The sequence below is a fragment of the Myodes glareolus genome, chromosome 25, assembly GCF_982192425.1.
Source record: "Myodes glareolus chromosome 25, mMyoGla1.1, whole genome shotgun sequence".
NCBI lineage: Eukaryota > Metazoa > Chordata > Mammalia > Rodentia > Cricetidae > Myodes > Myodes glareolus.
In genome coordinates, this window is record NC_142050.1 from 40,276,489 (window position 1) to 40,416,460 (window position 139,972).

At 47.0% G+C, this 139,972-nt stretch overlaps 6 protein-coding genes, 1 long non-coding RNA gene, 1 other non-coding gene and 1 pseudogene across 15 annotated transcripts; 5 read left to right on the forward strand and 4 right to left on the reverse strand.

The window, feature by feature from the left end:
• The first annotated feature begins 4,506 nt into the window (after positions 1-4,506).
• Tmem139 (transmembrane protein 139) lies at positions 4,507-7,118 on the forward strand. Of its 2 annotated transcripts, none has more exons than XM_085683672.2 (4): positions 4,507-4,782; positions 4,929-4,976; positions 5,429-5,690; positions 6,313-7,118. In XM_085683672.2, exons 3-4 carry the CDS (start codon positions 5,446-5,448, stop codon positions 6,707-6,709), a joined length of 642 nt encoding a protein of 213 aa, XP_085539798.1. In that variant the 5' UTR covers positions 4,507-4,782; positions 4,929-4,976; positions 5,429-5,445; the 3' UTR covers positions 6,710-7,118. The 2 variants fall into 2 exon arrangements, with proteins under 2 accessions (XP_085539798.1, XP_085539797.1); XM_085683671.2 differs by having other exon boundaries at positions 4,508-4,782; positions 4,877-4,976.
• On the forward strand, positions 6,885-25,595 carry Casp2 (caspase 2). 4 transcript variants are annotated; one of them, XM_085683661.2, is made up of 11 exons: positions 6,885-7,018; positions 10,027-10,177; positions 10,384-10,551; positions 10,682-10,763; positions 11,309-11,403; positions 11,639-11,815; positions 16,567-16,695; positions 19,465-19,555; positions 22,908-23,057; positions 23,189-23,298; positions 23,452-25,595. In XM_085683661.2, the coding sequence occupies exons 2-11, from the start codon at positions 10,046-10,048 to the stop codon at positions 23,581-23,583; spliced, it is 1,266 nt and encodes a 421-aa protein (XP_085539787.1). In that variant the 5' UTR covers positions 6,885-7,018; positions 10,027-10,045; the 3' UTR covers positions 23,584-25,595. The 4 variants fall into 4 exon arrangements, 3 of the variants coding, with proteins under 3 accessions (XP_085539787.1, XP_085539786.1, XP_085539788.1); XR_014999881.2 differs by lacking the exons at positions 6,885-7,018; positions 23,452-25,595 and adding exons at positions 7,623-7,780; positions 19,640-19,700; XM_085683660.2 differs by lacking the exon at positions 6,885-7,018 and adding an exon at positions 7,623-7,780.
• A 5,078-nt stretch (positions 25,596-30,673) lies between these two features.
• Clcn1 (chloride voltage-gated channel 1) lies at positions 30,674-61,773 on the forward strand. The gene is made up of 23 exons (XM_085683531.2): positions 30,674-30,871; positions 33,893-34,013; positions 34,423-34,554; positions 35,137-35,265; positions 35,403-35,536; positions 36,729-36,806; positions 37,828-37,906; positions 43,191-43,316; positions 43,615-43,699; positions 43,893-43,994; positions 44,438-44,522; positions 44,760-44,909; positions 49,867-49,936; positions 50,111-50,221; positions 52,706-52,919; positions 53,148-53,281; positions 55,619-55,851; positions 56,291-56,408; positions 56,674-56,753; positions 56,984-57,022; positions 58,841-58,945; positions 59,022-59,108; positions 59,892-61,773. Exons 1-23 carry the CDS (start codon positions 30,686-30,688, stop codon positions 60,261-60,263), a joined length of 2,970 nt encoding a protein of 989 aa, XP_085539657.2. The 5' UTR covers positions 30,674-30,685; the 3' UTR covers positions 60,264-61,773.
• Fam131b (family with sequence similarity 131 member B) lies at positions 61,330-70,743 on the reverse strand. The gene is made up of 7 exons (XM_085683530.2): positions 70,588-70,743; positions 68,055-68,164; positions 67,696-67,731; positions 67,331-67,424; positions 66,874-67,071; positions 64,818-64,961; positions 61,330-64,599 (listed from the first exon to the last, which is right to left on the reverse strand). The coding sequence occupies exons 1-7, from the start codon at positions 70,613-70,615 to the stop codon at positions 64,127-64,129; spliced, it is 1,083 nt and encodes a 360-aa protein (XP_085539656.1). The 5' UTR covers positions 70,616-70,743; the 3' UTR covers positions 61,330-64,126.
• Positions 70,744-73,449: 2,706 nt separating this feature from the next.
• On the reverse strand, positions 73,450-95,551 carry LOC146889644 (uncharacterized). The gene is made up of 3 exons (XR_014999844.2): positions 95,263-95,551; positions 75,026-75,174; positions 73,450-74,486 (listed from the first exon to the last, which is right to left on the reverse strand). It is a non-coding gene; the product is annotated as an uncharacterized LOC146889644 (long non-coding RNA).
• Positions 84,800-94,858, reverse strand: LOC146889645 (large ribosomal subunit protein eL15-like; annotated as a pseudogene).
• A 130-nt stretch (positions 95,552-95,681) lies between the features above and the next one.
• Zyx (zyxin) lies at positions 95,682-104,587 on the forward strand. Of its 4 annotated transcripts, none has more exons than XM_085683527.2 (10): positions 95,682-95,820; positions 95,957-96,176; positions 96,638-96,840; positions 96,984-97,076; positions 97,174-97,668; positions 102,022-102,142; positions 102,267-102,436; positions 102,532-102,710; positions 103,529-103,649; positions 104,062-104,587. In XM_085683527.2, the coding sequence occupies exons 2-10, from the start codon at positions 95,969-95,971 to the stop codon at positions 104,164-104,166; spliced, it is 1,695 nt and encodes a 564-aa protein (XP_085539653.1). In that variant the 5' UTR covers positions 95,682-95,820; positions 95,957-95,968; the 3' UTR covers positions 104,167-104,587. The 4 variants fall into 4 exon arrangements, with proteins under 4 accessions (XP_085539653.1, XP_085539654.1, XP_085539655.1 ...); XM_085683528.2 differs by having other exon boundaries at positions 95,695-95,820; positions 95,954-96,176; XM_085683529.2 differs by lacking the exon at positions 95,682-95,820 and having other exon boundaries at positions 95,854-96,176; positions 104,062-104,196; positions 104,364-104,587.
• Positions 104,588-104,679: 92 nt separating this feature from the next.
• Epha1 (EPH receptor A1) lies at positions 104,680-119,468 on the reverse strand. Its single transcript, XM_085683525.2, has 18 exons — positions 119,321-119,468; positions 118,345-118,412; positions 113,756-114,037; positions 111,991-112,393; positions 111,628-111,783; positions 110,968-111,312; positions 110,730-110,857; positions 110,446-110,596; positions 110,096-110,192; positions 109,849-109,907; positions 108,927-109,052; positions 108,016-108,201; positions 107,819-107,880; positions 107,520-107,726; positions 107,241-107,390; positions 106,782-106,975; positions 105,131-105,286; positions 104,680-105,040 (listed from the first exon to the last, which is right to left on the reverse strand). Exons 1-18 carry the CDS (start codon positions 119,400-119,402, stop codon positions 104,962-104,964), a joined length of 2,931 nt encoding a protein of 976 aa, XP_085539651.2. The 5' UTR covers positions 119,403-119,468; the 3' UTR covers positions 104,680-104,961.
• Positions 116,372-116,473, forward strand: LOC146889648 (U6 spliceosomal RNA). The gene has a single exon (XR_015000012.2). It is a non-coding gene; the product is annotated as a U6 spliceosomal RNA (small nuclear RNA).
• Positions 119,469-139,972: the final 20,504 nt, after the last annotated feature.

A 139,972-nucleotide genomic window follows, 5' to 3' on the forward strand; every position in this document is an offset into this window, starting at 1 on the left:
CTCATGATGCCAAACAAGAGGAAATATTTCATCCAACCATTCCTCAGGGAAGAGCAGATTAGTGACTCTCCGCTGGGCATTGGTAGTGCATGCCTTTAATCCCAGCACTTGTGAGAGAGAGGCAGGTGGATCTCTGTGAATTCAAGGCCAGCCTGGTCTACAAGAGGTAGTTCCAGGACAGGCTCCAAAAGCTTCAGAGAAACCCTGTCTTGAAAAACCAAAAAATAAATAAATGAAAGAAAGAAGGAAGGAAGGAAGGAAGGAAGGAAGGAAGGAAGGAAGGAAGGAAGGAAAGAAAGAAAGAAAGAAAGAAAGAAAGAAAGAAAGAAAGATGTATTCCTTGTTTATTTGAAACAGGGTCTCATTTAGCCCAAGCTAGTGGCCTTGAATTCTCTGCATTTGAAATGACCTTGGATTCTTGCTTCTCCTGTGTCTCTCCTGAGTGCTGTAATTACAGACATGTACCACTACATCCAGTTCATGCGTAGGGTTTTACACACATTAGGCTAAAATACTCTACCAACTGAACAACATCCCCAGCCCCTATATTCATTGAGTTTCTGATCTCATCCATAAAGTGGAAATTATCACAGTAACTATTTCATATTAGACATATTGTAAATTTCTTACTTTGTGTTTTCAACAAGAGTGAGCAATACACAGCAAATACCCTACACATTAGCCACAGTTCTAGAGAAGATCCAGATTCACAGCCACAACACTGCAGACTTAAGAGGCCGTAGAGATAGACATACAGCAGAGGACAGCTGTATCTCCCTGCCCAGCAGTCACATCAGGAACTTATTGTCTCATCCGCTTCTCACTCCATCATCCCTATCTTGGTTGGTTTTTGTTTGTTTTGGGGTTTTGGTGGTGGTAATGTTTTTTTGTTGTTGTTGTTGTTGTTGTTGTTCTTCTTCTTCTTCTTCTTCTTCCCAACTTGATAAATCTAAGATCATCTGGGAAGAGGAAATCTCAATGCGAACATGCCTCCTTCATGTTGGCCTGTGGGCAAGTCTACGAGAGCATTTTTCTTGGTTAATGATTCATGTAGGAAGGTCCTCCTCACCAAGGGCAGTGCCACTCTTGGGCAGGGGGTTCTGGCTGTATAAGAAAGTAAGGTGGGTGAGCAATCCACAAGGAGCAAACCAGTAAGTGTAACATGAGGGCCGGCTTGTTGGGGTTTCTGTCCCACCTGGTACCCCACAGCAGGCAATTCCCAAAGAAAATAACACAGAGTCTACATTAGGTTATAAACTGATTGGCCCATTAGGTCAGGCTACTTATTAGCTCTTATAACTTATGTTACCCCATTATCCTTATCTACATTAGCCACATGGCTCCGTACCTTTCTCAGCTGGGCAAGTTACATGCTGCCTCTTCGGTGTTCTGCACAGGAGTGCGGGGGGGGGGGGGGGGGAGCTTCCTGCTTGCCAGAATACTCCCAGTCTCTTTGCTCCACCTCTACTTCCTGTCTGGCTTTCCCACCTATACTGCCTGCCTGGCCAATCAGCGTTTTATTAAAATATGATTGACAGAATACAGACAATTCTCCCACACCAAGTAAGCAGCACTCCTCCATGGTTCTGTTTCAGTTCCTGCTCCCCACCTCGGTTCCTGTGTTGAGTTTCTGTCCTGACTTTCTTCAGTGGTGGGGTATGTCCTGAGAGCTGTAAGATAAAATAAACCTTTTCCTCCCCATGTTGCCTTTGATCATGGTGTTTATCACAGCAACAGAAACCCTATGACAGTCCCCTGAGATGAAGTGAGGACAGTGGGCAGAGGGAATAGCTGGAACTCAGAAGGATCTGTCAAAGGCTAAAAGATGCTGTGATGGTTAATTCTGTCAGCTTGATTGAATTAAAAAAAAACTCTTTGGACATTAGTGGGGCACACTCTGGGTGTGCCGACAGGTGTTTCCAGAGAGGGAATACCTGCCCTGAAAGTAGGCAGTCCCATCACATGAGCTGGGGTTCCACACAGGGTAAAAACGGGAGGAGGGGCAGCAGAACGTTACATGAACACCGGCATTCTCCTTTCTCTGCTTCCTGATCCACTCAGACATGAGCAAGCGCCCGCTGCCACATCCTTCCCTGAAACCTTTAGCCAAAATAAATCCTGCCCCCCCGCCCACACCACCATCATCTCATCACAGCCACAGGAAAGTAACCAAGATAGACATTAAGCTAAGAGAAACAAAAGGGAAGTCAAACCTTAGAGAACACTTTGGCCATTTGTGTTCAGGGCAATAAAAACTTTCGTTTCTCTTTGTCTCTCAACAAAAACTTACATTAGATTTTAGTCACTTTTTAGAATTCATCATTTAATCCATAAAAACTAGGAGAACGTAATGTAAGATGTTCACTGCCCTGAGTAGTCTGTGAAGTGCAGAAGCCACCATTACCATCTCATACTAGAATGTCTGTCACTACTCAAGAGCCCCGTTAACAATTGCTCCTCTGCTCCTCCCCTACTCTGGCCCTGGCAAGCTCTAGCCCCCTTGCTATCTCTTCTAGCATCATTTTTTAGTGACAAACTGGAATAAAAGAGCTGGCTGCTATTGAGGAAAACTTCAGAATGGTCTGTTAACAGAATTATGGCATACCCATTCAATAAAATGTTTTATAGATTTTAGAAATAACTTAATGGGGCTGAGGATAGCTCAGAGTGTTTGCTCGATTTATGAAAGGCCCTAAGCTTGATCCCTTCACAGAAATTAGTAAAGACTTTATCATCAAGTGAAACAATTGCCACCTAACTTCTAAAACTTTTTCAAATTGTAAAGTAATGAATGCTTACTAGCATGAACCAGAGTATGGTCTGTTTTGTGAACATCCTTGAATTACAAAACGTTCACATGGTATTAAGACACTTGCTAATATTTTATTTTTTTCTTCATCTTTTAAATATTTTATAACTGTTTGAAACTAATGCAATTGATTTCAAATTACTGGGTTAAGGTATTAGAGAACACAGACTGCAGGTGGTCCAGACTCTCTGACTTATATCTAGGGCTTATCACAGTTATCAGATCTCAAGGTTAGAGCCTCCCGACAGCCCAGCGCCTTCAGCTGTAAAGGTCCTAGCTCTCCCCTCAGGAGCAGAGCCAGGACCTCATGCTGTAGGCACTCCTACCCACACCCTCTGGCCCTTTGCCTCTTACCCCATTCCTCTCCCTCCCCAAACTCACACCTTAAGAAAACTTACAGCTATACCAGGAACTCTTCACCAACTTTCTTCTGTTGAAGTATTAACTGCGAGTTTAATTCTGATTCCATATTTCATGGAATTCCATGATTTCATGGAATCATATCATATGATTCCAGGAGCTAAATAAGGAAACTGGCGCAAACAAATAAAATACTTTGGTACAAGCAAAATAACTACAAGTTGTCCTCCCTGGCTGCATTCCTACTGTATATACAGATACATCTCACATGGACATGACAGCCTGCCATGCCCCCTCCTTTCTTTCAGAGCAAGCTCGGACAGCTTCACTCGGAAGTCCAACCACAACCCACATACACTGCTCAGATAGGTTCATTCATATTCTCTCTCTCTCTCTCTCTCTCTCTCTCTCTCTCTCTCTCTCTCTCTCTCTCTCTCTCCATCAGTCTTATCTAGGGTCCCCTTAACTGTACCTGGAGACCCTGAATTATATTTGCGTTCCAGCCTCTCTTGGGTTTGCCAAATGCTAACACAGCAAAGGAACAGAGTCCACTCTGTTCTGACCCTGGGACACAGGAGGGCCCCAGCCACCTCCCTCCCTCTCTCAGTCTCACCGCCGGCTGTACAACTAGAGTACCAGAGAAGGGTATAAACCCAACAGAGTGAAGCTACCCAGTGTCAAGAATCCACTTACTTTCGGGGATTTGAAGAAGACTGAAAAGAATCACTTCTCTTGAGAAACTCAAAGTATAAGCCCAGTAAAGAAAACAGAGAGTATTATATAACCAAGCAAAAGTTGGAGCAGAGAAAGGAAGAACGTGGTTATGCAGTGCAGATTCCAAAGCAGTCTTCATTTGTGAGGACTCGGATTTGGAAGAAGCCAGTTAACTGAGCTGGGAAGCAAGAGCACACCTCCGACTCTCCAAGACAAAGAATCCACAGACTCTTCAAGCCGCAGAGGCCTGAAGCACCACTCAGGTTTCTTCCGTGTCTCCCTCTGTACCTAGTATTGAAATACACCACTTGTCTGCTCCAGCCGTTCAGGAAAGACAAGTACAAAACAAAGACAAAGTACAAAAAATCAGAAAGTACTTTCTGCTTAGGATTGCGATCAGCGCCCAAGATGCTTTGAGTAAGAGGAGGAAAAGACTAATTCTCAGTCCTAAGTACAAAGGCCATTGAGAGGACGAGGGAAGAGGGCTTTAGCGGTTAATGAACTGGGCCTTAAGGAGGAGCAGTAACAGGCCAGTCTTGGGAGAACGGGGTGGAGAAAAACTAGGTTTGAAGGAAGGATTGGGGCAGAAGAGAGGGTGGGGCAAGTGGGCTCCGCCTTCTGCCGCTGAGTTCCAGGTCTGCGACCGGTTTTCTGTGTCCCTAGGAGACAGGTGAGCGAGCTCCTGAGGCCTCCAGGAGAGGCGGGGCGCAGGGCGCAGAAGTTGGGCTGGTCTGGGAGGAGAGCGTCTGCGAGTTCTTACTACACCGAACTCAGGAAAGTGGCGGGGAGTCTAGCCGGTGGGAGCTGTCTTGAGATTGACTGTTGCTGTGTCCCCTTCCCACGCACCTCCCAGCCTCTGTGCTGACAGAAAACTTGAAATCAGAGTTTGTTGACTTGAGGTAAGAGGCCTGGGTCGGGACTACTTGGGGTGTGGAAAGTTATTAGAACTTCTGGTGGTTGCCTTAGGCCTTTCTAAGATTCTTTCTCACGTAGTTGGTGTCCCTGTGACCTTGCTGTGTCTTGGTTCACATTCTCCTCCATCCAGAGCATGGGTTGACTCAACTGTGGCGGACAGCAAAAGTCAGTCTGAGAGGTAAGTGATGGGCGCTCTCCCTCTTTCCAGCAGGGTCATACTGGGGGTGAGAGAAGAATGGAGGTCTGACCAGAGCAGGAAAAGTGAAAAGCCTGACCCATCACCTGGATTCCAGAGATGCCTGTGTGCACTGAGGCCACAGGCAGGGTAGCTGGCCCTGGATCCTGCATGGTGTACTTGGGAACCGGAAGGAAGACTGCAGGCAAAAGAGAAAGCAGGGAATGCAGGCAGTGCCCAGGCATAGGAAACTCACATGAGGCCGAGTCAGACTGGACGAGGTTCCCAGCTTTCCACACCAATAACCTAGAGGGCACAATGGAGCCCCTGAAGATCATATGTTTCAGACTGAAAACTGGAAACCTACAGAGAGGAGCATAATATTTTTACGTTGGGGTCTGGCCCTGGTGTGGTGCCAGTGACTAGCTAACACACAACTGTTTGTCTCTCTACAGGTGCCCTGGGAGGGACCATGGTGCCAAGGCAGTTGTGGGGGAAACTGAAGCAGTCATTTCTCTTCCTGAGCAGCGCCTCGCTCCTTCTGGGGCTGGCTTTACTGGTCATACAGCCTAACCTTGCCCCTTTTGCTTATTTCTTCCTCTGCTTGGCTGGCTTCTGCTTTCTCGCCTGCCTTCTGTCCTGTGTGGTGGAACAGAGCCTCCGAGCAAGGCAGAGCTCAAGGCAGACTGAGAATTCAGAAGCCCCAGGCAATGCACGGTGAGGAAAGAGGGATGACAGGAATTCGCTCTTAGGCCAGTGGTTCTCAATCTTCCTTATGCTGCGGCCCTTTAGTACAGTGCCTCGAGTTGTGGTGACCCTCAACCATAAAATTAGTTCATTGCTACTTTTGTAATTTTACTACTATTATGAATCATAACATAAATGTCTTCAGGATATCTGATGAGATCCCCCTCAAGGGGTCGCAACCCACATGTTGTAAACCACTGTGGTAGGCCCTTATTCCCTCTAAGCCCTTAGTTTCTTTTTTTTTAATATTTATTTATTTATTATGTATACAATATTCTGTCTGTGTGTATGCCCGCAGGCCAGAAGAGGGCACCAGACCTCATTACAGATGGTAGTGAGCCACCATGTGGTTGCTGGGAACTGAACTCAGAACCTTTGGAAGAGCAGGCAATGCCCTTAACCTCTGAGCCATCTCTCCAGCCCAGCCCTTAGTTTCTTAAGCCTAGATTCTGCTTTCTTCTGTCACTGGTATTATTAAGAGCAACAGTCAGCAGACAATAGAGGGGTCTTTTGCCAGAGTGGAACGGGGGGGGGGGGGGGGGGGAAGACTCCTTTCAGGCAGTCACTAATGGCCGTGTTTCTCCTCCCACAGGGACAATGAGGCTTTTGAGGTACCAACCTATGAACAGGCCGTAGTAATGGACTCTGAAACACAACACGACATCCAAGAGCTGGAGCAACCACCCCCTTACAGCAGTGTTGTGATGGCCCCAGGAGTTGAGGGGGCCCAGCCTAGCCAGCTAGAGGGGCCCAGCCCAGGAAGTCTGAAGAGACGAGTGGGCTCAGAGGGGACAATGTCTCGCAGAGGAAATCCTGGAGGAGCTCTTCGACTTAGGGGCCCACGAGTTGCATCCACTGCTCCTGATCTGCAAAGCTTGAGGGTGGGCCCCAAATTGGAGCCCACTACTCCACCCCCTGCCTACGACATCTGTTTTGCTTACCCTGAAGATGACAATGTTTTCTATGAAGACAAATGGATACTTCCCTAGGCGATGCTCTCTGAACCTATCATCTCGGCACTCCTCTGCCCAGCATTTCTTACTATCTACTTAATCAGAAACTGGTTTTGCCCGGACATCATGGATTTTCAAACCAGCCGGGAGGCAGACTATGGAAAGTCCTTCTCATTTGAGATATGGGTGGCAGTTGGATTCATCTGGAAAAGTTCTAGAGCCCATCTGACGTCCAGCATTTCCAGAATAAGGTGGAAGATGAGAGGAAAACTGGAGTGGTACCTTGGAGTGACAGCTGTTTCATCAAACCTCGCTTAGATTCCTGGTGGGGTATTACATAACAGGGTAATTAGAGACTCTAAGGGGGGGGGGGCTGGAGAGTTTTCACAAAAACAGGATGCTAGTTAAAAAAAAAAACATAAAAATAATTCGAGTCAAATCCTAACCCCAGTGCCTATTGTTTTCAATACAAACCAGGCAACTCACACGATTTGATAACCGTGCCTTGGAACAAGTAAATAGGAGAGAGAAATCTAAATACAGACAGCATGGGGGCCATCAGGTAGGATAAGTGAGACCAGGAGCACCCCCAGGCTCGGAGATGTGCGCCTTCTAGTGCTTTCCATTTTCTGCGCACCCGGGCCCTAAAAGTTTCAGGCGAACAATGAGGAGCCCAACCCTCTTTGGTTTCACCGTAGTTATTGCAGGAGGGGCCGGAGGTACCAGGGGAGGGGGCTGCGGTTTCCGCGGGAATCGATAACCAATCAAATCTCCCGGCGGGAGAAACCCCGCTCTTTTCCTCGCCCCTTCCGGTTCCTCCCAGAGCCTCCTCTCTGCCCATTGGGTGGTGCGGGTCCCGGCAAGCACTGTACGCTTGCGCGTGCCCCGGCGGGGGCGGGGCCTGCTGGCGTCGGGGCGGGGCGTGCGCAGGCGCGGCGAGGGTGGGAGGCTGGGGGAGGGATGAGGGGGCTGGCGCGGCCTGGCGTTTGTTTGTGTTGTGGGTGGTGCGTGTGCAGCCCGGGAAAAACTGGAAATGGCGGCGCCGAGCGGGAGGTCGCCGTCCACTCTGCACAGAAAGGGACTGATGGCGGCTGACAGGAGGAGCAGGTGAGCAGGGCAGGGCGGAGGAGGCGGCCGTGCGAGCTGCGCGGCGGCTTGGCCTGGTCCCGCGTGGGCAGAGGCTGCGGCAGCCTCCCTTTGTCCAGCGCAGGGGCGTCTGGACAAGAGTGTGTCCTGTCAGTCCCGCTAGATCTCGCCTGCGGCGTGTCTGGAGAAGATGCTCCGCCCTTTCCCCTCCAGTTCTCGCCTGAGGATTTCAAATCAAACCTCCCCAAGCCAGGGAGACCTTCTGCAGACTTCTTAGCTCGGCCTGGGGCGCTTTTGGTTTGGAGTGATTGTAATGTGACCTGCGCTGCTTCCCGAGTAATAGATGTTTGTCAGTGAATTGCACACAGGTGTAGGGGATTTGGATCCTTTGATGGTTCCCGTGTCTGCCCCTTCTCTCCAGTCAGTTTCGATGCAAACACGGCCCAGGAGGACACAATGAACTATTTCCTGTCCAAACCTGTAACATTAAATTAGAGACGGGAACCTTCGGAGAACATAGAATCAAAACATTAGACTCCTTCTGGTGTCGTTTTTCTCCATTCCCCTTTCCAGAGGTTTCCTAGAAGTCCAGGTGATTGGAAACTTTTGGGAAGGTCGTTGTTAAGCCTCTCACAGTTTGAAATGACGGAAGTAGCAGGTGTGCGGAATGGGTGGCGCTTCAGATAAAAACTGGTGGCTGCCTAGTTCCAAATCAAGCCTGGGACAGAAGAGGTTCAGAACTAGAGTCAGTAAGCTGTGCCTATGGATGAAATTGCCTAGGGAAGAGCCTTTGCCGGGGGTGGGAGTGGGGGCTGCCTAGCGCAATGTCAGCATTTAAAGGCTACCGGACTGTAATCCTGGAACCCTGGTGGCTGGGCAAAAGGGGCGGAAACCCAAGGCTCGCTTGGTCTACACACAGCTCCAGGCCTATTTCTATCTTAGGGAAGGGGGTGGTGGGGAACACGTCAGAAACTTTCTGAAGGAAAGCAGAGTGTTTTGGGCTATGTGGACCCAGAGAGAGCACAGTATGGAAGCTAAGGAAGCAACCTTTTAAGAAGTGAATGTTCCTAATGAACGCTGCTGTACCATTGACTGTGTACCTAAGGATATACCCAGCCAACAGGTGCGGTATTAACTTTATTTCCCCCAGAATTTATGTTTAGCTCCACTACTGTGTTGTCTTGTGAGGTGAGTCTTAACTGAAGTTTGAAATTCCCGAAATCGTTGCTGTAGCAGGTTCGAGTGAATTTTAAGATAGTGGATACGTTTTAAATACTTGATCTGCCTCTATACCTCTTGCTAACGTCATTTCCCAGGACCCTGTGTTTCCATCCAACTGTAGACTTCTAGCTCAAGGAATCTTGGTATTAGGCTGATTTAGAGATGCTTATTTGTTCCCCTATATTTTACCCTCTTTGAAATCAAGATGCAACTAAAAATGTTCTATTGTATAAAGTGAATCTGTTACAATATCACCTGTACTGCCATCAGACCCTAACCGTTGTCTTATACTAAACAAACTGGAGGTCTGGATTAATTATTATTCATGAGCTGAAGCAGGTCTCTTTCCAAACTTGAGAGCAAAACTAGGGACTCTTTCAAATACAGCTCTCGATAGAAAACTAACTCACCAAAATAACCATTGCTTGCACTATCCTTGTGATTACAAGTTATGTCGTGCTCGGCATTGGTGTCTATCTACGGGGACTGTCAATTTCTACTTACCCATACCTTGTAGGATTTTGATTTTTTTTTTTAGTATTAGTTTATCATGGAATTGTAAAATATTTTTGATGTAATTTATGTGAGCAGCCTAGAGAAAGTGTGTGTGTGCGCGCGTGTGTGTTGAAAGCATGACTGTTGGCTTTACATTTTGTATTTTATTACTACCCTACAATTGTTTTTGACTTACATTAGTTCACTAAGGAAAAGTATGTCATGTTTTCTGAATGTTAGAGCTTGCCTATCAGAGGAGAGTTTTCTTCTCTCGGATATATTTGCGCTTTTTTTATATTAATTTGACCAAGATAGCTATTTCCTCTCCTGGTCGGATCATGGTTTCAGATAGTCTGATGTAGACCTTCTCTAGAGAATTATGCTTTCTTTGCTTAGGGTCAGTACATTACTCCCTAGGACGTTTTGATTAGAAGAGATTTCACAAAATAACGTCTCCTGTTGCTCCTAAGTCCCTTTTGTTCTTCTTCCCCACTTCTTTTCTGTGTCCAGGCTTAGACCTGACAGCACCTCTGTCTGCCTTCCCTCTGTAGGATATTGGCGGTGTGTGGTATGCACCCTGACCACCAGGAAACTCTGAAAAAGAACCGAGTGGTGCTGGCCAAGCAGCTGCTGCTGAGCGAGCTGTTAGAGCATCTCCTGGAGAAGGACATCATCACACTGGAGATGCGGGAGCTCATCCAGGTATCACGGTGCAAGAGGCCCAGAGGATGAGCCTGTGAAAAGGATGTGCCCCTTGGCTAAGGACAGCAAACCTCACCTGTGCACACTCACTCTGTAAAGAGGAATTCCTAAGATGAATGAGACCACTACTTCAAAGCTCATATGAAAAAATAGCATTTACAATTAGATACATAGATGTAATGTAACGTTTTATTTTTGTGCCTTAGGCCAAAGGAGGCAGTTTCAGCCAGAATGTGGAACTCCTCAACCTGCTGCCCAAGAGGGGACCCCAGGCTTTTGATGCCTTCTGTGAAGCCCTGCGAGAGACCAGGCAAAGTCATTTGGAAGACTTGCTGCTCACAACCCTCTCTGATATTCAGCATGAACTCCCACCGGTATGAAGCCCTGGAAATGTACCCTGGGATGGGTTAGTTTGACCAGAAAGGATATGGGGCAGGGGCACAGCGAGACAGACACGTGATCGTCTCTCTGAGGTCTTTGATGGTGGGTCTCTATTTCTTCCAGCTGAGCTGTGACTACGACACGAGTCTCCCTTTCTCGGTGTGTGAGACCTGCCCCCCTCACAAGCAGCTCCGCCTGTCCACAGGTGAGAATGAATGGGACAGAAGGACCCTCCCACACTGACTTACCTGCTTTCTGAAGGTGAGGTGTATTTCCTGATAAGAACAGTTCTCTATGAACTTTTGACGGGCTAACAGGGCAGGTTAGAAGGGATTTAAGTCGGACCCATTGCCCTTCATCACAGGTAGTAGTCTTCAAAACAGTTGGCTTTTTGTGCAACTTATTCAGATGGGGACTATGATTTCCCGTGAATGATTTGAGTGTCTTGTCTTTAAAGCCAAACAAGAAAAGTCTCCATGTCTCTGCTGAGGTGATTAAAACCAGGCTAGTCTCAGAAGCCCTTTCCATCACTCAGCGAATTGAGTGTCTTCTCTATGAAGCCAAGGGTGGGGACCCAGGGATAAGCAAAAGTCAACATGGTCTATGCCAGCACAGGACTTACATGTTGGAGGAATAATTTCGCTGAAATCTCAGTGTAAAGGGCTGCCTACAGCTAAACTGATTAATTAGTGGAGTTATAAGGAGCAGTGCTGAAATGTATACCAGCTTTTGGCATTCTCCCTACCACAGGTACCATGGAACACTCCTTAGATAATGGGGATGGTCCTCCCTGCCTTCAGGTGAAGCCATGCACTCCTGAGTTTTATCAGGCACACTACCAACTGGTGAGTTTGCATAATTTCAAGGAGAGAGGTGGGGATGAGAGACTTCCTGTTCTTCTGAACCTGGTTTGACTGTTTTCTTGCTGCCCTGTCAGCAAAGGTTGGATTTGGGGAGTTGTCTGCTTTTGGGATAAGGGTTGTTGTTTGGGGTGTGTTTGGAAATGCTTGGTGTCGTGAGGTAACCACATTTCCTGTCATCATCAAGAAGCTCGTGGTCTAATTGGCCTCCTCCTTCTAGGCCTATAGGTTGCAGTCTCAGCCTCGTGGCCTGGCACTGGTGTTGAGTAATGTGCACTTCACTGGAGAGAAAGACCTGGAATTTCGCTCTGGAGGGGATGTGGACCACAGTACTCTAGTCACCCTCTTCAAGCTTTTGGGCTATACCGTCCATGTTCTACATGACCAGACTGCACAGGTACCTGCGGCTGGAAAGGCTGGCGTGTGAATCGGATGGGCTGTGCTTTGGGCTGGGTGCTTCTGTTTCTCTTGGGCCTGCTTCATGTTTCTCACTCATTCTGTTTGCTGCTTCCTACAATCTAGTGAAAAGAAGTAGAGCCAGCCAGTCACCTAGACATTGCTGTCTTAAGGTAGCTGTGCTTTCATGGAGTTCCATAGTCCAGGGTTGGGTTCCCACATTCATGTGTTCAGAAACTTGACTCCTAGTCATTCAGGAAGTGATGAGACGCTGAGATTCTCCCTTGCAAACTTCGAAAGGATATTTATAAATCAGGCCACATAGGCATTTACTTCACAGTTGATACCGTTACTTAAGATCCCAATTATTGTTTAAAAAGCATTACTTTTGGCAGATTCAGTTCTTTTCAAGTAGAAGAATATATGTGGATGCTGTTCAGTGATCCTCTGATTAAGTCAGTGTTGGATTATTTTAGGGTAGGTTGCTTGGTTCATGTCATAAGCATTTTGTTGTGGGCCGCTCCTTATTGACTTGCTTCTGAGCTCCACTGGTGACTTCACTTCTTTTAGGATTTATATTTTGAAATTGATAATGACCTATTTGTATACTATTCTGAACTGCTTTTGTTCTATAATAGTATGTTCTTAAACTTGATTTTTGAGCTTAGGAAGGTATAATTTAAAGTTCTGAGCCATGATGAGGCAGGAGAATCAGAAGTTAGAGTTTAAGACCAGTCTTCTTTCATAGTAAGTTGTAGGGTGGCCAGGCCTATGTGAGACCCTGTCTAAAAACAATTCCCTTTGGCCCCTTGAGGTAGAGGATCCTGGTTTTGTGTTGAGAGTTTGTGGTGTAGAAGGTCCTTCTGTATTTGTATTGCTTTCATTGGTTGAATAAAGAAACTGCCTTGACCTTTTGATAGGGCAGGCTTAGATAGGCAGAGTAGACAGAACAGAATGCTGGGAAGAAGGGCAGTGTGGCAGAAGCCATAAATCTCCAGCCTGAGACGGTCCATAGGTTAGAATCTTTCCAGTAAGCCACAGTCACGTGGTGATACACAGATTTAAAAGAGATGGGTTAATCAAGATGTGAGAGTTAGCCAATAAGAGGCTAGAAATAATGGGCCAGGCAGTAATTTAATTAATACAATTTCTATGTTGGTACTTTGGGTATAAGCTAGCCAGGCAGCCGGGATGCAGCCCACTCCCTCTTACTACAGTTTGTTGTGGTCATCTTGGCTTTCCCACTTCTATGAGAATTATGTATTTACTACACTTTGGGTGTGGCCAGTTTCATCGCTAGGTATCTCAGTGCCATTCTTGATGTGATGCTTTTGCCAGCTTGCCCATAATTGCCTGTTTAAAATAGATCCATTCTTGCTTCAAAGCCAAGGCTGGGAGTTGAGATTGTGGCTCAGTGGTTGGAACAATTGCCTAGTAGGTACAAAGTCCTGAATTTAGTCCCCCACACCAGGAAAAACAAAAGTCATAGCTGGAACAAATTTTTTCCCTGCTATCAAAGGGACTGAATAAAGTAGGTAGCTTGTCCACCTCTGCTACTTTTGAGGGAATTGAAAGGTCATCTAGCCAGATTTGTGCTGTATTTGTTTTCTAAGAGTATGGTCTGTCTGTTTCTTACAAACTTCTAGGAAACTCTTTTGTCATGGTTTTCTAAATAGTGTGTTTGACAGTGGATCTTAGATGCCTAATAAAGGATTCAGTACTGTGTCACTAATTCAGTTGAATACTGCTGTCTTTTCGAGACATTCAGGAGACTTTGTGAGTTCATAAACTACTTTTTATAGACCGATTCCATTTAAGCTGTATCTAAGGCAGATTCAAGGCCTTCTGAATTCTCATTCCCATGTTTTTCTGTCACTTGAATTGCAGTAAAGCTAAATTTTGAGCATCTTGTAATTTGACACCCACAAATTTAATGTTCTGAATTCAAGGATAGATAGGGAGTGAGCTCTCAGCATCAGTTTGTTCCCCTCTATTACTAATAGAGCTGGAGCTTCTGTTCCTACAGGAGGTGAAAGTAAAAACCACTGAGTCGATGAGGTCAGAAAAGTAGTCAGAGCCAGTGGAACTGACGGAGTCTCCTAAGAGAGAGATAGTCTAGGCAAAAGGAGCAGTGTGTAGATGATATGAACATGTGATAATCCAGGTGAATGCATTGGGAATGTGCAGAATGCCCTCTTCTGTAGGGCATCTTTAAAGACTGCCTTTTTTATCATATGATTATGTGGCAAACAGAGAAACAGGACCAAGAAATCCAAGATCCTCTTTTTTATCATTATCAATCCTTTTTGACTAGTGATAATTCCCTTAAAATATAAAATAGTATAATTAATTGTAGAGAATCTTTTTCTGCTGTTTGAACTGAAGAGAAAACTAGTGTTTTTACCACTCAGTTAAATATTCAGTGTCTCATCAAATGTGCATTGGTTCTACCTCGGGAGATATCTTGACTCTTGAATCACAGTTTAGCATATTAGGAAATGAAGGTGTGTCCTAAAGTGATAAGCTTTATTCTCACCATGCGATTGCTTTTAAATTTGCATTTGGGTTACAGATGACTCAGAGAATATAAGGATATTGTATGGGTTATCCTTGGAAAATGGCAGCTATCTATATAGTTTTGTATTTATTTATAGATGGTATACTTCTCATCTAGTGTCCAGCCCCAGCCAAAACATGCCCAAGAACTACAAACCCTGCTATTTATAGAGCTACTATACTTGTATAAAAAATAAATTTACAGATTGTATTTTAAGGTATGTCACTTGTAGAAAAATCCACCCAAATAACTAATCTACATTTGTTGAATGGTTTATTTTACATTCAGTTACAAAGTTGTTCACCTTTTTATTGCTATAATAATCAGCAAGTTTAAAATGACGTGTATATATATATATATATAGTATAATATATATATATATACATATATAAAACATTCTTCAAGCCAAATTAATTTTAACTAGACTCTGTAGAGCACTCGTAGTTACTCAAAATTATATATTTTATAGAAAAATACTATGTTATGACTTGCTTTTATTTACCCAGAAAAATCTCTTTCTTACCAAAACTAATTTCACAATCTTCAATTATATTACAATGTATTTAAGCAGAAATATTCAAACAGCCAGGCATGATAATGAGTGTTTGTAATCCCTGCAGTAGTTTAGCAGACAGGCAGGGGGATTGAGAGTTCAAAGCCAGTGCTGCATAATAAACTCTGGGTTAGCCTGCCTTAAGGCCCTGTAGGGAGAGCTGGCTCCTGAATTTGGGCACCTTAATCTGCCTTTTGTCTTCAGTACCTTCTGTTTCACTTGTGTGCATCTTGTCTGAGAGTTTCCTGAGGTACAAAGTCTATGCAAAACTTGGCTGGGAAAAATCTAGCACACTGCGGTATTCCTTAATTGAGAATTTGCATTTGGCATTGTCCCTTTGGAGGCTTAGTTTGGATGTTTTGGGAATATGCAAATAGCTTCTTAAAGGTGTAAATTAGAAAGCTGTAAAGAGGTCCTTGGCTAAGGAAAGGTGTCTCCTTGCTGAGAGGTTGAGCCCCCTGCAGCTTTAAAGGCTGAAGTCATCCTTAGAGTGCTGCTGCCTTCTCTCTAGGAACCTGAGTCCACAACAGGGTGCTGTCTTTAAAAACAACCCCCCACCCAGTACTTCCAAGCAGATAGATTAACAACTCTTTTGTTTGTTTTTGTTTTGTAACAATAATAGTTTTTAGAGATAGTTTTTATGTGTTAACAGCCCTGGTTGTCCTAGAGCTCACTCTGTAGACCAGGCTGGCACAGAGATCTTGCCTCTGCCTCCAGAGTACTGGAATTAAAGGTGTGTACTGCCATGCCTGGCTTTGATTGGCAACTCTTAAACTTTGAAATTCCAAAATCGGTGGGAAGGTCTATTAAAAAACAATTTGCTGACGCTCAGCCTTAAACATTTTGCACCAATTCTGAGTGCTGCTGTAATTGGTGCTTTGGGAAACCACACCTTTAGAAACTCCAAAACACGCACACATGAGCTGCTTATTGAGAGTGGAGAGGGGTGGTAAGTGTAAGATTGTGTGCTGTGATTCTCTGCCTAGGAACAAATTCATATTTCCTTCACACTGTAATAAGATGAACTGACAAAATGACTTTTTAAATGTGTATGTACTTGTGTTGGCATGTGTTTAGGTGTGCGTGTATGTGCATGCTAGTGTGTGTGTAGGGGTCCTAGGGTTGATAACAGGAGTCTTTGGTTACTTTCTACCTTGTTGAAGCAAGGTCTCAGTTGAACCCAGAGTTTTTTCAGTGTGACTAATAACTAGCCAGCTGCCTCTAGTAATTTCCCATGTCTGCCTTCCAGGTGTTAGAATTACAGGTAGCCTCTGTGCCCATCCAGTATTACTCATGTCTGGGATACAAGCTATAAGCCTCGTAATGGCAAGCACCCTACCTACTGAGGTGTTCCCACACACCATGTAGCTTCTTTAAAAATTTACTTTAATGCAGGAGTTATTAACTATTTCCGTGAACCTGTGACTTCATATTCAGAGTTTGATGTCTGAAGTCATGTGCATTTTTCTTGTGAGTGCATGGTTTTCTTTAGTCTTTCAGAGAGTGTGTACTTTTCAGTGGTCATAGGAATATACAGAAAAACATTTTTATCTTCTTTCAAACAAGCCAGAGGCTCTCAACACAGCATCTGTGTTGATGCTGACTGCAGTGAACAATGCTCGCAGGTGTCTCTGTCTTCTAGGAAATGCAAGAGAAACTTCAGAATTTTGCACAGTTACCTGCACACCGGGTCACAGACTCCTGCATAGTGGCACTCCTCTCACATGGTGTGGAAGGTGGCATCTACGGTGTGGATGGCAAACTGCTTCAGGTGTGTATAATTTTGTGGAAGCTGAGTATTGAAAATAGGCCATTCTGCCTGCCTATCCATCTCTGTTAGCTACATCTCCCTTACTGTGACCGCATACTTGACAAGCTGTCTAAGGGAAGATGTATTTTAGCTCATGGTTTGAAGGGATACAGTCCATGGCCGTGTGGACATGATGTACTTTGTTAACCGTGTAAGCTGAATCTTCAGAACTGCTAGACATGGAAATCTTCAGTGGTTTTCAGAGTTGATTCATTTTTTATTTTATAATCAATGCTAAGAACACTTTCACATGAATACATAGCATAAAATGGTAGATGTATGTTTTGAATGTTAGAGAAATTGTTGGAAAAGCTGTCCCAATCCAAAATCAAAATTCATTTAATATTTTTTATGAAACTCAATCCAGCAATTAAACAGCAATTTTTAAAATCAAATATTCTAACAGTACAGTCCAAAGAGTGTAGTCTTATATGTCTGTGCTGACCAGTGATGATAGAAAAATATTAACAGTCCATTTTCTGTAGTCAGATCGTTATGCTTCTGTAAAGAGGAAACGTTGTATGTCCAGTAAAGACACTGCAGACTCCTAAGCCAAGCGTTTCAGGCAGCTTTGCTGGTACATGCAGTGCATCGTGTCTGTGTTACATGTTCAGAACTAAGGCTGAAATGATGTGAACACAAATAAGCACTAACAAACACTCTAGTTTTGTTATGCATTTGATTTTAAATAACCTGATGGCCGTTATTTATGCAGAAGCCTTTTGATAAATCTTTTGACAACCGCTACATTTAGATCTCATGAATTGGTGACCTATAATTTAAGTAACTGGTCTAGGGGCTAGAGAGATAGCTCAGCAGTTAGGAGTCCTTGCTCTTGTAGAGGACCCATGTTCCATTTCCGGTACCAGCTCAACAGAATCTCCAGTACCCTTTAGCTTCTCTGGGCGTCTGTACTCACACATGCATATAAACCAGTGCAGACACACTTAACCCATAATTAAAAATAATCAAATTTTAAAAGAAAAAAGAAACTGTGTTTTAATGATTTTAAGTCCTATCATAAGACACCCAGACACATGATTTAATCCATAACCTGTTTCTCTGAAGACTTAATGGACATCTCATGGTGAACAATACATCTCCAAAAATGTCCTAAGATTTAACTGTTTCAGCACTGTTCAACAATATAAGCATAAAATATTGTGGGACTGGGGTAAAATTACAAACAAGCAGTGGCAGGTAACCATTTCTGTTCCAAAAAGGAATAGGGTCATAATAAGGAAAGTGAATGAAAACAAGACTGAACCCTCCTGAGTGAATACCAAACCTCAAAGCTCCATGTTCAGCCTCTGGGGTTCCTTACTGCATCATTTGCTCCAACTAAAGTGATAAACTTGCCCTTCCAGCTCTAGTGTGTGGCTTATATGGGCTCTTTGGGCCCTGCTTCCGTAGATGCCAACAGTTTTCCTTAGCAAAAGCCTCATATTTCTCTCCACATACAACTTACATTTCACCTTAATTTTCAAATACTCAGGAGTTCCATACAGGTTCCCAGTCCTGCCGAGACTACACATTGCCTAGCTTCGGTGACTCTTCCGGTACCTTGATGCAAGCATCTGATTCCACCTCACTCTGCTGCCAGCTTGAGCTGTAGCTTGAACCATAGCTACAGAAGCCTCTGCTTTTTTAACTGAACCTTGGAAAATACTTCCCTGGGTAACCTTTATCCAGCAGGGTACTCCCAAGGACTATTATTTCCAGGTGTTCTTCTTTGTGTGAGTTTGTGCCATCAGCCTTGGGATTCTCTGGGTTGAGATCTTTCTCCCAAGACACCTATTCTGTTGTCCAATGCAGAGTTCAAATTTTGCTTCAGTGGTTCTAACAGAACTCTTCTCCCGCGATGTCTAGCACTGGGTTTCATTGTCCTTGAGAATCTTTGACATTGAGAGGCTAAGGCGTTCTAGTGAAAAATAAAGAATCCCCACCCTGTCCTTAACTTTATCCAAACTCCAGAGCCTTTCTTCATAAAACTGCATTATTATATCTTTATGCTGCACACTTCACTCACTACAAATGTGGATAAATTTAGTGAACAATAACCATGTCACATAGACTGAATGTTAAACTAAAATGTGCAAATTAGTCAGTTATTTTAAATTCAACCTCAAATTTTCAGAATATCGACAGACTGCATTCATATTTCACACCAGAGCAGAACACAAGCTGAGTTCTCATTAGAGTTCTTGTTAGAGTCTGTGATCTCTTGAGACTAGCCTGTGTCTGTATTTCTCCTAGCACTTGGGTCTCTTGAGTTCCCACTTAAATGGCCCGTGAAGCCCTACTTAGACCATTCTAGGGCTTCCTAGCCTACAGCTTCAGACTCTTTCAAGTTTCTCCAAAAACTTAACTCCAAAGGCCACTATTAGATTTTTGGGGCAAGGAAGCCAACTCTCCCTGGAGACAGGAGCACAAGGCTGCGTACCTGCATGTGGGTAGATCACGTACCATAGAAGAGATGCCGGCATATCTGGCTTTGATTGCCCCAAGCCCTTCTTTCTGTCTGGGCTCCTGGTCTTTCCCCCACAATTAATTCTTTCTGGACATTGAGTGTCCTCACAGGCACACTAAGATGTGTCTCCTAGGATTGTCAGTCAAGCTGAAAGATCAACCATCAGCCCACCTTTCAGATGATGACTGCATTTGTTTGTGTTGGATGTGAAGAGGTCTCACAGCTGCCTAACTTCCCCTCTCCCTCATTGTTTCTGGTAGCTCCAAGAGGTTTTTCGACTTTTTGACAATGCTAACTGTCCAAGTCTACAGAACAAGCCGAAAATGTTCTTCATCCAAGCATGCCGTGGAGGTGAGTGCCCTGGCAAACCAGCATCTGGGTGGTGGCTCCTGGGCAGCCTCCACCAGCTCTCACTTTCCTGTTTGCTCCTCTCAGGTGCTATTGGATCCCTTGGGCACCTCCTTCTGTTCACTGCTGCCACCGCCTCTCTTGCTCTGTAAGTGTCTCCCAATGCATGGGGTGTGCTAGGACTTGGGCAGCCCAAGGCTCTCAGTCTGACCAGCTCTGTACACCTCCATATCCTGTTCTCAGGAGCCTCTTGCCAGTATCTGACTTTTCTCCTGAGAACCTGGACTCTTCTCTGCTATTAACTGCAGTGCACTTTTTTGTTTGTTTCTCATTCCAGTTAAGGATTTCTGCTTGTCTCTTCCAAATCTTCCTCGTCTTACCCCTTTTTCATTTTCTGTCTGTGCCGTGTTCACACCCCCGCGCTCTTGCTTCCTTTCTTTATCATTCTTGGAGCATGCAGGAGAACAGTACAGAGCCCATGTCTGCCTCGGACTCTCCTGAGTTGCTTCTATCTTTCTTGCATGCAGTCTCTCCTACCCCTTTAAGAGCCAAGCCTGTGTAACATGGCTCAGAAGACACACAGGCCTCCTTCTCATCTAGAAGAAAGCAGTAGTAATTAAGAATCTAAATTTGGAATCAGAATGTGACTATGTTTAATAACTATGTGAAGTTAGAGAAGTTACTTCATTTCCCTCCACTTCCATTTCCTTCTTATAAACTGAATAGTCATTACATAAAATTTCCTTAAGCTGTTGTGATGATTAATGAATTTGCACCTAAGTGCTTAGTTGGCTTGTACCTGGTAAATCTGGAGAGAAAGCCAGCCATGGCCGTTACAGTGTGGTCAGCACCCTCAAATGTTTTATAGTTTGGGTTAAAATTTACATAATCCAAACATGAAGATGCTTCTGTTTCTCTCTGTGTCACCACAGTATATTTTATGGTCCTGCCATGTGACTACAGTTATAAATGACATCACAGAAGCAGAAGAAAATATGCCTAGGGAGTATACGTGGCTTACTCGGGAAATTAAAGCAAGTATATGTGAAGAGGAGCTTGAGGCTAGTTCTGCAGGAGTGAAATTCGTGCGATAGCAGTTGTGTACGAGTACACGCTAACAACAGACCATTTTATCCGATAGCAGTTGTGTACGAGTACACGCTAACAACAGACCATTTTATCCGATGGCAGTTGTATACGAGTACATGCTAACAACAGACCATTTTATCCGATAGCAGTTGTGTACGAGTACACGCTAACAACAGACCATTTTATCCGATAGCAGTTGTGTACGAGTACACGCTAACAACAGACCATTTTATCCGATGGCAGTTGTGTACGAGTACACGCTAACAGCAGACCATTTTATCCGATAGCAGTTGTGTACGAGTACATGCTAACAACAGACCATTTTATCCGATGGCAGTTGTGTACGAGTACACGCTAACAACAGACCATTTTATCCAAGGTTAGTTTGAAGAGATATTGACAGGTAGGGAAAGGCTTAACTTGGACCACGGACACGAGCCTTCACACAGGTGTGGAGAGAGTGTTTTCCAGAAAAGGGGGTGGTGCGGCACGACAAGCACAAGATGATGAGATTTACCCCCTAGTTATACAGTATGCCACCTTGCCCCCCATTATGGAATCTAAAATGCTTAGCATCTCTGTAAGCCTTGTAGTGAACTGTGGCTAATTACAAACCTTTAGTCACAGTTGAGATTTTGAACTTCAATAGACAATACTTTGGGGAGTTTAACTATGAAATAGTGTGGTCTGTTTTTCCAGGAAAGTTACCATGGCGGGGAACTGCACTAAGAAAAAAGCATGAAGACCAGCACTTTTCAGTCGTAGATGTTTCCCAGAGCACTGCTTTACACTCCTAAAAGTTACGAAATTTATGTCTAAAAATTGCAGTAATATAGAAATCAGTTGTGAAGAAAAGAGGATAATGTTTATTGAATAATAGGCCTGAAACCTGAAAGCAACAAGCAAGCCCTCCATTCCTTAAAGGATGCGCTTAGCCTGACCTAGATCACTTAAGAGGCAGTAACAACAAAATAAACCATTAGTGGCCATTTTCTTCCCACCTCAGAATTATCTGTAGTGCTAAGGGCTGGATGAAGAAATTGCTTTTTTTTTCTGTAATCATTTGAATCTTTTATGCCTGTCCAGTCCATACCTGAAATCTAGTCCACTACAGTGTGATCTGAAGCCAATGCTTCTTTGAATAGTTGACCCTGCCAATCTTCCCGTAACACAGTGATTGACTCCCAGACTAGAGAGTGAGCTTGATAAGAGCAAGGTTTGGCCTTTTGTTTTGTTCTCCTTTGTTTTCACTCAGTGTGTCCCTAGACCTTACTAGTACAAAACAGTGCCTGCTGCACGCACGATGCTTAATTTAAAAAAAAACAAAAACCTCTTTTGAGTGGTGAGACAATGTGAACTTTTACCAGAAGTTCTTTGAGCATCAGTTTGTTGTGCTCTTGAGAGTCTTGAGAATCTCATGCAGGAAGTCCTGTGAAGGGCACACTCTTAGCTGTCATGTGCTAACCTGTGCCCCATCACTCTGTCCCTTTCTACAGCATAACTCCTGTCTGACCCTAAAATGGCCTGTTACTAGAACGTCTTCCCTTTTTGAACTTCTCTAATAACCTTGGCCACCTGCTATGATTTGTCTTACACACTTAATAAAATAAATAGTTTTTATTTTAACGCCGGGTGGTGGTGGCGCACACCTTTAATTCCAGCCATTGGGAGGCAGAGGAAGGCGGATCTCTGTGAGTTTGAGGCCAGCCTGGTTTACAGTGTTCCAGGAGAGACTCCAAAGCTACACAGAGGAACCCTGTCTCGAAAAAAAAAGAAAAGTTTTAAAAGTAAAAACCACCTTGAAAACTTGTGATCACACTTGTCTCATAGGTCTTCTTTGTTTTTCTTAACTGGTAACATAGTTTGAGGTTGTAAGTTTAATGTAGAATATGAATAGTAAACAGATCATTGGGTTTTTTTCTTATAAGACTGAATATCACTATTTTATTGTCTGATACTATACATTACTAACTGAACAAGTTAAAGTGATGATTTCTACCTCCATTTGTAAGGAGTGTGCTGAATTGAGCACTTTCACCCGAGGCAGAATGAGATATGTTCTGACCTATATAGGTGCAATGGATGTGTGTTTAGAAAGTAATGATTTTTTTATTTTATTTATTTTTTAATTCATTAGCCATAGGTTGGAGCAACAGCTGAAAATGACTCTTCAGTCAAGATTATAAGGAACTTGGGTGTACCTATAACAGATCTATAAAGGATAGGAGAAAATAACATCTTTATCTCTTCTGTTGGTCTTTTATAGACGAGACAGACCGAGGGGTCGACCAGCAAGATGGAAACAACCACCCACAATCCCCTGGGTGTGAGGAGAGTGACGCCGGCAAAGAGGGATTAATGAAGATGAGACTACCTACTCGCTCGGACATGATATGTGGCTATGCTTGCCTAAAAGGTATTTTGAGAGACTGTGAATGTAGATTATACTGTTCTAGACATGGGTTTGTTTTGTTTAGGAAGGGTAGAAGAGGCCATGAAGTCTGTTTTTGTGAGGATTGCCCATGACCTTCCCACCCCTGGTTGTAGGCACTGCTGCCATGCGGAACACCAAACGGGGTTCCTGGTACATTGAAGCACTCACTCGGGTTTTCTCTGAGAGAGCTTGTGATATGCACGTGGCTGACATGCTGGTTAAGGTAAGTCAGTGCCATCTGGCACTACAAACCTTTTCATCTCCACAGTTCTCCTTCCTTGCCTTGCCCACTTGGTTAGTCCACCCTTCTGGTTGGTCTATATCACGGAAGCACAGAGTGATCTCAGACTTTGGACCACTGGTTCTGCCTTCCCAGGTGAATGCCCTTATCAAGGAGCGTGAAGGCTATGCCCCTGGCACAGAATTCCACCGATGCAAGGAGATGTCTGAGTACTGTAGTACTCTGTGCCGGCAGCTCTACCTGTTCCCAGGCCACCCGCCCACGTGATGCCACCTGCTCTTCGTGCTGTTGGAGGCCACTGAAGCACGGGGGGCACAATGGAGCTCTCTCTTCAGGATGGTTTTTTTTCTATCTACCCCCTCAGGGATATGAGACTCTCCCAGGTTGTTTCCTGTCAGCCATCTCCATCTTTGGGTATGAGACTTACAGACAGCCCTTCCGGTGTGGTGCTCTCTCCCTGTAGAGCAAGCTAAGAATGGAGTTGCGGCCAGAAGCATTTTGGCTATAGCCAAAGCGCCTGGAAAATGACATTGTGAACACAGTATTGTGGGGAGAGGACATGTGGATTTCTCATTGTTTGCTGTTTCTGTTCCCAGGGCTTTTAGGGGCACTTTGCTCATTGCTTTTGTTCCACCAGTTAAGGTATCTCAGAGATCATCTCCTATCTTTTTCTCATATCTAAACCTCATTTGTCTCACAGTGAAGATTTGGAAGATGTCTCAGTTTAATGTAAGTGTGCTTATCTGTCTTGATGGGGCAGATGAGAGAATTAGACCCTGCCACTGTGAGCAGCAGTTCCTGGGCATTTCTTTTACTGTAGGCCCTGGGCCCTGGGCGAAGAACCATTTTCTCAGCTTTACCCTTGGCTCCTTTGTGCTCTATGTACCCAGCCTTTGATCAGAGCCTGAGATCTGCATGCCTGGCTCTAGAAGTTGTAGACATTTCCCTGGTCCTGCTGTATTTGAATTGTCACTGAAATGAACCTTGTAGGACGTTTCAGTATAAAATTCAGGGACAGGTAAACGTGCTGTGTCTCACAGCGTCATCTGTCACCAGGATGTCTCCTTCCTTGCTGTGGTTTCTGCAGTGCACTTAAACTGAACTTCATATCTGGCCATCAGAAGTCTCTTGCTTTGCACTGATTCTCACTTTCCTTTCCTCCCATTCACTGCTTCTGACAAGTTTGTGAAGTCCCCCTTTGCACGGTGTCTGACCACTGAAGGTGTGCTGTAGTTCCTGTTCCTGCCATCTGCTTCAGCGTAAAGTTCCTTCAGTTTATGAGGCATTACCCCTCCCATTGTTCTCTGTGTTAGGAGGATAGTACCATACATGATATTCCGTTAGCCTAGAAGCACTTCTCTCTGCTTTTATGAAACTTTCTTATTCTTTAATAAGAATCTTTTGCACTTCCATTTTTGCCTCTCTTCCAGTTTATTCTCCACATAATAGTAGTTTGGGTTTTTAAAATATCTGATGACCCCTGCTTAGAACACTGGCTTTCTGTTAAACCTCATCTAAAATTCAAATGTTTACCCCAGTTTACGAAATCTGGCTCTTTCCTTCCCTTTGGATCTCAATAAATGATGATTTCTCACTGTGCTCCAGCCCCTCTCGGTTCCTCAAGTCAGTGCCAGTTTTCTGAGCTCTCTATTCTTGAGTCTGGTGGAGGCTTCTTGACCATGCTATCCGTGAACAGTCTTCTGGGTCCCTGCTGACTGCAGCATGGTGGCCGTTCATTGTGCCTTGTGCAGTTTGTAAGGCACATTTGCATGTTTCACTTGTTGATGTCTTTCCTGCTAAGCTGAAACCCCCAGAGCAGAAACCATGTTTCTTACTCTATACCCAGGACCTGATTAGGTCTTCGACCGTTTCTTGAATAAAGGAAGGAGGCAAGCAGCTAACTCCAGTTAAATCCTATCTTTCAGCAATTTCTAAGTTGCTATTATAGTATGCAGGTTAATTAGTATTTGTACTCTTCTGATTTTTTTTTCAGGTGTTTTATTTTTATTCACTGATTTGTTTTTAAACCATTTGAAGACATATCACATGTGAGACAATTTCTTTCACTTCTCCATGGTGCCCAGTATATTTGAGGCCTATGGTAGTTGAGGTGCTCAATGCTTGTTGTGTGAACCAGGTGGTTTGAAGATTTCCTGCTAAATTCTGCCTTTGGGTCAGTATAGAATGCGTGTATTTGAGTGGTAGAATCTTCACACTTTCCACTGCCAAGAATTTGTATTGCCATCAGGTGCCAAATAAATGTTGATACTTATTACTGATGTGTGCCTGATGTCTGTTTTTGTAGATGCTCAATCTTTGGAAGCTTTTATATTTTATTTCCTTAGCCCTTTACCCTGTATCATTTCTTCCCCTTCACAAGGCATGCCCAGATCTGAAATCCCCAATATTTTGCTATCACTGTTTTCACTATGGCCAGATGTGGGCCTGTCTTCATTGACATAACCCTGAGATTTCTCACATTCAAATGAGATTAGGTTATAGGATGGAGGCTGAAATAGCAGGTAGCGCCAAAAACGGGAGGTAGAAGTGGGGAAGATACTGGAATTTCATTTTTCAATTAGCCCAAATTAGATGTAAGATTTTTTTCACTGTAGGCAAAAATTTAGCAAATTCTAAGTTGGCCATAAAAAGATGTATGCAATGAACTCCAATTTGGGGTGCATGCATGGAGAGGCAGATGTTTGAGTTTGTGTTATTGGAGCATCAGAGAGTAAAGAGCTGTGGAGAGCTGCTGAGGAATGACAGTCAGCTGGGGCAAAGCCTGTCTCCAGAGGGGAGTGCAGGTGGGAAAGCGTTGAGAGCAAAGGAACATAGGAATGGGGGGAGGGGTGGGTACCACAGAAAAACAGCCAGTAGCTCAAGTGGGGGGTGACACAAAATATCCAGAAGATACAAAATTGACATAGGTACCCATTTTCAAGACAGCAAAGACACAGGAGGTGTGGTCTTTTGGAGAATTACACGGAACAGTGCCTGCCTCAGCTGGAGTCCATGTCCTTCTCACCCGCCCTTGAATACGGGTGTCAGGTTGAATTTCATAGCTCTCCTCCCTTCCCCCACTTACCTCTGCCAGGGGATTCTCTTCTAAAATTATCCCCCTCCCTGAGGTGGGGGCCGTCCTCTGCTGCCCTTCCCCATCCTGTTTTCTCAAACAGGAAAGGAAAACAGGAAGAAATGAAACCACTCTTCACCGGGGCAAAGCTGTAAGAAGGGGGGAACTGTCTAAGAGGAGCACACCACTACAGCTGATAGAGTGTTGCAGGCACCTAGCTTCCCTGGAGTCCCATATGGGAGTCTCTTCCTTTGTTTTTCCCCAGGAGAGACAATAACACTCAGAGAGGCTGAGCGGTCAAAATAGAAAGGTAGGTTTGAGGGCATGTCCTAAAATCACAGAGCCCTGATTTTAAGATGCTGCCTTTAATGATGCCAAGACACTGGTTAAAGTAGTTAACAGTCTCTGTTTGCCCTACCTAAAAGGAAGGAAAGGGTTTGTATCTTAAAAAAAAAAAAAAAATCACTGTAATGGTTAAAAGTGACGATGCCAGGAAAATACCATGTTGGAAAAAATAGAAACAGGTGAAAAACTGGTATACTACACCAAAAGGCCTAATCTGCAGAGCGTGGAAGGAGACAAAGGATTCTTAAAAGGATAGGGAATGAAGCCCATTATGGAGTGGAAGACGATTGAGCAGTGAATCCTGCTGCAAACAAAGTGCCTTGGAGAAATTGAGGTTGCTTTACTGAAATTAACAGGAAGTAGCTGGATATGGGTTCCATGCTGTGCCTGTGTGCACACAGGGAAAGATGGGTGAAGACAATCCTTAAAGAGTGCTGGTTAGGGTGTGGCCGCTTTGTGTCCCACCCTTCATCAGACCCTTTGTCTAATCTGCACTCCAACATGCTTCATTTGGCTGCAATGAACTGCCTGCTTCCCGCATAGTCACAGTGGTGTGGAGTGAGAGTGTGGCTCAGTGATACCTGACTAGCATGACCTCACTTTAGTCCCCAGTCCTGCAAAGCTGTGCTGGTATTTATTGCCCTATACACTGGGAAGGTCAAACTAGCAGAGGTTGGAGCTGGAAAACGAGTACAACCTGGAAAGGAAATCTGTCCTGGGAACCTGGGGGTAGGGATGCTAAAAGACGGTTGTCGCAGCTACTTCGGTCCCCATCTTGTATATGGTCTTTATTCTTAGTATCATGGGCCATAGGAGATGGTTTAAAACTTTAGACGAATACACATACATCCTTGCTCATGAATTTATTACCAGACTTAGAACCTTTGCAAGACTACCCCATAGCTCAACTTCGGGGCCTTCCAAATTAGGACCTAAGCACTGAGCCCAATAAGATTTTGGATATAAAGTGATAGCACATGGAATTAAGTACTCTTCATTTTGAACACAAGCTATTTCACTCTTAAATTCTTGCAGTCCAGGACTTTAGCCTATATATGTGATGTTCCTGCTTTGAGAATCAGGGTCTTATTATTGCAGCTGGTACTTTTCATGGGGACTATGAGCCTCCCCACTCAGCTTGGCAGGGCGAGCGCCTTGCAGTCCCTGCTGGTCTCTGATTTCGGATCTCAGCCCATGACCCCACTACTCTCCTTTAAGGCACTACTGTGCTTAGGGATCCTTTGGAAGCAGTGATCACACCTGACATTTGTTTCTGAAAGTTTCCTACAGAAAGTGGTCACCTTCAGAGAGCCACAAATGGGGAGAGTGTCTCTGAAACCCTCCAAGAATATATAATCTCTGTTCTTCATTAGAAATCCCTTGATCTTGGTTTTCTGTTGTCTTCATCTGACCTATTACCCCTCGCCCATCCTCTGTAATCTTTGAGTGTGGGTTGTATACCATGCAATCTCAGGGCTGATTTAAAAAGGGTGTTGGTATTATTTTCAGGTTTATTAGTATGTAATTGACTATTAAAAACAGTATAGATAGTGAAGGTACGCAACCTGATATACTAGTATATATGCATGGTGAAATGATCCCCAGGATCCAGGTTCTTAACCATCACCTCACATTACCTATATGTATATGTGTGGACACTTGAAATCAACCCTTAGCAGATTTCAGGGGCACAGGTATTGCTAACTGTAGCCACCATGTTTATGAGCAACTCTAAAACTCAGAGCTCAATAACTGAAGTGTGCCCACGGCCAGTGTCTTCCTAGGACTCACAAAGCCCACTCCATCTCAGCCCATGGCCTTTGGCTCTGTATGTGTTGTGATTCTGCATATAAACAGCATGCACAGTATTTGAATATGTCTGACATCTTTCTTAGCACCGTCTAAAAGAAAGTGTGTGTTTTGCCGCTGAGTCATGTGTGTACACTTCCTTTATGCCTTCAGCTGTTGACAGACATGGAGGTAGTTTTTGTGTCTTGGCTGTTGTGAATGTGCCACAGTGAACAAAAGAACACAGACATCTGAGAGACGGTGGTTTGTTTTCCTCTCTATATATAAACATAAATAGGATTGCTGAGTCTACAGTAGCTCTATTTCTAGCTTACTGTTTGCCGTAAGGACCATGACAGTTTCTCCCACTATTCGTACCAAAGGTTCCCTTTTCTCTGCGTTCCTACCAGTGCTGCCACGCTTGTCCTTGGTGCCAGCCATCCTAACAGGTGATGTCTCACTGTGGTTTTCATGTGTATCTCCCTTTGACAAATGATATTCAACACTAACTCAGTATGATTCTGTCACCTGCAGCCTCATGACCTAAGTTCGAGCCTAGGAGTCCACATGGTGCAAGGGGAGAATCAATTCCCAAAAGTTGTCCTCTGACCCTCACATGTGTATACACACACACACAGAGACACACAGAGAGAGAGAGAGAGAGAGAGAGAGAGAGAATGATTTTTTTTTTTTTTTTTTTTTTTTTTTTTTTTTTTTTTTAGAGAGAACAGAGAGATGGCTCAATGGTTAAGAGAACTTAACTGCCCTCGTAGAGGATCCACTAGCATCCATGTTGGGTCACTCACATTTGCTATAAATCCAACTGCAGGGGAATCTGACAACTTCTGAACTCATGGGCACCTGTCCTCATGTGTACATTCATACAGACATGTAATTAAAAATAGTGACAGTAAAAATTAAATTTTTTCTAATTGTAGAATAAATGGTACTTTTAATGGTGTCTAGCTCCCCACTTTGAGCAGTTCCATTTAGCTGAGGTCAGAATCATATTGCAGACCAGAGATTCGTTGTCCATACCATTCAGTCCCTCCTAAGAGGACCTCCTAAGAGACCTAAAATTCAGTTTGGCTTCGTTTCTTTTATAATGACTTCATAGGGAAAGAATGTCTTAGAAAAATTGATGGGAAAAACAGAATACCCTATGCAGTACTTTGTCCTTCATCAAATTTAATTTATTGACTAGGTAAGAGAAGGTTACTTCTCCATCTTCTGTTTATTGGGTTCCCACTATCACCTTCCCTATGACTCCAGCCTACTTCCTCTTCTCACCTGTTATCTACCCTACCCTGCTAGCTGTCATGGACATCACATTCGAGATGGAGACTCCATCCCTCCCCGTTAATCTGAGCTGCTGGTGGGGCTAACACATATGTCTGGGAAATAAGTAACACTGCAGAACCCAAGGCTGTTAGCCCTGCTTCCCACAGCATTTCACACCCAGTGGGTGACAAGGGTGGGATCCAGGGGAAGGCACTCAAGTGTTTTTAGTCGTCTCAGGCAGACTCAAGGGCAGAAAGCTGGAGGAGAAAGCTGCCTATGAGATGGATGTGAAGAGCTGGCCAGAGAAAAGTTCAGGGTCTGAACCCTTCAGAGATACTGAACTGAAGAGAGCTTACCAGGGAGAGATGGCGGAGAGGCGTCAGCTACTCTCCCAGGTAAGTTGCCTGTCTTATGTTCCCAGAACTCTTAGTGCCTTCATTCAGCCTGGTCTCCCCTCACCTCCCATGAGGTAATCAAGGAAGTTCTAGACTCAGTTCTACACACAGCCTAAAAATTGCACTAGGAAATTTTTCATCCTAGTCCTGATGATATTTATAGAGGACTAGTGACCTGGAGCCGTGAACCTCCTCGGGAAGGGACAATGCTGCTGGCCGGCAGAGGGAATTCCCTGTTGGACCGTCCCATAGGTTTTCATCCTAACCCCCACCCCCACACAGCACTCACACCTGCTTCGACCCCAGGAGGATCAGATGTGGCGGGGGGGGGGGGTGTCATGTGATGGAGAGACACTATAAATAGCTGGAGGTGGGCATGGTGCCCCAGACGCCTTGGGGACAGGCAAAAGCAGAGGCTTAAGGAGCTACTGGGTGGAGAGTGGGAGCAAGCAGGCCAAGGCCTGGCTGGGGCTTGGGGGGAGGACACATGGAGCGGTCCCAGTCCCAGTCCCAGCGGCATGGGGGTGAACAAAGCTGGTGGGGCAGTGCCCCCCAGTACCAGTACATGCCCTTTGAACACTGTACCAGCTATGGACTGCCTTCAGAGAATGGGGGCCTTCAACACCGACCCCGAAAGGACGTGGGTCCCAGGCACAATGCCCACCCAACCCAGGTAAATCGTGGGCGGGAGGGAAGTAGCAGACAGGTGTCAGCGGGGCCAAGGATTGGTAAAAATTGGGAGTTAGGTGAGAAGGGGGAACGGTATTTATTTTGAAAATTAAATGACAAATTTGCCCAAAACATAAAAGCCTTTTAAAGAACTAAGCTTTTAAAATTGACATAAGAATTGCGTGCCCTTTCAAATAGCCTTTACTAACAGGACATTTGAACCGTGTGTGACACCAGCAGAGCCACACTAACATGAAGAGTGCATGCTTACATGCTTACATGCTTACATAATCAGAGTGGTTCTCATAGAAGCTGTATGCTATGAGACTCTCCTCTGCCATCACCTACATGCAGACAGCATGGGGTTTCTCCACACAATGAATGCCCTGTATGCATGCATACACAAACACACACACGCATACACATGCACACACACTTGCACAAAAACCAGAAGAAAGGCACTGGGACAAGCAGGGGGAAACACGATTTATCAATGATCAATCACCAGTTTTAAAATGAGCACAGAAACGGTGTCAAGTTTTTAAGGGTTTGAAGGTAGGATTCTGGTAGAGTATTTACCTAGCTTGTATGATCCCTGGAGTCTTGTTTGGGGGGTGTTGTTATAATTGTTAAAAGGACAGCAAAATGTTTCAGTAAGTAAAAGTGCTTGCCCCCACGCCTGAGTTCAATTCCTGGGACCCACATGATGGAAAGAAAAACCTGCTCCCACAGGTTGTTTTCTGACACATGCATGCACACGTGTGCACAAACACACACGCACACACTAATTATAAAACAATTTAAGATTTCTGTGAAACATAAGACACTTAGGAAAGTGCAGAGCTGTGTGCTTTATCCAGAAGCAATTACCATGCAGTACTTGGGGATCAGTGGTAGATGGACAAGTACGAGAAGAGAAATGGGGATGGGCACAGACAGAAAAGGAGAAATTGCCTTGGGAAGTTTGCAAGTCACTATTAACATAAGTAAGTGTACCTCTTAACAACAAAGAATGCAGAATGGGAGAGAATGGAAAGAGTCGGGAAGAGATCCGACTTCAGACAAGTTTTGATGGCAGGGCTTTGGTTCTTCGAGTCAGGCTAGAACCCTGCAGGTGGCCTGAGTGGACGGTGTCAGCACAAGGGTCCTGAGGATCGGTTCTCTGAGCAGTTGCTGGAGGTAGGTCCGTAGTGGGAGGGAGGAGTGTTGAGGAGCAGGATCTAAATGTCAAATCCAGCTCATTCTCTCCCAAGTGCCATATATCTGGAGAAGGCGGGCTGACCACTTGAGCAAAGGGGCAGTTCGAAGGCTACACAGCAAGTGTAGACCAGGTTGACCTCAAACTCACAGAGATCTGCCTGCCTCTGCCTCCCAAGTATTGGGTTTAAAAGTGTGCACCACCACCGCCTGGCTAGTTAGAGCACTTTTTGGTGACAGGACATTGGCTAAAGAAGCTGATGCTTTGTGTAGGAAAGAATGGCAAGTTAGTTTGGGAGCAGAGTTCATCCAGATTCCAACGTACCTGGAAAGCTAACAGGAATGTAATGTGTTCTTTGTCTAATGCTGGTGAGGGAAAATACAACACTTCCATAAAACTAGGATGGTATAGTGAGCTTCCAGGATGCAGCAGTTCTTAGTGTTTTGTCAAGAGGGTTCTGTCCTCCATCCCCCCTCAGCCCTGCACACGCTAGAGGACTCTACACTTGTAGACGTTTCGTCACTTGTACACTTGGGTTTTGGTTTCTCACTCCCTCTAAACCTGCCATAGCGTGATGATTACTGCTGAACCAGCAGAATACACCTGACCCTCGGAGTGTTTTCCCAGCCTGAATGTTGGAAGAGAGCAGCACACTGTTTCCTCATTCCACCCCATCCACAACTCAGAGTGCCTAGGCAACGCCAATAGTTGATCTGCAATGGAAATATTTTCTTGTTTGTTGTGTTTGTTTGTTTTTGAGATGGGATCTTACTATGTATCCCTGGTTAGCCTGGAACTATCTATGTAGGTCAAGTTGGCTTCAAACTCACAGTCTCTGCTTCCTGAGTGCTGGCACTGAAGGTGTGCGCCACCATGCCCAGCTGGTCGTATTTTTTGTTTCTGGGTGACAGGTAGAGTTTGAAGAGAAACGCCGCTTTTCTTGGTCACTACCTTCATGAGCAGGATAATGGGTGTGTGCCTGCTCAGGACCGAAACACCAAACTGCTGCTCATATTGTGAAATAAGATCTCTGCTACCCAGGCTCTCCCAGAATCAGTCCCATGGCCTGGCCTGACCCTGGCCCCAGAGGATGAGTTGAGGTTGGGTGTGTGGGGCCAGCATGAAGTCATTAGCACTCTGAGATCCTTTATGACACTAATGCTAACACGGGGACAGGGCTGCACCCCTTCTCTTGTTCTTAGGACCCAGTTAGTTCATGTCCGGAAATAGATTAATTTGCCACTTTGAGTCCAATTCCTGTTTGTGTCTACAAGCTCTGGGATGTGAGCTGGATGAGCTTTGTACAACTTTAATAAGGAAGCTGAGTGTCTCAAGGCAGACAAGTATACCAAGGCAAAATGCAAGCAGTTACCATCTGACCCTGTAAAAGAATAAAATCCATTGGTAGTGTGGTCTCTCTTTGTCAAAATTGGGATCCTGAGGTGGGAAGTCAATGTAGGAGTGCCAGTAAAATATAGAGACATGCAAAACACAGGTGGATTATGATTTCTGCAGAGTTCTTTATACCTCCCCATCCAAGTAGAAGTTACTTTTCTGATAACAGCTACTATGGACCAAGATGTTCCTGGTTTGAGGGAAATAATGGAACAGAAGCAGGGTTGGATGAGAAATGGAATGGAAATAGTAATGTGTGAGCGGACAGTAGAGATATGAACGACGGGGTGACTATAAAGTACCTGCAGCAGCCTTTCAGTGCCCAGATTCAAAACACTTTCCTTTTTCTCTGTAAATCTAAGTCTGCATAATCTTCTGTATCCTTTCTGACTCTTCAACAAAGTAGACACTGACCGTTCTTCACCCATACAGATATATGGCCATCACAAAGAAAAATACTCACATAAGGAAGAAGACAGGGGGATGCCCAAGAAGATGGGCTCCAGTTCTACTGTGAACAACTTGGATGAGGACCACTATTCTAAATGTCAAGGTGATGGGCACTGAGAATTAAAGGAATCTGGAATAGGAGGTACAGGGATTGGGAGAATAATTTAGATGTCCCATTACGCATCTCCCAAATACATGCACGCACGCCTACCCCTCACACACCAAAGCCTTACTCTGAATAAGTGAAAGACATCTCGCCTTCACCTCCTTATTACTTTCCCTTGTTTCTCCTCCCTCCCAATGGGAAGAAATGAGTTTCATATGGAAAGTCATATATTCTTGTGGAGTACGGTTGTATGCTTTCTGGCAGGATAGAGCCAACAACCGGCAGAGATGTAGAGAGATGTCCCTTGACTAATATACAGATGACTCTCACCTTTGCTCCTCAGCCTGCTCCCAAAGAAATGGCTGGAGAGCTGCATTCCTCCTCGTTTACCCTTACTTCTTCCTAGATTGTGTCCACCGCCTGGGACGTGTGCTCAGAAGGAAGCTGGGGGAAGACTGGATCTTTCTTGTGCTCCTGGGCCTACTGATGGCTCTAGTCAGCTGGTGCATGGACTATGTTAGTGCCAAGAGCCTTCAGGGTAGGTTTGCCCTGGACTGCTGCCCTCTACCTTCTCCATATTGAAACTATTGCTGAGTTCTGACCTACGGTAGTCCAGGCATGTTTGGGCTGAGTATGTTGCATGAGCGGTCAGGTTTGACTTTGAATCCAGATAAAGCTAAAGTTACTGACAACCAGATCACCACCCATGCCTTTCCTGCCAGCTGCCACTCAAACAGGGTGACCGATTTGAGCAGCTTTCCCGGGTTCCTCCCGGTTTCATCACTGAAATTTCTAAGTCTCAGGAGTCTATTCAGTTATCAGTGATCACCCTCTGGCCTCTAGCCAGGTGCTACAGCTTCTTATTCAACTGTGACATGCACCACAGACAGCAGCTCCCTCTGCCAGAGGGGACTTGGGTGGATAGCCACCTGGCTCCGAGTTCCTATGTGTATAACGAAAGGAATTCCCTGGGGCCAGGCAGCTAAGATGCCCAGGGCATGAGAACAATCTGGCATGCCGTCTAGTGGTGTGAGTGTGAGGGGTGAGGGAGCTGGTGAGATGGTCTCACTGTCAGCCGTTCCTAGACTCTATCCCAGGTTGTGTGTTTGTGTTCCTGCAGCCTACAAGTGGACCTATGCCCAGATGCAGCCCAGCCTTCCTCTGCAGTACCTGGCCTGGGTCACCTTCCCACTCATCCTCATCCTCTTCAGTGCCCTTTTTTGCCAACTCATCTCTCCCCAGGCTGTGGGTGAGTGCTGTCCGTGAGACGATGCAGTCTGGCTTCTTACAAACCTCCCACCGTGCGCTCCATCCCCATTTCTATTTTCCCCTCTATTTAAACTCTAGCTCGAACCTGGACATTGTTCTTTTTTTTAACCCTCGTAGGCTCTGGAATCCCCGAGATGAAGACAATTCTTCGTGGTGTTGTCTTGAAGGAATACCTCACACTCAAGGCCTTTGTAGCCAAGGTGGTGGCCTTAACGGCTGGGCTGGGCAGTGGCATCCCTGTGGGGAAAGAGGTAGGTCTACATAGATGAAGGAAAGCCTGTCAGGGCTGAGCAGACTCAGCCAGGGCCAAATGGCAGTAGCAAAGGGGAGCTAGTGACACACTGTTAAAACTGAAGAAACCTTACCGCAAGTCCTCAACCTGGGCATGAGTATGGCTTGGGACTGGAAAACTCTGCTGGGAAGAGGGATGTCGCTCTGTGTCCTGTGGAACGCTAGCATTATCCCTGGCTTCTAACCATTGATGCCAGCAGCAGGCCCTAGTTATGACAACCAGAATGTCTCGAGAAAACACTTGCCCCCCTCTACATTATCTGAATCAATCTCCTTGTCTTATTTATTACTTATTTATTTATTTATTTATTACTTATTTTTGTTTTGTGTTTTCTTATTTGAGATAGTCTCATTCTGTAGCTTAGGCTCCTGAAATTTATATGTAGCCCAGGCTAGCCTCAACATCAGCACAGTCCTTGCATTTTCCTATTTTCACATGAGAAAACTGAGACCTAGGATGAGTCTTTTTTCTTCAAGGTGAGAGCTAGGCTCCTCAGCTGCATCCTTGTGTGCACACTTGCCCTCTACCATCAAAATCCTGCACAGCAGCCAAAGCATCTTTCAGAATGGAACTGGACTCATCCGACTCCTACTCAGTATCATTGCAAGAGCTTCCCATTTCTCTTACTATGAGACCTGCACTCCTCCCAACCGCTGACCAGCCCCAGGCCGGCCCACCACTTCCTGTCTGTGGGGTCTCCAGCCTCACTGCCTACCTGCTTCCCTGTGCTTCCAGACAAGGCTTTTTTCCATCTTCCCACCATGCCATGCTTGTCGCACTCAGGACCCCTACATTTTCTGTGTCGTCTGCCCGGAACACTCTCCATCTAACACCCGTGAGACTCACTCATGGGATTATCATTCAAGGCACTAACTCAGGTGGTGACTGGCCAGGGAAGGACATCATCTCCTCCCCGTCCCGCCTCTTTTGCCTCACGCCCCTTTGTTTGCTTCCTAGCCCCAATGTTATCTGAAAACACACTGGTTTGTCATCTCTTTCTCCCCGGGATGAGGCTCCTATGGGGCAGAACTTTTGTCTGGCTTCTCTCTCTCCATCACCCAGCCCAGGGCCTGGAGTCGAAAATTCTGGTTCAATGGTGTCTCCATGCTTCTCCTCCATCTCTGATCCCTGGCTCTCCTGGTCTCTTCCAGGGTCCCTTTGTCCACATCGCCAGCATCTGTGCTGCTGTCCTGAGCAAGTTTATGTCCATGTTCTCTGGTGTCTATGAGGTAAGGGTGAGGCAGTACAACACAGCGGGGGCTGGTTGGTAGAAGGAAATCCTCACTGTGTGTCAGAGCAGGGAAGGGTTGCCTGCTCTGGGCTGGCCTTGGTGCTGAAGGCGGCATCTCACTAACCCATGCTCCTGTTCTCCATGTCCGCGTCTACAGATCCTAGCCCTATCTTCCCCTCTGTCCAGCTTCTGTCTGTCTTCCTAGTGTCCAGCCCACCCTGATCCGTGCCCCTCTATGGTGACCTCAGCCAGGCCTTACCGACATGAACGGTGTCAGCTCCTCTCCATGTTCCCCGCTGTGCTGTCCCCATCCTTTTGTAGTTCCTGACACCCATCCACCCCGGTTGACACACTGCCCATCTGTCCCACCTGCCTTGCCCGGCGTGCTTCTCTGTTGCAGACCGTGCCTGGGCAGCTTGATCTCCTGGTGCCAGCCTGTGCAGTGGGCGTGGGATGCTGCTTTGCGGCCCCTGTTGGAGGCAAGTTTCACTTCCTCCCTACCTGGGTTGCCTGAGCCAGACTTGGAGGGGTGGGTGGGTGCCTGCTGTAGCTCTTGGGTAGAGGGGCCTTGCTCTCTGAAGGGACTGATGGGTGGGCGCCCAGGGAGTGGCTGCTAAATAGCTGAGTGTTCTCTTGACACTGGCGCTCTCCGCAGGCTTTACTACTACTTTTCTCTTGGAGTGAAGTCCTTGCCTGCCTCTTGCTACTTATCCTTGGCCCCTCTTTGTTCGGTCTTTATTGGTTTATTTGCCTGCCTGATATCTGTTTACTTAGCGTTTTTCTTGGTTTGTTTTCAACTGTTGGCCTTGAACATATAAGGTCACTTCTTGGTTGCCAAACTCACTGAGTTTCTCCTGGCCTGGGAACCACAGGGATGATGGGACCATGTTTATTCCTGTGATATATGCCTCTCATTCTTTTTTGTTTCCCATCCCTGCTTATTCTCTCTCCCTACCCCACCCCCATCTCTCTTCCCTGCCCTTCTCCTACCTACCTTCCTGTCTGTCTCTCCCTAGTAGCAGCCATACTATTACACTGACATCCTGACAGTGGGCTGTGCCGTGGGGGTCGGCTGCTGTTTTGGAACACCACTTGGAGGCAAGTCTGTCCCATCCCCAGTGCATGGGCCTGTTTGCCTTGTCTTGCTCAACAGATAGTGCTTGTCAGCTTCTCCAAGAGCTTGAATTAACCATTTCCATTATAACAAGAACTGCCACCCTCAGGTAACATATGCCTCACGCCTTGTTCTAACAATTTTACACATATTCCCACCTAATCCTGTGAGTGCGGGTTGATAGACCAGTGACTGGAGCAGGGGCATGTTGAAGCACCTACAGACCCAGAGATGAGAGCCACAGCAGCCCTCCTGGTCCCCACTTATGCTAAAGCCTTTTTGCATTACCAGTGCCTTTGCTTTACACACACTGTTCTGTAGCAGGAGATTCTGTGGACTCCCTTCTCCAAGGACCTCTGGTTGTGTCTTACTAAAGACACTAGGGTTTTGGTAGACTGGATCGATTAATGGTGAACCTTAGAATGAGAAGTACTTATGGAGCTTTAAAGAAAGTTGTTTCTTGCTATGCCAGCAATTTACAAGAGGATGTAGCTTTTTCTATCCATATAAAGAAAATTGTAGTATTATCATGGGTTATTAATAACAGGACCTAGTCACAAAAGGCAGGTCTATTTATTTCTTCATCAATATTGAGTTGTTAATGGGGCAGGGATTTATGGCTCATTTATCAAAATCACTGATAATAAAATTCCATTTGATAATTGAAGAAATGTTGTAGGATGGGTGTATACTCTTTAAACAACCAGCCACTAGAAGGCCTGTTTCAATGATGAAATGGCAGTTAGTCTTTTCATAGATGAGTTTTCCAGGTATCTAAAATGTCTTGGCTCAGAAATGATGTATGGGTGAGAGGTCAGAATCATGAGGGTGTCTCCCATTTGCCGTGCTCTCACATGGCGGAAGCGTACAGCGTGCGCAGATCCAGAATCAATGAGGGCATCTCCCATTTGCCGTGCTCACACATGGTAGAAGTACACAGTGTATGCAGATCCAGGATGCATGTATACCCCTGGCATCCCATTTACACTTCTGTTGTCAGCTCCAGTCATTAAAGTCATTAGCCCCTGTCAGTGAATGCTAGTGTGTTTGAGTTTCTGCACATCAGACGTTCACACCTATATTTATACACACGCTGCCTTTATTTACACCCCCCCTCAGCCTTCCAAATAAAAGAAGTATTTGTGGTTGTTTTGGTTTTGTTAGAAACATTTTAAAGTGGAGAGAACCTGCAGTCTCTTACAGAGACTGCAGCTTATGAGGAGTCAAAAGTTTCTTTCTGGCCTTGTGACAAGAATGGGAACCTCCCCTCAGAAAAGTTACAGTCAAGCATTGCTCTTGTCACAAGAAATTGCTCAGCACTTACAAGTGAAGGGGCGATGCTCAGGCCGTTGGCATTAGGCTGCCTATGACAAGCCTATCTGCAGATGGCAGTACTTGATTCTTTTCTATGAATATAGAACAACTGAAAGAAAATGTAGTTTTGAGATCTTTTGCTCACAACATAGGCAACTCCTAATTCCATATGCTGATCAAAGAAATACAATTAAGTATCCTATTATGGACCTGCACTATCACAGGGCTCTGGGAGGCAAACACAGAGATCATCACAGGCAATTAATGATCCTGTGGCATTAATTCCTTAGGCAAAGTGCAATGAACTTTCAAGGAAGCCTGGGGGAGCCTGTGAAGCTTTGTGAAAGAGACAGTGCTTGTCATGGGTGTAATTAGTAAGTAGGAGCCCGCAAGGAGAAAAGGCGACTCTGAGAGAATGGACAGGATCCAAAGTCAATATCTGCCCTTATGGTAATGAGTAGTACTGGGGAGAATGGGAAAGTATAATAGGAAGTGACTCAGACCAGATAAATGGGGCTGAATCACGAAGGTCGGCAGAAGTCATACAGAGCAATACAGGTTTTAATCTCTAGGGTAGCATTTGCCCAAATACATTTTACAGAGCACACTTCTTCCTGGTGTTAATCACTGTAATGGGTTAAAACCCATTCCGAGTTCCAGTTGGTTAGAAAATGCAGGATTAGAGAAGAATAAGTAAGTAGTTTTAAAACAATGGACTGGAAGGGTTATCAGGACATCTGAGGAGTGCATTGTGAACACCCAGGCAGGCTGCAAACAACATTTCCTACGAAGGCCCCTTTGTCATGTCATAGGACTTGTTTCGTCTCATGGGACTGACTTTATGAGGTATTGTTGTGGGTGAGGTGAAACCGTGGAAGGATTTAAAACACGGAAGTGACATGGTTAGCTCGACCTGCTTGTCCAATCCCCTTGGCACATATGTGCAGGTTAGAACTGGCTGTGGATTAACAGGATTGATCTAAGATTAACGAGGAGACTATTGTCATGGTCCTGATGCTAGATGACAGACAGAACTGGGCAGCAAAAGAAGTAGAGGAGGGGCTGAGAAACTCAAGTGGTACCAAGTCAAATTGATGCTGCCTGGTGGCTGCTTTTATGTGAAGATAGGTGTTCGATGCCAACACCCATGCTCACAGCGCTGGCAGCGCAGCAGACAGTGATAGTGGTGAGGACGGAAGAGGACGCAGGAAGCGAACGGGGTCTAGAGGGGAGTGTACACATTTTACCTGGAGGACATTGAATTTAAAGTTCCTATGGCGTGGTCAACTAATATAAAATAGGCAGCTAGGTTGATGAGTCTACAATCCAGGAACTGAGCTAAATCTAATCAGCAGCCTGCGTCCATGGCTGATGCCACAGGCATAAGTGACATTGAGAAAGAAATTATGCCCACAAGTAGCAGGAGCTGGAGACCAAGAGCAACGCCTTCATTGGACAGAGGCAGACAGAGGCGTGGGAGCAAGAAGAGAAATTAGAGGAGGGACCCAGAGTGGAAGACGAGAACAGCGTTCCAGACCTAAGACACCAGGGTTTCTAGCAGCTGCTCACGTCTTTATAGCTGTCTTTTCTCTTAGCAGCGCGTTTCACGCTTGTCTCAGGTAATAGGAAGATTAGTTCCCACTCCTCATTATACCACGACAGACTGCTACAGAAAAGCGCCCCAGGTCTACATCACGGGGCAAGGAGATGGTTGTAACATTTAAGTTGGATCATTGCCCCCAGGCAAAGTAAAGCCAGTTTTACTTTTATTTATGGCAAAGCAAAGGAGAAAGAGCCGTTCTACTAGACACCCACTGTAGACTTCTCCACCTTAGGATCTGAAGAACAGGGCAGGAAAAGTGGCTGGCATAGCTCTGCACTCAGCTCCATTCTTTATTATTATTATGATGATGATGATGATTATTGTTATTTATTTTGGTTTTTCAAGACATGGTTAACTCTGGTTGTCCTGGAACCGACTTTGTAGACCAGACTGGCCTTGAACTCACAGAGATCTGCCTGCCTCTGCCTCCCAAGTGCTAGAATTAAAGGCATGCGCCACCACTGCCTGGCATGATTTACTTATTTTTATTTTATGTGAATTGGTACTTTTGTTACATGTATGTCTGTGTAAGAGTGTTAGATCCCCTGGAGTTGGAGTTACAGACAGTTGTGAGCTCCCATGGGGTCCTGGGAATTGAGCCTGGGTCCTCTGAAAGAGCAGCCAGTGCTCTTAACCACCGAGCAATCTCTCCGACCCCCTTGGGTCCATTCTTTAAAATTCCCTTGCTGTGTTCTTTCCTCCTCCATACCATACTCTCCCCTCTCCTGTCCATCCCAGTATAGGCATGGAGCCCCAAATGGAGCGCTCACCACTGTGCCAGGACTTAGTTTCTAAGGAACCTCCAGTCCTGGGGAAGCTCAGCAGTGTGGACAAATAGCTAGATCTGAAAGTGGAAAATAGAATAACCCCAAATACCAAGAGAGTAGGATGAGAAATGAATGGTTTCTACTTGACAAAGAAGATTGGGATGACTTTCCAGAGGAGACATCGGGGAAATCCTCTGCCAAAACAGCTTTGGCTCCAGGATACAGTAGCACCCAGCTACCATCTCCTTCGTACGTAGACTCGATGTGACTAATCACTGTCCCCTACTGAAAGGATTTGAGAGATGTGCCTTTTGAATACAAATTGGGAAGAGGGGAATTCCTATTATATGAGCTGCTGTCTGAAGAGGGAGGGAATGGCTGGCCTCACACAGACCAACAGTTCACACTGTGGAAGAAAGAAAAAGACAGAGTTTGCCTTATTCATGTTTTGTTTTGTTTTCCTCTTGTACTGGTTCTCATCCCCTTCTATCTCAGTTCTCTGTCCTCCTGTTTGCTATGGATGAGACTTAACCAATTTTTTTGGTTTTCGAGACAGGGTTTCTCTGTAGCTTTGGAGCCTGTCCTGGAACTAGATCTTGTAGACCAGGCTGATCTTGAACTCACAGAGATCCCCCTGACTCTCCCTCCCAAATGCTGGGATTAAAGGCGTGTACTACCACTGCCTGGCAGCTTAGCCAAGTTTTAGGTCATGTTGTTGATGACTTAATCAAAGATCAATTCCTTTTTCCTAAATCTTGCAGGTTCTTTCCTTGCTTCAAATGGTGCTACTCTGGCTGCGTGGGCATTGCTTCCTTTGGCTCAGCACTCCTGGTGTGTGTGCTACATTTCCCCTCCTCACTTTCTGCTTGAGCATCTCCCTTCAGAACAAGGACTAGAGCCTACTAGTCAGCTTTCCTTTTCTCTCACTCGCCTGTCTAAGCATGATGACTTCCCTTCCTCCCACCTTGGCTGTCCTCCTGGCTTAGGTCCTTGGTTGGGGGGGGGGTCACGTTTTGTTAGTGTCATCATCATTAGCATGCCCCAGCTTTCTTTTCCTGGAGTGTTGAATCCTATAGGCTTGCAGAATGTCCTATCCTATTTTTCTTATTTCTCATAAACTTACCCTAAAGTGTAAGAAGCAGTAGGGAGACAAGAAGGGGTATCAAGGAATATGCAAATCCTGAGCTCTCTTTGGCAATGGTACTGACCGCCGCCTGCTCTGGAACCTTCTTCCATTTTAATATTCCCGCAGAACTATTTCAGTTGTCCATAAATCTCCATGGATATTTGACAGTTGTCAACCCCACTTACCCCTTTATTTGTAGTACACAGACACTCGAGCCTGAAGTTCGGGGAGTTAAGAGCCTATCCATTTCCTATCTTCTCTGTATCTCACTGGCCCACATTCCTGATCTGGGAGCGGGGTAAACTTCCATAGGCAAGAATGTGGTTTATTGCAAGGAACAACAAGAAAGTATCACTTCCCTCTGGCCCTTCCCTGACTACCATTAGGGTGCAGCTCCTGAGATCCCAACAGTGAGAAGTGTGGGAGGGTCTGCACTGACCTGCTTCCCTGCCCCGTAGGAGTGCTGTTCAGCATCGAGGTCACCTCTACCTACTTTGCCGTTCGGAATTACTGGCGAGGATTCTTTGCAGCCACATTCAGTGCCTTTGTGTTCCGTGTCTTGGCGGTGTGGAACAAGGATGCTGGTAATGGGAGGTCCAGGTGGAGGTGGTGAAATAGGGGTGGTGGCGAAGCAGCAAAAAGTATGGCTGGAGCAAGGGATGGATGGTGCTTGGGAGACAAGACCAAGGCTTGGGGTCCAGGGAAGGATTAGATGATGGCACAGAGGCTTTGGCCATGGAGAGATGCTAGTAAGAAAAGGAAATTAAGTGAAGAGAAGAGGTTGAGGGTAAAGGAAAGGAAGACACTCTAACATGATTTCTCTCGCCCTACCTGTGACTTTCTGTGAGCTCCCACCATAACGCTGACCTTCGCTTCCCACAGTCACCATTACCGCTCTGTTCAGAACTAATTTCCGAATGGATTTCCCTTTTGACCTGAAGGAACTTCCAGCATTTGCTGTCATTGGGTCAGTAGGGCCACTCTTTCTGGGGAGCAGGGGATGGGGTGCGGTTGTGGGCTGGAAGGGACTGGAGCGGGGGTGAGCTGTGGAGGGCGAAAGTCAAAGCATGAACAGTGAAGTAGAGAGGGGAGGGCGAGGCTCCTTGTTTGCTTGCCTGCAGTGCCCAGCTCTGCTTCAAGCCTGTATCTTGCACCCTCAGGATCTGCTGCGGGTTCTTGGGAGCTGTTTTCGTTTATCTACATCGCCAAGTCATGCTCGGTGTCCGAAAGAACAAGGCTCTGAGCCAGTTTCTTGCTAAGCAGTGAGTCATTGCCCTTCCCCTTGCCCTGCCCACTCCTGGGTTTCCCCAGCAGTTCCTCCTTTAGGTCAATGATTCTCAGCCTATGGGTAGAGATCCTGCATATCAGATTTTTATATTACAATTCACAACCATAGCAAAATTACAGTTATGAAGTCACAACGAAATCATTTTATCGTTGGGAGTCACCACAACATGAGAAACTGTAGTAAAGGGTTGAGAACCATTGCTTTTGGTGGAGTTGCTGTGAGCAGCTGTGGGAAACTGTGATACTGTCGGCAGGGGCTAGCCATGCTGGCGCTTCCCAAGTGATCACTTTCTTGGCAAAGAGAACATGCTCAGCTGAAAGAATAGAAGACTATGGGGAGCAACAGCTTGGAAGCTGCGTGTGGATGCATTGTTGGCTGGCTAAGTGGGGGATAGGCTTAATTCTATTTCTTTTTCAGCCGCCTGCTATATCCTGGAATTGTTACCTTTGTCATCGCCTCGCTCACCTTTCCACCAGGAATGGGTCAATTCATGGCTGGAGAGGTCAGCTCTAGTGGCGCCTGAGAGCAGGGGGTTAGGTCACGTCTGTGGCTGGGTCTCTAAGCCAAGGGTGGGGCTGCTGCTCAGACTTGAAGCTTATGGAGTTTTGCCCATGGGTAGACTTTCTCCAGGTAACAGAACAAAAAGAATCCTGGACTAATGAGGCCGGGGATGAGTTCTCTAATACAGGAGGTACAGTATGTGCTGGAAAACCTGGCTGCTCTGCTTTTTCCCTCACAGCTGATGCCCCGTGAAGCCATCAGTACCTTGTTTGACAACAATACATGGGTAAAACACATAGGTGACCCCCAAAGCCTGGGCCAGTCAGCGGTGTGGATTCACCCCCAGGTCAACGTGGTCATCATCATCCTTCTCTTCTTCGTCATGAAGGTACTGTGCCCCATGATAGCCTCTCTATGCTTCTGTTATCAGCAGAGGAGCCCTGGCCTTGCACAGGAAGGGCAGAACTTCATCTGGTCTGTGTCCAGCCTAGACAGAAGCCGTGAGGAAACCACAGCATAAATTGCCTGTCTATCAAAATAACCAGGGTGTAGCCTAATTGTTCCACTCATGTCAGCTTAGTGGTGTTTGCCATAACTCTAACAGCCCTCCTAATAGTTCCACGTGCTATCCTTTTAAGGCATCAAAGCAGCCAAGTACACTGGAACATGACAGAGTTTAGCAATATAGATAACTGTGTAAGAACCCCAGACCAATTACCCGAATTCCTCCCACGTGTTAGATAATTAGATACTTAATCTCCCCGGAGCTGTTGTTCCCTTTCGGGTGGTTTGCACTCGGCTCTCCCATTTCTTTCCTGGAGATCTGAAGGTGATGAAATACCAAATCAACCTTATTCATGATTTTAAATAACTTTTACAAATGTAATTATTCTCCACTTAGGCAGTGACAGTACAAGGATTTTTCTAGACTAGAATAGTTTTTCCCGACTTTTCCTAATTAGGAAATCAGAGATAATACCTTCTACAGCCTTTCTTTCTCAGATCCGCCCATCATAAATTATAAACGTAGAAGCTTCATATTACTACCCTGTACAAAGTTTTTTTTTTTTAATTCCAAACCTGGAGTGATTCCTGTTTTAGCTGACGATTGTCTGTTTTTTCCTTCTTGATGACTTCTCTTGTACTAACAGCATGACGTCAGTATAGGGCTCTGTCCAGCCTAAACGCTCATGCTTTACAATACCTTGCTCTTATTTATACTTTTGTGATTCTGTATTGTACAAGAATGTGGATCACTGCTATATCGATATTGTTCTTATAATACAATGAATTCATTTATTCAATAAATATTATGAAACAGCATTGCCAAATACATAACTCTTGGTCATTGGCCTTTGACTAATTCTACATTTCCTTGTTTTCTGCTGCTGCCTGTTAACAAACTTTTCAATGATATTATTATTAAAGATTCCAATTGCTTTACACTTCAGGTCTCAGATCTCAGGCTTAGGCTTCTAAGGGTTGCTGTGGATTTCTTCTTCCCTACCTCACCAAAGGTGAACTAATTGAATCTATAGCATCCATATTTTGGACTCTTTATTAATTTTACCCTTTTTGTTTCTTTCATGTATTATATATGTGATAATTTTTCATAAAAATATTCTAAGAATCTTGTTAGGTGTTTGATGTCTAGATTTTTATTTGTAATTGTCATCTTCTCCAATTTATAATTTCTCACTTTCCATACTGGTTGAGCTTTGGGGGAACATGGAAAGTAAAGTAACCCAGGCTAGCCTTGAACTTGTCCTCTCCTGAAAGCTGAGATTTCTAGCATGAGCTCCAACACATGGACTGCAACTTGCCTATCAAGTCCGTGAACACATCTGCAGTAACCAGGTCCATGTTTTGATGGGATTTTAGTATCTTTGATCTAGTAATGATACAGATTGGTCTAGGTTGTATGTTAGTCAAAACTGTATGTATATATGTATGTATACTATTTGTGTGTTATGTTACCTTAGGGTCCTCTAGACGGTTAAAATGTCAAAAATTTTTAAAAGTTTTTTTAAAAATAAAATCGATTTTTTTCAACACTTACACCTTATCCATAGCCCCAGATTTCCAGTTATGTATCTGCATAAAGTCCAACTTATTTTCAGAGCCCCGCTCGGATGGTATAGAAGGACCCATCTGTATATCGCTGTACTTCTCACTGAATTACAGCCTAGAGAGCATTCGTATTGTACGTGTATAAGGAAAAAACACGTTCTGGGCTATATTTCAAGCCCAACAGTGTGCAGAAGGTCTACAATATTCTTTAATATTTCTAACTTCTAAAGTCTTCCTTGCTGCAAATTCAGTTTTACCAGTCACCGCTTCCCGGCATTTTCTTTGCTTAATCATTGGGCTCACAACAGTACTCTCATTTTGTTTCCAAATGTGAAAAATAGAACATGTAACCAAATTAAAATATAAAAGTACCCATATTCATCATTTTTGTTATTATAATTAAATATCTGAGGCAGGCTCTACCTTATAAGGAAGAGAGTATTTTTGACTCACAGTTCTAGACATCCAAGGTCACGGGGTCATAGCAGTGACGGTGCTTTTGCTAGTAGAGTCCTAAACTCTGTAGAACATGGTAAACAGCAAGAAGCACCTGTGTCTGTGTGCATCTCCTCCGTTCTCACTCCTCGGGGAGCTGCTAGGAAGCCACCCCGACATTTCACCCCAGTGTCTTGCCTAATCCTAAAACATTTCAAAAGCCTCCACTTCTAAGTACCACAGCTAGATTAGGTCCTTGCCCTCTTGATAGCTCACAGGAGAGATGAAATTTCCAAATGGAATCCTGTGAGACACTCAAATTGTGTTCAATCCAAAGTAGGACTAGAATTGTTGTTCTTCATTTGGATTTGAAATCTAGTCCATGTGGCCTCCTGGCAGTGTCCCTGAGGTAGGTTCCAGGCTTGGTTCAGTTGTTTCATAATATTGCTGAAAGGAACCTCCTACTTTCCCAATTTTCCCAATTTCGTGGAGTGTGAGGTATGGAGTGGAGTGCTGAAAATCAAGAGATTTCCCATGAACATGAATATAATCCCATCTCTGCTCCCTTTTAATAAGACTAACAGCATTGCCTGGTGTTGAGTTTTAGCATAGTCTGAGGCTCTCTGTGGAAGACTTTTTGCCTGATTTTCATGTTATTCCTTCTGGTGATGGGTCTAAATATAATGAAGTCAGTGATAACAGGTTTCTAGTTTCTCAGTTCTTTAGATCTGGATCTTTAAAATCTTAGAAGTTGCTTGTGTGCCATATTACTCTTGGTTTTTTTTTTCTTCATGTGCCAATAGCTAAAAAAGTTTGCTAATCTCAGTCACCCCATTTTGTGCCATGGGAATTGTAACTTCAGTACCCCCGGTCTTGATCTAGGTTTTACACTTATCTGTGAATCTACTTTACCCTCTGAAATTAGACCCATCCATCACCCATCATCTGTGTCATTGGAGCTTTCAAATAACCCAAGCTCACAGAAGAATCCCTTGTGACTCCCATGTACTTATTCTAAAGAGATGGTACATGAGAGTGTAATGCTTCTTGATATGTTAAATGTCATAACTCAAGGAACTTAAGCAACAAGTGCGTGGAATCCTGCCTCCAGACTGTCTAATAGGGTAGTCTTCAGAGGCCTCTGCTCATCTGCATTTTCAACACGTTCTCTGGGTGAACTTTACTTTGGAGTGTTTTGGTGACTATGAAGCTTTGAGAATCTTTTAGTGTTTTGCATGAATATTCTTCTGCTATCAACCTGTCTTTCTTTAGTTGCTTCCTACCTGCACTTATGAAGCATTGTGCCAATGAAGGGAAGGCAGAAAGGGAGAGGGTCACCTTCTTCCACCAAGGAATTGTCAGTCTGCGCCCTCTTTGCTTTGCACATTCAGCTCTCAGTTCTCAGCTGTCTCAATGATCATAGTCTGACATGAAGTCGATGTTTTTGTTTTGCTGCACCTCACACTTCTAGTGTAAAATTTTCTTGGGATCTTCCTAACTGTCTCTTGGGTTCAGCTTTGGCTTAAAAGAATGCCTTCTAAAGTCCATAAAATTAAGAAATTTCGTTCTCATTAGTGTTTCATATTCATGATTCAAGGAATTGCAAATACTTTAATCTTTTTTCCCCTGGTTTTTTGAGACAAGGTTTCTCTGTAGCTTTGGGACTTGCCCTGGAACTAGCTCTTGTAGACCAGGCTGACTTCAAACTCACAGAGATCTGCCTACCTCTGCCTCCCAGGCGCTGGGATTAAAGGCATTCACCACCACCACCAAGTGCAAATACTTTAATCTCAACATCTTGTTCAGACATTTGGCTGTTTTCATCTTGTACCTAATTACTTTGGAATCCTTTTCTCAGATTGATGAACTTACACTGGAATCACTTTCCAAACTATGTCTCATGCTTTTATTTCTTCTTTAGATGTTCAGTGTTCAGCCACTACTCTTGCTATGCTGTTTTTCTCAATTCTTTGGGATTCTTTGCCTCAGAGTCTACACATTGCTTTTACTATAATTGTCCCAATTTCTGTTGGAATAGTGCCTTGCAAAATTGACCTTGGATATCTTTTCTGGTCTATTCAAAGACTAATCAGGTTCTTAGTTCACCCCTGTGGTACAGCAAAGACAGATCATTTTTTTTTCCCAGTACTGGGATTTAACACAGGGCCTCACAGATTCTAAGAATATACTCTATCACTATGTCCCCAGGACCCAGATATCATTTTGATCCTTGTTTAAGGTAGCTTGATATCAAAGACAAAGGCTCAGACAAAGCTGTATTCTCTTCAGGTTCCTATGAGGCTTACCTTCTGCATAGCTTTGTAAATGATCAAATCAAAGCTAAATTAACCAGACAAAAATTCAGTAGACTTTGAAGTATCTGCCACATTGATCTGGGGCTCTTTTATAAAAATAAACGGAGCAGGGAAAAGCAGCCTCCAGCTTTGTTCTGGGGCTACTCCACAGAGACGGGGTGGGCTGACTGAGCTCACTGGGCGAGGGTCTTTTGGGAACAGTGAACGAGGGATCTTCTGGGACTTCCTTGTTGTAGATTGCCAAAAGGAAAATATAATCTCTCAGAGTTAGAAGGATTTGAGTTAGCCAGCTGAAGGAACCTTTTTATCCTGAAGTCTTTGTTGATCTCTCAGCCCGAAGGCACCAAGTATTTCATGATCTGGAGATCATGGTGACAGACAAGATTTCCAAAAGGGTTAGCTATCTCAGGACATGTCTGTTATGACTCTGAAAGCAGGAAAGAGGAGGGCAGTGAGGAGAGAGGGGGCATGGAGATACTTTTGGAAAGGGTATTCTAATATTTCTTTTTTTTTTTTAAATCCTAGTTTTGGATGTCCATTGTGGCCACCACTATGCCCATACCCTGTGGAGGATTCATGCCTGTTTTTGTGCTAGGTAAGGGTTGATGGCATCCTATTGATAGCTATAATCTGGGGAAGGGGGTGAGAAAACAAGGAAAACCCTAGCACACTGGGAGTCTGTGGTCTTAGTGCCTAAGCACAGATGATGCTGAAAACATGGAGGCAAAGAAAATTTATCTTAACATTACCCTTCTTTATCTACCTCTAGGAGCTGCATTTGGAAGGCTGGTAGGAGAGATCATGGCCATGTTGTTCCCTGAGGGTATCTTATTTGATGACTTCCTCTACAAGATCTTACCTGGGGGCTATGCAGTAATTGGTGAGACATATTCCTACCCTCTATAAACAGACATTGAGTACCCCAAATCCCTGCAATCAAAGTCTGCTAATACATCTTCTTTCAAGGTACAGCAATTTAGTTAAGTTAACAACACTATTCAATTTAAGTTTTGTTCAAACAGCCAGCTCTTGGCTCTGCCTCTCGCTGTTTCTTTTTTGTAAGCCTTAACTCCTTCCTGTGGAAAATGGATCATAGGAATCAAATAAGAAAATTAGGATGGTTCAAGGCCAGCCTGGTTTCCAAAGTGAGTTCCAGGATAACCAAGGCTACACACAGAGAAACCCTGTCTCAAAAAACAAAACAAACAGAAAAGAAAAGAAGAATGTGGTACCTTGCTTTGTCTTTACATGTTTAGTAGAATCTTATTTCCTAAGAACTACGGAACCAATAATGCAGGTGATGGGCCCAGTTCATCCAAACTGAATTGTGTTCATGTTAATGGGGGCTAATTTTTTGTAATTTAAGAATGTCATCAAGAGAAGTCATGGTACGTAACAAGTCTCACATAGGAGGCTTATTGGAAGGGGAGAGAAGGGGTAGAGAAAGGGGTGGGGAGGGGCAGAGACTGGTCCCTGGGGACAAGAGTGATAGGAGAGGGGCAGGAAGAGGGAGAGAGAGGGAGAGAGAGAGAGAGAGAGAGAGAGAGAGACTGGAGGTGGGCAAGACCCAGCTTTTAAAAGGGAACTTAGCAAATGTTTACAGGAGGTGCTCTTAGTGGCTGCAGCTGGACATTTCCTGTCAGGTCAGCACCCTAAGGTCAGGCTAGTACAGATGCCTAAATAGGAACACTAATAACACAGGAGTACGAGCTGAGAAACACGAGCCCGGAACTTCTAAAATAGCTGCTGAGGTGGACCTACGTATGGCACTCTACTTCCTGACCCTAGTTCATTTGTAAAAGCTTCATTTATCCGTAGGAGTCTTCTGTCCTCTCCGTTCTCTCAGGTATCTCTCGTCTTCCGAATTGCACAGTTTCCAGTGCATACATACTGTGTAGGTTATGTTCTGAACAACGCTCTGTGCATTATCTACTCAGGTCATATCTCCTAATATTAGACTTTTGTGACCTTTAATTGCTACATTTTCAAATAAGCGTTCTCCTATATTTTTCCAATGGATATTTCCATCATTTTACTTTATTAGTTTTAGTTTTAGGGTTTTTTTGTTTCTGTTTTTGTTTTTAAGACAGGATATCTTTGTTAGGGTTTCTAATATTGTGAAGAGACACCATGGCCACAGCAACTCTTTAAAAAAAAAAGATTTATTTATTTATTATGTATACAGTATTCTCAGTACTTTACCTGCAGGCCAGAAGAGGGCACCAGATCTCGTACAGATGGTTGTGAGCCACCATGTGGTTGCTGGGAATTGAACTCAGGACCTTTGGAAGAGCAGGCGGTGCTCTTAACCACTGAGCCATCTCTTCAGCTCCCCACAGCAAGTCTTATAAAGAAAAATATTTCATTGAGTGGCTTACAGTTTCAGAGGCTTAGTCAATTTTCATCATGGCAGAACATGGCAGCATGCAGGCAGAGAAGGAGCTAAGAGTTCTACGTCTTGATCGACAGGCAACAGGAAGGGAACTGAGTGCCATGCTGCCCATCACTTGAGCATAGGAGACCTCAAAACGCACCCCCTATAGTGGCACACTTCCTCCAGCAAATCCACAGCTACTCCAACAAAGCCATACCTTCTAATAGTACCACTCCCTATGGGGGCCATTTTCTTTCAAACCATCACACAGGGTCACTTTACACAGCCCTAGCTGTCCTGGAAGCTGCTATGTAGACCTTTCCCTCATATTTGAATAAGAAGTACAGTTAAAGTATGAGTGACTATTGAATTGATAAGACAACAACTTAAAAATACTAAGATTGACCTTTGGTGAGTCTGTAGAATCATAATGATTTAGATCTGTAAGAGTTTTAGAAGTCCTTTCGTGACATTGTCACTCTGTGGATAAGAGCATGGTATTCAGGGAAGTAAAGACTTTTCATATAATAGACACAGAATCAGGATCTGTGGCTCATGATCAATGGAGCCCTCATGGTTCTATGTCCACAGCATGGTTCTTGAATTTTCTTGCTATTCATTCATGAACTGTTGGCATCAACACCTGAGGCTCAAAGTAAGATTCTATTATTAGGTTTTTAAATATTCAGTTGAAAGTGATCCAAACTTTGAAAAACAAAGAATGGATAAGATATCATTCTCTTCATTATAAATGAAAAGTTCTGCATGTACATTTTGTAACTTACTGAAGGTTATATATAAATTAGATCAAACAGATAATTTTTGAACAGGCCAGCATTCTTACCCCTACTCTTGAAAAGTTGCAATGCTGGGGTTGTTGATACTGACCCGGGTCCTGTCTTCTATTCTGTGTCATCCTCACTGTACCTCATTCATCTCCCACTCCAGAAAAGACAGCTCTAACCCATCAATACCTTCCTCTCACTCCAGGGGCAGCAGCTCTGACTGGGGCTGTCTCCCACACAGTCTCCACAGCTGTGATCTGCTTCGAATTGACTGGTCAGATTGCTCACATCCTTCCCATGATGGTGGCCGTTATCTTGGCCAACATGGTGGCTCAGAGTCTGCAACCCTCCCTCTATGACAGCATCATCCAGGTCAAGAAGCTTCCCTATTTGCCAGACCTTGGTTGGAACCAGCTCAGGTCAGAACCACTAGCAAGAATTAGTTTAGATATGGTGGGATGTAGGAGGTCCTGAAGCCGAGAACAAGGCTAACATCAGGAAGCATGTTTTTTCAAAAATTATTTTCATGTTTCCACATATTTAATAAATACTATAAGTGAAAGAATGCATGTCAGACCTTGTGGGAAGAAGAAAGGGCCAGCATAAACCTGTAGTGGGCTAACCCAGGGTGCTTTTTCCCTCCTTAGCAAATTTACAATCTTTGTTGAAGACATCATGGTACGTGATGTGAAGTTTGTTTCAGCTTCTTGCACATATGGGGATCTGAGAAACCTACTCCAAACCACCACAGTCAAGACTTTACCATTGGTTGATTCCAAAGGTAAGGAAGGAAGGAAGGAAGGAAGGAAGGAAGGAAGGAAGGAAGGAAGGAAGGAAGGAAGGAAGGAGGGAGGGAAGGTGACTAACCAGCTGGTGACCAAAGCAGGGTTGCTTGTTCAGAGGCTGAGAGCACCAGCATCATCTCAGCTACTTTCTCACCTCCTAATATAAACATATTTAGGGAAGAAATGCTTATTTCAGCTTCTGGTTTCAGAGAGTTCAGTCCCTTATGATAGAGAGAGCATGGTGGGACAGGGTAGCACACATCATGGCAGGCCAAGATGCCTAGGAAAAGAAGCTGGCACTTAGCTCCTTTCATTCTTATTTCCCCCATTTTTCTGGGATGCAAAGCCATGAGATTGTGCTACTTATATTAATAGTGGATCTGCCACCTCCCCATGTAATCTCTAGAAGTGTCCTCGTAGACACTCCCAGAGGTGTGCCTCACCAGTCTCCTGAGTGATTCAAAATCCAGATAACCTGACAGGATTCTTCATCGCAGGGATGGACTTAAATTTAGAGCTACTAAAGGAAGCTCAGTTTATACTGATTGAAGAGCATGCCCTTCCTTTAGGATGTAAAAAACACAGCCATAACATAGGCACACAAGGCAGTTAAAATCCAATTAAGAGAATACAGGCAATTCTTGCTATTCATGCAGCCATGAATTTTAAAGTCCTCATGCACCTGGAACGGTTTTCAGAACAATGTTCCAAGAGGAAATACAGAGCTAAGTTTCTTGACTCTGATCACAGCATTTTTGCCAAGCAGTCAATACATAGCCATGTTGTCTGTGTTTCTGTTTTAAGATACCTTGTTTAATAGACATTTTTGTCATTCATAAACCATGATCTCAAGGCCAGCAGCGCTGCAGTCCTACCTAAGTGAAATTCCCCTAACGCATCTTCTCAGTAAGGCAAAGCACAGCCCTCCCTCTACTGCTTAGGGTCAGTAGACAGCACTTCAGCAGAACGTCTGGGGACACTTTGACAGCAGAGTCACCACACACAGCACAGAGATTCTACAGAACAACGTGGCATCAGATAGACTGCTACCCGAGCACTGTTTGCTTGGCCTGGAGTGAGAAGACTGGGTGCTGTTGGTTCAACGTCAGCTGGGAACATGAGGTTCAGGCAGCTCACCTTATTGTTGCTCTGTGCATGTCTGTGAATTAGAATTACAGATACACTCATGGTGGGTAAGCGATTTCAGAAGGAGAGACTTCATAAACAGTGTGGGTCAACTGAAAATCTTGGGCCCCTCTCCTACTTTACTCAGTAATGTCATGGCTCTAATGGCCAGCCCAAGGAAGATTGAGAACTGTTCCTCATGGAGAAGGAAATGGCTTTCATAAATGTTGATGTCACCTTCCCTTTCATTCACCCTTCTTCCTGCCCATGGCTGGCATTTCACTCCGCTGTGTGTCCCCGCCACTGTCGGTTCTTTCTCGTTAGACTGGGTAGTCCTTGAGTGGAGAGACCATAATCTCTGTGCTTTCAGAGTTCTATGTATTAACTGGACATTCAGTATGTACTTCGCTGGTCTGTGAATTAGTGCAATAGAAAATAGACACGAGGAGGTATTTGGAGCCAGGAGTAATGTTAGTTTTGACTTCAGACTTTCAGAGTATCCACATTTCTCAAACTACATTAGTTCAGACATTGCCGTAAGCTCAGAATCCTTCCAAGTAGCTCCTGAAGCCTTGGATCTTCCTTAGAGCAAGGGTGCACAACCAGTGGGTGCGAGGTTTTCATGATGATGATGAAGATACAGCAGTAAGGCATGTCTTAGTACCCTTGATGCAGTGCTGTGGATGTTAACTTTCAGAAAATGTTCAGCACTGTAGCAGGATTCCTATAAACATAAAGGTCTCTCGGAAAGGGAGAATCTTGTTCATTTCCTCTCAGGACCTAGGTGCTTTAAAGGATGGAACTTCTTCCAGGAGAGAGGACCCGATGCTAGTGTTGCCTATAGACTCCTTTAGCGTGTGTTTGAGTTTCAGACCGTTACAACTGCCTCTCGAGCTTCATTACTTTTGGATAGGGTTAATCAGCATATTTTAATAGCGAGCGTACATATTTGCAAATATGATATTAGGGCATCATACAGATAAGTACAGATTAGCACCAATTAGTGTGCTGCCAATTGGTCTGGAAGTGCTAAATGTGTGAAATTAAAGGAATCAAGTGAGGCCACCCCGGAGGAGTTTTAAGATGAATTTTTCGGTAAGAGAAGGTAAGAGCTGGAATCGGGAAAGGCTCTGAGCTCCTGCTGCACCTGACTTGCTGGACACTGTGGTCGTGGAGCAGGCCCTCAGGAAAACATGGTTGTCCCCCAGAGTCAATGATCCTGCTGGGCTCAGTTGAACGCTCAGAACTGCAGTCCCTCCTCCAGCGCCACCTGTGTGCAGAGCGAAGGTTGAGGGCTGCCCAGGATATGGCGCGCAAGTTATCGGAACTGCCCTATGATGGCAAGGCACGGCTGGCTGGGGAGTGGCACCCTGGTGGTCGACCAGAGTCCTTCGCCTTTGTGGATGAGGATGAAGATGAGGACATCTCCAGGAAGTCAGAGGTAACCAAGACAGACGAAAAGGGAAACTGACAAGTGAAAATGTCAGTAGGGGGCAATAGTGATATCTCTCCTGGATTGGGCTAGACTGCGCTGGGCTGGGCTGGGCTGGGCTGGGCTGGGCTGGACTGGGTTAGACTGGGCTGTAATGGACTGAGCTGGGCTGGACAGGACTGGACTAGGCTGGGCTTTGCTGTGTCAGGTGCTGGAAAGAAGGAAAGGGGAAGAGAAACACTGACAAGTGAGAAAGAGACCATACTGGATCCAGTGCAAAAGAGACCAGGGCATGAGTGGTGTTTTGAAAGGAAGAAAAGAATTCAAGGAGGGGGGCGGGCAGTGTAGAGTTAGATCTCCTAGAACACCTGCCAGTAAAGGTAGCAAGGAAGGCATCATGAGGCCTCTTTTCTGAGACTGAGAATGCTTTATTTTATTTTATTTTTAGCTACCACCGTCTTCTCCTCCTCCACCTCCCCTCTTCCCTACTGCTCCATCTTACCCTGAAGAACCTAATGGGCCGCTGCCCAACCACAAACAGCCACCGGAAGCTCCAGAGCCTGCAGGTAAAGACTTCTCAGCATGCTTTGGGAGTTATGTTTGGACTCACGTTTACTAAAAGCTCCTCTTGTAAGGAGATGCCAGGCTAGGCGATTTCAAGAGCTGACTCTAATTGATAAATCCATGGTGCTGTCCTAGGGAGTTGGGAAAGAGGTAGAAAAGAGGAATGAATCCCCTGGGGTACAGCTAGAGGAAGTACGGGTCTTTGGTGGCACAGTGTCAGAGACCATTGGCAGCACCCCCACCCCATCTTCTCACTACTCCTTTCAGGTCAAAGATCATCCGTCTTCAGGCGCCTGCTGCACTGCTTACTGGGCAGAGCTCACTCTACAAAGAAGAAAATAGCCCAGGTAAGAGACTATGTGTCTAGAGGAAGAAGGAAGACCAGGCGCCTGTCCTTGTGGAACGAGAAGCCAAAGTCCTTAGAAGGGCCGAGATCCCACCAAGGGTGGCGATGGCTTGAAAAGGTGGCTTTTGGGGCTGGATCTGCCCAGGGAGACATGGTTTCTGCGTCTCTGAAAACTGGAACTAGCCTGAGAAGGAAAGGGAAAGAACTTGGCCCTGTTTCTTTCTTCCCTAGGATTCAGCGGATTTAGTGGATAACATGTCACCGGAAGAGGTAAGAAAATCCACGGCGGATTGTTTCATCCAGTGAAGGCATTGCTTTTCTTTTTTTGTTTTTGAGACAGGGTCTTACTATGCAGTTTCTGGCTGGCCTGGAACTCACTGTGATGGTCTCAAACTCACAAATAGCCATCTGCCTCTGCCTCCCAAGTGCTAGGACTGAATGGTGTGTGTTACCATTTCTTACTGTACCATGAAGACTGAACGCCAGGTAGATGATGATTATGTGCCTATTAGAAATAAAGCACATCTAGGTACAAAAAGAAGACTGATTATATATTTCTAGTGTATATCTTCCCAAAATAGATATTGAGAAGACATTTCTGAGGACAAGAGTCAAACAAACGTAAAAACTCCTTATATTTTGCAAGATGACAACCTTGACTATATCAAGATATTGATTTTAACAAAAAATCATATTGAGTCAATACAGAAATTAGAGAAAGCAGTCAATGTGAAAAGAATCCACCTGCTGTCCCTGCTATGATTTAAGTGTCACATAGTGAGAGCTCTAGTTTCTAACCGGTGTTTAACTTTTCCTAAGACACAGCAACATAATCTTCCTCTCCATGGACAGAAGCTGGAGGTATATCTAGTATGTGGTCAGCACACAAATGCTAGAGTCCACCAATCGCTGCCTATGGAGTCCCTGTCAAACTTAGCGCTGTGTGTCCTTACTACTTCATCTGCACAATGCAGACGAAGGCAGAGCCGTTACGAGGATTCGATGAGCTAAGACATGGAGAGGAATTAGAATTATGCCCGGTACAGATGAAGCGCTTGGCAAATGTTCTCTGAAAATGTTGCTACTTTTGTTACTGGGAAAGGGGGTGGAGCTGAGAAGGCCTGGGATGACCTCAGAAGGACCAAGAAAGCAGGTCCTATCTAAGTCCCATCCTCTTTGCAACATTTCAGACAAGCATCCTCTTATACTAAGAACTGGTTAGGCTTCCTGTAACCCTTTAGCCAGGATCATGGGAGTTTAGAGGCTGCATAGCTGTGTCCAGAAATTTCAACAGAACATTGAGGGAGCTTCAATGTGGACTCAGCACTCAATCCTGGGACTAGGAGCTAGCTAGCCTTTGCTGGTACTCTCTGCAGGTTAGAGTGCAGATTTAGAAAGTAAGAAAATTGAAGTGTGACATCATTCACTAGGACTGGAGAACATCTTAGATTAATTGATGAGTCCTGGAAAGAGTGGCTTATCTGGCATCTTGGGTTGTAGATAAGTCAAGAGGATAGCTGGCTTTGAGCCTTAATCATTTGGTTAATAGACTAAAAAACAAAGCAAGCAAAACATAAACAGTCCAAGTCAACTAAATACCAAGCAGTGCAGAGAGTCTGCTCAGTCAACAGAGAGCCGCTCTGCTCTACACGTAGGAGGTGATGCTAGCTGCCTCCGTCTCCAGCTGTTGACACCCCTTAACTCTACCAATGGGTGTCTATCCAGCAGGCAGAAGGGCCAACAGAAGGCTGAGTATAAACTGCCATTTCTGAAAAGCAAAGGTTCACAAAGCGTCAAGGTATGATAGGAATAAATGAACAGAAAAGATGTGTCTGAATGAGAGGGTCAATATGACACACGGTTAAGGTTGGACAGAAGTGTGTGAAGACACAGACTATAGGAAAGACCCATACTCTGGGCACCTGAGGGTGAAGGGTGGACCTTGAGGCCAGAGTACAGGGGAGAAGGAAGCTGTGACCCTCTGAGAGGAGAAGGTGTGCCTATCAACCGAGAGTGTCTGTGATGGTTCCCGTGGGACAGAGCTGGGCTCCTGAAGTTGAAGGGGTCTCTGTGCTACTCTGTCAACAGATTGAGGCCTGGGAGCGGGAACAGCTGAGCCAGCCTGTGTGCTTCGACTGCTGCTGCATCGACCAGTCTCCCTTCCAGCTGGTGGAGCAGACAACGCTGCACAAGGCAAGCCCTTGCTGACTGCTCAGGGCTTTAGGGAGGGCAGAAGTGGGCACATGCTGACCTGCGCTTTCCCCATCAGACTCATACACTCTTCTCACTTCTTGGCCTCCATCTTGCCTATGTGACCAGCATGGGGAAGCTCAGAGGTGTCTTGGCACTAGAAGAGGTAAGGATGACTAGGCCCCGCTTGACCAGAGAGAGAGAAGGAGAAATGGACCCAGGAGAAGGGGACATGGCGGGGAACATAAACAAGGGAGAGACTGCAAAGCATGCTGTGATCACAGTCCTCTAAGGGACATAGTTCTCCAGCCAGTAGGGACCCCATGTGGTTTTCTCCCAGTGGTCTGGTTTGGTTGAGTGGGGTTTAGGTGAGCTATGGGGAGGGGTGTGGGAATATGTGGTAGGTACGAAGCAACCACTAGGAGGAAAGGGGTTTCTGGGGTCTTTCTCAGGGAGGCTGGCAGTCTCTTCCTTCTGATGTGTGGGAATAGCTTTGTCTTTTTGTCTGTCCCCATGATTGTTCCCTGTCTGTCTTGGCTTTCTCCCCTGCTTGCTACTCTTTTCTTTTCTGTTTCTTCCTGGTTTGTGCAGTGTTTTTTTCATTGCCTCCCATCTTCTTTCTTTCTTTTTTTACCTTTGCTTATGTTTTCCTTTTTTATTTATTTTTATTTATTTATTAAAAATTTCCACCTCCTCCCCACCTCCCATATCTCTCCCCCTCCCTCCTCCCCCTCCCTCTCCAGTCCTAAGAGCAGTCAGGGTTCCCAGCCCCAAGGGAAGTCCAAGGTCCTCCCCCCTCCATCCAGGTCTAGGAAGGTGAGCATCCAAACAAACCAGGCTCCCACGAAGCCAGTCCATGCAGTCAAATCGAAACCCCATCTGCTTTCTTCCCCCCCCCCCCCCCCCCCCCCCGTTGTCTATCTCTTTACCTCTTTCTCTTTCTCTCCAGCTACAGAAAGCTATTGAGGGCCACACCAAATCTGGGGTGCAGCTCCGCCCTCCTCTTGCCAGCTTCCGGAATACAACTTCAACTCGGAAGAGTCCTGGGGTGCCACCCCCTCCTACAGAGGGCTGGGGTCTGCCTGAGGGTGGAGATGCTTCTCCTGGAGCAGAAGCCGTAGTTCCTACCATGCCAGAGACTCCTGTACCCCCTCCATCTCCAGAGGTCCCTCCCTGCATGGCCCCAGCCAGAGTGGAGGGTGAGCTGGAGGAGCTGGAGATGGTGGGAAGCCCAGGACCAGAGGAGGACCTGGCTGACATTTTGCATGGCCCAAGCCTGCGGTCCACTGATGAGGAGGATGAAGATGAGCTGATTCTGTGAACAACCCCTTCCAAACTTTCTTCATCAGAACCAGGGGCCCATGTTACAGAGTGGGCTTGCGTGTGATAGGGGTGTTGAAGTTGGGGAGCCCCCCCCCACTTCGTCTTATTCTTACCCGCACTGTGAAAGGTGATGGTGATGATCTTACGCAGAACTTGACCTTGGGCATGGAAGAATTTGGGTCCATCAGACGCCTTCCCCCATTTCCAGGCAGGGCTCAAGGCCCCATGCTTGGAAGACCCCCCGTGTTTCCTGCTGTGCAGGTCCAGCCCCCATCAGTCTCTCACCTCCCACAGTCCCCAGTGTTGCTCGGGTACCATCCTGACTCTGCCTGTCTAGATTTCGGTTTCCACATGGAATAGGAGAATGGTGGTCCAGATCGATTGATGTGCCACATTGGAAGAGATGTGGGACCATAATATTGCACTGTGGACTGACCACCTTACAACGTGCCCCCAAGCCTGCCCACCTTAGGTTCCAGGGAACCAAGTGGAGTTCCCTGGAAAAGAGGTTGACAAAGGCTCCATGTGGCGAGGCGGGTGTCATGGTCCAGTGCGTGTGTCTGACCCCGGCAGCAGAATGCTTTCCTGTATCCCAGGCTGTCTCCCTAGTTCCAGGTTTCCCCTAGGACATGCACATTCCCACTGCAATGGCTGGCTTAGCCTGCCAACAGTCGTCTCTGCCTTGGAGCTACTCTAGCTGGGGCTCCTCCCCAAGCACCGGCAGTGGGTCATGCAGATTCCAGTCCTTTATAGTAGCTCCTTGGGGTCTTCTGGCATGGGGGTACCCTTGGGGTGGCAAGCTTTCGTTTGCCCCTCCCCTAGAGGACTCTCATCTTGGTTAGCCAAGAACTTGATAGTTGTACTATACAGCATTAGCCTGCTACACCCAGGAAGAGATGCCATGTGTTCTGAGCATGTAGACACCCAGCTTCATTCACGGGCTTTTCCTTCCTCACTGTAGGCTTTAGTTCTGCAGCTGAGCCCTCAGACAGCCGCTTTTCTGCCCCTCCCCCCTTGCCCAGGTCTCCTCTATCCCCCCAAATAAGACACTCATACTCAGAGGATGCCACCACATTCTGTTTAGTGTCATTGAACACAGCCTCTGGCCTTCTGCAACATGGGTTCCTTCCACCTCCTCAGGCCAAGAAAGACACTGAAGCCTAGGTAGGAGAATTTGCAGGGGGCATCCAAACCCATGCCCATGTGTATATAATCTATAATACTTATATATATTTATATAGAATTCTCTCTGTAATATATGTCATAGAATCCTTCCTGGGCCTGGGGTGAGTTTCACATTAAGCAAACATGCTAAGACTGACCATAGAAATGGGTATGCCTCAGACCTGGAAGACAGAGTATGGGATATAAAAGGGTAAGAACTCATCCTTCAAGATTCCCTCCTTAGCACAAGGAAAAGAAGGGAGGTGTGTGAACTGGGGAGGGCAATGGAAGGGAAGGAATGGAAAGTTTGGATTTTCATTTAATAAAGTCAATTGAAAATTAAAGTGTACCCCCCCTAAAAAAATCATTCAGCAAGAGCAGTTTCATTCACAAGAATATAAAAAACAGCCCTGCTCCCCAGCTGCTGTAACACGTGCTGCACAGCCTTTAACCCCAAAGGAAAAGCAACCCTTCCCACCCACCCCTAACAGCCTCTTCCTGCACATGCCCCACCCCTCCCCTTAAAGTAGGCTAGAAGCAAACCCCCATGCACCCTGCCCCAGCACCAGAGAGGTGGTCCCTCCCTCCAAAAGAGTTCAACTTGGTCCTGGGTCAGCTCCTTGAGTCTTCTCTCTCCAGAGTGGGGCGGGCCTCACCAGCCTCTGTGGCAGTATGCCAGCAGCCTGGGGAAACCACGCCCCTGCCTAGGTACAGACCCTACAAGGCTCCTTCATGTCTTTTGTAGTCTTTCATTGGGGACCATTTGGCTTCCTTGAGGAATGGAAGGAGTAAAGAAAGCTACTTTAGTTTAGTCTTCCTAACTCTTCAGGGCCCTGAGCAAAAGGGAACCAAAGTGAATGAACCTACTCTCTGGACTCGACGTCCACCTTCACCTGGGGGGAAGAATGCGGGCGCACTGAGATGAGACACACTTGTTGACAGAGAGGATAGACAAGGCAGAGAGACCCTGGGAGTAGGTTAGCTTGAACATGCAAATTCCCAGGGGGCTAGGACAGGAGACCAGGGGTTAGGGGCAGTTGCCAGGGTTGGCAGGCTAGCCCTTCCTAGTCCGAGAAATGAGGTCCTGATAGGCTAAGCCACAGCACTAGCAAACACGAGGTATCTTCTCCCATTCAGGCAGCGTTAGATGAGCTGAGCGGCCATTCACCTCCCTTGGCTCTCCAGGTCTACTCCCATGTTTCCTCCATGGCCCGACCCCAGGATCCTATGCATCCCCTCCCCTGAAGGATGGGGGACACCTACTCTGGTTCCACTTCAGTGTATGAATACGGTGCAGGACAGAGTCACGGAAGAACAAAATCACGCCAACTCTGAGCCTCACTGTTCCTGTGGGTGAGGGAGTAGTTTGGGACCCCTGACAGTTATAGTAGGACACAAAGCCTTGGAACTGGAGCCATAGACAGACAGGAGGAAGAAGAAAAAGAGGGTGACAAGCTTGGGCGTCTCCTATCACATCTCTGCTTATGCCAAGGGCCAGATTGAGGCTGCGTCTGCTCCAGCCCATTCACAGCAATACTGCATCGACTTGTTGCTGCTCCCTGTCCCCACGGTCCACTCCGAATCGCAGGGCAAAGGAGGTGTGGGAGGGCAAGCTTATGTCTCGCCACAGCCAGTCCCATAAGGAACAATGGATGGAGGGAACAGCCGACAAAAACGCAGAGGCATCCCATGTCCACCCTGGCCCTCAGCCACCAGCCCAGCCAAGGCAGTGACAGCACCAGACTCCCCACTCTGCTCTGCTCAACCCTGAGTCCCCAAGAAGTTATAAAAATGTAGAAAAGGCAAAGAGAAAAGTGTAAACAGCTCCAGAGAATTAGGGGAGGGTAGAGGGAGGCCCAGCCCTCGTGGTACCCCCGGTTGATGGGACACTGCAATCCAAGGTCAAGAATCTGAGACTGGTTCCCACTCACCCTCCTCAGGCATGGGTGGAAGAAGGCAGAAAGGGAAGCTACAACTGGGGTAGCCAACCCCATGGCGCCTTCTCCCAGATCCTTAAGGTCCTCCTTCCAGCCACAGGGCATTCAAGTGGCTGTGTTTATCCTTTGTCTCAGTGGCGACCCTCTTGCCTCTGAGTAGGCTTTGGGATGAAGAATCATACTGTGACCCCTGTCATTCCCAGCTGCCATGTCTGTCTCGTCCTCGGCTCCCGGTCCCAGAAGCCAAAGAATGCCTGAATTGGGCACGCTGTCTATGCTAAACACAGAAGGACCGCCCTGAGGCCTGCTCCCCACAGCGGGGAAGCACTGATGCCATGGCCAGAGAAAGCAGAATGAGGAAAGCAAGAGTGAAATGGAGAAAGGAGGCATTCAAGACAGCACAGCCAAGGATCCTGGAAGACGAAATCAGGGGTGTAAGAACTGAGATTCGGTGTTCAGCACGGCGCGCCTGGGCATGGACCCAAGAACCATAGCTATGGCTTATCTCCCACCATCCTGCCAGGGTCACAGCCACCTAATTGCCTGGGTCTCAGTTCCTGGAACCATGGTTTCTGGAGTGCAAGCTTAGATAAAACCCCCCGCCGGTCCTTCACTTTCCAGGGTGCTAGCGGGCTGGTGAGTGAGGGCTGGAAGCTCGCGGTTCCCTGCTGTCTTCTGCCCGGGGTTTCATCTGTGCTGCCGGAGCTTGAGAGGGTATGGGTTGCAGCCATGCCCCTCAGGTCAGTGGGGTGGGAAGAAGTTAGTTGTTGGCGTCACCCTCCTCCTCATCAAAGGACTGCACACCTGAGGACGTGACATCGGACACCTTCCGGCTAAGCGCGGTGGACATCTCCGGGTCTTCTCGTGGGGAAAGCGACTCCAGGTCCCGGCATCCTGCATCCTCCTCCTCCTCAGGGGCCAGTGGTCTCTTCTCTTCCTCTACAGAGCCCATGGCCAGGTCCACCCCACCAACCTCTGGCGCCCAGTCAGTGTCTACCCCCAACAAAGGTAGAGGCTCCTGAGCAGAGTATCCTGAAGCAGGTTGGGAAGGCCCTATGTCATGCAGACTGGGCTGTGAGTCATCAAATGCAGGGCCAAGATAGGATCCTGTAGCTGGAGATGCAATGAGGGACTGATCACTCGCTTCCCAGGCATCTGATGACCCCAGGCAGTACATCCCCTGTGACACGTAGGAGTGAGGCCATCCGTCCATGGGGGCTTGAGCTAGTGCATCTGTCAAGAGAGTGAGCAAGGTTGGAGGAACCGCAGAATATCGCAGGCAGTGAGAAGAGCTCACAGGACTCCTGTCTTATGCTTATGACATGGGTATGGGGGCACCGGAGAAGCTGAGACAAACAGAAAAGTCCTAAAAGGACAGAAAAGGACAGAGGGAGCCTAAATTGCTGGGAAGCCCCCCAGGCTTAGGGTTGGACTCTAGAAGCATCCCTCACCCTGACTTTCCATCAGCTCCTGGTAGTTGTCACTGTAGTTGCAGTCCAGTGGCTCCTGGGTAGAATTGACACTCATGTCCTCACCATCCATGGAAGACCAGGCCATAAGTGTAGCCTCAGAAATAGCAAACTGTTCCATGACACCTATGAGAAGAAATGAAATTGTCAGAAGAGTCCTCGTGTAACCCTTAGACCCGTGAAAGGGATGTGGAGAATCCTGGTGCAGCATGGTTCAATGGAAGTACAAGATAAACCACGTATCATCTCATTTAAGAAAAGAAAACAGAGGGCTCCAGAGATGGTTCAGAGGTAAGAGCACTGGCTGCTCTTCCAGAGGTCCTGAGTTCAATTCCCAGCAACCACATGATGGCTCACAATCACCTGTAATGAGATCTGGTGCCCTCTTCTGGCCTGAAGGAATACACGCAGGCAGAACACTAAACATAAGTAAATCTTTAAAAAAAAAATAAGAAGAAAGAAAGAAAGAAAGAAAGAAAGAAAGAAAGAAAGAAAGAAAGAAAATGAAACAAACAAGTGGAATTAGTTCTAATAACAAATCTTAAGTTTAAGTCTACATATGATTCTCTTTCCATATACAACCAACATAAACATTGTTAATGAAGTATTTTGCATTCTTCATGTGAAGTCTTTGAATCAGTTTGGTACTTTCCTTATAGTACATCTTCATTGAGATGGGTCACAATCCAAATTCTCAATAACCACATGTAGCCAGTGTCTACTCTTTTACTCTGAAGCAAGGCTAGACCATGGGGGATTTTCCAAAAGGTCACACTTATCGAATTCCTAGGGGAAAAGATGTGTTCCTCTGGTGAAATAGCCTGAGAGATTAAAGTTAGAAATTCCAGAAGTTTGTCTTTGGAGGTTTTAGAATCTGAACCTGGAGTGAGAGAGATGGCTTAGTGGAAAAGCTTACTGCTCCAGCAGAGTACCTGAGTTAGGTTCTGAACACCCATACCAGGCAGTTCACAACAGCTCGTAACTCAAGCTTCGGGGGTTCTAACACCCTTAATCTCCAGGGTCTCTTACATACATGTGGAACACATAAACACATGCAGGCAAAAACACGTGAACATAAATAAAACAATTTTTTAAAAGAAATAAATTGAATTTAAATTCAGATGGCCTAGGATATAGGCATCCAGATAGTAGGTTTCAGAATTAATGAAGAATTCTCAAGGGAGCATCAGGTAAACGCGGGTCCCCAGTCGCATAAGCAACTCTATCCAGGGACTAGAAGAAGGGAGGGCATGACAGCGAGGGTGCGAGCATTGCGGGTCCCTAGTCTAGTCAGAGCCATGAATAAGCTGAACTCCATTGCTATTACCTTGTCCTCCCTCTCTGCCCTCCATGTCTATCCTCCAGCCCCACTCAGACTTCCACCACCACCCACCGCCCATACCAACAACACAAACGTCCTTCTCTTCAGCCCTACCCCTCTCCTTGGGTATCGTCCTAAGAGCTGCCAGCAGCATTGGTTCACCTTGGTATGGACACCACACACTCGCCATCAGACCTATACCAGTGTCATCAGAACGAAACCGTTTCCAGGGTCACTCCCCTTAGCCATCCATTAGCTGTCACTCTCACGAGTCCACTAAGTCAATTCAAGAAATCAAACGTTGATGAGCATGGCTAGAAGAAACCCCCGGGGCCTCTTTCATTTTTAGAAACAGGTATAAGCAGAGTCATTTGAAGTCCCAGGCCCCTGTGTTTTCCCCTAGACTAAGAGAGGCCAGGGGAAAGATGGTACCATGTTAAAGGAAAGGAAACATCTGGGACACATGGCCTCACAAATCTCATCGGCACCCTGTTTTCTAAGGCTATAGTGAAAATATGTTGGAGGGAACTTATCAGGATTAACCAGTTCAAAAACAAAAAACAAACAAAGTTGAAATCAAGGCTGTTAGAAAATATGAGCCCGTGGTCAGCATGCAAAGAGACCGTTTTTCCATAAGAAAGCAGACTAGAGGGTCAGCCTCTGACCATCAAAACAAACAAACAAAATGAATCATCTGAGGGCTTGGGATGCAAGTACCTGCTAGGAAACGTGCCTCCTTCTCGCCGTCGCTGAGATCGGAGTAAGCATCTGTATCCCTGCGCACAGCCTCATGGCTGTGTTGGGGCTGAATTGTTGGGGCCTTCCCCCAGCCCTGCCACTCGATCATGTGGGCCACCCGGCCTTGCCCCATGGCTGTAGGCTTTGTCACGTGGTCCTTCATGCTTCTCGAGATCCCTATGGAGTCAGACAATACCCACATCCTTCAGGATACCACACACTATGCAGAGCAGATCCACCCATCATCCCCACCCAGGTTCCATGGGATTCCAACCACTGGGGAAAGTATCCCCTGGTATCCTGAGGGGGTAGTCTCAGGAGAGGAGAGACTTGACAGAAATGCCGATGTTGTGCCCGTAAACTCTGAGACATCTTGATAAGCAGGGAAACGAAGACGATCCTGCCAATATTCCTGTTTCCAGGTTTGGAGTCTCACCTGAGAACGATGACTTGGCCAGGGCCCCAATGCCATAGGCATTGGAGTTTCGCTTAAGCTTCGGAAGGATGGAAGTGGTGTCCTCCATGGAGAGCTAGGACCGGGAAGGTAAGAGAGTGGACAGAGGAATAAGAAGACTTGGGAGGGTGCTCTAAATATAGAATAGAGTTTTTGGTTCCCAGGAAGGTGGATACCCAAGGGGACAAATGGCAAAGAAAACCAAGGGCGTATATAGGCACACCCCTGAACACTGGGGGTCAGCAGAGCAGGGGAGGGCTCGTGCAGCCTGTCTGTAAAGGGTCCCGATGATGGAGGAAAAGGAGGGTCAGGGTAGATTGGGGAGGGCTAGAGGTGGCTGCACTCACATTGATGCCATCCCAGGAGAAATCCGTTCGTGTTTGCTGTAGGAGAGAGGAGAGGGGATGGTATCTGGGCACCTCTAGAAGTGCAATTCTGACTTCTTCTGAGGGACTTCCAGATAGTCACAGAGAGGTAGACCTTCCTGAGGCTGAGAAAGATCTCATTGTGTAGCATTGGATGTGTGTTTTGGGAATCAGGAAGATGTGGTTTGTTCCATCTACAGGAGTGGTTGGGATGTTGCCATAGAACTTATGAAGAGAATTCCCCCTTGGGCCTTTATGGGATGATGAGATGGTCAAGCAGCTAGGAACTTGGGCGGAGTTGTTGTAGTTGGTGGGTGGGTCTCTGAAGCACCCAGCCTTACCTCCGTGGAAGGTCGGTGGAGGCTGCTGCCATGCAGTGAGCTGGTGCTATCCATGTTGATCTGATCGACATCCTTGAGGCCTTTCCAGTCTACTGCAATCACTTCGTTCCCTGAAGCAGTCAGAGGGTTAGTTGCTTGTCCTCAGTCCCCTGGATCTCTGCTTGCTCCCTTCCCATAAGAGGCAGAGCCTAGGGTCCAGCCCTTCCACACCTGCCCACCAGTGCCATGCCTTCTGGCTACCCATTTCCTTCTATGTCTTTACCATCCATAAATTTCCGGTGAGGGAAATAAGTGAAACAAAACACTCATTTTCAGCTCAATGGGGAACAGCACGCTTAGGAAAAAAAAAATGCTTCCTGGCCCTCTCTGGTGTTGTTTACATGGAGAGGGAGGGGTCAGGGATTGGGTTGTTTCCATTCTGTGCCGAGGAATCTTTGAGACTGCCTTTATTGGATCCAGACTTCTCACCAAGTAACTGCCCTACAAACAAGGACACGGCTTTCTAGGGGAAGCTACTTGACTGTGCAGCTGGCTTTGATATTTGAGGGAGGAGAGGAATGTGGCTTCCCCCTTGGGGCTTCCTAAGAGTCAGGGAACTTAATTGACCAGGAAAAAGATATGGTGGGGATGAAGGTAGGTGATCGGTAAGAACCTGAGACTGTTTCCCCTGGAGCCAGAGAATTCGAAGATGCAACGGAGACTTTGAGCCCAATTCTCTCAGGGGACAGAAAATGAATTCAAGAGGAGAGACAGACATAAGAATAGGAAACAAGAGGACTTTGTAATTTCAGAGCTAAAAGAACAGAAATTCAAGGTGAGACGACCGAAGACAATGGGGGAGGTGGATGGGACGCCGAGAACTGGTGGTGGAGTAAGGAACCTAGGGAAGACTCCTGACCTGAATGCAGGGTGTCCTCTGGAAGTCTTGGGGAAGAATTTCTTGAGTATTTACAGAGAGATCCGAGAATCAAGTGGCAGCCTGAGCCATCTGACCTAAAGCCATTGCGTGTATGAACTTTTGCCTTTTGGATTTAGGATTATAGGTCCCTTCTCTGAAAGTATTCTGGCTGGGTCTTCGGCATGAAGAGGCATCCGGCATGCAGCAATAGAAAGTGGCAAAGAACAAAGGGGATGGAGGTCCTTGGAACTGAGAGGTAGAGTTCTCCATATACCCTCCAAGTTGTTCTGCTCTCTCTTGGGATCTTGTGAACTGATGAGGTGCATGAGACTCAGACCTGTGGCTAGGTCAAAGAGGAGCACACTGAGCCTAGTAGTGATGGAACAGGCAGAGAAAGCTCTCAGAGAGGAGTGGGAGAGGAGGTCGAGCAAGAGGAGGAAGGGGAGGTGGCCTTTGAGAAAGAGGGGGAGCTGAGTCAGAGGGGGGGGGATGGAGGGAAGGAGAACAGGGAAAGAGGTGAAGGCAGAGGAGGGTCTCCATGGAAATAAACTGGCTCTCAGAAATCAGGCTTCTGGAAAGTGAGTTTGTTTGTAATAATAATACGAATTATTCTCTCAGCCTGAGGTCACTAGGGCGTGTAGGCGGGAGAAATTGGGAGTTAGGAAGGGGAAAATTGGGGGGTTTGGAAAAGGACTGTATTAATGGGTTCAGCCCTAAAGCGGAATGGATGCGTGGGGGGTGGGAGTAAGGGGGCGGTAGTAAGGCAGAGGCTGGAGGAAGAGGACCGTTAAGGAAGCGCCTTTCTTCCCTCCCCCTGTCAAAGGTAAATAAAGAGCCGGCCCTGCCCTGCCTGCCCCCGCTGACAGGTGCAGGAGGGTCCAGGGGTTCCTTGCGGACCCCACCCTTCTGGGAAGCGGAATCCCGACCCCTCTCGGGACCGCAAACCTCTAGCTCCTCCCCGAGTCCACTGCTCTTCCCAAGCACCCCGGCCCAAGCCCATTCCCTCCGGGCAAGGAACCCGTTCCCTCCCGGTGGCACACGCTCTTCCCGCCCCCGCCCCAGAGGGAAAATGCACGTGAACAAAGCAAATCGGGGGAGGCAGGAGCGACGGAAAAAGGCTACCAAGAGGGAAATGGTTGGGGGCAAAACACACATGCCATATGGAGGGGAAGGTGGAGGGTGAGGGTGGGAGGGGGCGCGCGGAAGAAAGTCAGGGCTGAGGCTGGGGAGGAGGGTTTGAGAAGAGGGGCTGCTCCAGAAAAAGGGGCGCCCGGGAGGTTCTGGTCACGGCGGAGTAGACGCGGATGGCCTGGGGATGGAGGGATGGGGCGACCGGGAGTAGGGAACAGCGACGGAGCAAAGAAGGAAGCTGGTGGAGAGGCGATCGGGGAAGGACCGCGCCTGCGGGAGGGCGATGGAGAGAAGGCAACGAGCTGAGAGGGATGGAAGCCCTGGAGGCGCGAGGGCTGAAGGATGGGGGGGACCACAGCGGATGGAGGGAAAGTGAAGGCGCGAGGCAGGGCCAGACGAGCCCGGAGGGAGGTCCCCAGGGGCGAGGATGGGGATGGGGGAGGGGGCCGGAGGAGAACCCCCGGGCAAGCTTGCCCCTGACCCGCGCCCGGCCGCCGTACCCACCCACAGTCCGCGAGCCGATGCAGCCCATGGCTCCGGGGTCCGCCGGGGCCCGGCCCTCACCGACTCGGGGCGCGCGCCGGGGGGAGCACCGGGAGCCGCGCCGCCGCCCCAGCCGCTCTGCAGCGCCGCGGCTGTCTCCGCTCGGCTCCGCTCCCCCCTCCCCTCTCCATCCCTCCCCACGGCAGCCTCCGTCGCCGCCGCTGCCGCCGCCGCCACCGCCTGGCTCCCCCGCCCCGCTCGGCTTTCGGCGGCCGTGGAGGGGGCTGCTTGGGGATTGGCTGCGTGCGGCGCCTCCCCGCCCTGCCCCCGACCGGCGCTGCTCCCAACGCCCCTCGCCGCGTCCCTCCGCCTGTCCTTCGCAGCCCCCACCCCTGGGCTCCTCGCTCATCCCCGCTTGTGTGCTCCCAGGAGATGCTGATGGAGAGTCGATAGTAACCAGCTTGGGTCTCGGGAGCCAGGTCAGGAACCCGGGGCCCATCCATAGCATCTGCTTGATGGACTTTGAGGGCTGCGGGGTGAGAAGGCCACTAGAGAAAGTGGGGTGGAGATGAGAGGACAGACAGCCTGCTGAATAGCGTTGGGTACCAAATTCCGCAAACACTTGTTTTCTTTCTGCGGCTGCATCTGGGACGCACGAATCGGGATTGGATGCTGTTCTGGTTGCCCTGCGTTTCACGTGCGTTGCTTTGCCCACCCAAACAGATCGTAAAGTCTTTGCCAGTGGATGGTTGCGAGATGCTTCTCTGTCCTCTAGCTGTTCTGGGATGGGTGTGGGACTGGAGCAGGTAATCTAGTTCTAGGCCTGGGTGGAGATAGGAGGTGAACGGAAATAATTTTATTGTCGCTATGGAGAAGTGAAAATATCAGTACCCGAAGCCGGCAACAAGACGTGGTTTTAAATCAGATTTAACTTTTCTGAGCCTTATGTGGATGTCCAGAGCAGCAAAGGAAGAGTACCGCCCCCTGCCGAGAAGGGTCAGCACTACACCATGGACTCTGGGAAAGAAGAGAGAGTCAAAGAGGGCACTATTATCACTACTGACCGAAAGAGTCTAGAAGACACACTAGAAAGGACAAGGAGACCCTTTCGTCTTAGCAAAACCGGTGACCGCAAGATGTGAGCAAGAGATCGGTCTGGGTGGGACCACTGAACAGAAGCAAACGCTAATTCAGAATACAAATCCGTTGGTTTTGTGTCCTTCCTGGGTCTAGAGAGGGAGAGGACAACGGGGTAGGTGCCTTCATGCGCTCGAAGCAGAAAGGACAAGTCTTATAGGTGTAAGTTTGACATTTAGATTATGACTGAGGAGTGACATCCTATGAAATCCCGAATGAATGTGTGTGGGAGGATGCTTTTGTTCATTTTCTGGTGCTATAACAAAATGCCCGAGACCAGGAAGTTTATAAAGACTAGAAGTTTGGAGGCTGGGAAGGCCAATGGCCTGGTTTAGCCACTGCTGCAAGTGTGTGTGGTCAGGGCCTTGATGAATTGTAACACTCAGAGGACGTCATATCATATGGTGAGACGGGATGAAGATGTTAGTGTCCCCTCCCTTCTCTGATAAAGCCACTAGTGCCAACCCTGTGACGTCATCCAATCCTTACTACTGCTCGAAGACCCTGTCTGCAAATACCATTAACATATGAATTCAGGGATTAAGTCCAAGTCATGGATTTGAAGGATCACTGACACTCACTGGAGATCTTGAAGGTGGATTTAGAACAGAAGAACGTACTGGGATGGGGGGGTTGGTTCTGGACAGCTGCCTTCTGATCTCTGTGAAGACAGTGCCTTCTCCCCACTTGGGGAGTTCTCTCCCATTCTCTGCATCTTTTGAGCCAGGGCTTAAATGTTTCAGTTTTCATAATGGAAACAAGCTTACTGGAAGACAGTTTGACAGTACTGACCATATATGTATGTATGTATGTATGTATAATATTTAAAATTGTGTCTGCTTTTACACATATACACCTTAGCACAAAGCTATTCAGGAGAACTAGGAGATGGGTCGGGTGAGCACTTGCCCTGGGTCCAGTTCCCCGAAACGCATCCGGTCCTTGTTTGCTATCTATTGCTGTGATAAGCACAGTGACTGAAACCAGCCTGAGAGTTTATTTCACCTCACAGCTTGTAGTTCATCATCCAGGAAAGTCTGGACGGGGGCTTAAGGCAACATCAAGGCAGGAGCTAAAGGGGAGGCCAGGGAAGAATGCTACTCACTGGTTTGCTCCCATGACTTGCTCAGTCTGCTTTCTCAGATAACCTAGGGCCACCTACCTGCCCAGATGCGGCACCACCCACAGTGCGCTGGGTACCTGAGACTTGCCGACAGGCCAGTCTGAGGGAGGCATCTTCTCAATTGAGGTTCCTTCTTCTCAGATGACTCTAGCTTGTGCCAAGTTGACAAAAAAAAAAAAACTAGCACACACACACACACACACACACAATCCTTAAATCTTTAACATATGCTTTGTTCTTGCTGTAAATCATACAATTATTCTTCTTATAAAATATTCAGAGGAAATAAAAATACAAGATGAACAAACATTTAACCTGTATCTCTTACAGTACAACCTACGTTATGCCTGAGACTAACTAGGTAATTGTGATGTGTATCTGTAATAAAATAATATATGACCCTTAATAATGTTTCATAACTACATTAGTTTCATGGAAAATCATTCATAACAGATTTTAATACTATTAAAACGCAGGCTACAATGTAAAATTATAATTTTTAGTTCTCGTTTATAATGCATCCATGCCCTTCCTGCCCTCCTGAGATCAGTCTTTCTGATAGAATTTCCTGAGGAAGGCTCATGTTTTAAACAGCTCCAACCTAACCAAAGATTACTGTTTAGCTCTCAACAAAACACTTACATTAACTGATTCATTTCCAAAATCTTCAAATACAAGCCTTTGGCAGAATGCCTCCTTATGGCACTTCCTAACTGGTTCCCTTTGGGACACAATCCCAAGGTGAAAAACCATGTCTTCCCTTCTCTTGTAACTAGTGTACGCTGTGTCCCCTTGGTGCAGCTCTTGGGCAGAAGGACACAATGAAGTTGTGGGGCCATACTGTGTATTATGCAGATTCTTGTCCTAGGATCCATGTGCAGAATTAAAAAAAAACCCATAATCTTGTATGGGAAGAAACTACATTTACATTCACTAGCAGGTAGCTGAATTCGTCATTTACTTGAGCTCCACATGTAGGCCACAGGCCACGGTAGTTACAGGTAGCGCCTCTCCATAGCCACTCAGAATCACAGATGCTTATATTACAAAACAGGCACTGGAGATTTTTCCCCTATGGTATTCTTTATATTCACCACTCTTTTGAAATTATTTTAAAAATTATTTAAAATCGACTCTGCTTTTACACTTGTTATTAATGATTTCACTGAGAAGCAATGAGGTTAGAGATGGGACTCAGTGGTAGAACAGTTGCCTGGCATGTACGAAGCCCCGAGTTTTGTTTTAGTTAAACCAATGGTATTTATTTTTTTGAGAGTTTTGTATACATATGCAGTGTATTGTGCTTACATTTAGCTCCCATTACCCTCTGTTACCCCTTTCCTTGTGAACCCTCTCTTCTTCTCCCCAGAATCCCAGTGATTCTACCACTGAAGAAAGTGGCACCAGTCCCCCAATCTGCTAACCATTAGCAGTCAGCAGCTCCACAGGAAGGGCCTTGCAGGTTGCTTTCCTATCTGCGATGGAATGCTGAAGGGCCAGTCTTTTCTGGGTATCCATATGCTGTGTGTTCATGATTCCAGCAGCTACGGAAGGCAGCGTTTCATGAAACGCCTCATCTTCAGCTCTTGGAGGCTTCAAGGCCACTCTTTCACGGTATTTGATGCTGGATTTGGTGGCAAAGGCCTCTAATACCATTTCACTGGAAGACAAGAGGATCAAAAATTTAAGGTCAGCCTTGGCTATAGAGCAAGATCAAGGTTATCTGGGCTATATGAAACCCTATCTTAAAAACAAACAAACAAATAAAGCATCTAGGTTACTATATTAGAGATCCAGGGTTTTAAAAAATACTTCAAGCCTTCTGAACTCTCAATATATAGACAGTGGAGAATTCTCTCATTCTTTGGGGGGGGGGTTATTCTGATTAAAAGTCACCAATGGAATGACCAGGTAACACACTGGGATTTTCCAGAGATTGGTGGTGTGTGCTTTCTTTCATAGGGAGGGCAAACAGTTCCCACCATACATAGTACACACATACCTCCCCTGCCCCACTGTCCAACCCTGTGGTGTTCCTCAGCAAACAGAGAGTGCCTTGCAGCTTTGTGATCTGAGAGTTTTGTTTTAATGGGAGACATCAGATTAAGACAAAGGGCTAAGAGAAGTCCCAGCTGGGTTCAAAGTTCAAGAACAGGTATGATTCTGTTCCCAGGTATGATTCATTCCCAGGTATGATACCTGGGAAGGTAAAAGGTGTGGGTGGAGGCTCACACACAGGGAACCTGCACTGCTCCTTCACCCCGGCAGAGGAAAATGGGCCGATGCTAGCAGGTCATGTGACTTCAGGATTAGAAAGATGAGGGATTCCCAGCTGATGGCATCTCTTTCTGGAAAGCAGAAGACAAGTTGAGAATCAGGGCATGGGAGTCGTAGAGGGGAAAAGATAATATACAAACATCACGTGGCAGCTGGAAAAGACATTTTGGTCTATAGTTACTAAAGCCCTAATGGCAACCTTACATTTGAGACCCTTGTGTCTATGTATCCATATTTGCGGGTGTCCATGGGCAGGACACGCACAGAGGACAAGAGTCAATGTGGGGTGTCTTCCACTATTGCTCTCCACCTTATCTTTTCTTCAGTGTTTATTTGTTTTATGGCTATGAGTGTTTTCCTGTGCGCACTTTGATTGCCTGGTGCCTGCAGGAGCAAGAAGAGATCTCCTGGAACTGGAGTTGCAGTCAGTCATGAGACATCATGTGGGTACTTGGAATTGGATCAAGGTCTTCTGGAGCACTCAATGCTCTTAATCATTGAGCCATCTCTCCTGCTCTTCAACCTAGCCTTTGAGGCAAGGTCTCTCCATAAAGGAGGTACTCACTGATTGGGTAGACTGGGCAGAGAGTTCTGGACATCCGTCTCCATCTGCCTCAGAGTCTTCCCCAGCAATGCCAGGGTTCCAGATACACACCATCACACCCACATTTTCTGTGGGAGCTGGGAATCTGAAGTCAGGTCCTCACATTTGCACAGTAGACACTTTACTCCTTGAACTATCTTCCCAAGCCCTTCAATTGACTTTCTTATCTCCAAGATTATACAGCTAGAAGAAAAAAAGCCAGAGGTTGCATGCTCAATCTCAGATGGGAAACCCATCCTAGTAATGTAGGAAAGACGTTTGGTTATATGTTGCTTCATTTGCTTTTAAATAATTAGTATAAATGAATAAACAGTATTACTCATAACATTATGCAGACTGAGCAGGTTATATTAAGAATACACATGTATATACTTACACATATATGCATGTAGCAACAATTAATGAAAAAAGAGGTCATGAATTTGAAAGAAAGCAAGGATGGGTATACAGTTTGGAGGGAGGAAAGGGAAATGATGTTAACTACATTATTCTCCCCTCCCCCCCCAAAAATAATTAAACTAGGTGGGTAGGGAGGTAGGGAAGATCTGGGACAAATTAGAGGAAAGAAAAAATATGATGTATCAGAGTTTTTATTTTTCAATTAAAATAAATAAAACGTGTTACTCCGTTAAGGAAATTTTACTTGATATACATTCTTTCACTCCTGGCTTTCTTGAATTAAGGTGTGCTCATAAGCTAAGAGGGGATGCAGTTACCTAGATTCCTAATTTCTGAAATAGAAAAGCAATCACGTTTTCTCATGGAGGCTTGTAGCAAGAAGTCTCTGGTGCTGTTGTACAGGACTCATGACTCACATCCCAGTTACCATCTATGAAAAGAGTTTGTATCAAGGAAGAGGTTCAGAAAATCTGCTCTCTGAGTCAGCTTTAGTGCAGCCTGTTTGCTTAAGGCACTGGGAATGGGAGTGATGATGTGGGACAGCCTTGTCTGAGTGGAAATCACTGAGTCTGGGAGCTGGCAATGAAGACTTATTTATTTAATATATTTTGCACTATTTTGGGAAGGAGGATTGATACACAGACTCTCACTACAGCCCAGCATAGTCTGAAATTTCTGGTGTAGTTCAGTCTGGCCTAGAGGTCATAGTAATCGTCCTCCCTCATGGTGGTGTGTGGAGCTTGCTTTATCCCACTTCCACTCACAGCTATGTCCTCAGGACAATCAGTAGACGAGGGTCTCAGCCTCTGTACTAGAGGAGTGGGCAAGACAAAGGACAGCTCTAGACAGTTAGCTCTGTAATACGACATGGGCCACCTTCCTGCCGTCTGTTGACACTAGAGACAGAAAGGCCTGAGCTGACCAATCTCTGATCTTCTAGACAGTGAGGAAGAATGAACCCTTCGGGCCAACACAGACTGCTAATTTTCTGCAGTTTTGAAGCCTTTGAAAAGTTTGCAGCTCTAAGCTAGGTTCATCCCCATGTCTAGTCAGAGAAGGAAGATGATTGGCATGGTTCAGGGTGGCAAGTACTCTCTTTGGTGCTGTTCCCAGCCATACATCTATGTGAAAAAGTCTCCACACTGGGTTTGATGGATAATCTTCATTGTGAACGTGACTAGATTTAGAATTGAATAGAAGACATACCTCTGGATGTGCCTCTGAGGGTGTTTCCAGAGATATAAGAGAAGATACATGCTGAATGTGAGTGGTACCATCCCATGGCCTGAAGTCATGGACTGAATGAAAAAGAGAGAAAGCAACCTGGCACCCATCATGCTCTGCTTCCTAAGGAGTGCAGCCAGCTGCCTCAGACTTCTGTAGGCAGGCCATCCTGCCATGATGGACTGGATAGCCTCAAATTGTGAGCCTTCCTTTAATTGTTTCTCCAGCTATTTTGTCTCGGCTAAAAGAAAAGTAACAGATAAGTTACCACTGGTAAGTCAGCCTCGCCAAATCCACACCACATACATAGTGTCTTAGTTGGGGTTTTTATTGCTGTGAAGAGACACCATGATCACGGCAACTCTTATAAATGTGAATATTTAATTGAGGGAGATCACTTAACAATTTCAGGGGTTCAGTCCATTATCATCGTGATGGGGAGCCTGGTGGTGTGTAGGAAGACAGGCATGGCGCTGGTTACATCTTGACCAGAAGGCAGTAGGAAGTTGACTGACTGTCACACCGAGTGACGCTTGAGAAAAAGACCACAAAGTCCTCCCCTACAGTGATACACTTTGTCCAACAAGGCCACTCCCTTCGGGAGCCATTTTCTTTCAAACCACTGCACATAGGATCCTGTGAATCTGTTCAGTAGAGGCTGGTGCACAGGTGCATGCTTCCGGGAGCCACTCACGAGGCCGTGCTTCAGATCAAAGATATGGATTTACCTGTTTGTGTGCTTAAGTGGATCCGAGTGAAAGCTTGGCTATAGATTGTCCACTTAAACACCCATGGGCTGGAAGTTTCTTTCCTACTCTAACAGTACGAAGGGTGGAGCATAGTGGGAGGAAATTAGATCGCTGAGGAAAGTGTCCTCAGAAGGGCTTAGTGCCCTTCTATCAGGAGAGCTAGGGCTCTCAGGACTGAACTCGGTGTTTGGTGGGTAGTTATAAAACATAACTCGCTTTTGACCTCTTTCTTCCCCCTTCGTTGCTCACATCAAGTTTTGCTATGTGTTGTCATCTACCAGTTATGCTGAGCATGAAAGGACTACTCAAAACATATGCCTATTTCTCTCTAAAGTCATGAGTAAAATTAACCATTTCCTCATACAGTCCCCAGCATCAGGTGGGCAGAACAACTTGTGCTAGAACAGAAAGTAGATGAAGACACTATCTCTACCCACCCTAAGTATGGCCAGCCCAAAAGCTCTGGAATGAATGGAGGTCGTTTCCCTCACCAAGGGTCTACTGCCTTCTTGTGCTTTCCTGTAAGATCCCAAAGTTCACACAGGGCCATAAGGATGTTATCATGGTGCCCAGGTCACAAGCTGTAGCAGACCAGGTAGGATGCTGGGAAGCGGGCCCTCGCATCTAGGCATTCAGAAGTCAGAGGAGAGGAGTATGCAAATCGACGAGAAGAGGACCGGATGGGATTTTCTGAAATGGAGGAAGCAGTCAACTACTATAAACCAAGAAGGGCAGAGAAGAAGGAGCTGGCCTGTAGCACAGAGGGCAGCCGCCTATTCCAGCCTCAGGAACCCTCCTGACGGTGCCGTGCCCCGTCTTCCACGGGGTGCAAATAGATCTTAGAACTGAAACTCTGGCTTCTCACCACAGCAGATTCAGTTCTTGTACCTTTGGGGAAGGGAGCACCAAATAGCCTATTATGCTCTGGAGTCTTCCCACCTCCTCTGGGGGACTCTTGAGCCCTCATTTTCATACAGGTTCCTCTGGGGTACCCCATAGTCCTCATCTTTATGTGGGCTGTCTTGAGAAGATACCCCTGCCTGGTGCTAATAAGCTTGCTGGATAGAATTACTTACTATCTGTCTGTCTTCCCTCTCACAGGTAGCCAATACCAGTCCCCCCCTTTTTTAAAAGTATATTATAATCTCAGGTCAGATTCCCATTAAATGCTTGCTCAGGTGTGGATCTGTTGCAAAATCCACCTGCCTGAAACTGCTGCTTACATGATAGATGCATATGGCTCCTGCCCATCGCATTCTACTTTAAGCAAGCCTGCTGTGTCCAGAGAAGGGGTGCACAGGCCTTTATTTTTTGACAAATTAAAGAACAGTGAGAGCTGAGTATGGTGCTACATGCCTCTAATCATAGTATTTAGGAGGCAGAGTCAGAAGGATTGCCGTGAATCTGAGGCCAGCTTGGACCCAAATGGTAAATTCCAGGCCAGCCTGAGCTCCTCAGAAAGGTCTTGTTTTGATAAGAAACCCAGCCAAACAAGGGGTAGAGAGATGGTTTAGCAGTTAATAGCACTGGTTTGTAGGAGGAGGGCCCGCTTGTTTGTCCTAGCCACCAGGCTAACCTAGACCCGAAATAACCACACAGAAACTGTATTAATTAAATCACTGCTTGGCCCATTGGCTCTAGTTTCTTATTGGCTAATTCTTATATTAATTTAACCCATTTCTATTAATTTGTGTATCACCACATGGCAGTGGCTTACCAGGTAAAATTCCCAGTGTCTGTCTCCGGCAGACCCATGGCATCTCCTCTGCCTCGTCTTCCCAGTATTACATTTAGTTTTCCTCGCCTAGCTCTGTTACCCTATAGTTCTGCTATAGGCCCAAAGCAGTTCCTTTATTAACCAATGAAAGCAACACATAGACAGAAGGCCTCCTACACTGGTTGATCTTCCAGAGGACCCAGGTTTGATTCCCAGCACCCACATGATGGTTTACAACCATCTGCAACTCTAATCATAGAGGATCTTTGGGCCATCCTCTGGCCTCAACAGACACTGCACTCAAATGGCACACAGACATAAATGTAGGCAAAAAGTATCCATACACGTGAAAAACAAGCAAAAGGATGAGCGAAAGTTGGGTGTAGTGGTGCACACTTGTAATCCCAGCCCTTGGGAAATGGAAATGAAGCTGGAGAATCCCAAATTCCAGGTCAACCCGGGCTTCAGAGTGCATTTGAGACCATCCCGGGCCTTATGGAAAGTCCACCCTGATTCAGACAAGCCAAAGCTCATGCACTAATGAGAAAACAAACCAACAAAAGTACAACAAACACACGGTGTCAACTGCTTATTGCTGAACATTAGAAGTGGAAACAACGTCCTTGCTGTCTCTTCAAAGACAAAGAGAGTCCACCCCTGACTCCTACAGCTATCCAGCTAGAAGGTGCCTGAGCCAAAATGCAGGCCCTCTCACTCCTACGCTGCCATTCTTCCCCCATCTTGGATTTTCCTAGTGGTTCTGACAGATTGTTTTCCATGATTTTTTCATTGTAACATTAAACACTATTCAAATCAATCCAGGCCTCATCTTCTTTTGCTGTGGAGTTTAAAAGACCTGTTTTAAGAGGGCAGATCTCACGGAGGATGCTTTACGTGTGTGTGTGTGTGTGTGTGTGTGTGTGTGTGTGTGTGTGTGACTTAAGACTTCCAGAGAACTTCTGTTCTGTGTGTTTAAGGACGGGTGTGTAGTGTTGGGGTGGTGCTCAGGTCCAGTGTGTACTTAAGGCTTTTCAATGATAAGCTGATGGGCTAGCCTTTGCTCTCTGGGGTGGGGACCACTGCAGCCTGTTCACCAGGTGAGTCAGTTGTTCTGCCTGTTAGTTGCTCCGCCCACATGAGAGAATTCAAAGGAGGCTGCAAACTTAATTTCAGGTAATGTGTGTTTCTCTTTAACTTAATGAAAAGTTACACAAGATATACATTCATTGTAAAAAAAAAATTAAACACAGACTAGTAAAGCAAAGCAAAAAATCCATCATTACTCTCCGTATCTTCTATTATTATATGTGTGTGCACGCTAGTGGTAGTAAAGGCTCACTTTTAAAGATTATTTTTATTTTTATTTACGTGTATGCCTGTGTATCTGTATCTATCTATAAGCACCCGAGTGTAGGTTCCTTTCCCAGGCCAGAAGAGAGTGTCAGATTCCCTGGAACTGCTAAGGGTGATTGATTGTAAGCTGCCCTTTATGGGTGCCAGGAACAGACATCAGGTCCTGGGGGCAGTCTCAGGCCAGCAGGTTTGTGTGAGCGCCTTTAACAAGGGTCTCTACCTGCTGACCACCTCAGCCAAGGCCGACTTTTACTGAGACTGGAGCAAGAGTGGAGATGCCTTCCCGTTCTAAGGCGGGAGCTGACTGTGCCCGTCTTCCTCCCTGTCTCTCTCTAGCTTCCTTCACAGACATGCTGCTGCAGCAGCCACTGCCACTTCCCTTGTCTTCTCCTCTTCCTCACTTCCACTTAGTCCTCAGCCTGCCTTGTCTGCATCTTCACTCTACTGAAGCAGCTTCCACGCACGCTATATCTGCATGGGGGTAAATTTTGTTCAGTTCAGCCCTGTCAGGAACAGTTCATACAACCGCTCACTTCCTAACATTTCCTCCCATTTCTTTCTTGTGGTTTCCCCTCTTCCTTTTTTGCTAGTTATTAATTCCAAGGTACAAGTATTTTTAAAGTACCTCCCATGTGATGGCACTGCTCCAGCGGCTAGAGGCCAACACAAATGCTATCTTGGGGATTACAGTCAAGATAGAGTGAAGGAGACCACAATGAGATAACAAGAACGAAACAACTAGGTAAGGTGCCGTTGTGCACGCCTTTTATCCCAGCACAGGAGAGGCAGAGGCAGGCAGGTTTCTATGAACCTGAAGCCATCATGGCCTACATGCTGAGTTCTAGGCCAGCCAAGAATAAACAGTGAGATGGTGCCTCGGAAACAAAGCCCACAGAATTATATATTTGTATATATTAATGTTAAGGCAATAAGTTGAGTGATGTATTTAAGATGGCTAGTGCTTTGAAGTAAAATAAAAGTGAGGAGGAAATAAACCTAGTTGGTAAATATAGTTCTGTGTAGGAGGGTCTTCATTCTATGTGTTGCTTTCATTGGTCAAATAAAGAAACTGCCTTGGCCTTTTGATAGGACAGCAGCTTAGATAGGCAGAGTAGACAGAACAGTTCTGGACAGGGTGGTCATAAAGTAGTTCACTGGAAATGCAAGCATTTGAGAAAGGAAATAACAGAGATACGGCAAGCCATATAGATATCCCTGGTTCAAATATAAAATGTTCTCCTACAGCAGTGATTCTCAACCTGTGGGTCACAACCCCTTTGGGGTTCAAATGATCCTTTCACAGGGCCACCTAAGACCATTGGAAAACACAGATAGTTACATTACAATTCATCAGCATAGCAAAATTACAGTTATGAAGTCGCAATGAAAATCATTGTAGTAGCAAGAGGAACTGTATTAAAGGGTTGAACCTTAGGAAGGTTGAGAACCAGTGCCCTATAGGCTTACATATTTGAACATTTACTCCTTAGATGGCGGTATGTTTGGGAGGTTGTGGAACCTATAGGAGGTGGGACCCACCTAGAGGAAATGTGTCACTATAGGAAGAGCTTTAACAGTCATACTCTAGCCTTCATCTAGTTCAAGTTGCAGTCCCTCTGCTTCCTGACTCAGCACACAGCTGTTGAAGGCTCAGTTACTCCAGACAGATCACTCTGCCAGGCCTTCCCAACCATGATGAACCTTCAGCTATGGGTCAAAATAAATTATCGCTCTTTAGAAGTTGTTTCCGTCAGGCATTTGTTCATAGTAAAGTACAAGTAACTAAGGCAGTAATTGGTACCAATGATGGGTCCATTGCAGAACTGAGCCTGGCCGTATGGTTCGTACTAATTTGGATCTGGTTTGCAGTGGGTGTGGGGAAGAGTTTGGGGCATTAGGTTGCAGAAGGCCTAGGAAGTTGTAAGCAGAGTTTAGTACACCATTCTGGTGGGAGTTCAGAAGACCAGGATGCTGACAGAAATGTGGCTACCTCTGTTCCCGAGTCTGCAGAGGGAAACCAGGCCTTTACCAGGAGATGGGCTGGAGGACATTCTTATATCCTGGCAAACAATCTGGCTATGATGTGCATGTGACCCCAAGATTTTAGTGAGTTTTTTTTTTTGAGGGCCAAAATTATGTTTTAAGGTTTAATCGTTGTGCTTAAGAAATTCATAAAATGAAAATGCCTCTAGCCTTTAAGTCCTTTCTTTGCCCAAGTACAGATACTTCCTGAAATGATGGCGGCTACTGTTTATCAAAGATAACAAGCCACATGTTTTTACTCCCCTAAGCAAGTTTGTTTGACCCAGCTGCACCAGATGTGCCTGATCACATGTGGGCAGGAGGTACAGTAGGCAGGAAATACATCAGGATGTGTGCCTGCCCCTGACCGGACTTGTGAGAAATACAAGGCCTTATGAGGTTGCCGTTTTAAACCTCAGAAAATGTGGCCATTATCTGGGAACCCAGGCATGGACCTGGCCAGGGTCCATCATTCTGGCCAGTATTAAATTAAAACTTGCTTGAAATTTGACTCAAAATTACGGTAGCGATCTTATTCTCACCCAGCAGGATTAATAGTTTAATTACAAAGTAATGAACTAATTAATTCAGTGCAAGAAATTGCAAGACAGCATACCATCCAGGTTGTGATATGGTTACTGCTCACAGCTCTTATGCAGATTTTCAGTGACAAGGAACAGAAAATAGAGCAGCAAAAATACAAGAAAATTTTGTAGTTTGGTATGCAGAGGAGCATGAGGAAGTTTCAAATTTCAGACATGATTGGTGAGGGCAAGTCAGCTACGGTTGTTAAGGAGATTGGTGCAATTAAAAAGAAACCAGACACTTTGCAACATGGAAGAACCACCCAACCCATAGAAGGCTCCAAGGTATTAAACTGAAAACTCATTGGAAAAACATGCACTAAAGAGAAAGAGTCTGGAAAGACAGAGCTGATAGTGAAAGCTATCTAGGGAAATGTCTCCCCAGGGTCAGCTACAAGCACTTGTAGCCACTGTCAGGAGAGGACATCTTGAGCTGGCAAGAGAGCTGGGCACCATTTAATTGCTGCTGGTCTTGACGGCACGCAGGATGCAAGAATAAAAGGGACAAGGAGGCTTGAGCCAAGGTTTCAAAAAGAAAAAAAAAAACAAAAGCCAATCAATGACGCTAGATCGTGTGCAGCAGAATCAGATTTTCTTCTAGAAGGCCCCAAGAAGTCAATGTGCAAAATGTTGAGGGTGACGCTTAGATGTTACCTAAGATGGAGACCCTAAGATGTTAGAGACGCCGGGAATGTAGAACACCTGAGGAAAGCTGCAGGCACCGTGTCCAAAAGAAAAGTTACATAATGCTGCAGAAGACAGGGCTGTGGGGTGGGACTACCCAAGGCTATTGGAGCCCAAATGCTACCAGAAACCCTGAATGCCTCATAGTGGTACAAGGTTTGATGTTTACTGTGTTTCAGTCTTGCTTTGGTCCAATCCTTTCTTACTATTTCCCTGTTCTTCCCTCCTGTTTGGAATGGGGATGGTCATTATTTGCCATTATATTTTGAAAGTATCTATTTGCCCGTTTCATTATGTTAAATTTGATTGAGACGTTTGAGTCTCAACAGCGCTTTGAACTTTTGCTTTTTTTGGACTGCCCTAAATTTGTTCGGTGGGTATGAATTTTACAAACATTATGTGTATTAAATGGTAGGGCCAGAGAGTATTGCACCTTCTCTAGCCCGCACAGCAAGAGCCACTAATGACGTGGTAGAGTCTGTGGTCCTTTCTAAAACCAGGGCTCCACCTCCTGCAGATGACAGCACACACGTATCCTTGTGCTTGTGGACCGGTTTGGGGACCCACTGGATGTCAGGATTTCTTCTGATAGCTTTACAGAATGGATCAATGGAGAGAATCTCAAAGAATTCCTAAATTGCATCCTTAGGATCTGGGCATTTGTAGCTACCATAGAGGACACGAATCCTATACACCATGACATAACCTTGGTAGGCCTTGTATCCCAGTCTGCCTGTTTGATCTGGCTGTGTGGAGTGCAGAGCACAGAGCTGCTAGCTCCAGACCCTCAGAAAAAAGTGCATCACATCTGACTGCTTCTTCTGTTCTAGCTTTTGGATGTATTTGTATTCACCAATCTTGGCTCACCTGACGGCTGCCACCAGACCCAGACCTTTTACTTTTGAATGATGCTGAAACTGTTAAGACCATGGGGAATTTTGAGGTCGGACTGGATGCCTTCTGCATTTTGAGATGGCCATGAACCTGTGGGAACAGGGGCAGATATTATGGTTTAAATATAAAATGCTCCCATGGGCTCATGTGTTTAAATATTTAGTCCCTAACTGGAGGGACTATTTGGGGTAGCTGGAACTTTTAAAGGTCCTGGGGCATATCTGGAGGATGTGGGTCAGCCAGGCTAGGCTTTGCGCATTATAGCTCAAGCTCCATTTCTGGATGTAGCCCTGGTTAGTACCATGAAACAAGAAGCTATTGAACATTCCTATTGCTCCAGACTAAGCCCTATGCATGTCTTCCCCACCAAGATGGGCTCTAACCTGCTGAGCCAAAATGAATCCTCCTTCTTCTGTCAGGTAATATGTTGCAGCAATGTGTAAAATAATACAGCTGAAGAATATCATGTTTTTGCTTTGTTCCAGTTTGGGTTGCTTTTGAGGGGGAGTCTTTGCTAGGGTGTTGTAATAGAGCTAATTCCCGGAGGTGTGGCATGACCATCAGTTATCACGAAGTAGATGGTAATAGCTTACAGAATGCAAGAATGGTCAGAAGATAAACAGAACAGTTCAGTGACAGCTAGGTCTATGTTGATGGTAAGGAGGATGTCAAACACCCCCTCACAGAAAGAATGGGGTGAGAGCAGCCACAAATGTCCCTTCTGAGATTCTGGTCACCCTCACTCCTGTTCTCTAAATGTAGTATTGGAGGAGGAGTGTGAGAGGTTGGCTGGAGGTTGGGCCTCAAAGGAACAACTCTTTGTGAGATATCACTGATGCTCGGATTGGGCTTTTAGGCAATACAAGTTGACTTCACCCATGTTCTTACTAGCAATCCCTCATCCATACTCCTGTGTAACCCTTATAAACTCATTGACTCACCAAGATGCACTTGGATGGATTTTTTTCTTTATCAGTGCCTGTCTGGGGTGATCGTTTCTGGTGTACCTAGAAAAAGTTGTGTGATATCAGATTACAGTCATGTTCTACCATGCCTAGCTTTGTGGAAGAACAAACTAGGCACAAGAAATGTCAAGTGCAGTGATCCAAGGCAGGAGTGTATTGTAGTTAGTGTTTCCTATTGCTGTGAAGAGACACCATGACCATACAACTCTTTCTTATAAAGGAAAACGTTTAATTGGATGGCTTATAGTTCAGAGGTTCAGTCCATTATCATCATGGTGGGACAAGGCAGTGTGCAGACAGACATGGTGCTGGAGAGGTAGCTGAGAGTCTTACATCCTGATTGGCAGGCAACAGGAAGTGAACTGAGACACTGGGTGTGGCTTAAGCATATATGAAGCTTCAGAGACTGCCTCCCCAGTGACACACTTTCTCCAACAAGGCCATACCTATTCCGACAAATCTTCTAATAGTGTCATTCCCTTTGAGCTTATGGGAGCCAATTACATTCAGAATTCACAGAGTGTGTCTTGCAAATGTTGTTGAAACAGAATGAAGAGATCAGGTCAAGGAATACTTTTGGCAGACGTATAGAAGGGGTGTGGCATTAGTTTGATTTCCTCAGTGAAACCAGAAGCAAGGCTACCAGCTGTGCACGAGGCTGAAGAAGGATAAGTAAATTAAGGATGAGGTCTGCAAGTCTTCCTAGAGACTGGGAAAGTAAATGGATATGAAAATTCGGGTGCTTATCAGGAAGCAGAATTGCCAAGGGCCACTTGAAGTTCATTGTCATGAATTTTCAAATGAGACTGGACAGATGTCTGTATACTCTCCCCAGTCCTGCTGAAATTCATAGGTGTAGGCATGGTAGCAGAGTGGAGTCTAACCCGGGATTGGGTTTGCAAGTAACCCTTCTACCAAAGGAAGGAAGAGACACAAGGGGACGGGGCGTAGGCTCAGGAAGAGTAACTTTTTCAACTGTCCAAGGAACGTAAACTGATATGGAAGCATGGTTAAAGAAAGTGCTATTATGGGTCTCGGGATCGATCCAAGAATTATTTGAACTAAAGTAAAAGAAGGGAGGGGGCTAGAAGATGAAAGGAACTGGTTGGAGAGAGGGAAGCTTGGAACTTCAGACTGAAGCGGTGGCACAATATCTGTCTGGGACTGTACAGTGTGATGTGCTGGCCACTAGCCGTGCGTCAGAAACACACAAAAATGAGACCTGTCTTAACTGAGCTATCAGCGGGAGCCCACACAACCCTATTCCTAACTGAGGAGCTTTCGGCAGATGGTGGCTAACGAGAAGAGACTCAGCTCTCTTTAGCAATGTGGCCCCTGGTAGGTTGCCCATGAGCCAGTGAATGGTGGTGCTCTTTCACAGATGGGCAGCACTGACTGGACTCGGTGGTTACAAAACAGAGGATGAAGGGGAAGAGGAAAAAGAGCTCAGTGACTGACAGTGTGTAGGGACGACCAGAAAGAGTTAGAAAGGAGATATGAGAAATGGATATGATCTAAATACCCTGTATTCACATATGCAATTACCAAAGAACATACAGTAATAGTTTTTAAAGATGTGCTATAGTGTAAAATACATAGTGGATCCTAAGAATTAGCACGAAGAGGAAATATTGCACTAATATTTTTTTTTAAATGTCAGCTACACATCGAAATGGTAGGATTTTAAACATACTGGTTTAAGAAGGTATATTATGGGGCAGGACAGATGACTCAGCTGTTAAGAGCATTGGCTGTTCTTCCAGAGGATCTGGGTTTGGTTCCTAGTACACAGAGGCAGTTCATAACACTGTAACTCCAGTTCCACGGAATCTGACACCCAGTTCTGGCCTTCTCAGGCACGAGGCATATAAGTGGTACACAAACATATATAAAGATGAGAACCACCAAACTACCACCAAACAAGCAAACAAACAAGTCTTAAAAGTATATTATTAAAACCAGTGTGTCTCTTTTTAATGTTAAAAAAAAGCTATGGGTGTGGCTCACATTTTATTTCTATTCTCTTTTGTGAGGGAAACAGTGATGATAGATAAGGCTATGAAAGAACAGTGCTAGTGAGGAGCCATCTACAAGGACGTTAAAATGACAGAGAACGCATGGCCGAGTCCTTTTGGAATGGCTGACAGTGCACCAGAACATAGCAATCCTCTGGAAATGAGTGTGTACGGCGCGGGATGATAAAGGATTGTACAAGTACATGCAGTAGTTCACAGTTTGATGACATGATGTTCAAAGCTGGCAGTCATTATGGAGGAACAAAGGGGAATTGTCTAGACATGGCAGTGAGGATCCAAAGAGACATTTGTTCCATGGTCAGGGCTAGCGGCACAATGGTTGTGGTGGAAAGACATTGCTGCCGCTTGATAGGGCTACAGAGGAGGTGTGTCCTTGGCAGTTTAGGGCAGGGAGAGAGAATGATTTCTTTTTTCTCTTTTTAGCTAAGAATGGCCTGTGAGCTCCAGATCCACCTGGAAGGTTCAGGAGTTCAGCAAGCGGGTAAGATGTAAGGCACATTGAAGATCCAGGGCTTCTTAAGGGACTGGCACACACAGGGAACTTAATGAGATGCACTCCAGTAGTTCCCAGGCAGAGGACAGAGGGGAGGCTGTGAGTACACAAAGATAGAGAGATCACCCTTTATTCTCTTCTGCTAAAGGACATGGGAGATTGGGGAAATGGGGGTCACATGAGTCTGAGGAAGGGACACACCTGCTTTTCTACCTAGCCACCAAACGACAGAGTCCCTCAAAGCCCGCCATCCAAAATGCTCTCAACTTCTCAAACAATACTGCAAATAAACAAATGTCAACAAAAGTCCCATATGCTAAATGCTAGGCTGCCAGCCGGTGGCACTATCTTGACATGGTAGAACCTTTGGGGGTATGGCCTGGTGGAATAGTTAGTCATAGGGGTCTTCCTTAAAGGGACTATTGGCACCTCGGCCCCTCCTTTCTCCACAGCTGCTATGAGATAAGCCTTCTTAAGACCACTTTCTCCTCACAGGCACATGGGCTACAGGTTCTGGTGACTATGGGTTGAAACCCTTTAAGTATAGGTGATTTTCTTAGCCAAAAATATCTTCAAATTCTGTGCAGAGGTGGATGACTTATCCATTCGAAACCTGAGCAAAATTCTATGGTCTGGAGGAGGGCAGAGCACTGGCCCCTGTGCACTGACTTATTCTGGGCATGCCCAGAATAGAACAGCTCGTATGTCCAGAGCTGTGACCCTTAAGGGAAAACCATATCACATAAAAGCTTTGAAACCACAAGTTGAGCCAGACCCATGATGTTTGCATCACTCCCTCCCCACAATCCAACCCGTCACTAGTTTCTACCCACAATTTAAGGTCCCTAAGCTGTTATCTGTCTCTTTGGTTCATCTGCAAAATCTCCCTTGCCTCTCTTGTTCTACAACAGCCTTTTGACTATACCCATGTTCCTGCTATTACCACATTATCCTACTGTGGCATTCACAACACTCTGAACTCTGGTCCTGCCATTCTTTGGCATCTAAATCCCTGCAGGGGCTCCACATTGTTCTCAGGATAAAGCCACAGCTCTTCCTCAAGCTTGATATGATTTTCTGCTCGTCTCCAACCGGCCTTCCTTCAACCTGCACTGCCCCCTCATCAGTTGGACGCCTTGTGGACTTGCCTCTTTGTGGCCCTGGCCTGGGCTATGTCCCCAGCTGTCACAGAGTCTTTGTAGGAGTGGCTCCTCATGGTTAATGCTTATGTTTATCTTCCTGATTTTATAGCAGACATTCTTTTCTTGAGCTCTGGGGCCCAGGTAATGCATGCCCCAATCCTATTTTCTTTCCAGTCTCCAGAACAACTAAGGTTGCTATTAAATGATGGACGTTTCCCTAGTAGGTCTTCTAAGGGTGTGGACTATCCATGAAGGCTCAGTATTATACTATGCTTGATGTTAAACAGAGGCTGAGAAGCAACTTTGTTCATACGATATCCCACCACAGAATACACTGTATGTAGGGGCTTCTCAGTACTGTGGTATCAATGAGTCAGGAAGTCATGAAGATTCTGGAGCTTTTTTAAAATATAGAGTTGAGCATCTACTACGGAATTCTAGTGGCTCTGATGTTCAGTGTCCATCAGTAATGTATGTAAGACCCTCGATTTGTGCCAGGCTCTGTGCTGGGTCACTGCTAAATCAACTGCAGCAACTCAGCTGGAAGCTGGAACTGGGAGACTTTTGGGGGACACGAGTATCATGGCTCCGACTTACGTACAAGACCTGGAGTAGTTTGCCTGAGCAAGTTGATGATCTTGGCATCTGCTGCCCTGAGGAAATTCCTCTCTTCTCTCTGACACAGCCGTCATGTGCCACCTAGCTCCCAACCCTGGGTGTTGAGGTAGACAGCAACCAACCCGGTAGCACAAGCAAGCTCGGCTGCTTGCTCATGAGAAGTCACTTCCTGGGCCAGATCTACCCCTTGGTGGGTTCCTGATGTTCAACCCACCTCTTTGCAGGGGTGTGGGAGTGGCAGGCAGTTCCGGTAAGTACTTTCCATTTCAGCCCTATCGGCTAACCCCATATGCACCCCTGACTCTCTGAAATGTTTACTCCCTATAATGACAGAGCTATTTTCAGTGACAAATGCGGCAGCTTCTAGGCCAGGCTCTCTCTGGTTCTGGCTTCCTCTGGGTGCGGGAAGACGGAAGCGGCAGATGCCCCACTACCGGTAGCCTCTGTGCCAGCAATCTGCCTGTGTTGCTGTGGGTGCCCTGGGCCTCTTTTCCTGTCTGCCCTTCACAGCTCCTGTGAGTGCTGACTCTTTGCCATTTGACCATCTGCCTTGCCTGGCCCCCACATTTGTGAACTGACGCTTGCAAGGCTAGTGGGTGCCCATCTGGCCAGCACTAAGGGTGGCGTCTCTGCCTGACACTGCTCCGCTGACCTCTGCAGATTTGTCTCCTTTGGCCCCGTAAGCCTCTCATTGCTACTTCAGACCTGATGGGATCATAATAAAAGTTATAGCTGAGAAAGCCAACCAGCTATTATTATATATCTTCACTAAGACAGCACTATGGAGTAGATGATTAAAAAAAAAAAAAACTAGGTGACTTTAATTTTTTCCTCTGAGAGCAAGGACTAGGCTGTCTAGAATATGGAAGTTAGTCAAAAAATATGGGTTGACGTGAGGCTGATGAGGAGGAGGAGAAAGTGCATGTAGGAGGAAGCTATGACATCAGCCATTTGGCTGACCTGGAAGCACAGAGGCCCCAGTGACATTGTTGTTGTCTGTCCCGCCCTTCATTGAGGGAGTGGCAGCTGGGCAAAGCAGGAAGCTGCTTGGCTGGGGCCTCGGCCAAAAGCTCCACCTTCATTTCATCTCCACTCCCATCACTATTCCCAAGTCCAGGAGATTTCTGTACTGACAAGCAAGTGCCCCATGGGACCGGGGAAACAAGACAGTAGGCTTCAAGTGGGAAACTGTAGGCCACATGTTCGCAGCCCTGAGTTCAAGGAGCGCACTCTGCAAAGGCAAAGGGACATGGTAGATCTCATACGTCTCCTCTCTTTCTTAGATTACAGAAGCAGTTCACATTCATGGGGAAACACAACCGTATAAAAGCCTTTGCCATCCCCAATTCTGGTCCCAGTAGCTAACAACTGATGTTAACCATCCCCAAGCAACCTCTTGGCAGCATGATGTTACATAACAGGATTATAACAGCTTACGAATGCAGAATGTGTGTGTGTGTGTGTGTGTGTGTGTGTGTGTGTGTGTGTGTGTACCAGTGCAGAGACCGACAGACAGAATCTGATGGTGTAGAATGGTGGAAAGTGAGAGTCGTGGGGTCCCGTGGAGGCGGCGTTGAAAAGTCTGTGGAGGGCCAGCTGCAGTGTAAGAGGAGTTACGGAGCACAAGGGTGAGACTGGAGGGTAATGAGAAGTAGGCAAGAATATTTCAAGTGGTACAGAACTTGTATATCTTCGCTTGTGTTCTATTGTTGTGGTAACACCGCGACCAGAAGCAACCTGGGAAGGAAAGGGTTTATTTGACCTATACATCCCAGGTCACAGGCCGTCACTGAGGGAAGCCAGGACAAAAGTTCAAGATATAGAGGAAAGAACTGGAACAGAGACCGACCATAGAACACTGCTTATTGGCTTGCTCCCCATGGCGAGCTCAGCTTGTCCCTGTCCAGGGATGACACTGCCCCCATTGAGCCAGGTTCTCCCACCCCACATCAATTACAGATCAAGAAAATGTCTCACAAATTTGCCTAGAGGCGATCTGACAGAGGCGTTTTCTCATTTGAGAATCCTCTTTCCAGAGGGCCTTAGCCATGTCAAGTTGAAAAAAAAACAAAAACAAATAAACAAAACCTACCCCAAACACTGTATTACCAAAACAAGTATGTAGCTTAGGAGGTGAAAATCCAACATCTAGTTAATTTTACTTTCCTTAACTGCCAAAAGAGATAATAATAATAATGATGATAATAACATATCCTCATAGATTTATTGTTAATACTAAATGGGAGTAATATGTTTCCTACCTCTTGGAATTGTGTAACAACCAACAATGATAATGCATTATCTGTGTGTGTGTGTGTGTGCACACATAGGTGTGCTGCTGGAGATCAAGCCCAAGGTGTCATGCATGCTAGGCAGGCACTGTGCCATTGAGCTGTACCTGCCCTGAGTGTGAGCAATTATTGCAGTCAATTGTTAATGCTTCAGCAGTATGCTGCTGCTTAAGGTAGTGTGTCGTGTCGTAGCCTTAGTCTTTGGTCTGCCTGCAGCCAGCATGTAGAAAAAGCTTCTGATAGCATCTCTGACTTTGCTTTGGGATTCTTTCTTTGGTCACTATACTGTTTCTTCCACGAATGCTTTGCATGTCATACTTTGTACTAAATACCTTTGTGGGGGGGAAATGATACTTTCTCATACCTGGTGCATCTAAAAGCCTTGGAAGTGTGTAGGGATGTCTTAGGAGCCAAGGTCAGTGACTACTTTCTTGTTTTCATTTCCTGGTCTGGTACATGCTTGAAGTAGAGACATTGACTAATTTCCTACACATCACTCATACTACCCAAGATCATCAAACAGAATTTCTTAGGAAAATCCCCCAGGAATCATTAGGGTAATTTCTGCTTGCTGACTGTATTTTAATAGCATTGACTATAACCTCCACCTCAGACATCCTGGGTCAGTCATTCTGACCCTTTGGGAAATTCTGTTTTGCTTCTACTTTGTATTTAGAACGACCGGCCTACAACACTTAGCCCTAATATTCTGCATCCTGAATGCTCTTAGTTGTCTGTGGAACTGAGTCTGCCTACACACTCTCCTATTCTTGATTTATAAATAGGTTCAGCTGCCAACAATTACACATACTCTATTTTTCGATGTTCCTTAAGGAGGCTTCGAGAGGGTAGGTGGCTTTGACTCTTATAAAGTTATCTAGAAACTATCTCTACTTCTCCACATGGGCCTATTTGGCAGGATGGTGACGACTCTTGGTCCCAAAAGCCCAAGAAAGAATCCCCAACATGCAGAGTGAATCCAGTATCAAATTTCTAACACATCGTCATAGGGACAGGCCTGGGGCCAGCTTGTGCATGTCAGAGTGTCTGTACCTGCACACTTTGTGTCTTCCATGACCATGCATGGTATGCAAGATCTTGGTGATGGAAACATTAAGATGACAGAGAAAAGAAAGATTAGCGGGGCCTGGAAAGATGATGAATGTACAGTCACAGATATGATTAAAGACTCAAGGTTGAAGGAAGGAGAGGGCACTAAATGACACCTTAGACCTGCCTGACAAACTAGAAGGGAGTCTGTGAGGGAAAGCTGCCTAGGTTAACTGGCTGGGAATTCCCTTTCTTGGCTAGCCTGGAACTTGCAATGGTAAGTAATAACTGAGAACTATGTAAAAATTTCAGGCATGGCATGTTATTTATTTCTTCACATAAAGCAGCAGACAAATGAGTTTAAAAAAAAACACACCCCTTTTACAGATGCGGGCAATGGCACCGAATGAATGAGGAAACTTGTCCCTTGTCTGTAAGGTAGGAAACTGGGCTCCCTGGCCTCACTCTGCACTCACTCTTTGCCAAAAAGGCTAATTAAGTCTGACTTGAATTAGCCCCTGGGGCCATCTCTTCAGGTAACACCCCCCGTGGGTTTTTTTTTCATCCCCAAATTCATGGTACTAGTTTGCATTCCCCTAAAGCATAGCCCAGTCTAGACAGTACAGTGCAGCAGATGGGGAACGCCAAGAGTCAGGGATTACAGGGTAAAACTAAAGGAAGCACCCAGGGGTGAATACGGAACTAGAGGTCCGAACGCATGACTCTATAATTAGGACGTAGCGAATGTGCAAGAAGTTTCCTCCGTGTGTAATCTTACAAAAAGAAGGAAGGGAAGGCAGGTAGGAAGGAAGGAGAGTAAGAAAGTAAGCCGGGCAGGCACTAGCTCGGTCAGACCTCTTTCATGTAGCCTGCGGCAGTCTCAGGCTGAGGAATCCGGTTGGACCAGTGGGGGGCTCCACCGAGCTTCATCCCCGGGAGCAGCTGACACCCCACTGGAGAAGGTTTGGTGAAGGACCCACAAGGACTAGTCCCCGAGGCTAACATCCTTGGGTCTTCCTAGGACGTAAGTACCAGAGCAGCCTCACCCAGACTGAGCCCTCCCACCTCCATTTCCTAGACTGAGCACTGGACTCTTCCCCCGGGGCAACAGCTTTGCAGGCAGGGTCTACGGCTACGCGAATTCCTAGAAGCCTTAAGAGGCTGCCTAGTTTTGGAAGTTAGTATCCCCCGCCCCCCAAGAACGCTTCGGCTCCTGCTCATTCACTAGTGGGTTACACAGGGCCCGGCCGGGTGCCAGCAGGACTAACGCCCCCTCACCATCCCCGCCCACTTAGGAGCAGGGCCCCATTCCAGCCCTGCGATCCCCGACTGACCACAGGACACGTGGGACGAGGAGCTGGAGCTGCTCGGGGTGGCGGGGGTCAGTCAATAGCAGGCAGGCCCGGGGTGTGGGACTGAGCTGTTTCGGGACCTCTGGGATACTCGCCTGCCCGCTCAGCCAGGAGTGGGGACGGTGAGTCAGATCTCGAGCACCCGCGGGTCGGGCGGGGGGTGGAAGGGGGGGGTAGGTGGCAGGTCAGGAAATGACATCAGAGGCCTGTGCTGGGGAAGGGTGGTCTGTGCCCGGCGGGGGCGGTGGTGAGCGGGGAGGCCGCAGGCGGACCATCGCAGAGCCCGGAGCCCGGGGCAGGACCCGGGCCCCTTCCTGGGGGCGTTTCCTGCCCAGTCCGCCCTCCCCGGCCTCTCCCCGCCCCCTCTCCGGGCCGCTCCTTGTATGGTCTGGGCGCCTCTCTCTCCCCGCCCCCTCCCTCCCTTCCCTTGCTCGTCGTCCCTCCCCGCCTGGCTAGAGGCTGCTTGGGACCGGGACGCGGAGTCCGCGGACTCGGCGCCGAGCGGTCATCCGAGACGCGGCGCTCACGCTCCTGCCCGCGGTGAGGCGCGGGGAGCAGCTCCACCGCCCCAGGAAGGGGACTCAGGGAGGCGCGGGTGGGGTCACCGAGGGGAGCTTGGACCAAGGAGTGTCAGCCCGGCAGGGCGCTGCGTAACCTGACGACCCACCCCCAGCAGCCCGGCCTGGCCATGGCGGCCCCCCGCCCGCCTCCCGCGATCTCCGTGTCCGTCTCGGCCCCGGCGTTTTATGCCCCGCAGAAGAAGTTCGCCCCGGTCGTGGCACCGAAGCCCAAAGTGAATCCTTTCCGGCCTGGGGACAGCGAGCCTCCTGTGGCAGCCGGGGCCCAGCGAGCACAGATGGGCCGGGTGGGCGAGATCCCCCCGCCGCCCCCAGAAGGTATGTGGCAGGTCTTGGGACTCCCGATCCCTCTCGAGCGCCAGGTCGGGGTCGGAGGTTTGGGAACTTTGGGGGTGTCTGGAAAGGTTGTTGCGAAGGGGGCTGGGCGCAGCCACCCTGTCCTGAGCAGATGTTCTTACCTCATCTTGGAACTCCTGGCTAGAAGCCAGGACCCTTGGGACTGTTCCAAGTCTCCCGCCTGGGGGTGGGAGGCGGGAATGTGGGCCAGGAATCTTCCCCTTTGGATCCGTTCTCTGAAGTGTAACGGGAGCTGCATGGTTCTTCAGCCGATCCCCGGCCTTTCTCGACCTGCTTCTCTCAGGGCGTCCTGAGCCCCTCGTTATGATCCGCACACTCCCTGGGATGCAGAAAAGAGTTTTTGGATTAGGGGGTTAGAACTGTGCTGAGCAGAGGAGGAAAGAGGGCCGGTACTGATAGCCTTCTCTCTCCTTCCTACCTAGACTTTCCTTTGCCCCCTCCTCCCCCTATTGGGGAGGGCGACGACTCGGAGGGTGCCCTGGGTGGTGCATTCCCACCTCCGCCTCCCCCGATGATCGAGGAACCATTCCCCCCTGCTCCTCTGGAGGAGGACATCTTCCCCTCCCCGCCACCTCCACTGGTGGAGGAGGGAGGGCCTGAGGCTCCCACCCAGGTCCCATCGCAGGTAGGGTGGTCTTGGAGGGCAGCTTTAGGTGAAGTGGGGTGGGGTACACCTCTGTGTTGTGGAGAGGAGTCTTTTCTCTCCCCCGATGGGCTTGGGATGACAAGGGAAGACTGGGATGGGTGCTCTGACCCCTGACCCTCCAGCCCAGGGAGAAAGTGAGCAGTATTGACCTGGAGATCGACTCTCTGTCCTCACTGCTGGATGACATGACCAAGAACGACCCCTTCAAAGCCCGGGTAAGGGGCAGGATAGTAGAAAAGCCGGGGATCCCCGAAGGAGAGGAGGGGGTGACCGCCCTCTCTAAGTGCATCCCCCCTCTGCTTTCCTTTGCAGGTGTCATCTGGATATGTACCCCCACCAGTTGCCACTCCATTCATTCCCAAGCCTAGTACTAAGCCTGTCCCTGGGGGCACAGCACCCTTGCCTCCTTGGAAGACCCCTTCTAGCTCCCAGCCACCACCCCAGCCGCAGGCCAAGCCTCAGGTCCAGCTCCACGTCCAGACTCAGGCCAAGCCCCAGGTCCAGCCCCAGCCTGTGTCCTCTTCTAATGCACAACCCCGAGGTCCCCTTTCTCAGGCTCCAACTCCAGCTCCTAAGTTTGCTCCAGTGGCTCCCAAATTTACACCCGTGGCCTCCAAGTTCAGCCCTGGTGCCCCAAGTGCACCTGGGCCACAGCCCAATCAAAAATCGGTGCCCCTGGAAGCTCCCTCTTCTGTGGGCAGAGGGTCCCCCCAGCCCCCAAGCTTCACCTATGCTCAGCAGAAAGAGAAGCCCCTAGTTCAAGAGAAGCAGCACCCAGTGCCTCCACCAGCTCAAAACCAAAACCAGGTGAGGAAGCCGCAGCCGAAACCAGGGGCTGGAGTGGGACACAGAATAAAGGGTGGGTGGGGTAAGGGTGGCAAAGAGGATTAGGGGAGCCCGAGTGGGTGTGGCAGTGGGAGAAGTGTGGGGTTCTCTGGTGGGGCAGAGAAGGTTCTTCTGGAGGAAGCCTGGTACTAGCTGGGGCCTGGGTCAGTAGGCAGAGCAGCAGGGACTTAAATTAAGTAGAGACAGCATTCACTTGTACCTCTGCCCCAGAATGAGAAGGGGACCGTGAGATCTCTAGCCCAACCTTAGTTTTTCCCATTCTTGGGCCTTGACTTCATCCCTGGGCTCCTGACTTTTCTGAGCCCTTTCGTCGCCCGAGGGCACATCTAGAGATTAAGAGTGTAGTCAGCACCAGTACACACCTGTGGGCCAGTGTCAGCTGACTGCCAGGTACTGTGTTCTGTACTCAGGAAGCTGGGACGGGGCAGGAGAGATCTATCAAACCGGTTCAGCTTTCCAAAGTCATGGGTCTGGGGTAGGATTTCTGTCCTGTTTCTCACAAGCTGAGCTGTTAGACCCTAGTCAACTTGGGTGAACTTTGAGCCTCCCCCCCTTTTTGTTTTACCCTGTCTGAAATAACCACCGACCCCAAACAGTGGTGGTGAAGAGCAAGTGAGCTTATCTTCTCAGTCTAGCACATAAACGCTCAAAATAGAAATAGGCGGCACAGTTGTCTGTTGGTTCAAGGGAAGAGATCTTCTGAGTTGAAGGGACCTGGTGGTCATCTGACCGATTCCTGTAAATGCCTGTGTGTCTTCAGACAGCGTAGGAAGAAGTGTTGTTGAGTTCCTGTAGCTCAGAATCTGCGAGTTACAGGGATTTGAAACTAGGAACCGACGTGGGGAACTGGCAAGTTAGGAACAGCTTTGTGAGGTTGGTCTGCCTTCAAGTATTTAAGGACTTAAGAAACCAGAAAGGATCAGGCATGGGACTTAGGTAGGAATAGCCTGTGCAAAACTCAAGGGTATGAACACACGGGGGAGATGGGGGATCGGGAGGGCTGGAGAACAGAAAGCAGAAGGAGGTTCCTATGGGAAAACCTTGGAGCTGTACTTGAGATTGGTGGGGCAGAGGTACTCGGTAAAGAAATCTCCAACAGGGAGCTTGTGCATGCTAGAGCATCACTGTTGAGTGTGTGGTTCGGCCAGGAGGAAGGCTGGAAGTGTTCTATAGTAATTCCAGCCGAGATGCATAATAGAGGTAGAGAGGTCTGTGACCCAGGTGAGTTCACTCCCGGGCCACAGCAGCATTGGTTGCACTGGGAAATAAGACCCGCGGATGAGAGCTGTTCCAAAGGAGGAAAGAGGCCACTGATTAGCAACAGGGGTAGGAGGCTTAGAGCCCGGGGAATGTCGGGGAATGACGATGGTGTTACAGACAAAATAGAGAAGTGGCCGAAGGGGAAATGGTATGAACGGGAAGAGGAGGGTCCAGCTGTCAGTGTGTTGAGCAACAGGCTTCAGGCGCGCTTGCCTTCAGCTGCAACTGTCATTCAGCTACTGTGGGACTGTAATGTGGGGCCAGGCCTCCAGCCAAAGGTGTGCTCGCCATACATACCAGGAGTAACTGACAAGTCCTTCAGGAACTCCACAGCAGGAAGTGAAATGCCTCAGGAACCTTGGGTCGTGCAGAGAGAGAGAGTGGAGGACAATCCCAGGATGGGGTCCTTAGAGGTTCATGAGAGGTGACCTTGGGGCTCTTTGTGGAGCCGAGGGAATAGGACTCAGATAAGCAGACACTTGACTTTTAGGACTTCCTAGATGGCCTTGGGGCTGTTTGTGCTCTGTGAGTGAGCGGTTGGTGGAAACATGGAAGTTGGTAATGTAGCTTGTTCTCAAAGTTTGGCAGTGAAGCTGGGTATGGCGGCCTGTAAGTCAGAGCATATGGGAAGTTGAGGCAGGAGGATTGTTATGAGTTCATGACAGACTATAGAGTCTCTCTCTCTCTCTCTCTCTCTGTGGTATGTTTTGTGTGTGTGTGTGGGGGGGTTTAGGAGCTTCAAGTTAGGGGAGGAGAGTCCAGGTATTCAGGTATGTCTTTCAAGCAAAAGGCAGAAGCCAGCAGGGAAGAAATCCTGCGAGCAGCGGTTGACCTCAGAGGTACCGGAGGGAGCAAGGACAGGGTGACACACAGTGTTTGGTTGGAAAGAAAGAAGGATGAGGGAACTTAAACTGGCTAGCTGCCAGGCATTTAAGGGGTGAGGTCATCCGTGAGCATGAGGGAGGGGGCCGAGCTGTTGGGGGCTCAGGGAGATGGAAAAGGTTTGGAACAGCTGCGGTGGGGAAAGGCAACTGGGAATCTGGCAGAGCCAAATACCAGCCCAAGAAGCTGGGGCTGGCGAGTTGGAGGGTGTGGCAGGTGCTGCAGTGTTTTGGGAGCTCTGCGGCGTTTTTGTTTTTTTGGCGTCTCCACCTACTTTCTGCAGTGTGGAGGCGGAAACAGGAAACAGGCAGTGCTGTGACCCAGGGTTAGAGATTGGGCCAGATAGCCTAGTGTGGTCGAAGAGGCTTTTGTAGAAAGGGCTAGGACGAGAAGCCAGTCTAGGGACTTGATTGACAAGGCACAAGGTCAGGTTGAAGCCTGGGACACCCAGTCCCTTCTGCTAGGCAGTTAGTAGTATGGGTGATGAATATGGGTGATGGATATGGGTGATGGAAGGAGACGGGGGACTAGTTGGAGGGGATCTTGAGAGCAAAGTGCTGGTAAATACTCGGTCTGAGCTCCCCTGAGGGGAAGATACTGAAGAAGAGACTTTGGAGGCCACAGGCGTTGATCAGTGACATTGCTGCTGGCGGGCAGAGGAGGCAGCAGCTGATAGCGCCCTGCAGGAAGGACACAGGCACCCACAGGGAGGAGTGCGGTGGAATAGTTTATCCTTCCCAAGATGGCAACAGCCATTTATAGTAGCATTTACTAGAGAGCAAGGAGAAGCCGATTCCATTTCCCTGCCCTCAGAGTGCAGGGAAGGATGCCTTGGAAGGGGACAAAGGTGAAGCCTCCATTCGGGGACCCCTGTTAGTTAAGAATAGGCGACTCCAGGAGTCAATGTTAAGGAACGGGGTGGAGGCCAGGGGGAGTGTGACTTTCGTGCTTTTCCTTGAGACAGCATGGTAAGTGGAGCTCTGAGTACAGTTCTGGTAGAGGAGGACATGGTGAGGGGCTCCAGGGGCTGGGAGGGTGAAGGAATCAGCAGGTGGCAGGGTCACAGTGTGCTGGGTGAGTCCTGCAATAGACCACACCCATGCAGAGTTCTTGAGGGAATGTCTCAGGGCCACAGTGGTGCAGGTCAGAAAGCCCCTGCTCAAGGCTGCAGGTTTCTGAAGCACTTTGTCCCCTGTGCAAGGACATCCTTCCCCTCACCAGTTTTTAACCCTCAAGATCCACTACCTAGGAGGAATGGGCTGGCCTAGGAACTGGCCTTTGACTCTGTCCTGAAGACCTGCTGGGCAAGGTCTGGGACCGGGTAGACTACAAAACCCTCATGTAGTCCCTCACTTGGGACAGAACCCAGGGTATCTGAAAAGCTGAGGGCGGGCTCCCGCTTTTGAGGGCTTAAGCTATGCTCCCAGCTTCATTGCATCCTCATGCTGACTGGCTACTCAGCGGCAAATTGGATGGGTAGGCGTGTGTGTGCGCATGTGTGCGCACATAGTATGGTCCACGCTTGTCTGGGGTGTGGGAGATGCTGTCTGTGCATGCTCTGTGAAGTTGGTGTGTGTCCTGCTGTGTCTGGTGCTTCAGTGCCTTGAGCAACTGTAAGCAAGGTTCCCATTGCTTAGTTGTTCTGGTCTGTCTGGATGCCTGGGGTTACAAGGGTTTCGGCTGCATGGCTGAAGATGTCCCGCTGTAGAAGATACAGGCTAAGGTCAGCCCTGCCCTTATGTTTGTATGTGTGGTGCTAGGGGTCAGGACACATATGTAAACACAGGAGCATTAGAGAGGAGCTTGCAGGGAAGGGGATGGAAACCTAAGTCTCAATCTAAAAGGGGTCGGCTGGCTGAGAGGATTTACAGAATGTGAAAAAAAGCACTGGTTTTCTTTCTTTCTTTTTTTTTCAAAAAAAACTTTTTATTTAATACTTTTTAAATAAAAGAATACCAATCCAAATTCCCACTCCCTCCCTTCCTTCCACTCCGCTCTCACTCCCTCCACAGACTCTCCCACCCCAGCCCCCTCCAATCCTAAGAGAGGGCAATGCACCCTGCCCTGTGGAAAGTGCAAGGCCTTCCCTACTACTATATCTAGGTAAGGCAAGGTATACATCCAAAGAGAATAGGTTCCCAGGAAGCCAGTACAAAGCATTGGGGTTTTTAGGTGCGCTCTCCTGGCGGCCCAGGACCCTTGACCCTCAAGGAGGTGGAGGAGTTGGAGCAGCTGACCCAGCAGCTGATGCAGGACATGGAGCACCCTCAGCGGCAGAGTGTGGCAGCGAATGGTGAGTCTGCCACCCCTTCTTGGGCACACCGCCCCTGCTGGTCTCTTGACTGGGCGGGAACTTCCAAGAGCTCTTGGGATCTTCTGTCCTTTTTACCGAGGTGAAATTTTTTTAATCTTCCCAGAGACCTGTGGCCGATGCAGTCAGCCGCTGCCCCGCGCACAGCCTGCAGTTCGTGCCCTGGGACAGCTCTTCCACATCACCTGCTTCACTTGCCGGCAGTGTCAGCAGCAGCTGCAGGGAGGGCAGTTCTACAGTCTGGAAGGGGCACCCTATTGCGAGGGCTGCTACACCGTAAGTCTGGGCTGGGGCTTCTGGCTGAGTCTTGGAAGGTGCGCCTCGGCCTTGGGTACGCTGGCGCCCTCATGACCTGCTCTGTTCTTTCTCAGGAGACCCTGGAGAAGTGCAACACCTGTGGGCAGCCTATCACTGACCGCATGCTGAGGGCCACTGGCAAAGCCTACCACCCACAGTGCTTCACCTGTGTGGTCTGTGCCTGTCCCCTGGAGGGCACCTCCTTCATTGTGGGCGAAAACAACCAGCCCCACTGTGTCCCTGACTATCACAAGTGAGGACCTATCCTTCCTTCCTTCCTTCTTTCCTTCCTTCCTTCCTTTCTTTCTTTCTTTTCTGTTGATCTGTGTTGTGTTTGGTAACCAGGCTGCCACCTGGCTTCAGGTCAGAGACAGACCATAGATCTTGCTTTCTGGCCACAGTTGTGGCCGTAGGCTTCTTCTCCGTTAGCTTTGGCTCCCTTGGGCTTCTTGGGGTGTGCCTTTGTTCAGCAGTTGGTCCTAGAATAGCTATGTTCACATTTAGGCTGGGTTCTTAATGTTCCTCCAGAGCTTGGATGCTTGGAGTACTGACTTCTCCCTAGAGCAATAACAGTTCTGGGCTGGAAGGCAAAGTATCAACATGTAGCTATAGGATGGGAAGATTGAAGTCTCCCCACTGTGGACAGTTTGCCTGGGAGATACATTTGCAGGATTTTGTGTGGGTAACTAGGATTCCTGGCCCCTCTGCTTTCTCTAAAGCCAGGCTGGAGGTATGCACATGCAGAAGGAGGTGTCTTCTGCCCTCCTTTGGGGTTCCTGCCAAGCTGTATTATGGGTGGGGCACGGGTGTGGAATCAAACACCTGTGACAGAGGTGTGGGAGATAAGAGGCTGTGTGAGTGGAGAGGTAGCAAATTCTCTTGATAAGGGCCTGCTGTGTTGTGCGCCCCTTGGTCCTTTGACCTTTCTCATGAACTTGCTCCACCTGGATATGTGGAACATGACCCTGTGGCCACACAATCTGTTCCTCCTTACCCTGTGCCCTCGTAGGGGCTGAAGCCCGAGGTGCCTGGATCCACTGAACCCTCTGGGCCTGCTTTCTGACCCTCTAGGCAGTATGCTCCAAGGTGCTCTGTCTGCTCCGAGCCCATCATGCCTGAGCCTGGCCGCGATGAGACCGTGCGAGTAGTCGCTCTGGACAAGAACTTTCACATGAAGTGTTACAAGTGTGAGGTCAGTTTCCCTCCTGTCTTGCAGAGGTCGCTTTGAGCCTTGGGAAAACTAAGGGACTTTCCGACGGGAGGGAGAAGAGTGGTGGGTTTGCCTGTTGGTGTGCACATGTGTATGGGTGGGCTGGGGGTGTCGGGAGGTTGTAGTAGTGAGAAGCAGTCAGAATGGAGTTGAGATAGGATGGGATAGTCTCCAAACCTGTAGTGGAATGGCAGCGGGTAGGTTCTGGGAACTGCCTAGTCCCACCTTTCCGGCAGGAAAGGCCTGGTAAGGAGCAGGGAAGGTAACGAGGTCAGAATGTCAATCCCAAACCTACGGAACACTTGGACTTCCTACTTCAGGTGGAGGTGGAGTGTAATAGGGTGCAGAAGGAATCTTCCTTGCCAGTGTCCCTCTTACCCTTCCTCCTTTCCAGGACTGTGGGAAGCCCCTGTCCATCGAGGCAGATGACAACGGCTGTTTCCCTCTGGATGGCCATGTCCTTTGTCGGAAGTGCCACACTGCTCGAGCCCAGACCTGAGTGGAGGGTGGGCCTCCTTCCAGACCACAGGTCCATTCCCCACTGCGGGCCACCCACACTGAGACCAATCCTTGCCTCTGCCCTCCCTGCATTCCAAACCCCTCCCCAGTATCTCAAGCGCCCTGACCCAGGGCCTCAGCATGACCTAGAGGTGCTGAGGCCCCAGCCCTGGGCTCCACCTCTTGCCTCTCTTGCAGGGATTGCCCAGTCCTCCTGAGGTCCCCAACCCAAGGGTCGGTCACCTATAGTGCCGCTGCTTTCACTGCTGCACCCAGGCCCTTGGCTGGCCTGAGCAGCCTATGCAATGTGCTTGCTGAGGGTGGGAGAAGCCCTAACACTCCAGGAGCCTGGACACACCCACCTTGCCCTGTGCTGCTAGGTTGTGGCCACAGCGAAAATTATAAAACCTCATTTTCCAGAATTGCTAGTACTTGCTTCTTTGATCACACTTCATTTCCTGGGGTTGAAATGAGGGACTCAGGAGGGGGCAGGGGGAGAGATCACGGGTAGGGATGAAAACTCAACTCTTGTTTATTTACAAAAATAGATAATGCATATATAAGTATATATATTAAACCCTTCCCCAGCACCCACCCACCCACAATCCCCTTCACTTGTACCTCCCACCTCCCTTTTATAAACAAAGGCTCCTTCCTCCACAGGCAAGAGTTCTGATTGAATGGGCAGGAGCAGCACCAGTAACCTACATGTTGTAGGCTGAGGAAAGGCTCAGGGAGTGACCCTGTCTTTGCTCATGGAGGGGGTAGAGGGAAGAAGCATCTTTTCGGGGGCCACTCAGTCCTTAAATCCTTGAATACTGCAGAGAATGCGTTTCTGGTGGCCCGGCAGTGTGATTCCCATCTGCGTCAGGTCCCTATGGAAGAAGGAAGGGAGGCCTTGAGTCTAGAGGCTCAGACCCCAGGCGCCCTCCCCTGCCCAGGCGGCCTGGCCCCAGACTCCTTACTCAGCCGTCAGCTCCAGCACACACTCCATGGTGTCCAGGCCAGCCGAGCGGAAGTGCAGGATGTAGCGCTTCATGCGAATGGACTCGAGCCACTCAGAGACACTCCGGTAAGGGATCCCATCAGAGCCACTCAGGCTGGGCAGGCGGAGGGTCACCCTGTGGGATTCGAAGTTATGCTTGTCCTCCTGGAGTCCAGGAGCTGGTTGGCCTGGGCCATCACACTGCAGCAAGCACCAAATGTGACGCTTCCATATAGCTCATCTAGGCTGTGCACATAAACTGGCTACTGTCTGAGCCTACTTCCTGACCTGTTTCCTGGTGTGCTCTGCTCACAGCAGTGGGTAAGCGGCTGACTGACTTGTTCCATGGATAAATCTAGAGAATGTGGATGCTATGGGCGTCCCTAGGGAAGAGAATTCCCAGCCCTTTAGACATGAATGCATCCTGACTAAGATAAATCAAAAAAAAAAAAAAAACCAAAAAAACCAAAAACAAAAAACAGAAGAAGGGGCCTGCAGCAAGATGCTTTCTTGCCTTTTCCTAAGATGGCCACCTAGGAGCAGCCCTCACTTGCCACATTCACCCCCCTACTGTTATTATTACGCTGTGATAGCCACAATACAATGAGTGTTCCTGTAGGAAAGCCAGCCAGAGCCAAAAACCATTAGCAAAGTAAATCTGCTGGGGGAAAAAAATATCCAGCATTCCAGAAAGATTAGCACACACGGTCTCCAGCGTCCGAGGGAGTTGTGCTCCAAAAGATAGTCTCGAAAGCTGGAACATGGAAAACAATCTCTCCCAGAAACAAGGTTATATATGGTGGGTTTGATACAGAGGCCAGTACACCAGGCTGTCTTACCCGATAAAGCCTTGCCTGGCTCCCTGACTCGACCCCCTCCTTCCACTTCATTCTCTACATTCTGGCCATGTTTTTGATAAAATACAATTTTGGGAAACTGGTCAACATTTCTTGTTCTCACAAAGTCCTACCTTCTGAGCAGGGCTGGTGCTCTGTACTGATCTCGGCTGCTTCCCCACTCCCAGGGCTGCTGGCTCTGAGCGGGCTGCTGCCATCATTCTGTGCTGTGTGTGATCTGTGTCATTCCTCAGCTGACCAGGTAGTCGGAGATGGACTCAGATTGCCTCCTGTCCCTACCCCAGTCTAGCTGCCTAAGCTCTCAGGAGCAGCAGGTACCAGGCTTCAGCACAAAGCTTGCACCAGTAGGTCCCCCAAGATTTGTCAGATCTGTAAGTCTTTCCTCCATGTGCAAGAATGTATATGTGGGGAAAAGAAAGTATCCCAGGTCTCAAATGGCCACAGGAACACCAGAGGTAGGGTCCCAGTCACAATGGAACACAGTAGGAGGGACAAACAATAGTGACTCTAAAGGTTCAAGGGGAATAGAGTGAGGCTGGTAATCTAGAGCTAACTCTTTTTAAATCATGCTGTTGAAAACTCAGGATAGATGGGATCCTTCTCTGTGAGCCTGGGCTTTCCCAAGGGATGACTGGACTGCATGGACTGGGTGCTGTCTCATATGCCGGATTCTGTCCAGATCTCAGGGCCCAGCACTCAGTGGATAGGACTGAATATCCATTTTTATGTTTCCAGATGTATGCTCCAAATTCCCATCCTTCCGAACATACTTACCTGGGGTCAAAGTTGGCAATGGTCCTTAGGGAATGGGGGTCAGTAAGCAACTGTTCCAGATGTGCCTGCAGCTGGAGGAAGTGGGGCCGACGGGCCCGGTCATAAGCCCAGCAGTTCTTCATGAGTTCATATAGAGGGGCAGGGCAGTCAACAGGAGGTGGCAACCGGTACCCTTCTTCAATGCTTTTCATCACCTGTAGCAGAAGACAGGGAGAGATACTGAAGCAAGAAGCTACATCCACTAGGAAGTCACACAAAAATTATTGAGCTCTAATCTCTAAGCAACCCTGACCAGAGTAGATGTAGTAATGAGTAAAGAAGTAACAGAGAAGGGGCCATAGGAAATAGTGCCCAAAATTGGAGTTGGAAAGAAAGAATTATAGGAAAAGACCATGTTAGGGAATTTAGAAGAGAGAGGAGGTGTGTCAGGGACGACATGGGGAAACAGTCCAGGCTTACCTCCTGATTGTTCATCTCCCCATAAGGCTTGTCACCAAAGCTCAGCACTTCCCACATCACAATCCCAAAGCTCCACACATCGCTGGCTGTGGTGAAGATCCGATGGGCAATCGCTTCTGGGGCTGTCCAACGGATGGGGATCTTTCCTCCCTAAGGAGACATGGCACGGAGGAGTACAAAACTACGTGGAAAGGGGATCGGGTCTCGTGCTTGGGCACGGACCATCAGATCGGTTGTACATGTGAGTGTACAATATGTGAGTGTGGGTGGGGCTCCAACCTGGGTTTCGTAGGTGCCATCAAAGTCATCCAGGAGGCGGGTTAGGCCAAAGTCGGACACTTTGCAGCATAGGTTCTGATTTACCAAGATATTTCTGGCAGCCAGGTCTCTATGGACATAATTGTGGCCACTGAGGTAGTTCATGCCGGATGCTATGCCTAGCAGCATAGCCACTAGCTGGCCAGGAGCCAGCTGATCCTCCCGTTCCTGTAGTAGGGTGAATATATACGTCAGAGGCTGAACAGGCTCCCACAAGGCATGGGGTGACCTCTCCTGAGCTTGTCCTCTGCCTGTCTCACCTTGAGAAAGGCATCCAGGGCTCCATTTTCCATAAACTCTGTGACGATCATGATGGGCTTTCCTGAGATACAGCACATGCATCACACCCAGGCCCAGGTTTCCTTCCTTTGGCATCCCACTCCCCTCCTCCATTGCTTCCACCCCTCATCCCCCTTCCCACACGTTCTACTCCAGTTCCTGGGGATGACTTGCATACTTTTTGTGACGACACCTTCTAGGCGTAGAATGTGAGGGTGGTTGAACTGGCCCATTATAGTGGCTTCTCGAAGGAAATTCCACCACTGGCCATCTGGGGATGTATCTTTCAAGGTCTTAATGGCCACAGTCTTGCAGTCTTGGCTTGGGAATCTCAGGGCTCCCCGATACACTTCCCCAAACTCTCCTAGGTGGATGAAAATAAGGTTGTGGCCTGATGCGATTCAGACAGGGACACCTCTAGTCCTAGTCTCTCCTCACTGGCCATCTGAGGAAGGACAGAGCTGAGGTTGCCCCTTCTAGAGAACCTAACCACTGCAGCTTACCCACCACTGTCTTCCATGGCTAGCATGCTCGGCTTATGTTAAGTAAGCACTCACTAAATGCAGAGGGATGAGCCGTGTTTATGAAGGACAGGCTGGTCCAGGGCTAGGGCCCAAGTCACAGGAGGCCTACCTGTTTCCTGTGAATGAACTCCCTGGACACAGTGCTGGCTCAGCCGCCTCACTGACAAGGACACTGCCAAGCTTTGTTTTCTGTTGAGATCTATTTTCCCTGGTGACCCAGGGGATTGGGGCAGCCCGAGGACACTGGGCTCCTGATGGGATGGAATGCTCACTTAGGGAGGCTCTGACTCTCTCCTACTTTGGGAACCATCTGAGAACAACCTGCACCTTGGCATGGTCACACCGCCAGGGGCAGAGATGATGTGTTTAACGTTCTTTATCGGAAACCCCATAACCACAGAGCAAAGTGCGTAGGAGGCAGAGGCTGCTCCAGGGCATAGCAGTTCAAAGAGGCCACAGGATACAGCAGACATGGACTCATCTGGGACCTCAGGCTTGAAGGAACCTGATGGCAGCCATGTGCTACCACATAGAGGGGACTAGCTGGGGTCACAGCAGGACTTACCTTCCCCTATGACTGTGTCCACAATCAGCCAGGTTGGGTCCAGTTCCTGGGCAAAGTCTAAGGCTCCCTGTGCAGGGTCCTCATAGGCCTGGAGGTCCACATAGGGTTTTAACCACAGCTTGTCCTCTAGGGAGGACGAGAGGGCTCAGCCACTGCAGCATATACTTCAGGAATCAGAGCATGGGGGGCTAGGAAGAAGGGCAGACAGCTAAGCCCGTTCTTGGTACTTCTCTGCTCTCTGAGGTGAGCCTGGCTTTAGCTCGAGTAGACAGAACCTCTGCTCTTTCAGTGAAGCCTCCACATTCCAGCTTTTTCTTGTCTATGCTCTAGGCTACAGTGGTGGCCGGAACTCAGACCCTGGCGTAAATTCTGTCCGGAGTTACCCAATCCTTCCTATGACTTGTGTCCCAGCTTCTGACCCCATGCTGTCCAGAGTCACTTACACCTCATTCACTCCCAGATGGAGCCTCCCTTCAGTGCCAGCTACTCAGATAGACAGCAGGCCTTTCCCTCTTGCAGAGTCACCTAATGAGGTGACAAGCAAGAAGCCCGCATGCCTCAGTGGACTTTAACCCCTTCCTGCCTGGCCTCAGCTCATAGACCTGGCCACCAAGATGAAGAACACCACCCAGAGCCTAAGGTGGCTGCGCACTGATACCAAGAACTAGTAGATAATTGCATTGGGGCTGCTGACAGATATCACAGCAAAGTTAATTAACCAAAATTAATTAGGTGGCAAAATACAAAAGCCCTAGGGAGAATATACCCCTCCCACATTTCCAGAGTTGACCTGGGCATCATGCGCTCTCTCTCTCTCTCTCTCTCTCTCTCTCTCTCTCTCTCTCTTTCTCTCTCTCACACGTACACACACACACACACACACACACACACACACACACACACACACAGACTTCTGCCTCACCTCGATCAACATTGGTGGCACGTTCACGCTGCCTCTGCTGTCTCTGTCGCTGGCCTCTCCTGTGGAGGTAGAACAAATTTTTCAGGGACCCAGGAAAAATCTCAGTGGTCTCTGACTAAATTTGCCACAGACATGAGAGCTGGGTGTGGGGAACATCTGAACTGTGGTCATGTGGGGTACAGGCAGGGCTTCTAACAAGGCAGAGGGACCCCAGAAAAGTGTGTGGGGGGGAGGAAAGAGCCAGCACCTTGAACGGAAGACATAAATCCCAATCAGCAGAGCTATTCCAAGCAGCAACCCAAAGATGATGGCCACGATCTCTCCTCCAGTCAGGCTCCTGGAAACTGGGCATATGAATCAGAAGTCTGGGGGCTCATAGTCCTTAGGAGTGATAGAGGTTAAAAGGTAGGGTCCCGAGTGTATACCCACAGTCAGTTGTCAAGTGGGCATTAGGTCTATGTTTCTCTTTACAGAGATTATGGAGGGGACACATGTGTGCATATATACAGAGAAGAGCAAGGGCCATTAAAAAATATGAGCCGATGTGCCTCCAGGAGATGATAAATGTTTGGGTAAAACAAGAGATAGATAACCTACCTGGTGGACTCGTCCGAAACTCATGGTCAGGAGAGAAAGGGCCAGGGCCCAGTGGGGTGAGTGTTCGCACTCTCACAATGTATGTGGTGTCTGGCTGTAGTTTTGTCAACAACACCCTGGGCTCCAGAACCATCTGGTGCCATTCTTCGTCCTGTGGGTGGGACTTGCATTAATGAGGAGGATGTGTTGAGGCAGCCTTGGTAAAGATAGGCAGGCGTGGCAGGGCCTGGACAAGGTGGGCTGCCACAGTTAGGTCAAAGACCTTTGCAGACGTTTATCCTGACCTGGTTCAGCACATGCAGTTCGTAGCTCAGATTCCCTCCAGGATTTCGGGGTCGGGACCCTGCCCAAGCCAGCTCCAGCTGCCTTGGTTCTTTCTTCACCAGCCTCAGGGACAGGCCAGAGAGTGACTCTAGACAGGGTTGAATTCGGAAAGAAAGTAGGAATAATTTAAGTTGCGTCTCCGCTGCCTCTGGCCCATCACTCATCCCTGTGGTCTGGGGCTGGCTCCAGGCTCCTCACCTGCATGCCCCATGTTGATGCTCAGGGAGGTGCTGCTAGGGCTGGAACTGTCTAGGCCTGACACTCTGTTTTGGGATTTGATGGTAAATGTGTAGTTGGCATAAGACTCAAGGCCTTCAACTTGCACAGTAGATTTGGTGAGTCCTGAAGCCCCTGGGGTGAAGTGCACACCTTTGCCACAGGGTTGGCAGGGACCCCCATCCTGTGCAATGCCTCGACACTGCAAGCACTCCACACTGTATCTGATATCATGGCGTCCCCCTGTATCTCTGGGGGGCTCCCAGCGCAGGGAGAGCTGAGTCCCTGATACAGAGAAGCTCAGATTTTGGGGAGCCGAGGGAGGACCTGTGGGAGAAGAAGAACCATTAAATAGACACCCATTTTGCTTTCATCTTTGCTACCGATCCCTGCTTCTGTCTATCATCCCAATGACTGCTGTTCTCCAAAGCCCTCATGACAGATTTGACTTCTACCAAAGAGGAAGTAGTGTTACCACATCTCTGCATTCGAGAGAGAAAGAGAGAACAGAGAGTAAGGAGGAGCTATAATCAGCACCTGATTCCCTGGGTTTCCACTACTTGGTAAGCTCTGGGAAGTCCTGGCCTCAAAGAGGGCCCAGTAACTGTGGCCACATTGCCAGGCTCTGGCTGCAAGACTTACGTGTACATGCTACTTGGGGGCCCTCCCCAGGGGCTCGGTAATGTCCATTCTCACAGGTACAGACGGTAGCCCCCTCAGACACTGCTGTGCTGTGTTGGGGGCACTTGAGACAATGGGGTGTTTCCATGTCCCTTCGGTAGAAGCCAACAGGGCAGGCTAGAGAGAGAAGCAGAACCATGTTTCTTTGTTGTTTTGCTTTTTATATGACAGACCAACCCTACACACCCTTTACCCCCCTCCCTGAAACTGGAACAACCAAACGGACATGTCATTCAGGTTAACATCATGGAAATGAAGCCCTCTTTCGGCATCTGGAAGGCCCACCCAGGCAGTCTCGGGGCTTCCTGCCACCCCATGTCTTACCAGTGCACCCCACGCTGCCACTGCTTTCCTCATAGCCGGGCTCGCAGTGGCACTGGCCCACAGGCACTAGCCACTCGCCCTCAGGGCTGCAGTGCATCCGTGGTGTACCCGAGGAGCCCGGGCTGATCTGTGCATGGGAGAGGCAGGTTCCAGCCACTTCTACCAACCCTCCAGGTCCAGGGAGAGTGCCAGGGAAGTGGGCCAAGCCGTGCACAGTCTCTGCGCAGCGCTGGTAGAACACTCTTACAGACACCAGGGCCACACAGGAACCTGGGTTGTGAAAAGCTAGGTAGAGGCCACGGTGGGTTAGGCGCCCCAAGGAGCAACGCTCAACGTTCAGCTTCACAGCACCAGATGCCAGGTCTCTGATGGTGAAGCTCTGGTCTGCAGCCACTGTCGTCACCTAGGGGAGAAGAGAGAATGATGGCAAGCCTTTGCTTCAGCCCTTCATAGCAAACAGTATACGGTTTCATATTGGCTGACTACCTCTAATGCATAAGTCCACCTAAAGTACTTTCAAGCCTGCCAATGCCTACAGCATGCTACAAATGGAAATGTCTATATATGATCTCATATGATGGAACACAACAATAATGCAATCATACTATAAGTTGTATAAAAATACTTCAAGCTACATGTATAAGGCATATATAAAACATAAATGAAATTTATAATTAGAATTGGGGATGTGGGATTTCCCTCTGTATGCTGTGAATACGATTGGTTAATTAACAAAGAAAAATGGCTTGGCCTGTTAGGGTAGTGTAGAGCTAGGTGGGCAAAACTAGACTGAATGCTGGGAGAAAGGAGGCAGAGTCAAGGAGAAGTCATGGAGCTGCAGCCAGAGACAGACATGTCAAAACTTTGCCAGTCAGCCACTCATCCCTAATGTCTACATAAATATTCAAAGTCTGAACCCTAAAACACTGCAGACCCTAAGCATTATGGATAAGCAACGCCCAATTTACATAACCATGCTGGAAGAGCTTGATTTGCCAGGGCCCAGGGTAACCATTTTGTAGACATGCTGTTTAGCCCAGGCCATAATCCTGGGAGACAAGATGCCTTACCATCTTACTTAACAGAAGAAGAAACTAAGGCTACGACAATCAGTCCTTCTACAATGACACGATGGAGCTAGGACTGGATTCCAGGCAGTGGAATGCTACCAACCATAACATTTTCCACTACTGGGAGGTGTTCCTGAGCCTGGTGCCAACGAGGTGATCAGTTACAGAGTGTGTCATAACTAATTTATCACCAATAACAAACTTTACAACCTTCGCTCTTGGGAAAGAAATGAGAGCACATCCGACGTAAGCTCGGACTGTTTTGTTTTCTCGCATGCTTCCACGCTTCGAAAGAATGTCGCGGTACTGGTGATTGGCAGCCAGGAGCTGTCCTGTGTCGTTCCAGCACTATTCTTGGGGGCATGTTACACATGAACATGATGGGCACTGAGGTAAAATGTCTGAAAACCCCCACACTATACTTCCCCTTTCAACCATAGCATCATGCTACTTCAATGGATGCAAGAAACAAGGCTATTATATGATGAGGTAACCAATGTTCAGAGAGGCTAAGCGATGCTCTTAAAGTCAAAACACAGCCTGTGGCACTCAGCCTTTCTGGTATGCTGTCCTGCATTCTTTCCCTTATTCTACATCCACACGTGCCCTGTTTCTCCTTGTCTGAGCTGGATCATGGGGAGGATCGCAGTAAGGATCTACATAAGGGATGGGAAGGCATGAAGGAACGGCAGTACCTTTTGGAACAAAGGCCTTCGGAGCTGAATGCCCACATCCTGGTCGCTTTCCATGTAGAGAAGGTTGAAGGTCTCCTTGCATCCCAGAGGCCCAGCTCCCCCTGGGAAACTCTTACAGTCCCGCACAGTAAACTGCAGCTCTACATGGACACGCGAAGCTTCCTCGCCTCGGTAGATCCAATTGGAGCGAAGCCAGTGGTTAGTGTCCCCACTTTCCTGTACTGGGCAGTCCTGGTACATGTACAGGGGTGTCCCATTCAGCATCTGTTGCACCTCACTCCACTGCAAGAAAAGGATCAGACTCAGTGACCAGAACTGATGAAGAGGGAGTTGGAGTCAGAGCTCCCAGGTCAAGGTGACCTGTCCTGCCTTACTGGACCTCTCAGCCCCAGGAGAGTAGGTAAAGTGTTTTGGGGCAGCTAAGGTAGATCTGGTTGGTCTCTTAATTTCGTCTGCTTTAAATAAAAGAGTATAACAAAATTTTGACCTATTTAATCAGCAGAATTGTCAGGTACCGCCAAAGACAAAGCTCATTCAAAATCCACCTGCCTGTTTGTTCAGAGCCTTATTTTTCTAATAGTAAAAAGCCCCTCTGCCCTTGGAGGACAGGGACAAGCACAGAGCTGCCTACACTATTCCTTCTAGTTGGAGCCATCACCAACATCTCAACAGCGAGCCGGACTCCCAGGCACTGTCTAGTCTGTCTCTTGACTTCTTCTTATTATTTTTTTTAACATTGAAAGAATTTCTAAATTTAGTGATCATAATGGCTGGCACCACTCTAGCTCCCCACAGGCCACTGATCCAGGCCCAGTATGGAGTAGCTTGCTCAGTATCTGAGGGACTTCCTTAGATATTAAGAGACACAGTTGGGATATGAAGCCAGGCACTTCAGGTTCAGAAATTATACTCTTAATCTTCGCCTTTCTGCTTATGTGGATAGGCTAGGAATGGACTAACAAGGGTGAGGTCTCCCCAATCCTTCCACCTTTATTCTGAGAGGTAGCCTTTCTTAATGGCTTGAAACCAAGCTTTCTAGACCAATTTCAGAACCTCCCGAGAAACTGTCTAAAGGGTTCTGTGTTTTTATGCCAGGGCTATTCTGCAACTTCCTCTGCTGTAACAAATGATGCCTACAGAACACATACAAATCTGTCTCTCGTTGCAATACATAAACAGCACCCCCTCATATGGATACACCATAACTGTTCAATCATCCACCTATTCTTGGGTCATTATTTAGTTTCTAAGATTTTTATTTGTTTGTTTTTGTGTTAGGGAAGCAGACTGATGATTGTAAGATTTCTATAGAATTGCTGAATCCATAGATAGATCACGAATTTTATAAGCTGCTACATTGGCCTCCACAGGCTTTATCAGTTTTACATTCCCATGAAAAGGGCAAGAGAGTTCATTTTCTAAAAAGCTCCTCAGAAGGGATACTAATGTTCTTTTCATCTTTTGCCAATCCTATGGTTAAAGCAATTTAGCCTCTCCAGTCACATTTTTCTTTGAAGGGGAAGGTTGCATGCTTCTCTTTTGTTCATTGGCTATTAGTATTTTTATTAAACTTGGCTATTATTCACTTGGGTGAGCTTTTTAAAAAATGCATTATAGATACTAATTATTTGCTTGGTATGTGTGTTTCTAATATTTTCAACCATACCACATTTCTGTTAATGGCACCATTTATGTGAAAACAGTTTCCATTTTTCCATGATACCGTCATGAGTTTTGAATTGTGTGTTATGCCTGAGAGCATACATTTCTTTTTATCTTTTTGCCTTGAAATTTTGGTAGGTTTTGTTTGTTTGTTTGTTTGTTTTAAACTTCGATCTCACCAGAATTTATTTTTGTATCTGCTCAGAGGACATGGAGATGTGTTTTCCCTTTCACTCTGTTATAAAAATTACAGATATTCAGTTGTCATTACGGTACAAATCAATACTTTTGGGGACCGGTGCACATCCCAAAATATACTTATTTGGCCATTGAGATGATTACTGGGGGAAAAAAAACCTATACAGGATTAGCTCATACAAGCTGCCCTTTGGTAGAGGACATTTACATCTTTGGAGGGGATTTACATTGTAAGCAACCAGTACCAGGAAGAAGGCTGCTCACAGGTCTTTTACCCCAGAGACTTTTAAATGGACACAGCAGGACTCCTTTGTTCATTCCACACTTGGGCCTGTCACTGCCTCCCACCCCCACTCCTTTCCAAAGCTCAGGACGCCACACAAGCCTTTAACCCTCTGAACTTTCCTGGAACTTCATCCTGTGTGAACGAAGGTAATTAAAACAGTGTTTCTCCAGTTCATTCATCATGTGTTGTCACTTCGACAGGCTCACTTAGAGGAAGGGTAGGACCCATTTCTGCCCCCAGCAATACTTTCCACACTGACTTAGAATGTCATGGTCATCCACATGAAAATATTGGACGGACATGTGGAATTGTGTTTGGACTCTCTGTTCCGTCCTTGGCATCACTCCGGGCTTTAATTACTCTTGATGCTCTGATTATAGGCTGGTGGGACAGATATCGTACTTCATCAGTAACATTCTTTCTCTTAAATATTTCCTCGGCCAGATGTAGTTAAGAAAGAAACATACAGGGCTCACTTTGGCAGGGCATACACGAAAATCGGAATGATACAGAGAAGATTAACATGGCCCCTGCGCAAGCAAGAAGGAAGCATACACACATCACAAACCATTCCACTGATATTTTGGATGCCATCCCATAATCTGATGGAGAAGAGACTGGGGCTCTAGGAAAGTTCATCTTGAGGTTTTATTCCACCCCAGTGAGTGGGCTCTCACGACAAGGAACAAAAAGTTTCACTAATTAAGAATTGGTAGGGTGGGGGGCTGGAGAGATGGCTCAGAGGTTAAGAGCATTGCCTGCTCTTCCAAAGGTCCTGAGTTCAATTCCCAGCAACCACATGGTGGCTCACAACCATCTGTAATGAGATCTGGTGCCCTCTTCTGGCCTGCAGGCACACATGCAGACAGAATATTGTATACATAATAAATAAATAAATAAATATTAAAAAAAAAAAGAATTGGTAGGGTGGGGCTAGCTTGGAGCACACAGTTTTGCATTATGTCAGAGTTCAAAGATCAAGAGGCGTGTCCAAAGGCTATAAATCTGGGGTGAAAGGGTACCTGGGGCCTGTACTGCGGAGGAGCTCTGCTGAGGAGCCCAGGGCACAGGCATAGGGCACAGGCAGGTGGATGGGGTGGTCATGGTCATGTGTGGCAGATCTGTAACCAGACTGCAAAGGCTGCAGCTGGAGCCTAGGGAAACAGATGTTCCCAGCCACAACTGCCCCTTTCAGTTTCAGCAGTGACAGACAGGGGACAGCTACCATCTCAGACAACACTGAGGATCCTTTCATTCGACACGCAGGAGCTGCTGGTTGTAACTTGGGTGTATTCTGGGAGTCTGGTTCTGTGCATTTACTCGGTTTTAGAAAGGGGCCCTGCTTCCACTGGGGCTCAATTGGGGAAGAGTTATTTGGGTGGGGCTGGTGGAGCATAAGGAAGGGCCAGTGGGAGCCAGCAGATGGTCCTGCTGCCTTCCTTGTGGGTGATTAGCTGGTTTATGAGACGAGGCACCTATTAGAGTTGGCCTAATCCAGGATTTTCCAAACGGCCCCTCCTGCAGGATACATTATGGTTTAGTCTATTAGCTCTAATTATAGGCCACTCTGTGGAAGAGCTCAAAGGGGAGCCTCGAACCTCCAGTCCAAGAGAGAAAGAAAGCAATAGCCCTAATCCCAGAAACAGCAGCAGCACATGCCTTAGGTGCTGGAGTAAGGGGGGTGGGGGATCCAGAGCCTACACCCAGGACCAGTAAGTCAGCCTCCAACCCCAGAGGTATTGCCATGTGGCTCTAAGACCAGCTCTACTGGGTTGCAGCAAGGGTGTCTCTGGACTTCAGGCCTGAATACATTCTTTATAACGACACACTAAAAATCCACCTCTGCTCACTTAGGTCCACCTAAGGGACTTGGAACTGGAGGTGTTTTCGGAGCCTGCTTGGGAGGGTTGGGGAACAAGCCGAGTGTTCAGAGGCCTTGGAGGGGGGCAGCTTTTAAGTTTGAGGGAGCCAAAGGACCTTTGAAGAGGTTGGTGTAAGTTTTGGCTCCCCTCTTCAGGAAAAAAAAGAAAAAAAAATCCATACATCATTTAAACTTTTATGGAGCTCCCTAATGTTCTGAAACCCATCCACGTAACTCCAGTGCATCCAACAGGGGCTGAGACTTGGGATGATTCCCAGGTGTCTCTGCCCTCATCCAGCTGACAGCCTTCCTTAGCATAGGCTTGCTCTCACTAGGGGCTCTGAGCTCACCGCCCCCCCCCCCCCCATGTTAGGAGGGTGAGGCCGTGGAGTTAGTCCCAGGGGAGTGAAGTTTGACACCCCCTACAAGTGCCATTCAGGAGGCTCTGACTCAGCTTCCCCTCCCCCACCGGAGGAGACACTTCCAGTTTTTCCTGCTCTTTTCTGTTCCTCCACCCACCTCTCCACCCCATTTCCCACTGGCCTTCAGACTTGAACTTTCCCAGGTCCTTCAGACACTTACCCCATCCTCCGGGGGATCAGGAAGCCAGCCCAACTCTCCTTGTGCCTTGCTTGTATCCATCAGGGTGACTGAATGGGGGAGAAAACGAGGGTGTCACCAAAGAGGGAGGAGGGGCCCTACTACCTACATTGGGTATTCCGGGCCTCCCCAGCCCGAGGCTGCCACATCTGCTAATACAGAGGAAGCAAAGGGGTCCAGGAATGAGGAGTGAAGTGCTCCCATCTCAGAGTGTGATGGGGGCAAGGAAGAGTGGGGCAAGGGTTGGGGGCCGGCGCTCGAGTCAGGACAGCAAGCGAGCATTGGAAGAGCAACATCAGACACTGCACCAGAGGGGTCCGGGAGGGATGCCACGGGCGGACGACGGGGATGATAAGCCTTTGTAGTCCTGAGTGGGACCCTGGCAGCGGGCTCCTGGTGGAGTTTTCTTCTGCTGTCAATGGTGGGTGCTCTAGTAGGTGAGGGTATAGGAGGTGGGGCTCTAGGCTCAGCTTCGATTTTGGGAAGTGGGAGGGGCACAGTCAGAGAGGGTTTGCAAAACTTTAAGCGTAAGGTTGGACCTCTACACCTGGGAGCCCCCGAAGTCCTAATCCTTCCACAGCGTCGGTCTATCTGAGGTCTGGTTAGGCAGGCAAAAGGAGGCTTTCCACCTCGGACTTCTGAACGCTGCAAACTCAGTAGTGGGCACATGGAGGGTCCCATGATGCTGCAGTGGGAGTGCAGCTTCCTGGCTGTGGTCAGGAGCTCCCTCTCCACCCACGAAACAGTGCTGGCCAGCAGAGGGTAGGGGTGACTGATCCCATGGGCAGGAGTCTGGGGTTAAAGATCAGGGATTGGCCGAGCCAATCGATCTCCCCGCTACTGGGGCGAAGCCAGGGAGAAAGAGTGGGGCGCGGAGAGGAGGGCCTCCTCAGGAATGCCGGCACTTGCAAGCTGCTGCCCGCCAGCCGGGAAAGGGAAATGGGGGGAGGGTCTGTACCTTCCTCGGCGCGCGCTCCCGGGGGCAGCGGGGCGCAGAGCAGCAACAGCAGCGCGAGCCCCAGGGGCCAGCGCCGCTCCATGGCGCCGGCCGGGACCTGGGACCTCGGCCCCGACGGCTGGGCCAGGTCGCGAGGCTCCGGGCAAGCCAGGCGGGCCAAGCGGGGGTGGGGGCGGTGCCAGCACGGGGGCGGGGCCTCGACCTCACCTGGTTCACCTTCTTAAAGGGACAGTAGGGCAGGAAGGAAACTTGTTAGACAGGTAATAAACTTTAAGACCTGGAGGCGTCTTGGTCGGAATGAGACTGAGGGCGCCGCCTAGTGGGAGTTGCTAGGAACTGACTAGACATTCTTAAGTGTACCCTAAACCCACCCAAGTCTTGATCTATCCTTTTAATTCGGCTTGACTTGAAAGAGATGTCTGTATTTATTTCTTTTCCTTCCGGCAGACTCTAGACATGTCGTGGGAAAGCTAGGAGTGGGAAACACTCCTTCATTCTTTTCGGCTTAGATGACGACCATGCAAATTGGTACAATACTTAGCAAAGCAAAGTCTTGGAGGAGTCTTCAGAGGGAAGCTGGTGTGACCAGGATGTTAGGTGGCAGAGATTGAGAAAGGCTCGCAGGCAGGGCGCCTCAAGGTGTGCTCAGGGAGTGGCGCATGGACCAGTTTGACTGCTGGGGTACAGCATTTGTCTTGGGAGCCAGGGCAGAAAGACAGGTGCAGAGCAGAGCCAGGAAGGTCTTGGTAAACACGCGGAGGAGTTTGAACCTTACCATGCACCCACAGAGGGGACTGGAGGACCTGGGGAGCATTCCAATATAGTTTTGGAGAAGAATGGAGCTTGATGCTTACCTTAATACTTATCTTAATGGTAGCAGTTCTGGGCTCTCCTTTTTTTTTTTTTTTTTTTTTTTTTTTTGGAGGGGGACTGCCTCCTATCCTACTTAATAGACGTCTGTCAGCCTTCGCTATGTATGTGCTTTAAACTCAGGGACAGTAGCATAGTCCTGATGCTGATCAAACTACTTGTCTGAAGAGGGATGGGGGTGGGGGGAGCTGAACTGAAAGGAACCTCACAGAGGTTGAGAACCGGCTGGCAGTGTGAGCCATGCAGCCATTGAACGCCCCTCTCCCTGGGTACCTCTTCTTCACTCCTTCCCGGCTCCATCCCATTAACGTGACTCACACATACTTTTTTCTGTCCTTTAAGTTGTATATGTTGGTTACTGTACAGGAGGTAGATCGTAGATACCTGTTTAACTTTTAGAATTAATGCTTCTCACTACTTCCCACTTTTAAAAATATAAGTATTGCTAGTTAAAGGCAGTCCCTAATTTCTTGGCCTACCCTATTCTTAATTGACATTAATAAATAGTCTATAATAGTCATTAGATAAATCATGTTCAACAGAACGAAACTAACTGTGGAATGGAATGTGCTTTCCCCCACCCCGCAAAGTGACCCAAGTTATCCACTACCAACTATTTCTTGTGGTTCCTCTCAGAATTCTCTCCCTCGCTCCCTGCTATTTTATACTTTCCTTGTGCCTCTCCCTCCATTCCTCCACACATACACAGGCTTTTAAATCGTGGGCAGGGGGTGAGGGACTGACGACACCCTCTACCTTGCACCAGGGAACTCTTTCCTGATGCTCAGCGTCAAGGATGGAGGAGGCTCCTGCCTGCTCTCTCCAGGCAGAGCTTTGTGATTTCAGCAAGGAGGAATGGATGAAGGGTGCAAAGCCAACAGAAGGGGGGAAGGAGCCGCGCTGGACAATCACTGCTAGGAAATAAGCCAGACCCTGATGAGGTAATGCGTGTGAGTTTCATGGACTTCGTTAAAGTTAGAGGACCCTTGGGACTTCAGGGGATGAGGGAACTGTGTCATGCCGTGAAATGTGGAGCGTTGCGCTCTGGGAAGGAATCCTGCTTTTGTTTTAGGGTAAATTTTCTATCCTGACGTGCTATTTGTTTTTGTTTTGTCTTATTGTTTTGTCAGCTTGACCCAAGCTGTAGTTATCTGGGAACAGGAAAACAAACGCGGTTGAAGAATTGTCTCCATCAGATTGGCCTGTGGCAAGCCTGCGGAGGTATGGCTTTGATTAATGATTGATGTGGGAGAGACCAGGCCACTGTGGGCGGTGCCATCTCTGGGCAGGTGGTCCTGGGTGTGGAGGAAAGCAAACCAAGAAAACCTTGGGATGCAAGCCAGTAAGCAATGTTCCTGCACAGCCTCTGCTTCAGTTCTTGCCCCATGATCCTGGCAGACAACATCCCTTCACGATGGGCTATAAACTCTAAGCTGAAATAAACCCTTTTCTTCCCAAGCTCCTTGCGTATGGGACCTGAGTTCTCTACCTTCATTCAAGGTGATCTCAATGCGACATTTCTTCCTCTGTTTGTGTGGACAAGAGGCATCAAGACATTCACACTCTCTTGGCTTTAGTTTTGCTGAAGCAGCATCATTTCTGAGGCCATTAGGTCTCTGAGTTAGAAAACTCGCGCCAGTACCCTTGGTTGTTGGTTTCCTCGCCTTAAAATGGGATTAATCCTGTCCATCTCACAGATCAGGAGTGACAGTCAGATAGGAGAAAGTCTTTCCTTATCTGCTACGTTCTGAGCAATTGCTAATTTGCTAGAAGAACGGTGGAGTTTGGGACTTGTGACGTTTCCCTCCTCGCCTTATTCCGGAGCTCAATAACCTCGGTGACTAAGATATCACTCTTTTTCCCTTTTAAAAATTAACTTTATCGCGGCATCACGGTCATGAAACAAACTGCTCCCACTCTGCGTGTACAGTCCGATGGGCTCCGACAAACACATAGGCCTTCATTACGGCCACCTCAACACAGACACAAGCTGTTCCCACCACTGAGAAATAGCTCCTCTCGTGCCTCTCTGAACAGCCTCACTTCTGGCCCCAGGCACATGTCAGCAGAGATAAGCAGGACCTTTTCCAGAATTTCCTGAGTCTCTGGGGCCGAGGTTCTCCCCTTTAGCAGGATGGTGCAGGATGCCCCTCCCTGTTGCACGTGTGTCAACTGCTGGCACTTGTTGCTAGGCATCACCCACTGAGTGGATGTCCTAAGACATCACTTAACAATTCAAAGTGAAAACTGAGAACTCTCCCTCTGTGCTGACACCCCAGCGGCCTAGACCTCTCATCCGGGGGGGCCTCCCACATGGACTGCTTCTCCCTAGTTAGAAAGAACCTGTGTCTGCTTCATCCTTACCCAGCAGTCAGGATAGAGAGCTGCAGTCTTTGTAGCTGGAGCTTCCCCTAGACTCTCCCTTGCTCCTGTAGCCTTGAACTTCACACCGCTTTGTTTACATTGCCCCCCCCCCCCCCCCGACTTCTCTCCCAGACAGGTTCCTCTCTGACTTGGGATAAGGTGAAATTACCCCCAGCAAGGTCAAGGCTTTCTATGTCCATAAAGTTCTGGTTAAAAAGCAACTTAGATCCCTAGAAGGATGGGTCATAAGGCTGCTAGCACGCTGAGACCATTAGTACCAGTAAACGTATCAGATCAGTGTCGGGGTCTCCTAACAACGACCCATATGGATGGGACCAGAACAACTTTGCTGGTTCCATGGGGCCAGCCCACACTTGCAGCAGCAAGATTTAGGAGATTGTGTGGGCCGTGGGAGGGAAATCTAGCAACTAGCTGTGCAGCGTTGGGGTGGATTCTGCCCATCTTTGATCATAGCCTGGTTTGGTCCTTCCCTTCCCTTCTTAGCTGTGTGTTCACCTATCTCCCCTCTGATCCTGGTTTACTATCAGGCACAGGGGCGGGGATAATAATAGTTACCATTTATGACAGCACCTACGCATGCTGCTGGGCACTTTACGTATATTATGTCTCTTCTCACACCAACCCTTTGAGCAGTGTGTTATTAGTCCATTTTATAGATGGAAAAATCCAAGGCACAGACAGGGGAAGTCACTTGTTAAAGTCGCGCAGCCGTAGAGCCAGCGTTGAATTCAGTGCTGTAGGACCCTTTGGCTCGTGCCCCCAATTCATGAAATGTCAGATCACCTCATTTTGGCCTCTCTCTTCCCACCCCTATGAATACAAACTAATATGTATCATAATGTAAAGTACTATCACATAGAATTTTTCCATTTTTTTTTAATTTCATAAAATGGAGTCATCTGGAATGTATTTCTTGGCATCTGAGACCTCTGGCTTACATTAGAGATGTGACGTTTATTCACAGGGCTGTGTGTTGATTTGTTCTCAAAGTGTGTGATTCACGCTCATTCATCGCCTGAAGAACACCTGATTTTGAAGGCCTCTTGATCTAGGGTTAAATGTTCTACCCTTGAATTGCTGCAACGGGTGACTCCCATGGTTTATCCTGCTAAGTCCGTGTGCCTTCTAAACAGGTTTAATCCTATGCAAGGTACTTCCATTAAGGTTTTACTAACCTCAGCAGTTACCGATTGATACCTAGGCAGTCTGTGGCCAGACTCTTCGCCCCAAGTGTTCTGTCTGTTCCGAGGCAGTGACAGTCTGAAGTTCCGCTGAGATCTACTGGGAGGCTTTAGTACTCTGCCTTGATAGCTATTTGATATTCTGCAAACCACCTGACTCAGCTTCCCCATGTACAACATGAGGGGAATGGCGATGTTATGGTTTGAATGTGTCCCCCCTCCCAACTAAGCTTCATGTGTGGGGAATTTAATTCCCAACTTAATTTGCAATGTTACTTATAGGTGAGGTTTTTGGGAGGCAACTGGGATTAGATGCCATCATGAGAGTGGGTCCCCTTATGAAGCCTGTAGTGACTTTCCACAAGGAGGAAGCTCAAGCCGTCGCCCTGGTTATGTCTTGCCATGTTGTGATGCACTCAAAAGACCCTCACCCGATGCCTCTTGGGAAAATGTTCACTCCATTCTTGTGACTTCCCCAGCTTCAGAACCTAAACCAACTTCTTTTCCCCATAAATCCACTCAATCTCAGATATCTTGTTACTACAATAGAAAAAAAAACCAAAACAAAATAAAGCTAAGAAAAGTGGTTATGATGTTGGTTGTAGATAAGGCCGAGCAAACGTGGTGAAATGCGGCAATGGAAGGTCGGCAGTGATGCAGAGATGCAGGCCCTTTGTGTTTATGTCCAGGTTTATTGGTGAAGTAGGTTTGAGGAATTCATGGTGAAGTCTACTGTGAGAAAGGAAGACATTGATTAAAATTAGACTCAAAATAGAGGTTTGGCTGAACCTCCACTCTTAAAATGAGACCAGAGAAAGCAAAAAATTAAAGATCAGTCAGTCAAGAGAAATTACCATCCATCCACCTCCATTAAGAAGCACGAGGGGACCAAGTACCAGGTTGGCACTTCTGGGATCTACTGTGTTTCTCTCTGTGTTTATATACTCCTTAAGCGTCCTCTATACCTCTGCAGCATTAAAGTTCTCTAAAGCATTCTGTTTCTTCCTAGGGCCCAAAAAGGAGTGGAGAATCTGCGAGCCAGCGTTGTTTGTCCAGTTTGGGTTACGTGGAAGGGGAATCTCAGCTTGAAAAAATGGTTAGAAGAAGCCACACAAGGGACATGAGCTGATTTGGAGGCTAATGGAAGACGAAAGGGTAGGTAGTGTGGGAATTAGCTTGGAGTTATGCATTACATCCTAGTGTGTATTTACCTAAATACCTTCTTGCCTCCGTCCTTATCAGATTTCATCGCAAAGTAAAAAGAAAAAAACCAAAACCAACACACACACACACACACACACATACACACACCGATTAACAACCATTTTAATATTTCAATTCATTTCTGCAGCAGTGGAGTGTAAAAGAGTGCAAGTCAGTCGTGTGGAGGAGCGTGCAGTTCAGATTCCTCATAGTCGTGTTTGGTGTGTCTCGTGAGAAACCTTGCCTGCCTACCCTGCCTTCCCTGCCTTGTTTGCATGGCTGCCTGAGAAGGCAGCAATGCCAAGCCGAGGAATTACCGTGTGGTGTTATTAACACCCAGGCAGGTAGATGGGTGGGAGGAAAAGGAAGAGCGCACACATGTCTTAGTGAACTGAGGCATGCCAAAAATTTAATAAGGGCAGGCTGAGGCAAGTGCCCAACGCAATCCCCCGGGAACACGGTGAGATCTTGGTCATTGTCAAGAGTTTACTGGTTAGATCTTGGGAGAGGAAACGAAAACAGCAAACTGGTCGTGGTTTAAGGTTGATTTTTAGTTTAGGCAAGCATGGGCGGGGAGAGGAATAAAGTAAACTGCCAACTATGTGTCCCAGGCTTGTAGAGCTCACTGCTAGAATGTGTGGCCAGTCTACACCCGCATCTCAAGGGAATTCGCTTCTACAGAGAGCCAGGAAGAAGGCTGGCAGAAGCCACGCTTATTTTAAAAGATAAGGGCTCCTTTGGTTTTAAAATCTTATTGTTGTGTCTTGTCAAAGAAGTACTCCCAGCAATTGAGAAGGAGAGACAGATGGATCCCTGAGTTCAAGGCCAGCCTGGTCTACAGCATGAGTTCCAGGACAGCCAGGACTACATAGAGAAACCCTGTTTCAAAAACACTCCCCCCACCTCACAAAAGGACTTGGTAGTATGGGAACTCTCATTTGACCATAGATTGATTTTCTTTCAAATTTGAACTGAAGTTTTTACTAAAGAATTCTAACAGGTAACTTAAGATTTCAGCTTAGTTACCTTTCTTCTGCTGTGATATGGCTAAGGCAATGTGTAGGAGGAAGAATTTATTTTGGGCTTCTGTTTCCGGAGGCTTGGAGACTATGATGACAGACCTCAGATAGCAGGGAACAGGCAGGTAGCAACTGAGGGCTCACATCTTGGACATCAAACAGGAAACAGAGAAAACCAACCGGAAATTGTGTGAATCCTTTGAAACCCCAAAGTCTTTCTCCAGCAAGGCTGCACCTCCTAATCCTTCGAAACAGCCGCCCACAGAGGACCAAGTGTTCAAATGCCCAAGACTTATGGGGGACATTTCATTCAAATCACCACGAATTTCTTCTAACAATTAGTTACTGTTTTATATATACTATGTATTATATATACATCTTACATACTGTTACATATGTATTATATAGTATATATATTCCAAGTACTATTACAAAGTTACTACTATAATACCATATATTATATATTCCATAAGGTTTTTAAAGTTACTATTCTATAGACACACTGATGCATATACATTTTCGCATACAGACAATAGTAACCGCTGTTAAGAAACTAAGGTCCACCTTTCTAAATCTATCCCTGAGTTTGAGAGTTCCCCCACCCCCAAAACCAGGCCATGCCTTCTGAGAGCCACCTAGTGATCAAGGTCAGCAACTGCATCTGCTCCTTCAAATTCCAGGTAAGCCAGCCAATAAAATTCGTTCACAAAAATCATAGAAAGCCACACATCTCGTACTTTTCAGTGAGATGTGTTAGTGATAGGACTTTCACACAGCATCAGGATTATAAAGGTGGAGACAGGCTGTGAGGCAGAACACCTTCTTGATTTCTTCATCTCACTAAGAATGGCCTTCCAACCAGTCCAGGAAGGAAGGGAGGCGTTTGCGAGGAGGTGGCTTAACTCTCCAAAGGACTGCTTCAAATACAAAAGGCGGAGAACAAGTGGTCTGGGAAGTGCCCGCTGAGAGAAAAGGACAGCGCTGTCATTTCTCTCCCCCTTTCTCCCTCCCTCTCTCCTTCACGCCACCTCTGTGGTGTGTGTGTGTGTGTGTGTGTGTGTGTGTGTGTGCGCGTGCGTGCGTGCGCGCACGCGCTGGAGAGGGGGATCCACATGCTCTGAGCATCTTATTCTAAAGTTGGAATATCTTCTGGGCAGGACACCAGTGAAGAAAAGGGTGGTTGTATGGTGTTCTTTCTTCTTCTTCCTCCACGCCCCTTCAAACTCAGGACTGCATCTCTTCCTTAGCCATTTCTTCCTTCCTCCCTTCTTTTTTCTCTTCTTCATTTTTTTTCTTTCTTTCTTGTTTGGAATTCCTATCCATATATTGGAATAAAAGGAAAGCCCAATATCCCCCCTGTTCTGGGTGTTTAATGTACTTAGTTTTTGATGTTTATCTTGAGATTTTCGAGAGCTACTGGGATTAGTGGAAAGAGTGTAAGACCTCGAGCTAACCTCCCTGAGTCTGAATGTCTTTTTAGGTGGATTCCATAGATTTCTATGATCCTGGTACCTCTGTTGCCGACAACTGCATTCATATATGTGAAAGTCTGCTACTTAGAGGCAGAAAGAGAAGCCTGCGGTAGTGCAGGAAGCTAACTTGGGCAGAATATATATATATGAAAAAGGCGATTTTTATGTTCACCCTGGCAGGGTAACTTCAAAGTTGCAGTTTGGACCCATTCATTCAACAGAAATTTACTGAACTCTTCTGATAGACAGGACACTGCCCTAAGCATTGGAGGCACAGTAGCAAAAATAGAAACCACTACACACCTGGCCTCACTGCCCACCAGTTAGGAGGAGCAAGAGACAGGAGGCACCTTAGTAACTTTTAAGTTGGTGAGAAACACTAGGAGAGAATTAAATCAGGGGAAAGGGGGATTGCATTGTGGGAGGCAGTATCTACGATGTAGATAGAGTGAGGCTTAAACAGTCAGTGCGAACAATGAGCTGTATCTGAGGTCAGTGGAAGGAAGAGCCATTGCTGAAGGCTAGGCGAGATGCTAGGACACAGGAGGAGGGCTGTGGCCTCAGCAGAACAGGAGAGGAGAAACCTTGAAGCCTGGAGTTAGTGGGGCATGCTGGGACTGGAGACTGGTCAGTTGGATGCAGACATGGCTTCGTGTCTGGGCAGGCAAAGCTTGATAAGTATACACTAGGAGAGCGGCATCTGCCCAAGAACTGTTGGGCGGTGTGGTGTGGTGGGCTAGGCTGAGGTCAGCAAGGAGAAGGGGGCACAAGCTCAACAACGTGGCCTGGAGCTGGCCTTGGGGACCGGCTTGTGGAGCCCGAGCTTCCTTCTCTGTAAGTCAGAGTCAGCAATAATTCTGCACATGGAAGCCTTTTGTTTAAATACAGCTGTGCTGAACATAGCTGAGCAAGTGTCTTCACGATATAATTGAGCATCCTTTGGGTATGTGCTCAAGAGTGGTATAGCTGGGCCTTTGGTGGGTTGATTCCCAGTTTTCCAAGGAACGCGCTGACTTCCAGGGTGGTTTGTACAAGTCGGCACTCCCACCAGCAGCGGAGGGGTTTTCCCCTTGTTTCGCATCCTCTCCAGCATGAGCGGTCGCTGGCGTTTTTTGATCTCAGCCCTTCTGGCAGATGTAAGGTGGAGTCTCAGAGTAAGAACAGGGAAGATTCTTAAGGGACGTGTGTGGAGGTTTGCAGGGAGGTGTGGACTGGGGGGCTTCTGTCTCCCCACACAGTTGTTATGCAGTTGTGTAGTTCTCCTGGGTGGACAGGATAGGAAGAAGAGCATGGCCCGCAGCAAGGGCAGGCTTTCCTCTGCCACTAGCTACCTGAGGACAGAGCAAGTAGGAATTTCAGCCAGACTCTGAGATATTTCCTTTTCCTTTTCAATGTGTTACAGTCCTGCTGACCGCTTGTCTTGTCGTTTGCTCTGGGCTTCTTTCCTGTGATTTGAGTTTTGCTTTGAATCATCCAGCAGTGGTTGGAACGGGAGTCAAGAGCGCCGTCTGTGAGCTTCTCTGCCTTTTTCTGGTTCTTTCCTTCAGTGCCGGCCTCTCCACTGACCTCAGGTCTAGGCCTGTGCCCAAAGGTTACGTCTGTGCAGATGGGGCTCTTTAGTCCACCCAGTTCTTTACTTGTTTTTTAGCTTCTTATGAGGATTGATTTCACCTTCCTTAATGACCTTTCCAGCTTAAACTATATCCCATAGTCTCTGTGCAATTTTGGGAACTGAGAACAAGTCAAAACAATAACAAAACCCCTATGGGGAAATGGCAGTTACCTTGTCATTAACGTAACTATTTTAACTTTTGCCACAGCTCTTTAGGAAGCGCCCAGTCGTAGCAGGCTGATAGAGAGAGCAAGAAAAAAGCATAGCTTTTCTTTTGGTTCTTGAAGAGTTGAGAGTTTAATACCAAAATCCACGGATATTTACATATAATCAAAGCAACCAAATGTCCCAAATATATGGGTCAGCCCTACACCTTTTGGCCTTTGATCTTCATTCGTTACTGCCTGTGAGCTTGTGGTCAAATCTTTTGAGTTCTCTTGGCTTTGAGTAGAAGATGTGACCTGAGTTCTGGGGTAGGACTTCACAGTCTGCTATGAAGACCCTTTATCATTAAGGTCACTAATTAGAGAGTACCGTCTGCTTGGCTCCAAGAAGCTAAGTCACTGGTGATCCCAAACAATTTCAGAATAATCTCTTTGTCTGGGGGAAGAATTCTGAGTTAAGGTCAGAAGAAAGAAAGGAGGTGCTGTGCCAGCCTTTAACATACAGACTGCTGGGTGGGGGGTTAGAGGAGGAGCTCCCTCTGCATAGCTCTCGGAGGTCCTGACACAGAGCACAGATAGCTCTTCTGCCAGGCTCATGTGAGCCACAATTGTCCCAGACGCTCCACTGTCATTGCGGTTTGATCTTATATGAACTCATGATTTGCTCATCTGATGGGCAATGAAACTTAATTTAGCAAAGGCCAAGGTAACTGGCGCAAGGGTCTGCATCTGGTAAGCACAAAGGGGACCTTCAAACATAGCCTGAAACTAGAACTCAGAATACCAATGGCTAAGTCTGGCTCTTGCTTGTCCGTGTGGACAACAGGGATCTGATTTATGTGAGTATCTTGGTAGGGGTGACCAGGTTCGTGGGGATCCATGGTCTGAGACTATTCACAAAATAAGGCAGTACTAAAGAATATTAGATGTCGGGGAATGAACATCCCAGTCTGGAGAGAATGAAGGTTGTTAAGTAACATGGGCCTCTACTCTTAACATCAAAGCTGTGGCAGGGTGTGATGGCCACTAAAGATGTGTCTTCTGGGGCTGGAGAGGTGACGCAGCAGCTAACAGTACTAGTTGCTATGGAAGATAATATGTATTCTGTTCCCAGGACCTACACGGCGGCTCACAACCATCCATAACTCCATTTCCAGGGCATCTGATACCCTCTTTTAAACCCATTGAATATGCACATAGTTTGTATGTATATGTGTATATACATGCAGTGTGTACATATATATATGTATATATATGCATGTAGGTGGAACGCTCATACATATCAAATAAAATCAATCTAAAACATTGAACTAATGAGGGACTCAGACGAATTCCTACGAGATCCAACTGCAAAGTATATGCCTTGCTCAGGAGAATTGTGGGTCAGATGAGCCCAGCAAGAGAGCTACCTATGGTCCTCTCAGAGCCCATTAAACAGTTATAGGACATTGTTGCTAGAGAACGCTCTGTCACTGTTATGGAATTAGCTCAGATAATCTAATATGCCAATATGGGGAAAGTTATAAGACTAGTAGTTGAATGAATAAAGCTATTTCAGAAGAATTCATACATATACTTGATTATCGATTATAGAAAACACACGCAAAATGTAGGTGTCTGAATCATAGCAGTCTCGACGTGATGGAGCAGCGAGAAGCATCCCCCTCAGGAGCTCACGGGGCTCTTGTCAATGTTATGAACAACAGAAAAACAAGGACTCACCCTCAGGCAAGGCAGCTTATCCAAATATAGCACACTTACACGGCCCGGTTTGAAAGATGCTTTCCACTTAAAAGACCAATTTGTATGCAGTCTGGGGGACGGATGACACGTAACCGTGGCACTAGACGCTGTGCACCCCGCCAACTTGTGGTGTGCGTCTCTAGTCAGCGTCCTCCCCTTGCGGGCTTGCTTGCCCCCACCACAGCTGCTCAACCTTCCTCTCCCACAACTGTGTGTTCCTGCTGTTCCTGTCCATCTCAGCTGCTGCCTCCTGCCCTCGCCTCTGCTTACCACCAGCGTCCTTCTGCTTCCAGGAAGGAGGAGGCCCATCTCCCAGAGAGACGACCTCTCCACCAGCTTTGGGGAGCCGATTCTTTAAATGACCCCTGAGATCTGTTTTCCCGCAGACGGCACGCTTGAATTTCTTTTAAAGATTTTTCCGTTTAGTTCCGTGGGTATGTTTGTATGTCTGTGCCTGGGTGAGTTTTATACGCACAGAGGTGCAAGCAGAGGTCAAAGGGCAGCTGATCTCCCCCTGGAACTGAAACAACAGATGGTTGTGGGCCACCTGATGTCGGTGCTGGGAACTGAACTTGGGTCCTCTGCAAGTGCAGAAAGTACTCTTAATATTGGTGTCACCTTCCCTTCCCCAGGAGATGCACTTTATTTTTATGTGTTGTTTTTTTTAAAGATTTATTCATTTTATTTTGCGTGTATGAATGTTTGGCTTGCATGCATGTGTGTGTATATCATATGTATGCAGTGCTCAAGACATTCAGAAGAGAGCATTAGGTCCCCTGGAAACTGACGTTACGTATGATTATGAACTACCATGTGGTTGCTGGGAACCAAACCCAGGTCCTCTGCAACAGCCGTCGTGTTCTTAACCACTGAGCTGTCTGCCCAGCCCCTCATTTGCTCATTTTATGGGGAAGCTGAAATCAACAGAGGCCAACAAACCATCTCCAAAAGTCTGGATCAGAGTTTCTGCTCTTGTGTGACTATGGACAGTGTCCTCCCAAGGTCACATGTTGAGGGCTTGGTCCCCGGGGTGGGACTTAACTGGAAGGTTTGGAAACATTGGGAATTGGGCACTGGTGGGATATTTTAAAGGTGTTGCATGCAGTTGTTGGTTTTTTACTCTTTGCTCTTTGGGGAGCCTGCCACCTCGCTCCCAAATAATCACACAGAGACTTAATCTTTCTTGTGAATGCCTGGCCTTAGCTTGGCTTATTTCTACCCAACATTTCTTAGCTTAAATTATACCATCTATCTTTTGCCTCTATTTCTGTATATCTTTTCTTCCCTTCTTATTCCATGTATGGCTGTATGGCTAGGTGGCTGTAGCATGAGGGTCAGCTTGTTGGGGTTTCTGTCCCTGCCTGGTACCCCACAACCGGCAAGTCCCAGAGAATCAATCACACAGAGATCTCTATAATTTATAAAGCTGATTGGCCCATTAGGTCAGGCTACTTATTAGCTCTTATAACTTATGTTACCCCATTATCCTTATCTACATTAGCCACATGGCTCAGTACCTTTCTCAGCTGGGCAAGTTACATGCTGCCTCTTCAGTGATCTGCGCAGGAATGGAGGAATGTGCTTCCTCCTTCCTAGCCTTCTCCTGTTCTCATCGCCCCGCCTCTATGTCCTGTCCTGTCTGGTTGACCTGCCTATACTTTCTGCCTGGCCAATCAGCGTTTTATTAAAACACATGATTGACAGTATACAGACAATTCTCCCACACCAGGTGGCTGACCCCCAGCATCCTCCTCTCCTTTTCCTTTTCTCCCCTCTGTTCTCTTTTTCTCCTTCTATTTATTCTTCTGCCTGACAGTCCTACCTATCCCTCTCCTGCCTCGCTATTGACCATTCAGCTCTTTATTAGACCAATCAGGTGTTTTAGACAGATAAAGTAGCACAGGTTCGCAGAGTTAAACAAATGCAGCATAAAAGAGTGCAACACGTCTTTGCATCATTAAACAGATGTTCCACAGCATAAACAAATGCAATACATTTATAATAATATAAATGTTGTTAGTATTTTACAACAATTGCAATTGTGTCTTGAAAAGAGATTTCAGGACCCAGTTCTCTGTCCTTTTATCTTTCTTGAGCACTTTTCTTAGAGGCCATCCTGCTATTCTGGGCTGCCATCTGCTGCTTTCGTGGGCTTAGACCCATCAGGACTTCCTGATGTTGACCTTTGAAACTCCAAATCTGTGAGCTAAATTAAGCTCCTCTCTCTCTCTCTCTCTCTCTCTCTCTCTCTCTCTCTCTCTCTCTCAAATATATTACCTTACTTGTCATGCTGCCTTATTCCTAGGAAAATCTTAGGGACTGACTACTATACACTACTGAAATTAAGTTAATAAATGGTAATTTATCTTAAATATAATTTAAAATCAAAATAATGTCTTAATTGTATCAGAAATATATAAATAAATCTATTTGTAGTAAACAAATATGAATTTTGATCACTTGGCATGAGCACATTCAGCAGGCAGTGTAATGGAGCAGAGAGTTGCTTGCCCCTATCTGTAGAGTTCAGATCCATAGGGTTCAGATCCATGTATAGACAGAGTGAAGGGTGTGCTGCTAACTTAAACGCTGTGGATGAATTGTCATCAATTCTCGACTTTTCTCAGATGATCAAGAACTCATGGGGGAGATTCAAACCAAACAAAACGGCAATATTTCTGATTTTATTTGGTTGCTCTATTCCTGGAAAAATCATTACATCTTAGAGCTGTGCAAAAATTACTTTGAGGTTATATTTAGTGTAGTTAATTTCTTAGCTCAGATATTTTTCACCCACACAGATGTCTGGTGGGAAACTTGGTGTCATCGCTGGGGGTGGTGGATGTTCTTTGTTGTGTGGGACAGATGCACCTTGGCCTAAACAATGAGTGAAGAAGTGCCTGAGGCACCCGCCCCCCACACTGGTGACAATCAGCAACACCCAGAAAAGTTTCTTAAGGAAATCTAGGGAGGTGATACTGTCCTCATTTAGAACAAAGGTTTTAATGATGATATTTATTGTTTTCTTTGCCCTTAAACTTTTGTTTAAAACAAAGCTTCAAGGAGCATCCTTACATGTCAAGAAAATGCTCAGTGAAGGGGGTGGCTTCGCCAGAGGAATTTTTCTCTATTTCACTTTCCCCCTTTTCCTCTCTGTGTCTGCTCTCCACACCTGGTTTCGCTTGGAAAATCCAGAACTCTGGTGTCCTTCCCTTCTTTAGGACCCTCGTTTTTTGAATACTTTTTTTTTTCTGCCTGGGGACACACTCCTGATTTGTAAGAGCTCACCTTACTCTCCCAGGAACGGTCCCCTCAAGTATTCTGACTCGGCTCCTGTAATTCTAATTTCTGTAGAGATGTTTAATCCTCAAGGGACACCCCTTTGGTGGGCACGTGATGACTTAGATAAATGTCAGGATCATAACAGGAACAAAATAGGCTTAAGTTAATGTTTTTAGGCTGCTTTTGATGAGTGAGGTATCTTGATTGAACATATTGAAGATTGCAAATGGCTGGAGGCATTTTTTTTGAGAGACAATACTATGGTTTGGATGTGTGCCCAAGGCCCATGTGTGGGAGCCTTAATCCCCAATGCATAAGCATTGAAAGACAGCAGTTTTGAGAGGTGACTAGGTCATGAAAACCCAGCCTTCATGAACACAGTATTGCATTTTTGTAATAGCGCATTTGCTGCAATGGTGAGCTCCATTTTCTTTTGTCCCATCTTGCGCATTCACCTTTCTACACAGGATGATGCAGTATGAAAACCTCCTTCAGGTACCAGCACCATTTCCCTGCATTTCCGAACCCCCAGAACTGTTAGACAACCATTTCCGGACTTTATAAAGGACCGGGTCTCAGATATCCTGCATAGCACAGCAGAAGGGCTCGGATAAGTTGGACCTTTTCTTTTCCAGAGAGGTCAAGGAAAAGGAAAGAGATCAAGGTTCAAAGACAGTAACCAGGAAAGAGAAAAGAGTCAGAATCCTGGAGTTAGAGTTGGCAGGAAGCTTTGAGGATTAGTCTTGAGCCTTGAAGGAGATGCCATGACAGGGCAGCCTCTTAGGGTACCACATATGACGGAGGAAGCTACTGGGTGTTCTGAAAGGAAGAGGAAGGGCTCCAAATCATTAGAAAGATGTGATTAAAAGACTGGATATATATATATTTAATATATAATATTAAATGTATAATATATAAAATTAAATAAATAATATTAATATATATCTTAAAACATGTAGTCCTTTTTTGTTTAACCCAAAGAAAGCATATTGGGAGTGCGCTGAGATTGCTCACTGGATAAAGGTGCTTGCTGTCAAGCCTAATTACCTGAGTTCAATTCTTGGGACCCACATGGTGGAAGGAAGGACCAGCCTTCCACAAGTTTCTATGACTTCCCCCTGTGCCATGGTACCCTCCATCCCACACCTCTATAAACAGTATAAATTTTTAAAAATTAACAAAAAACTTTAAAAGGACATTGGAATAGGACTGTGGTGGGAGAATTTCCCTTCAGAGAAAGGCAAACCATAGAAAGCATTCTAGGCTTGCTATTTGTTTCTTTTTACATTAAATTATTTTACATGCATCGTGTGTGAACACATGTGGAGTCAGAAGACAACTTTTGGAGGGAGTTTTCTCCTTCCATCATGTGGGTTTTAGGGATTGAACTCAGGCTTGGAGGTAAAAGCCTTTACCTGCTAAACCATCTTGTCTAGAACATTCTGCTTCTTGTATCCACAGCCTTGTGTGTGTGTGTGTGCTGTATGTGTGTATGTGTGTGTGCTGTATGTGTGTGTGTGTGTGCTGTATGTGTGTGTGTGTGTGCTGTATGTGTGCTGTATGTGTGTGTGTGTGCTGTATGTGTGTGTGTGTGCTGTATGTGTGTGTGTGTGTGTGTGTGTGTGTGTGCTGTATGTGTCTTGTGAATGACTAGAAAGAGTTTAGCCATGTGTGAAGTGTAAAACTTTATTTATCTATTTACAATATTTAAGACTGGGTCTCTCCTATCCTCTCAGGTCTCCCCTAAGCTGTTCTACAGCTTTCTCTACAGTCAGGAATGATCCTGAGCTTCTGATTTTCCTGTTTCCAGTTCTCAAGTCCTGGGGTCACAGATGTGCACGGCCATCGTTATTCACTGCCGGGAACTGTTCCTAGAGCTACATGCAGGCCAGGCAAGCTGGCTACTCACGGGACTTATTGCTGGAGCCCCACTCCCCCAACACAATGTGTTGATTGCCTGACCATGACCTTGTCTAGTGTTATGATTATGGTACTTTCAGGAAGGGACATCCTAGATTAGGACGCCAAAGCAGCAGATACCGAAAAGAAGGCAGGTCTGCATCTGAACTCCAGCCTCTGCTGCCACAAACCAGGCCCAAGTTAATTTTATTCTGAGACTGTCAAGATGAGCATCTTCATTTTGTAGCTTTCTTTGGAATGGCGTGCTGTTTTCTCAGACTGCTTCTAATGTTTGCCTGCTTGGGCGTATTTATTCGTTGCCACCTGGTGGTAAACAAGAAATATTATGAGGAACAAGAGAAGAAAGAAGGTGAGAAAACAGTTGTTAGTGACTCAGAATGGCAATTTTAGTTCAGAAATGTGAAACGTAGTCACCGAGCAATGGCAGCAAGATAAAGCTTGCTTGTTTTGACCAGGAAAGGCAGCAGGGCATACAGTGAAGCCCCATGGCTTTAGGATGTTCAATTCAGGGAAAATGTCGATTCGCAGAAACTTTTTTTTATATTTTTCTATGAACAAGGTGGAGGCATAGACTGTGTATCTAATAATAAAGAGCAGAAATGGACCACATATGGCATTCTTAAATAAGATTACACAAGGAAAAGATGGTTGCAAATGAGCTGAACACAATGCCAGCCATATAGACTTTCAAAGCAGGTTAGTCAGTTGGAGATCAAGTTCCTTTTCTAGGCTCACTTAATACCTTGTGATTAATTTTTTTTTTGGTTCTACCCTTATTTTTGTTTCTCCAGTGTGATGGGAGGATGTGAGCTCACCCACCTGCCCACCTACTTGGGAACACAAAGCTTGTCTACTGTGGGCTCATATTGAGCATACCCAGTGTGTGTGTAGACACTGACAGTCTCTGTCTAAATTGCACAATTTAGCTACACTGAATTTCTCTTTTCATCTCATGTAGGTAAACGCAGAGACTGGGATTTTCTGCAAAAATTGTTAGGGAGAGTTGCACTATGGAATTTTTTTTAAAAAAATTATTTATTTATTTAACGTCTCTTTTCTGCTGACTTCAAGGGAGCTTGGGGGAGTTTCCATATTGTTTTGGGGGCAATAGCGGGACCTTCGTAATTTGCCTGTCTTTTATCCTCTAGGTCCCTACACTACCTCACAGTGGTATGTCGGTTATCGTGTTTCGGCTTCACCCCAAGAAGACATTTCACAACCTGCTACCACCAACCCTCCCTTCAGACAGACTTGTGCCTGCAGGAAGGGATGCGATGGTGTTGGGTAGGGGTTTTTCAGCATGGGAGGAGGGGAAAGGACGAGGGCAGAGGGCAGAAAAGAAATCAGGAGAAAATTATAATTTGGAAAATGGAAATTTTGGATTAGGACTTTTTCTTTGTAAGCGAGATTAAGCCATTTCAGCGAGTGTGACTCATACTGATCTCTACCCCCTTCTTCCTCCAAATGATTATGAAAAGCACATACTTGGAAGATTTTAATGACGTTAGGAATATTAGATGATTATGATTCCTAATTGGGAGAAGAAAATGGACCCTTGCCTCTAGCAGGTACCAGCATTGACAAACATCAAGGGAACATGCTTGGCTGTCTTTTGTGTGTAGCCCTCACTCCATTTGCTGCTTTCTCTCTCCGCTGCAAGATTTTGTTAAAATTACACATGTGTCTCTTCCAAGGAGCCAGGTATCTGTCCCAGATCTATTTTGAAAAAAAAAAATCAACAAAAACCCAAACTCTGAAATTGATTTTTCTTTCCATCCTCTTGACCATTGGCCTGTCTAAAGGAAGCTGTTTTGGCTTCTTTTAGCTTGTGTGTACATGTGGATGTGTGTGTGTGTGTGTGTGTGTGTATGTACATGCGGATGTGTATGTGTACATGTAGATGTGTATACAAGCTCGCGCTTGTATATACCCATACTACTTTTGACTTTTCAGTTAGAGGCATGCCTCCCACTGTGGAAAATGAAAATCCAGTTCTTCCTCACCTCCGATCCTGGTACACCCTTCTGGTATCCCACCCTTTGCTGTAGTTCTAATGCTTGTTGTTAAATCCATATGCAACGTTTAACTATGTTGGTGGAAATGTCCTTACGTTGAAGGCATGTTTTAATCTAAGCCTACTTCTCACTTTCTGTACACAATTTGTTTGCTTTGGCCTAACAATTGCGTGTTAGTGTTTTGCTCTTAAACCCTGGTCGTCGGTATAGATCTTTCTCAACAATTTTGGGTCCACCAGTGTGCTGGTTAGTTTTTATTGTCAGCTTGACACAGTAAGAGACACTTGGAAGAGAGAGTCTCAATTGAGCCTTTGCCCAGATCAGATTGGCCTGGGGCCATGTCTGCTGGGAATTGTCTGGGCTGTGGAGGGATGGGGGAGGAGCTACTCCACGGCGGGCATTGCTGCCTGTGGGCTGGTGGGCCTGGTTTGTAGGAGAAGTGCAGGGTTGAGCATGAGCCGGAGGAGAAGAAGCCAGGATGGAGTGCTTCTCCGTGGTTTCAGCTTGGGGGTCCTGCCCTCACTTCCCTCGGAAATAAACCTTCTCTTCCTTAAGTTGCTTTGGATTAGAGTGTTTCATCACAGCACCAGGAAGCAAACTAGCATCAGCAGGTACAACAGAATTTTATTTGCCTGGGATGGTCCTCCCTGAACCTCTTGCTTTGCTCCAGCTTGGACTTGTCACACTCCCCTCCCTCCCTGTCTCTCTTTTCCCCTCCCTCCTTCCCTCCCTCTGCACTAACCTCTCTCTCTCTGTCTCACGGCTGTAGTGCCCTAGTCTCTACACATCTCAGAGCTACAACCATGTCTACCTTTGCCCCAGCAGATCCTCTGACAAGGGAGAATATGTTCTGCAGTGGCTCCCCGGAAAAGTGGATGCAGAATAAACTTTTTCTTGATTTTAGTTATTATCATAAAATATAATGGATTTTGTCAGAGAATTTTCATATCTATAATCTACATGTCATTATATTTTTTATTCTTCGTCATCTTCCTTCCCTTCTGTCTTTCCCTGTCTCCATTTCCCACTACAGTAGTTCCTCTGTCTGCCTTCCTTGTACTTCATCTCTCTCTTTCTCTCTTTTCCCTCCCTCTCTGCTCCCTCAAGATCTCTTTAATCCCCTTCCTCAGTTTCCTTTCTAGTTTCATCCAGACAAGAACGTGTACACACACATGCACACACACGCATACACACATGCACAGCCACACACAAACACAAGCACACACACACACACACACACTGAACCTAGAACCTTCGTATAGAGAAAACATGCAGTTCTTGTCTTTCTGAGACTGCCTCTTTCACTTAAATGGTCTTCAGTTGTACCTATTTTCAGAGACGATCCTGACTTCATTTATCATTATAGCGGAGGGATTACATTTTGTGTATTTACTGTGTGGAAAATAAACATCTTTCCTTGAAAATCTGTCTGTAAAGCCTGTGAAGTTGCTCCTTGACCTACATGTGGCCCCACCCCAGTCCAACCATCGTCAGTCGAAAACAGAGTTAGTCAAAAGTGCAGTTAATATATCTAACCCGCTGAGTAGTACAGCTGGACAGCCCAGCAATCTGCAGAGGACTGGACGTGGCCCTTGGGACTACATGGTTGTCTAGGAGCTGCCCAACATCTCAACTGTGTATCCCTGGCCTTGGAAAAGCTTAAACACAAAACCTGAAAGTGTGATTTCAACCAAATTTACATAGATTTCACAAGGGTGTGATGTCAGAGAAAAAAATGGGCTTAACTTTGTAAATCAGGAGGAATTCACCCTTGCATTTGAGCATC

Bases quoted from the DNA above. Each gene is read 5' to 3' on its own strand.
- Tmem139 (XM_085683672.2), top strand. From the start codon at position 5,446: ATGGTGCCAAGGCAGTTGTGGGGGAAACTGAAGCAGTCATTTCTCTTC. The intron at 5,691-6,312 runs GTGAGGAAAGAG...CTCCTCCCACAG, and splicing joins GAAGCCCCAGGCAATGCACG to GGACAATGAGGCTTTTGAGG.
- Casp2 (XM_085683660.2), top strand. From the start codon at position 7,707: ATGGCGGCGCCGAGCGGGAGGTCGCCGTCCACTCTGCACAGAAAGGGA. The intron at 10,178-10,383 runs GTATCACGGTGC...TTTGTGCCTTAG, and splicing joins AGATGCGGGAGCTCATCCAG to GCCAAAGGAGGCAGTTTCAG. The intron at 23,299-23,451 runs GTAAGTCAGTGC...CTGCCTTCCCAG, and splicing joins TGGCTGACATGCTGGTTAAG to GTGAATGCCCTTATCAAGGA.
- Clcn1 (XM_085683531.2), top strand. From the start codon at position 30,686: ATGGAGCGGTCCCAGTCCCAGTCCCAGCGGCATGGGGGTGAACAAAGC. The intron at 44,523-44,759 runs GTCAGCTCTAGT...TTTCCCTCACAG, and splicing joins GTCAATTCATGGCTGGAGAG to CTGATGCCCCGTGAAGCCAT. The intron at 56,409-56,673 runs GTAAAGACTTCT...TACTCCTTTCAG, and splicing joins GGAAGCTCCAGAGCCTGCAG to GTCAAAGATCATCCGTCTTC.
- Fam131b (XM_085683530.2), bottom strand. From the start codon at position 70,615: ATGGGCTGCATCGGCTCGCGGACTGTGG. The intron at 67,732-68,054 runs GTAAGGCTGGGT...TCTCTCCTACAG, and splicing joins TCCACCGACCTTCCACGGAG to CAAACACGAACGGATTTCTC. The intron at 64,600-64,817 runs GTGAGGGATGCT...CTCTCTTGACAG, and splicing joins GGAGCTGATGGAAAGTCAGG to ATGCACTAGCTCAAGCCCCC.
- Zyx (XM_085683527.2), top strand. From the start codon at position 95,969: ATGGCGGCCCCCCGCCCGCCTCCCGCGATCTCCGTGTCCGTCTCGGCC. The intron at 102,711-103,528 runs GTGAGGACCTAT...CTGACCCTCTAG, and splicing joins TGTGTCCCTGACTATCACAA to GCAGTATGCTCCAAGGTGCT. The intron at 103,650-104,061 runs GTCAGTTTCCCT...CCTCCTTTCCAG, and splicing joins TGAAGTGTTACAAGTGTGAG to GACTGTGGGAAGCCCCTGTC.
- Epha1 (XM_085683525.2), bottom strand. From the start codon at position 119,402: ATGGAGCGGCGCTGGCCCCTGGGGCTCGCGCTGCTGTTGCTGCTCTGC. The intron at 111,313-111,627 runs GTAAGTCTTGCA...CTTCTCCCACAG, and splicing joins CCCCCAAGTAGCATGTACAC to GTCCTCCCTCGGCTCCCCAA. The intron at 109,053-109,848 runs GTGAGGCAGAAG...CGTCCTCCCTAG, and splicing joins TGCCACCAATGTTGATCGAG to AGGACAAGCTGTGGTTAAAA.